Below are 144,179 nucleotides of genomic sequence, written 5' to 3' on the forward strand. Positions count from 1 at the left end.
TAAACGTTATTAAAAACAAAATGTAAACTTTTTTTAATGTTAACCCCTAGCCAGCCTAAAAACAAATTCCTCAATTTCCCACTAACTTCCACCAATCGCAGCTAGTTTAATATAAAAAAAAAAATAACACCCTCAAGGTTAAAACAAATAAAAAAAATCAGATGACAGTAAAATGTAGCCCCTGCCAACTGATCCCTGTAGTCAGTGATCATTTGGCATGGAAGGGTTTAATTTTATTAAAGCAGGGAAAAGGGGGGTGGGATTTTACTTTAACTTTTTTTTTTTTTTTTTTACAGGAAGAAGCAGATCATCACTGATCCATCTCCCTGCACTTCACACTGGACACGGAAGAGCAGGGAGGCGGATCGTGAGTCCCTGCAGCACATGTGCTCGCTCTGACAGCTTGTTAGAGCAATCACAGCTGCAGGAACAGCACGGTTAGGCAGGCCAGAGGAGCGTTAACCCTGTAATCTGGGGTTAACTTTAGTAAATGACGGAAATTTTCCGTCAAGGGTCCTTAACACAAGGACAAGCTTGACGGGAAATTTTCGTCTTTGGTAGGGAAGGGGTTACAAGGAATCCTTCTCCTTCAATAAATGTGGCTTGTATAATTGCATGATTTTGCTATTACATGACGAAAAGTCATGATTTTATTAAAAACACGGAGGCGAGTATTGCATATCCCTTTCTTTACTGTCCACCAATAGCAGCAAAGAATACAAACAGAATGAAAAAATGAAGAACATACATTAACATAGGCCCCTCCCCGCTCAGGTCCCGGTATATTAGGCAGCACTTCCCTTCCATTTCCCTCTTTCTGAAGACGCGACCTAGTAACAATGTCCAAACAAGAACAAGAACAGCGTCCAATAGTCCAATAACTAGAGAGTCTCATAACTGAAGGGCGTAATCCAGTAACAACAGGGAAGCACGACCGGATGAACTGTAGGACCAGAGATTGTCAGCGGGAAGAGTCCTTACAAGTTGGGTAACAGCATGCCATCTTGTCGGATCAGGCTGTGAAAACATAAAGAAACAAGAGCCGACAGGTTAAGATCGATAATTGCAACTATTGTCAGATACCAACTGAGGAGAAAAAAGTCTCACATGAATACAATCCCACATCCTAGGGTGATTAGTAAACAAACCAACCTAAACCTACCATTGAGACATGGCCCCACTTACCGTACCAATTTATTCGATGTGACTCGCTACAGCATACGAAAAAGGGTGGGAAAAAACATGAACAATAAGCATGGGTGGGACAATACTCGCCTCTGTGTCTTTAATAAAATCATGACTTTTCGTCATGTAATAGCAAAATCATGCAATTTTATAACAAGACACGGAGGCTCATATTGCAAGTTTAAAGCTGATTAACTACTGCCGTAAATGTATGTGGGGCCGGGCGAAAGTAAAATTCCCGGAAAGTAGATTCCCTAGACCAGTCGGCTGTCCTCATAATATCTTCCAGGCGTGCTCCTGCGGTCATCATCGAGGAGGCAGAGGCCCCCCGGACCGAATGGGCGCCGAAGATCGTGGTATCGATGCCCGCCTGATTCAATAACCATCTGACCCAGCGTGACAATGTGGTGCTAGAGACCGGGCGGAAGGGTGGCCGAAAGGACAGCAACAGCTGTGGGGATACATTAAAACGATGAAGTTTGGTGCGAATTTCGTATTCGCGCAGGCAAGCCACCGGACATAATGCTGAAGAGGCAGGAAAAACTGGATAGGACACCGTCTTGATAGAGGTTTTCGTCCGACGACTGATGTTGAATGTGACCCCATCCGGGGTGTACGACTTGGCATCGAAGTCCAGGGCTCTAACGTCCGAGACCCTCTTGCATGATACGAGGCAGAACAGGCAAACCAGTTTGGCAGATAGCTGTTTCAGGGAGAGCGCTGAGTTAGCGGGCCACGATGAGAGAAAGGATAGTACAACGGAAACATCCCATGACGTGGAGTAGTGAGGCCTGGGTGGTCGGGAGAATCGCGAGCCCCTGAGGAGTCGGCACACTAAGTGATGTTGACCCGCAGGGCATCCATCAAAGCCTTGATGAATTGCAGAGATGGCTGACCGGTAAAGGTTGATAGTCCTGTAGGCTTTCCCCGCTTCGAAGAGGGATGTCAAGAATTGCAGGACCATGGTTACAGGGGCCGAAACGGGATCCGCGTCCCTAGCCATGCACCAGCTAGTCCAAGCTCGCCAAGCTGACCCATAAGCTCGTCTAGTTCCTGGGGCCCATGCTTCCGCCAACAGGCGTCTAGTCGTGTCCGAAACTCCTTGGATTTCCCAGGGTCCCCAGAGATCCGCCATGCCAGGAGTGGGAGGGAGCCGTCCAGCCGGAGCGGGTGATACCGTCCCATCGGGTCTAGCAGCAGATTGTGGAGTGACGGTAGTAGCCGTGGGTAGTCCATCGCCATCTCAAGAATTTGAGGGAACCAAGACTGAATTTCCCAGAAGGGGGTCACCATGACTAACTCTGCCCGGTGTCTGCGGGCCTGCAGGAGGGAGCGTGGAATCATGGAAAATGGTGGAAAAGCATATAGGAGGTCCCCGCTCCAGTCTTGCAGGAAGGCGTCTACTGCCTCCGCCATCGGGTCTGGTCTCCAGCTGAAGAACCAAGGTAGTTGGGCGTTGAGTCGGGAAGCGAAGAGGTCGATAGAGAAGGGACCCCAGAGAGACGATAAACTGGAGAATGCCTCCGTGTCCAACTTCCAGTCGCTGGAGTCTGAAAGATAACGTGACCCCCAGTCCGCTTGGACGTTGTGTAGGCCAGGTAGGTACTCCGCGTGGACCATCAGGTTCCGTTCCAGGCAGAATTCCCAAAAGTCCTTCGCCAGGGTGGCCAACACTGCTGACTGCGTACCCCCCAGGTGGTTGACATATCTCACTGCTGAGACGTTGTCCATGCGGAGACGGATGAAAGTTAAGGCTCTGTCCCTCGCGAAGCTGCGGATGGCGAAGGAGCTTGCCAGAAGTTCCAGTGCGTTAACGTGCAGCCGTGACTCGGCTGCCAACCAACGACCTCCTGTTGAAATCCCTTTGCAATGGGCCCCCCATCCGTGGAGGCTTGCATCGGAATCAATCGTGAATTCTGGCAGTGGATCGAAGATCGCCGTGCCGTTCCATGCGGAGAGGTTGAGAATCCACCATCGCAGCTCGTCCTTCGTTTCGGTGTCCAGTGGCACCTGGTCTGCGTAAGATGCACCGGCTTTTAGGTGTGCGATCTTTAGGCGTTGCAGTGCCCGGTAGTGGAGTGGGTCCGGGAACACTGCCTGTATAGATGAGGCCAGTAGGCCAATGAGCCGTGCCAGCTGTCGCAAAGTGAGTTGGGGCCGTACGAGGGCTCTGCGTAACTCTTTGCGTATGGAGAGTATCTTGGATCTTGGCAGGCTCAGAGTCGCCTCCCCTGAGTCCACGAGGAATCCTAAGAATTCCATCCGAGTGGCGGGGGTCAGGCATGACTTTTCCCAATTGATAACGAAGCCCAAGCGGGAAAGGAGGCTTATGGCCAGCCGTAGGTGGGTAAGGAGAGTGGAGCGATCTTGAGCCATGAGGAGTATGTCGTCTAAGTATACGATTAGACGAACTCCACGGCTGCGTAGCCATGCCATCACAGGACGTAGTAGCTTTGTGAAGCACCACGGTGCTGAGGAGAGGCCGAAAGGTAGGCACGTAAACCGCCAAGTCTCGTGTTGCCAATGGAAGCGTAGGAGGTCTCGAGAGCCCAAGGCAATCGGCACCGTCAGGTACGCATCCTTGAGGTCTAGTTTTGCTAGACAGTCTCCGTGAAGGAGAAGGTCCCGTAATAGGTGAATACCTTCCATTTTGAAATGGCGGTACCGGACTATGGCATTGAGGGGGCGCAGATTTATGATGGGCCTCAATTGTCCGCCTTTCTTTTCCACCAGGAAGATATTGCTTATAACCCCTGCGGGTTCGGAAGGCGCTTTCTCTATAGCCCCTTTGGTAAGAAGGGTGGAAAGCTCCATGTCGATCCGTCTGCGATCCTGGAGTGAAAAGCAGATCGGTCGAGGAGGGGGACTGTGTACGAGGTGGTCTATCAGTTCTATGTGAAAACCCCGAATGGTAGTCAGTACTCAGGGGTCTGAGGTAATTTGTGACCAAGCTGGCAAAAAATGTTGGAGTCTGCCCCCTACACAAACATGAGAAAAAACATGAGGTTTGAGGTAACTCACCGTAGGGTCGCCTCAAACTGGATTGGCCTCGAGATGGGAAGAAGGAAGGGCGGGTGGTAGTCTCCTGGTATTGGGTACGTTGGTGAAAGGAGCCTCGTCCCGTGCCACGGAAATGGAAATAGTTCCGGCCGGACAGACGGCTCCTGGATCTGCCGGCCCTGGTGGAGACCCGTCCCTGGAAAACTCGCCTCATAGAGGATTGAGCCTTATCCAGGGCAGTAAATGCCCCAACAAAACGGCCCAACTCTTTTATACAGGAGTCGCCTTACCAGCTTCTGTGAGGGCGAGATTAGCTAGTTTGGGCTCTATCTTAAACAAGATGGCCTTGCGTCTCTCAATCGATAGGGAGGTGTTAACATTCCTGGCAATATAGATTACTCTCTGGACCCAACCACGTAGGTCTTCAGGGTCAACCATGCGGTTTTCCGCTCTGGCGTCTTCCGCCAAGTCAAATAATTTTGCCAGTGGGACGAATATGTCCAGGTGTTTATCCTGGCAGGATTTCAAGGCGGATTCGAGCCCCTTACGGGGATTCCAGCCTAACTTGGTAAGGAATTGGATCATCTTGGGATCTACCTCGGGAGTGTCGCAAACTTTGTTAGGCACCACAGGCCTTGGACACTCCGCCCTCAATTTGTTGCGGGCCGCCTTTTCCAAGTATGTTGCAACATGGTCGGCCGGGAGCCACTCTGCCGATCTCGGATGGTGTAAGTCATCCGGGTCGAAGAGTGGAACGCCCGACGGATCCACAAGGGTGGACTCCGCGGTCGCGGAGTACCTAGTCCCTGGTTCGCCTCCGGACGTCTCTGCCTGAGCAGAGGGAAGGAGGTCGAAACCTGTATCAGCGGCATCCGCCTCAGAGTCGCTGTCCGACTCAATCCTAGCCTCCTCACTTGACCCGATTTCTGAGTCGGAGTCTCTCTCTACCTGTGCTCTGGCACATTTCCATAGCCACGCCCGTTCTGCCTGGCGCGGAAAGGCTCTCTTGCGGGGTTGTGACACGCTTTCAGGGGCGACCGAAGGTACGCCAGTCATGGTGTTTCTGGAGGCAGAGGGACGTTTAGATTTGTGGGTAGCTTTCCTGGGTATATCTCCCTGTGGGTCCACAGGAGGACGCGGCTGAGGCGTCGTGGAGCCCGAGTAGCGTTCGTCCAAAGGACGTGGCAGGAGGGCCTGAGAAATGGTGTGGGAGAGTGTAGAGGACATGGACCCCATGGCTGCCATACTGGCGTCTGTCACTGAGCCCTGTAGCGCTAAGAACTGAGTCCCATCCGAGTGGGTAGTTCTGTCAGAGCGAGCAGGTGAAATTACCTGAGGTGACAGGGGCTTCTCCCCTACTGAGTGGGGTATCAGACTCCCCAGAGGGAGGTGAACCAGAATTTAGTCTGCGTTTAGGCATTATTTAAAATAAAGTATGTGCTGAAGATTAATAGGAAGTTAATTAATAAATCAATTAATCAATCCCAGTAAACTGACAATGAATAGTATTGGGTTAGTCACCCAAAGTAACAGCAAGAAAAAAATAACGATCTCACCAGGGCCCAGACCAGTGGCACACGCTGACAGGGGATAGGGAAGAAGACAGGAAGTTAGAAAATGGCCGCCGAGAATCTCGCGAGATTCGCGGCAAAAAGAAGTAAGGTGAGTTAAAAAGAAGAAAACGAACGTTCGGCTAAAAGAGGCGAATTTGATGGATACAAGGTACGTATAGGACAAAAGTATAAAACTGCCGAATGGGCCGTTCGCGCGAAATAGGCGAACGTGGCAAAGAGGTGAACGGCCCTATCTGCCGAATGGTGAGCGGTGTGTGTGCGCTATGAAAAAACAGGCTTAATTCGTATGCGAACACAGCCGAAAAACTGGGAAAAAATGTGCGCAAAATGGTGTCGATGTGGGGAAAGAATCAGGAGTAAAAGGTAAAACGAGACAAAATAAGGTGGTCTGGACCCTGGGCACAATAGCAACTACAAAGTATGCAGTGAGGAAACAATAAAAGCAACAAGCAGTAAGGTAAATCAGAACAGAAAATTAGTAAAACAATACTGAAGAAAAATAATAATAATAATAAACTAAATAGAGTAATTATAGATATGATGTTATACAGTGGTAAGAACAACTAGAAAAAATAAATAATACTGAGAATAAAATTAATAAGGTATTGAAAGTATTAAATGTAAAGACAAAGTGACATGTACTTATCTTTGGTCGGAGCAGCAAAGAAAGAGGGAAATGGAAGGGAAGTGCTGCCTAATATACTGGGACCTGAGCGGGGAGGGGGGGGCCTATGTTAAAGGACCACTCTAGTGCCAGGAAAACATACTCGTTTTCCTGGCACTAGAGTGCCCTGAGGGTGCCCCCACCCTCAGGGACCCCCTCCCGCCCGGCTCTGGAAAGGGGTTAAATCTTACCTTTTTCCAGCGCTGGGCGGAGAGCTCTCCTCCTGCTCTCCTCCTCCGATCCGCCTCTTCTCCTCCCCGTCGGCTGAATGCGCACGCGCGGCAAGAGCTGCGCGCGCATTCAGCCGGTCACATAGGAAAGCATTCATAATGCTTTCCTATGGACGCTGGCGTGCTCTCACTGTGAAAATCACAGTGAGAAGCACGCAAGCGCCTCTAGCGGCTGTCAATGAGACAGCCACTAGAGGACATAGGGGGAAGGCTTAACCCATTCATAAACATAGCAGTTTCTCTGAAACTGCTATGTTTATGAAAAAATGGGTTAACCCTAGAAGGACCTGGCACCCAGACCACCTCATTAAGCTGAAGTGGTCTGGGTGCCTAGAGTGGTCCTTTAATGTATGTTCTTCATTTTTTCATTCTGTTTGTATTCTTTGCTGCTATTGGTGGACAGTAAAGAAAGGGATATGCAATATGAGCCTCCGTGTCTTGTTATAAAATTCTCCATTACCCAGTCTGATTTTCAAACATTCCTTTTAAATCTTTTTGCCTCATGGATGAGCACAGATCATTCTTGAAGGGGCACTATAGCCACCAAAACAACTTAATTAAGCTTTTGTGTATAGATCATGCCCCTACAGTCTCACTGCTCAATTCCCTGCCATTAAGGAGTTAACTCACTCTGTTTATGCAGCCTTACCTACACTTCCCCTGGCTGTGACTCACACAGCCTGCATGATAAAAAAAAGGTTTAATTTTCAGTCAGATGTTAGCTTGCTCGGTAAATTTGTATCCCTTGCTCTGTAAATTGAACTTTAATCACACACTGGAGGCTCCTGCGGGGTCTATCATGCTATTACCAGAGTAGGAGATAGAACCTTATACATTTTTATATACTATAACAATATACAAAAACAAACAAGTAATGAAGGATCAATCAGTTTTGTTGAAAGTAAAAATAGATCAGTAATGTGTATACTATTCAGCAGATCGGCATAAAATTTAACAAAGAATACCTTACAATATCATCTCTACGGGGTGTGTGGTAATCATATATGAAGCCTTTTCTTCATGTCATTACTTGTTTGTAATACTGTTATGTTTTATAAAAATGTATCAATAAAAAACTATTTGAAAAGAAAATTATAAATTAAACAGACTGTGCAATAAAGGAAGTTTAAACATTAGATCTCACTTTACAGGAAGTGCTTAGGGAGGCTGTATATGTCACACACAGAAGGTGTAACTAGGAATATCTAAATAAAGTGATTTAATTCCTAAATGGCAGAGAATTGAGCAGTGATACTGCAGGGGCATGATCTATAAACCAAAACTGCTTTATTAAGCTAGAGTTGTTTTAGTGACCCTTTAAATATCGGTATAGCAATGTGAATCACAGTTTGGTGACTTTGTTTTGATTTACCAAAAATGTGCAATTATACATAAATGTTGAATCATACAGACTTTCGCCAGTTGTAGACACGTTGTGTCCTCTCTCCTCCTCACCTTCCGTGCAATATTTCTCCAGTTTAGTAGAGCTGACTCTGAAAAAGTATTACATCATTCTAACATTCTTTTCTTTGCTGAGGAAAAGTTGGCTGTCCTCAAGTTTTGCAGACCTATATGTGCATGAAAAATGTCAAAAATAAAACCGTAATTTCGTCTGCATATTCTTCAATGATATCATCAAAACTGTCTGACCTGAGTAATATATTGAAGGTTGTGGAGACTATTATTTATAAAGCGCCAACAAATTCCGCAGCGCTGTACAATGGGTTGACTAACAGACATGTATTTGTAACCAGACAAGTTGGATGCACAGGAACAGAGGGATTGATGGGACTGCTCAATGAGCTTACATGCTAGAGGGAGTGGGGTATAGTGACACAAAAGGTAAGGGTAGTGTAGAAAAGTAGGTTGCTATGATAGTATTCACTGAGGGCTTAGTGTTTTCTTTTGTTTACAGTTGCAAGAGAGGAATCAGGGTGCAGGGAGAGAAAGCTGTTCACTGTTTAATTGATATACTTTCCTAAAGAAATATCTTTTCAAAGATTTTTTGAAGGAGCTGAGACTGGGTGAAGGTCTAACAGAGAGCGGTAGGTCATTCCATAGGAATGGTGCAGCCCTAGAGAAGTCTTTAAGGCGAGCATCAGATGTAGGAGTACGAACAGAGGTTAGACGCAGGTCTCCGGCAGAGCGTAAGGGCCTAGACATATTTGTGCATTAGTGAGAATAAGTAGGTCAGAGTAAAATTATGTAGAGATTTGAGAGCAAGTATCAGGATCTTAAATTAAGTCCTGTATCTTATGGGAAGCCAATGTAGGGACTGACAAAGGGGGGAGGCGTGGGAGAACAGGAAGATGAGCCTCACCGCTGCATTCATTGTAGACTGGAACGGGGCAAGTTGGGAACACCTAAGACCATTGAGAAGCAGATTACAGTTATCAAGGCGAGAGAGGACAGAGGCATGGATAAGCACCTTAGCCGTATCAGGCGTTAAATAGGGTCAGATGCGCTCTATGTTTTTGACCTGAAAGTGGCAAGATTTGGCCATTGATTGAACATGAGGGGTGAAGGAGAGGCTGTAGTCAAAGAGAACAGCTTGCGAGGTAGAGTGGATGGTAGCGCCATTGACTTGAAGGGAGTAGCAACACTTGAGAGAGGGAAGACCAGAAGTTCTGTTTTGGTCAGGTTAAGTTTAAGGAAATGAGCAGCCACCCAGTTGGAAAGAGCCGAGAGGCAGTCAGAGACACGAGTCAAGAGGGGTGGTGAGAAAATGTTCCTAATTAGTGTTTTAACAGATAAGGCAGAATGGATGTTTTCTGCCAGAAGGAACTTAGAAAAAGGAAAATCCACTTAGAACATGCAGGAAGTAATGTTTATTAAAAAAGGGACCTCACTATGAGGAATAGGACCATAGCAGAGTTATTCAATATCAAGGTGGAACCAAGCATGTTAAGTGGACATAAAATACTTCATAAGGTTGACTAGCTAACTCTAGCTTCTTGGGCTTGATATATTTTATTTTGCAGATATAAAATGTAGGCTACAATGCTCATTTGAACATCTGTCCTATTTAAGCTCACAAATTACTTGCATTTATTGATTATGTTAAATTGATAGGTCTATCATTAGGTTGCTATCAATCAAGACCCCATTTTAATGTTGTAATAGACTTCTTTTTTTGGACTACTGCTTTCATTTATTGGATAAGCTGATTTACTTTTTAATTTCACTATAGTTGAGTTCTTGACTTTTTTTTTTTTTAAACACATAAGTCACTTTTGCTTAACTTTTCTGGTTCCCTTTTCAATTCTTTACCATGTGTGGGTGAGTTCAAACTGATTTTTGCATATGAAAGCCATATACATCTATTCTTATGTAATGCTAATTAGTATTATTATGATTATTTATATAGCCACAACTTATTCCTCTGCACTTTACACTATTATGAAAGGGGGAAATTTAACACAATGAGACAATTACAAAATTATACAGGAACAATAGGTAGACCCATTGTACAGCGCTATGGAATTTTGCTGGCACTATATAAATAATAAAATAATAATGAGGACCCTGCTCATACGAGCTTACAGTCTAGAGGAGTGGACTATAAGGGCACTAATAATACCGCATTTTGGTTGGTATTTACTAATGTGCTTCTTCACAGTAAGTGAAATTAATGTGGTTTTGGTGTAAAATCAACTAAGTATAGTTAGCATCATGAAGGAACAGCAGATGAGTATAAATCATTGCTTTTTAATCTTTTTTGGCAGGGATCCAAATGTTATCTTGGTGACACATTCCTTAAATGTATTAACACGAAATAGTAACCAATATGATGTAATCCCTTTTATTACACTCATTCCATAGTCACAGAGCTACCAATATAACGTGAGGAACTGCATGATCTTACTAATACTAGGTGTGTGCTCCAACCAGTGGGGCCAATAACATGGGAGAGACCCCCAATTCTGAGCCCTGACCCCAGAGATAAGATGCTCTATATGTAGACTATAAAACAGCAGAGATACATATAAGACCCTTTATATAAAGAATATAAAACAGCATAGACCTCTATTTAAGACCCTCTATATATAGACTATAACACGGCAGAGACCCCCCGATATAAGATCCTCTATATATATATTATAAACCAGCACAGTCCCCCATATAAGACGCTCTATATATGGACTTTAACATGGCGGAGACTCAGGGGCATCACTAGTGGGGTGGGGGGCTGAGGGGGCCATGGGCCTCCCTACATCATGGAGTACCCCCACTTTTGCCCCCCCCAATTGAAATTGAAGCCTGGAGCACTGAGTCTCCCTACACCAGCTGCTGCAGCAGCAGTGAACAGAGGTGGGTGGAATTCCCATGTGTGGCTAAAGGGGGCACTGTGCTGGGAGGAATTTCCTGCTGGATCACAGAGAGGAGACAGGGGAGAGACAGGGAGATGAAGCTCAACTCTGCCTGGGGGCATCCAGGCAGCTGCTGGTGTTAGTCAGTGTGTGTGGTTCAGTCTGTGTGTGTGTGTGTGTGTGGGGGGGGGGGGTGGGGGGGCTCAGTCTGTGTGTGTATGGGCCAGCGTGTGTGGGGAGGGGGGCTCAGTCTGTGTATGTATGAGGTATGTCTGTGTGTGTGTGTTGGTCAGTCCGTGTGGGGGTTCAGTCTGTGTATGTATGGGGTCAGTCTATGTGTGTGTATTGGTTAGTCTGCGTATGTATGGGGTCAGTCTGTACGTGTGTATTCGTTAGTCTGTGTGTGTGTATTGGTCAGTCTGTGTATGTGTATTGGTCAGCCTGTGTGTGTGTATTGGTCAGTCTGTGTGTGTGTATTTGTCAGTCTGTGTGTGTGTAAGGGTCAGTCTGTGTGTGTGTGTGTGTAAGGGTCAGTCTGCGTGCGTGTGTGTGTGTGTGTGGGTCAGTCTGTGTGGGGGCAGTCTTTGTGTGTGTATGGGCCAATCTGTGTGTGTGTATGGGTCTGCATAGTCTGGGAAAAAAGTCTGCATGGACTGAAACGTTGACTATTGTGTTTATCACTGTGTTTTCTTAATAAAGCAACTGATTTTTGCATATGAAAGCCATATACATCTATTCTTATGTAATGCTAATTAGTATTATTATGATTATTTATATAGCCACAACTTATTCCTCTGCACTTTACACTATTATGAAAGGGGGAAATTTAACACAATGAGACAATTACAAAATTATACAGGAACAATAGGTAGACCCATTGTACAGCGCTATGGAATTTTGCTGGCACTATATAAATAATAAAATAATAATGAGGACCCTGCTCATACGAGCTTACAGTCTAGAGGAGTGGACTATAAGGGCACTAATAATACCGCATTTTGGTTGGTATTTACTAATGTGCTTCTTCACAGTAAGTGAAATTAATGTGGTTTTGGTGTAAAATCAACTAAGTATAGTTAGCATCATGAAGGAACAGCAGATGAGTATAAATCATTGCTTTTTAATCTTTTTTGGCAGGGATCCAAATGTTATCTTGGTGACACATTCCTTAAATGTATTAACACGAAATAGTAACCAATTGTGTTTATCACTGTGTTTTCTTAATAAAGCATCACTTTGAATTTACTTTATCAAGACGCCAGAGTGCTCTCTACTAGGTATATATATATATATATATTTTGGTTGGAGATTGTGCACGGGAGCACAAAACGACTGGGAACATCGAGTGCTGGGACCTGGAAATATATATATATATATGTACATACACATATATACAAATTTTATAACTGCCTAACATGTGCCACCCCTAAATATGAATCCTGGAGACACTACTGCAGAGACCCCGATTTAAGACCCTCTATATGTAGACTATAACATAACAGACACCGATATAAGACCCCCCCCCCCTCTCTCTCTCTCTCTCTATATATATATATATACAGGGTCGGCGCTACCATAAGGCGGCCCAGGCGGCCGCCTTAGGGCGCACCGGCCCTGGGGGCGCAAAATCAGGCTGACCGGAAGCGCACTGCGCTACCCTCCAGCCGACGACCTATTGTAGCGTGGCCGAGCGCTACCAGGGTCGCAGGGGGCCCGGCCACCCCTGCGACCAGATATGTACCCACTGGGCCAGCCTCTTCCCCTGGGGGGCCCAGGAGCCGGCCACCTCAGGGCCCCCGAGACTAGCCCTGGTATCACTGGGCGTCCGGTTCTGCGGGCGCGCGAGGGAGCACTCTCCCATGTGTGCTTCCTCTTCAGCTCCCTCGCGCGCCGCATACTGATACCGGAGCCGGAAGATGACGTCATCTTCCGGCTCCGGCATCCCTATGTGGTGCGCGAGGGAGCTGAAGAGAAAGCACACATGGGAGAGTGCTCCCTCGCGCGCCCGCCAGCCAGCCAGAAATGGAAAAGATAGACGCTACCTTTCACTGCTGCAAATAGTGGTATGTGTACTGTGACCACTCAACACAAATAAGCAGTAAAATGCCTACCGGTCAGTCAGATTCCTGAAACTTTCTCCATCCAATTTTAATTTGTAATTTACACTTTGTTAGGCATCATAGTATATATTGTTCGGCTACAACCTTTAAGCTGCTGCTTTGTGTCCCACGATTATCATCTTTTTCTGTCCAATTTTCTAACTGGAAAGTTTTTTTTTTGTTTTTTTTTAGATCAGTTAAAAAATTCAGTAATAAATGTATTTATTTTTTATTCACAGTTGTAACATTAATTTATATGTATAGTATCACCATATTCTGTAATTTAGTACAATCAGAATACTGTGAGTGCTTTTGCTTTGTGATCTCATGGCAATTTTTACTTTGAACTATCACTACTTTTGTGTGTTTTGTTTTGTGTGTTTTTTGCACATAAAATGTGTGGAAGTGGTGGAGATTTGGAGAGTAATATACAAACGTATGCTCTAGATTCAAGCCAGTTTTAAATGCTTGTGTTATGTATTTTAAGGAAGTAAATTAACTATGAAAAAAAAGAATTAGCCAATAAAAAGATAAAAAATTTAAAAACCACCCCAAAACACCTAATTTAGAAACAAAATATATACAATGGAACATATCTTACTTAAGGTGTGAGACCCCCATATAAGCCCCTCTATATACAGTCTGTAAAGTAGGTGTGAGACCCCCATATAAGCCCCTCTATATACAGTCTGTATAGTAGGTGTGAGACCCCCATATTAGCCCCTCTATATACAGTCTGTATAGTAGGTGTGAGACCCCCATATTAGCCCCTCTATATACAGTCTGTATAGTAGGTGTGAGACCCCCATATAAGCCCCTCTATATACAGTCTGTATAGTAGGTGTGAGACCCCCATATAAGCCCCTCTATATACAGTCTGTATAGTAGGTGTGAGACCCCCATATAAGCCCCTCTATATACAGTCTGTATAGTAGGTGTGAGACCCCCATATAAGCCCCTCTATATACAGTCTGTATAGTAGGTGTGAGACCCCCATATAAGCCCCTCTATATACAGTCTGTATAGTAGGTGTGAGACCCCCATATAAGCCCCTCTATATACAGTCTGTATAGTAGGTGTGAGACCCCCATATTAGCCCCTCTATATACAGTCTGTATAGTAGGTGTGAGACCCCCATATTAGCCCCTCTATATACAGTCTGTATAGTAGGTGTGAGACCCCCATATAAGCCCCTCTATATACAGTCTGTATAGTAGGTGTGAGACCCCCATATAAGCCCCTCTATATACAGTCTGTATAGTAGGTGTGAGACCCCCATATAAGCCCTCTATATACAGTCTGTATAGTAGGTGTGAGACCCCCATATAAGCCCCTCTATATACAGTCTGTATAGTAGGTGTGAGACCCCCATATAAGCCCCTCTATATACAGTCTGTATAGTAGGTGTGAGACACCCATATAAGCCCCTCTATATACAGTCTGTATAGTAGGTGTGAGACACCCATATAAGCCCCTGTATATACAGTCTGTATAGTAGGTGTGAGACACCCATATAAGCCCCTCTATATACAGTCTGTATAGTAGGTGTGAGACCCCCATATAAGCCCCTCTATATACAGTCTGTATAGTAGGTGTGAGACCCTCATATAAGCCCCTCTATATACAGTCTGTATAGTAGGTGTGAGACCCCCATATAAGCCCCTCTATATACAGTCTGTATAGTAGGTTTGAGACCCCCATATAAGCCTCTCTATATACAGTCTGTATAGTAGGTGTGAGACCCCCATATAAGCCTCTCTATATACAGTCTGTATAGTAGGTGTGAGACCCCCATATAAGCCCTCTATATACAGTCTGTATAGTAGGTGTGAGACCCCCATATAAGCCCCTCTATATACAGTCTGTATAGTAGGTGTGAGACCCTCATATAAGCCCCTCTATATACAGTCTGTATAGTAGGTGTGAGACCCCCATATAAGCCCCTCTATATACAGTCTGTATAGTAGGTGTGAGACCCCCATATAAGCCCCTCTATATACAGTCTGTATAGTAGGTGTGAGACCCCCATATAAGCCCCTCTATATACAGTCTGTATAGTAGGTGTGAGACCCCCATATAAGCCCCTCTATATACAGTCTGTATAGTAGGTGTGAGACCCCCATATAAGCCCCTCTATATACAGTCTGTATAGTAGGTGTGAGACCCCCATATTAGCCCCTCTATATACAGTCTGTATAGTAGGTGTGAGACCCCCATATTAGCCCCTCTATATACAGTCTGTATAGTAGGTGTGAGACCCCCATATAAGCCCCTCTATATACAGTCTGTATAGTAGGTGTGAGACCCCCATATAAGCCCCTCTATATACAGTCTGTATAGTAGGTGTGAGACCCCCATATAAGCCCCTCTATATACAGTCTGTATAGTAGGTGTGAGACCCCCATATAAGCCCCTCTATATACAGTCTGTATAGTAGGTGTGAGACCCCCATATAAGCCCCTCTATATACAGTCTGTATAGTAGGTGTGAGACACCCATATAAGCCCCTCTATATACAGTCTGTATAGTAGGTGTGAGACACCCATATAAGCCCCTGTATATACAGTCTGTATAGTAGGTGTGAGACACCCATATAAGCCCCTCTATATACAGTCTGTATAGTAGGTGTGAGACCCCCATATAAGCCCCTCTATATACAGTCTGTATAGTAGGTGTGAGACCCTCATATAAGCCCCTCTATATACAGTCTGTATAGTAGGTGTGAGACCCCCATATAAGCCCCTCTATATACAGTCTGTATAGTAGGTTTGAGACCCCCATATAAGCCTCTCTATATACAGTCTGTATAGTAGGTGTGAGACCCCCATATAAGCCTCTCTATATACAGTCTGTATAGTAGGTGTGAGACCCCCATATAAGCCCTCTATATACAGTCTGTATAGTAGGTGTGAGACCCCCATATAAGCCCCTCTATATACAGTCTGTATAGTAGGTGTGAGACCCTCATATAAGCCCCTCTATATACAGTCTGTATAGTAGGTGTGAGACCCCCATATAAGCCCCTCTATATACAGTCTGTATAGTAGGTGTGAGACCCCCATATAAGCCCCTCTATATACAGTCTGTATAGTAGGTGTGAGACCCCCATATAAGCCCCTCTATATACAGTCTGTATAGTAGGTGTGAGACCCCCATATAAGCCCCTCTATATACAGTCTGTATAGTAGGTGTGAGACCCCCATATTAGTCCCTCTATATACAGTCTGTATAGTAGGTGTGAGACCCCCATATTAGCCCCTCTATATACAGTCTGTATAGTAGGTGTGAGACCCCCATATAAGCCCCTCTATATACAGTCTGTATAGTAGGTGTGAGAACCCCATATAAGCCCCTCTATATACAGTGTGTATAGTAGGTGTGAGACCCCTATATAAGCCCCTCTATATACAGTCTGTATAGTAGGTGTGAGACCCCCATATAAGCCCCTCTATATACAGTCTGTATAGCAGGTGTGAGACCCCCATATAAGCCCCTCTATATACAGTCTGTATAGTAGGTGTGAGACCCCCATATAAGCCCCTCTATATACAGTCTGTATAGTAGGTGTGAGACCCCCATATAAGCCCCTCTATATACAGTCTGTATAGTAGGTGTGAGACCCCCATATTAGCCCCTCTATATACAGTCTGTATAGTAGGTGTGAGACCCCCATATTAGCCCCTCTATATACAGTCTGTATAGTAGGTGTGAGACCCCCATATAAGCCCCTCTATATACAGTCTGTATAGTAGGTGTGAGACCCCCATATAAGCCCCTCTATATACAGTCTGTATAGTAGGTGTGAGACCCCCATATAAGCCCCTCTATATACAGTCTGTATAGTAGGTGTGAGACCCCCATATAAGCCCCTCGATATACAGTCTGTATAGTAGGTGTGAGACCCCCATATAAGCCCCTCTATATACAGTCTGTATAGTAGGTGTGAGACCCCCATATAAGCCCCTGTATATACAGTCTGTATAGTAGGTGTGAGACCCCCATATAAGCCCCTCTATATACAGTCTGTATAGTAGGTGTGAGACCCCCATATAAGCCCCTCTATATACAGTCTGTATAGTAGGTGTGAGAGCCTGTTGCTATAGCCGGTAGTTCCCAGGTTGGGCTCCCTGTGGGCTCATGGTGCCAGGCTCTCCCCAGCTCGGGGTATTTCCCGGCTTCCGTCTGACAGCTCTCCGAGAGAACATCCTTAACCCCTCCCACCCGAGGCCCCGCCCACAGCCGGGATTACCCTGTCATCCCCGGCTCCTCCTCCTTACTGCGGCGTCACCGCCTGCTGACGTGAGCGCGGGCACATCATCTCCGGCTCCTGTGGCGCACGAGCGAGGTACCCAGTTCTGCCAGCGGGTGGAGCGCGTGCACGCTTGCAAGTTATCCGAGTCGCGCACGCGCGCCAGTTACTCGCGTGCTCGCTCTCTCAGAGTGGTGTCTCGAGAGCTGGCAGTTGTGAGGCGGTGAGAGCCCCCCCCCCCGGTCCGGTGTGCAGAGCCCGGTCCGCCCCAGACCCTCCTCCCGCTGCCCGCCTGGGATGTAATGGTTGGAGCATCGCCGACACTGACAGTCATGAACGGCCGGGAGAGCGCGGGGATGGGGAAGAGGCGGCAGCGGCTGTGTGTGTGGAGGAAGTGGCCCGGTGTGTGTCTGGCGCTGCTCCTGGTCCTCTTACTGCTGCTCCCCCCGGCCTCGGTGTGCACGGTGTGCGAGGCGGACGGAGCCGGGCCCCGGAGGAGGAGGGAATCCACGGCACTGCTGGCAGGTAGGACACCGAGACTGGCCGCACCGTGTCTATTGGCAGCAGGGACATTATAGAACGCATTGCAGTACTGAGCCTTCACTGACCTGGCACTATAACCACTGACCTGGCACTATAACCACTGACCTGGCACTAACCACTGACCTGGCACTATAACCACTGAGCCCTGTGTGCCTTCACTGACATAGCACTATACCCACTGACACGGGACTGTAACCACTGAGCCCTGTGTGCCTTCACTGACATGGCACTGTAACCACTGAGCCCTGTGTGCCTTCACTGACATGGCACTATAACCACAGACATGGCACTATAACCACTGATCCCTGTGTGCCTTCACTGACAGCACTATAGCACTGTGTGCCTTCACTGACATAGCACTATAACCACCTCGGTAGCACTATAATTACTGAGATAGCACTATAACCAATGAGCCCAGTGTGCCAACACTAACAACTGAACCAACACGGAGTTGTTATGCCCACTGAGCTCATACTGAGCCCACGAGATAGCACTATACTCACTGGGCCCACAATGTGCCCACCAAGACTGCTCTATACCCACTGAATGTATTTCTTGCCAGCACTATACCCACTGAGCCAACGCTATGTACATCGAGCTAGCATTATACCCACTGAGCCAACGCTATGTACATAGAGCCAGCATTGTACCCACTGATACCTGTGTGCCATCCACCATGCCAGTGCTATACCCACTGCACCAACATTAAGTACTCCCAGCCAACACTATACCCACTGAAACCAAGCAGTGTACAGAGAGAGAGCACCATACCCACATTATGTACACTGATACCGCACTTACTGAGCCAGTACTGTACACACTGAGTCCACATTGTGCCCACTGAGACAGCACTGAGCCCAAACTGTGTACAGTATTCCAAGACACAGATATATACCCACTGAGACAGCACTATACCCACTGAGCCCACACTGTGCTAACCAAGCAAGCACTATACCAATACAATGCTTGCTCTATACCATAATATACCTATAGACCTCACACTGTACCTGCTCATTCTGGGTTATACCTACTGTGCCCACACTTTACCTATCAAGCTAACTGAACGTACCAACCCTCCGCCCACTGAGCTTCCTGGCGGGCTGATTATACTCATAGATCTACCTGGGGGAGAGGAGTAACACTAGAACCCTTGAGCTGTCTGTAAGGGAAGTCTCAACCTGTGAGCTACTTGTTAAGGAGAGCTCACACTGTAGCTACTGACATACCTGGGTGGAAGAACCTGTGCTGTGGCTACTGATAAATCTGACTGTGAACACTCACTCTGCACTTATCAGATTGGCTGAGAGAAATCACTCTATGGCCACCGATCAGCCCGGCAGAGAGAATTCATTCTGTGGTTATTGATTAGTCTGGCAGAGAGAAATCACTCTCTGGCCACAGATTGCTGTGGCTTAGAGAACTCACCCTATGGCCTCTGATAAACTTGATTGGGATAATTCACTCTATAGTCACTGGCTAGCCTGAATGAGAGTAATCACTCCTTTGCCACTGATTAGTCTGGCTGAGAGAGCTTTCTTTATGGCCACTGATCAGCCTTGCTCGGAGAGCTAACAATAAACCCACCAAAGAGCCTGGCAGGCACATCTTACACAATACCTTATGAACACCATGTCACTTTGAGTTTACAACATACCCATGGGTTGTGTGGCAGGGAGGCTTCAGAGTATGAATAGTATTCCTTCTGAGTTCCCAGACAGAGAGGACTTACAGTACACTCTCAGCTTTCTGTCAGTAGCACCACATACTATCTACACAGAGTTGCCTGGGTGCATTATCCTACTGAGGTGTCTGTGGCCCATACTATTTCTACAGAACAGTTTGAGTGTGCTCACACTGTATCCCAGTACACACATAATGAGGTGCCATGCTATATGGGCTTGGGATGCATTACCTTCAAATCATTGATGAATGCTTTCCTGTATTGGACTGTTTACTTGCTAATCAGCATGCAATTGCTTTCTGAGGATCATGGGTATAGTAGTTCACAAAAGAGTGCAAAGCCAATACTACGCTGTTGCCAATTCTGCTCATTAATGTTTACAGCGGTGTCTTATATTTCAATGAGTACAACATTTGTTATGTCTTTAATATGGTCCCATGGGAATGGCATTCATAGTGTGTCTGTACAACATACCAGTGAGAATGCCTATGGAATAACACATGGATGTTTAGAAATCAGATGTTTAGTTTCTGTCATAAATACAATTTACAGTTTATCAATAGTAAGGACCAGGGCCTGTAACTGTACCTATTACAGCTTTACATGAATTACAAAATAGCTTTACAAAAAAAATATATATTCTGACTATGGCTGTGAGACTGCATGTACTACTACTACAATCTTCTGGGCTATCCTGCTACCAGCCCCCCTGGCCTCTGAATCAGTAACCTGTGTGCACTGTTGCAGTGCTTCCCTGTCTTGTCTTATTGCAACACTTACAGATCTTACATTTGTTTTTATATCACTTTGCTCCTCCAATTTTATTAGCTTAATTTTGTTATGTTTTCACAGTTTAACATACTATGATGATTTGCTGTTTGGCCATCAGTAAAATTAGATTGCTTGGGATGCCTTCATGTATCACATTGTTCTTTGCTGATAAAATATGGCAATGGATCAAAATTTACTATTTCTCATTATTGTACATGTAAATTGTATTTTCTAGAAACTGTCATGCAGTTATGATTATGCAATTAACTTTACATTTACAGTCAATTGTCCATATTTGGAGAATCAATTTATCTGTAGAATTTCTCTCTCTTCCATTCTCTTCTCCATTACAATGAACAGCACAAAACCAGTTGGGGATGGTTTATCCACCAAGCCAGATCTCAAATACCACACCTGCATAATAGGAAATATGATACATTGAATGCCATAGTCAAGTCCTACACTGCTAGGTTTTCTACAAATTTCAACAGTAATGCGTAGATCTCTATTCTGTGCATTGGCTCATTATACTGGATCTGCAAAGCTCTGCAGCTACCTGCACAGAGGGCGACTGTGTACATCTGTGTCTGTTCTTACCACGCCAGCTAAATTCTTTCTTGTAAGGCAATCCCTATTTCATTTTTATAATTCTTGGTTGTAATTGTCTGCATCCTTGTGCTTGTAACGGAATGAGGAAGCTGCATGCACAGGGGCTTAAGCAAATGATTAGGTTTCAGTGAAAGCTGGAACCACATAGTAAGCATTAACCCTCTGAGTAATATTTCCTTTATGTTGCAGTATTTATAAACATAAACTCTCGTTTATGCATATAGTGTTAGATCGATGTCATTGATTGCTAACATTTCATGCATCACTAGAAAGGGTATATATGGGCTAAATACTGTGAGTAATGCATTATGTGGCCATTGTAGCATTTGGTTCAGTAAATTGGTAATTTATGAGTACACTTAAAGAATGACAACCCGCATACTAAATAATTTGCTGATATTGTTAAGACTCATTTCTGCTGTACATGGTAGGAAAATAGGAAACCACTATTTCTCATCTAGTTTTAAAAAATAATTTATTTGTCCATAATTATTTAGACTATGTCTATAAGTGTCTGCAGACGACACTTATGAAGTCTAGGGTGGGCTGCTAGTCCACTTGCACTTGCATTTTTATTACTTTAGAATCCATCTGCATGTTAGGAATTGTGGGATGTCACTCACATCATTTTGAACAGGGCAGAGGTTTTGCAGGAGGAGATGGCGATTTTCATGCAGCTTTATCTTTTAAAGGAAGATTCTGTTTTTAATATGTGGGTGTTACTTTAAGTGTAAAAGGTGGGGCCCTGAATATAATGTATTTTATATATCTAATATATAGTTTAAAAACAAAACTAAATTAGGCAAAAACAATTGGTATTTAGTTATAGTATATGATCATATATACAACATATTGTATAAGCCTGCCACAACGCCAACATACGTCCTATCCTAGAAACGTAATGCCTGCTCTTATGTGATTAACCCACTTACTTGGGAAATCCTTCATCCTTGGGCACTAAAGTGTTCACTTTCATTCTAATTTTGCAGTAAAACTGAACTGCTCTTTCCTCTAATGCAGGGTGACCAACCTGAGGCTCGCAGGCCGCATGTGGCCCGGGACCGCTGGCAGTGTGGCCCGATTGCAGTCTGGGTAGTGAGGGCAGAGCCGGACTAGTGCGGCACCTGGCAGGCAGCTCTAATCATTAAAAAAGGCATTTAAATTATTTTCCCCTCAGACTGTGACAGCCTGTGTCAGTCCAAGGGGCTTGAAGATAGAGGTGCTGGGGATTGTTGCAGCCATGTTTAGTGTGCTGCCGGCCGGAGGAAGACCCGTGAGGTTCCCTTTACAATTCTCGGCAATTCTGTGCCCAAGCCCTGATCCCCACACGCAAGTCCAGCCTCCCAAATGAAAGTCCTGCCCTCAGACACAAGTTCCACCCCCACATTCAAGCAGGAATAGTTCAAAAATTGCTCCCACAGTCTTCAGTGACAGGTAAGCTTCAGTTTGTCAGTAACTTTGTGTGTATTTGCCTGCTAGTGAGTGAGCATGTATGTTTGTCGGTGGACTTGTTTGTACTGAGTGTGCGTGTGTATGTATATATATATATGTGTGTGTGTGTGTGTGTGTGTGTGTATATATATATATATATATATCTCATGTAGTGTGTGTGAATGTACGTAATTGTGTGTATAGGTATGTAATTGTATGTGTGGGTCTGTGATTGTGTGTAGAGGTCTGTTATTGTTTGTGTATGTATGTGTGGGTCTGTGATTATGTGTGTGTGTGTATAGATCTGACTGTGTGTGTGTGTGGGTCTTTGTGTGTACATCTGTGATTGTGTGTGTGTGATTGTGTGCATAGGTCTGTGATTGTATGTGTGTCTGTGATTGTGTGTGTGTGTGTGTGCGTGTCTGTATATGTTTAGTAGATTGCTATATTTAAGGTTACCAAATTAGATAGCCATCTCACATAAGGTTATAAATAAGGAAACTATCTACCAAACAATTGAAATATCAAAATTAAGAAGAGGGGTTTTGAAGTTTTATTACATAAATTAATTATATTATAGATTTTATGTGTGACCCAAGGCAATTCCTCTGCGCTCAATGCGGCCCAGGGAAGCCAAAAGGATGGACACCTGTGCTCTAATGCACTTCCTCCTTCACGCTAAGACATGAGCAGAGATACTTCTCTCTGCTACAGAGTGAATGCCTTCATTAGTGCTGTATGTGCACCATGTCACCAGCACTGCAAGTTGTAATCTAATGTACATGCCATATACAACTCTGCATATAAAAAAACCATTTTTTATTTATTTTATTTTATATATTATAGGGTAACCAATAGTGAAATCTTACCTGGCTACTTGCCTATGCAAAGATATCTAATGTGACCATTCAGCTTTGAAGCTTTAATATCAGAGCTGATGTTTATGTCCAACAATAAAGAATTTCCAAAACCAGATAAATTCCTAGTTAGAAGTTCTCTTTAAATGTGAGACTGCAGGGGCATGATCTGTACACCAAAACTGCTCCATTAAGTTAAAGTTGTTTGGTGCCTGTAGTGTCACTTTAATGGTAAATAGCGTAAAGTTCTGATTATAAAGAGGGTACAGGTCTAAAAGTAAAATCACCATCACCATACTCCTTATGCACGAACCCTATCAGCTTTTCTTTTAATATTGCACATGTTAAGAGTATCTTTAAAAAGAGAATGTTGCTACTTTATCGCATAGTGATGGTAGTAAGAAAAGAGGTGATCCTCCAACAAGTGCTGTATTGTACCCTGAAGATGGTGTCATCATCTTTTAACATAACATATTGGAAAGCCGTAAAAAATAAAAAAATGCTATTCTGGTCTCACAAGATGTTTTCCAACATGCATATTTTATATACTAGTGATCTATGTTGATGTGGGGGATAAAAAAGGAATAATTGAAGCGCCAAGTTAAAGAATATACACAATTTTCTTATGATTGCTGCAAAAACATATAATTTGACCTCTATAGTAGCAATAAAAGTCTATGCTTTGTTTTCTTATTCAAGTTTGCCCCACAACTGTAAACAGAATATAAATTGCATTTGCTGTTCCCTTGAGACAAATTATGGAAGGAAACCTCTGTTTCTATGTTTACACATGAGGTGCTACCTTTATTGAAAGAAGGAAGTATTGCATTTTTTTTTTTTTTTTTTTTGCTCAAAGCGAGGCTTTTCTTTTCTTTAGGTTGAACATACACTCTTAGAAATTTGACATGCAAAGGTCTAAATAATAGGTGCATGAAAAGACATCTGAAGGCTGATAAGCCCCAATTCTTTAAATTGTAGGAGGAAAGGTGTGTCATGTTTCATAGAACAATGATGTTCTCATGTTGCAAGTTGTGTTTTGAAACAGGCTGAAAAAGCTATTATGGTGAATGTGTTTATGAAACTGCTGGAAAGGACCGTTGCCTTTCCCTGTGTTTAAACTTGATGAAATACTCATGTAGACATCTTATTTGAAATTCAAACACAGTCAAAAGATATCATAAGACAAAGTAGTTGCTACTTAGTCTTATGGTAAAAAGGTTGACAAAGGGCGGTGCTTCTTCTCCACCAGGTTTTATTAATTCCTAGTCGTCACTATTAGTAGCTGTAAGAAACTAATGCAAAGAGCCAAAATCTAAAAGCGCAATAATCTTAAACAACCTTCATGTAAATAATTAATAAACTAGAATTCCACCTAATGTGCAAGGTGCCAAAATAGAATAAAAAATGCTATAGTATTTGAATTCTTCTATATTTCTTGTAATGCTATAGAGTTACAGATCGTCCATGAAATGTTAATGGTGTTTTAGTCCCAGTATATATAGTGTTCCCCTAAGACTGATTTGTACCACACATACTCATAGGGCGGTATGTTACAGAATGGTGAGAGCTGTGTAAAATTGTGGAGTCACTCACCAACATTGGAGCCTTAGATGTGATTAGTGGTCCTTTTACAACACTCTTTCAGGTGTGTTAAACATTTGCAGTGATGATCAGTATTCCAAGGCCCAGGGTACCAGTGGTGAGGGCAGGACTCCCACCCAGGAAACCCAGCCACAGCAGATGACAAAAGTTGTTTGAATAAGGAAAAAAAAAAATCTTTTAATAAGTCAATTCCTTAAAGATTCCAGAGAAGGATACAAATATATTGCCTGCAGGTAAACAAATCTCTTGTCTGAAACTTGTTTCACCAGTAACTTGTTTCTTTAATCAATATGCATCAATTTCCCAGTCCCTTCTTAACTATGCAGCTAAATTGGAGGTTTTTAATTAGCTATCTGACTTGCCTTCTGATCTTGTGTTTACAGCTCCAGCGAATTTCCATTTCCATATTCCAAGTGAATGCTTATGCGTTCCAACCCTCATTTCAGTTCTAAAGTCTCTAAGTTTCTAAACTCTTTGGTATATTCACCCAGCTTTTCGATCTCCTCCTTAATTTGGACATCTATTCGATAACTTTAGATTCGATATTACTTGTTATATGTATATAGTCATTCAATGCTGTGGAAATCGGGCTGCTTCTGTGAAGGTCTTTGTGGTATCCTCCATAGATGACATAAACATTGTTGTGTGAGAGTACGGATGATGCGCCAAGAGCAGAAGAAAGAAAATGGTGGTGCTTGCAGCGGAGAGCTTCACGTAACTATTGCTACCTTTCAGTGCATCTCCAGACTTCTGCACCCCAAACAAGAATGTCTTTTAACTCTTGTAGTATCTGTATAGCTATCCTTAGCTGTTTTGTATACTGTAAAGTTAACTACTGAGCTATTAAACAATCCTTTCCTATACTTTAAGCTGAAGTAGATATTTTTATAAATTTTAAACCTAGGTCTAGACAATTTACTACAAGCATTATGGCTCTGTAGTGCATAGAATTGCAGCCATCTACATGAAATGAACTACATAACCTTGGCCAAGGCTATTCCAGTTACTCAACTTTGCAAACTGATACGCTTTACTTCAGGACTTTTTTTTTTTTTTTAAACATAGATGTGTAGTCCTGTTAGACTTAAAGTACTTTCTTTTATGATTGTATCAAAGTGGATGTAAGCCAGCAATGTACGTAGACCGTACTGTGTATTTTGTAATCAATGGATTTATCTAATCTAGATTCCTCCAGATTGAGTCACGATTTTGTTCAAATGTGTAGCTATAAACAATTTGGCAAATTAGAACATTTTAGAAATGTATATACTTGAACGTTGCATTTGTGTACTTGTTTTAATTAAACTGCAGATGTTTTAAGTATCTAGATGGTAAGTTACAGAGCTTCACCTGATACCAGTTTTGCAATTCTTTGAGTTTTTTTGTATTAATTACTGCTACAGGAAGGGGAGAGCACATCCTGCTGCAGAGACACAATGTCTTTTCTATATTGGATGTCTGACAAAGTGGCCTTGAATGTTTCTGTTGTATCTTCCTGCGTGCAGCACCTGTTAACCCATTAGTGACTGAAGTTTTTCCACAGATTCTGTACGTTTGTGAATGAGGCATTTTTAAAACTTCTAATGTGTTTTTTTTTTTTTTTTCTTTTTCTACAGTTGCACAACTTTCATAAGTGTTCCTATATATAATTATCAAAGGATAAACTGAACTTTGCACCTAGGATCATTTTAACACTTTTCATGTTACCATTTTCACCTCTAGCCTAATTTTGTAGTCAGAACACACAAGTACAATATGTTTTATGTGGATATTGTCATTTTGATGTGCATCTTCTCCTTTCCTTCCCGAAGCAAACTAAGGTGCTTTAAAAGTCTGGATTTATAGGGTCCAGTTGGAAAGGTCTCCTAATATTGCTTACCAGTGATGCTTTGTACACGATCACCATACTGATCAGAAATGATCTTTAAGACAGCATATAATTGGGCAGAAAATAAATCTGCATAGCAACATGCCAAAAAAAATGTAACGCAGGGCTCGACAAATCCCAGGTCGCCATGGCTACCAGGAAATTTGTCCTGGAGCCTGTTTAGCCCCTGAGGTAACTGGCTGCCTGAGATTGGAGCCGGGCAGTTGGCTAACGCAGTGCTGAGGCAGGCAGGCAAATGGTTGGCTCATTGAGTCAGGACACAAGCGGCTAAAAGAGGGAGGCGGACTGCGGGTGGCTGAATGAGTGAGGCGGCGAGGGAGCTGTAATTTCCCTGCTCTGCTCCTTTGAGCGCCCTCCAGTGATGCCGGGAGCCGGAATATGACGTAATTCCAGCACCCGGCTCACTAAACAGCACTCTAGGGAGCAGAGAGATGACAGCAGCCCAACTGGACCCTAGCAAAAGCTAATCCACTCCAGCTTTCCCAAAGGTAGGAAGGCTGGGTGAATTTAAAATAATAAAATTAATGATTTGTGAGTGTGAAATCAATGTGTGTGTGTCTCTGTCTGTGAAGGAGTGCGTGTCACTCACAGACAGACACACACTCACAAACTGTCTGTGTCTGTCAGTGAGTGTCTATGTTTAGGTGACCTGCCCCCCTCCAATCACATGGGAAAGGTTACCCTTTTTCCCACGCCATTCTGGTGACGCCGCGTCTGGCCCAACCTCAATGGCTGAGATCATTAATTTTGATGATCTCAGCGAATCCAATGCTTCCCCATAGAAAACCATTAGCAGACTATTGCTCATGTGCGGCAAAACGCCATGCTTAGCAATCAACTTCTCCTAATAGAGATGCATTGAATCAATGCATCCTTATAGGGAGCATTAATGTAGGTGCTGCACACTGTGCAGCACTGACCCGGGAAGCACTTCTAGAGGCCCTCTGAGTGACTGTCACTAGAGGTGTTGCCAGACAGCAATGTAAACCCTGTCTTTAGTCTGAAAAGTCAGTGTTTACATTGAAAAGCGTGCAGGGACAATAAACTACACAACAGGGATCGACCGATATGGATTTTTTAGAGCAGATACCGATAATCTGTGAACTTTCAGGCCGATAGCCGATAACTTGCCGATATTCTGTGCGTTTACCATTTTGAAAAAATAAACGATTTTCTAAAGGTAAATGCGTGTTTAGACAGGGGAGCTGTGTGTATTTGTGTAGTGCGTATATAATGAATGCAGGGTGTGTTTGTGTAGTGTGTGTATAGGTAATGCAGTGACTGTGTAGTGTGTGTGTATATAATGAATGCAGGGTGTGTTTGTGTAGTGTGTGTGTATATAATGTAGTGTGTGGTGTGTAAAGTGAATGCAGTGTGTGTGTGTAGTGTGCATGAAGAGAATGCAGTGTGTTTGTATAGTGTGTGTGTATCTAATGAATGCAGAGTGTGTGTGTTTGTATAGTTTGTGTATATAATGCATACAGTGTGTGTGTGTGTATAATGCAGAGTATGTAGTATGTGCATTATATACACACTACACACACACTGTGCATTATATACACACACTACACACACTGCATTATATACACACTACACACACTGTGCATTATATACACACTACACACACTGTGCATTATATACACACACTACACACACTGTGCATTATATACACACTACACACACACTGTGCATTATATAGACACTATATATACACACATTACACGCACACTACATTATATACGCACTTCATTATATACACACACTACACACTGCTTTATATACAGAGTGTGTAGTGTGTGTGTTCCTGAATTTGTGTAAAATGGGAGGGAGAAAGGCATTTTTAATGTTTTATTTAAATTTTTTGGCCCCCCTCCCTGTTGGTTACCTGGCCAGGGAGGGGGGCTATGACAGTCCCTGGTGGTCAGGTGGCATGGATGTGCAGTGGGGGGCCGCCAGCAAGCTGTGACTTACCTTTCCAGCAGCTCCCTTCTGCTCCCTGTGTAAATCTTGCGGCCTGTGTGCCACGCGGAGCGTTGCCATGGTAACCCATGGCAATGCTTTGCGGCCGTGGGACTTGATAATCGGTCAATCCCTACTACACAACAGCTACATTAAACTGTAGTGGTTCCGGTGCCTATGGTGTCCCTTTAAGAATTGTATTTTTGACGTTTAAAATTCTGACTCCTAGATTTCAAGCAAATTTGTGAAGCCCTGATGTAACGCACTTATATTTGGATCTTTTTCATAATTACTAATAATTAACATGTCTATAATTTGTCTAACATTACAAAGTAACTAGAGAGAAGAATTGGAAGGACATGTCTTAATTCTTCCAGTACTAATTTAGATTTAAAAATGGGTACAATGTCAAATAGTATTTCGAAGAGGTGAGCTAATTCTAAATATAGAACCGCATAATTCATTTGTGGACAATTTCAAGGGTGCTAATCGCACACTTTTTGAATTTACTTTATTTATTAGAATGTGGTTTAGTCTTGAGGCTAGTAACTATTATGGTACAAAGTATTGCAAAGCTCTCAGTATATGCCCAGTACAAAATGAACAAAAGTTAGGAGTGAGAAAGTTAATTGGGTCTGACATGTTCTCTATTTCACAAATCCATGTTTATATTAATCATGATGTTGTTGTAAGTCTATTCTTGAATATTATTGTTTAATAGCCCTTAAATATTTTTTATGCAGCATAGAAGCCATGTTGAAAGGCCTGGAGTTTATAAACTGAACTTTTGATCCCTTTTAAAATATGGGCTTCTTAACCCCTTAAGGACTGTTTTTGCGATGTTCTACATTAAGGACCAGAGCGGTTTTAACACTTTTGTGGTGTTTGTGTTTAGCTGTAATTTTCCGCTCTCTCATTTACTGTTCCCATACAAGTTATATATTGTTTTTTTCGGGACAAGAAGGGCTTTCTTTACATACCATTATTTGTATCATGTCATATATTATACTTTAAAAAAAAAAAAAAAAAATGGTGAAAAATTTAAAAAAAAAATAAGTTTTTGGACTTTTACTTGAAAAGTATTTTACTTATTTACAAAAGCTAATGAAAAAAAAACTGCTAAATAGATTAAAAATGTTGTCCTGAGTTTAAACCCACCCAGTGCTGACATGCTTTTTTGCAAGTTATAGGGCTATAAATACAAGTAGGAAATTGCTGTTTCAATATATATGTTTTACATTTATCAATAGTGACTTTGTAACACTGTTATCTGTCATAAATCCCCGAATCACACCCCACATGTACATATTTTTTTAAAGAAGACACTCCATATTGAATACCCTGGGTTATGTCCAGTCTTTTATAGTAGCCACTTAGTCACAAACATGGGCCAAAGTTAGCATTTATATTTGTGTGTTAAAAATGCAAGAAACGCTAACTTTGGCCAGTGTTTGTGACTAAGTGGCTACTAAAAAAGGCTGAACATACCCCATTTGTAATACCTTGGGTTGTCTTCTTTTGCAAATGGTATGCCTTCATGGGGGTAATTCTCATTCCATGGCTACCATACGCTCTTAAAGGCAACATAACCAATCTGACAAATTTCAATAAAAAAAGAAAAAAGTAAAATCAAGCCTTATATTTGACCCTGTAACTTTCAAAAACAATATAAAACCTCTACATGTGGGGTACTGTTATACTCAGGAGAATTCGTTGAACACAAACATTAGTGTTTCAGAACAGTAAAATGTATCACAGCAATAATATCATCAGTAGTGCCGTTTGTGTGTGAAAATGCAAAAAACTTCATTTTCACTGACAATATCATTGCTGTGATATGTTTTACTGTTTTGAAAAACTAATATTTGTGTTCAGCGAAGTCTCCCGAGTAAAACAGTACCCCCCCATGTACAGGTTTTAGGGTGTCATAGAAAGTTACAAGGTTAAACATAGTACTAGCAAATTAAATTCTCTGGACTTTCGGCCTGGGTTGTCAGGCAGGTCCCTCAAATTGCAGTCAATAAAATTACTTAATTATGTAAAAATATTACATAAATATGCACGTAGAATTTAAATATTTATACATATTCATGTATTTGAGGTCTACGTGTATATTTATGAAATTATTTATATAATTATGTACATGGACATATGTATATTTCGTATTATTATTTATTTATATATATCTATCTATCTATCTATCTATCTATATCTATATCATATCATTCTAAGTGTATTTTGATATAAATATATATTAATATCAAAATACCGTTATAACAAATTATATACGTAAATATGCGTGAATGTATTATGTTAGCGAGTATGGGCGTTTGTTTGTCAAAGTCCCTGCCACAGGGAACATGGAATGGAACACAATTTCAGTGATTTAGTACATTAAATCAATTTATTTATGCTGTAATTAGTGTTATGTTGGCAAATTTTTGCAACAATAGAATCTGTTTAGTGACATTTTTACCCATCTACCTTTACTACACATCCTCAAATTCTACAGAAAACTCCTGCAGATCTGCACAGTGCAAAAACGAACAGCCCAACATCATGATATATATACTGATCAGCCACAACATTAAAACCACTGACAGGTGGAGTGAATAACAGAAATTATATTGTTACAATGGTACTTTTTAAGGGGTGAGATGTTTAAGGCAGCAAGTGAACAATCAATTCTTGAATTTCATGCATTGGAAGCAGGAAAATGAGCAAGCAAAAAGAGTGACTTTGACAGGTGCCAAATTGACAACTGGGTCAGAGCACCTCCAAAATGTAAAGTCTTGTGGGGTGTTCCCAGTATGCAGTGATTAGTACCTACCAAAAGTGGTGAAAGGAAGGTCAACCAGTGACTTGCTGTCAGGGTCATGGGCTGCAAAGGCTCAGAAAGACAGCCAGATTTAAATGTTGCTGTTTCTAAAAAAAAAAAAAAAAAAAAAAAAAAAAAATCCCAATGTTTGACATTGCAGGGTTTAAAAAGACAGGGCCTCTGCACTAAGCCCACTTCATTGAGATGAAGTGGTTTGAGTGACTTTAGTGTCCCTTTAACCATAACAAATGTTACAAAAATGTATATTTTGTCACCTATAACCACGTAAATAGATTTAGATGCATATTGTATGATACATTCAATAAATCAGGAAAAACTATTTATTTTGAAACATTTTCCTTTAGCTACATAAATTTATATAATTTTTTTTGTGGTATTTTCTAATTCTTATAGTAGTTTTTCATATGTTTCATATATTAGTTATGAATAGCTTGAATAAACACAAAATATATAAAAATTGCTTAGTGCAAATAGACACAGACATGCTAAAGCAGGCTGCGACACTGAAGGTTAAGACTGTGTGTGTGTGTGTAGACATTTTTCTGTTTTAAAATTACTTGTTGGTGGTCTGATAGAATAAATACTGATCATGCATGTGTAGTTTTATTTTGCAGAGTAATTCATTAAGATCTTTTTTAAGTATTATGATGAGTAGGCTGTATGTGGGAACACTTGCCATCTGCTTATTCCATTAAGCCCCCTTCTATTGGCACAGCACGTTTCACAATATTTGATATCTTACTCTAGTTGCTGAATTTTAAAGCGTCTTCTGTAATTTATGATTAGTTAAACTATTCTTGCTCTTTTTGCCACCAAAGTAAAGTTTTTAGTTTCAAAGACCCAATCGCCAAACCTTCTTGAAACATAAATTGTTGCTGTTTTGTTTTGATTTTTTTTCTCTTAGGCCTTTTCTGGTGTATAGAAATACTAAGGCAGCAGCTTTTAAGAAAAAATAAATAAACAAATCTTTAGCTAAAACACAAGTTACATAATACATCAGTGAATGCTTTAAATAATGTGCCCATTAAATGATTACTGTGTCAGTTTTGCCGTTCTAGTTGTAAGGGGCATGCTTCTGAACGTGTAGGGTACTGTAGAGCCAAAATTGCTACATTTTCTCTACAAAACCGCATGCTAGGATATTTGATATTTTACAGAATATATGCATAGGCAAATTAAAAGATAACGGTCATTGATTTTTGTAATATCCTTGTATAATCTGTTTTAATATACCAAGTCTTAATATTTCATATTGTTATTCATGAATATTCAGTTTTTTAAAGAAATAATAGTCTCACTTGCTGGTTGTCCTGGTAAATGCTCACTATTTTGCAACTTAACAGCACATAATTTTAAAAAGCAACTGGCTGTTGCAGCATAATGAGAATTGGACGGGATAATGGACAGTCAGACCCAAAGTGCATACAGGTGGCCTTAAGGGAGAGTAGGAAAAGTAGGCAAGTAATGTTTTCAGAAATTTCTATATATGTGAATTGAGTATATTCTTTTTTTTTTTTATTTATGTATTTTTTTTTTAAGCACCATTTGTCTGATAAATAACCTGAGCAATTTGAGTAGCCTACTGCAGGAACAGAAGGGTATGAAAGTAAATGGCTGTCACATCAGCTGAAAATGACAAATGTAATGCAGTTCTTGCACTGTTGGAACTTTTTTTTTTTTACATTTTTTATTCTGGTTTGTTTTTTCAATTTTGAAGTGGTAGTGTAACAGTCAAACTGTATCGTGCATCTTTGTGCATATATATTATTTGCAACTTAGTATCAGTTTCAGTGGTATCAGTAGTACAGTTCTGGAGTTTATATTTAGTAGTTTAGCCAATATAGACACATTGAATAATGCAATCTGTGGATGTTTCCGTTATACAGATGTAGTCCCTTTGTGGCTCAGAGGCAAAATGCACTCCAAATCCCAAATGCTAATACTTTAAATGTCTATCTGTGCCAATTGTCTGTTTTCTCTCCCTCATCTGAAATTGCCTTATTCTTACCTTCTATGTGTAGAGCCCCCACTGTTTTTATCTTACAGGAAAAATAGAAGTAAAGTAAGAAGCTGTGTGTGACTGAAGATTAAACCGCACCATTCAGTGACTGACAGATACCCTCACAGAGATTAGGCCAGAGTAGTGTAACCAGTAACCATCATGGATTAATGATGTTACATGGGCAGCCTGCACCTCTAAGTTACTCCATGAATAATGAAAAGTTTAGTTTTAAAGTAGAGCACTTCTGTCATGATTCACACAATTTTATTCAATTTAAAAGTTACGTTGAGTTCCATCTAAACCAGCAATATTGCTAGCAAATATATGTAGATTGGAAGGGAAAACCTATTGGGAAAAATAGGTGCCTCCTCCACCTTGTCAGCATTTTGGCATACACCTCTGTGCAGAAGAATTGACTGCCAGGGAGAACAGTTGAAACCTCCTATAGTCTGTTCTCCTGCTCACTGGCAATAATTGTCCCCAAGCAATGTAAATCATCTGCATGCTAATTAATATATTCATGGCATCTTAAGAGAATTTTAGTGAAAGTGAACTTGGTAACCTTTATTGTCATATGATAAATCTCTGAAAAAAAGCACACTGTCCCTGTAAATGTTTAGATTTTCAGGTACTGTTTAGGAACAGATTAACACTTGCCTAGCTTTGCTGCTCTGTGATCTTGTCAGTTGAAGCTTTTTGAAAAAAGCGTTCATACTTCTGCATCATTATATCAACTTATACCAGGTTTAAACAGTATTCATTGGCTGAGAATGTCAGCTGATGGCTTTCAGCAACTGAAGACGGTGTAAACATAGCAATAATTTAGAATTAAGACCTTTTTGTTTTATCAAACGGGAAGAACCGCGGGCACACAAGACAGTAAGGCAAGCGTCAAGCCATTTGTAGATTTCTCAGATTACTGGCAGGTTGTGCCTGGGGATTCCTGAAGTTATAACTGCTATAGCATGCTATAGTTATGATGCCTAGAGTGTCCCTTTAATATTGTAATTGCACTTGGGCGTTGTGTATTTTTGTCTTTTAACTGAAATTAATAAACTTAGAGTTTTAGGTGGGGATCAACAGTAATACTTTTGCCATGTCACTTTTACAAAAATCATAATCTAAAAGTTTGGCAGCCAATTGAAATTGTCTTTTGAACAACTGGTCTTGAATCCCATTTCTAAATGCATGCAGTTCCTCTCTGTTTATGGACAAGTTAATATAGGCAATTTATCTCTTGTAAATTGTGTGTCTCACTGCCTCAACAGAAAAGCAGTTAGAATTCCATTTGATATTTCTCTATTCCAAACAAAAAGAAAAATTACTGATACATGTGTGTGAATGTGTAACTCGGCATATCTCTGTATGTGCAGCATTTCAAGTTTTTTTTTTTTTTTTAAATTCTTTAATTCAGAGAAAAGGCAGTGTTTACATTGCCCCCCTAGGGACACCTCCAGTGGCCGCTCCTCAGATGGCCACTGGGGGTGCATTCTGGGGCAGTGCTGCACATCATCAAGCTTGATGACCTCGCTGTGGGCACAATTCGTTGCAATGTGGCCACTTACCTGGTGCTGAAGAAAGTCTTTTTTTTTTTTTTTTCTTTCATTTTTTTTTTTGAGCAGCATGTGGATGCATAATTTAAACTTACTAAGGATCACATCAAGCACTAAAATATATTTGTTTAATGATAGACTGTTCATTTAAAGGCATTTTGGAGATGTGTTTTCATAGCCGTCAATGGTGAAACGTAGACTGTGACGGCAGATAAAAACCATTCGGCCAATCTAGTCTGCCCAATTTTCTAAATACTTTCATTAGTCCCTGGACTTATCTTATCTTATAGTTAGGATAGCCTTATGCCTATCCCACGCATACATAAACTCCTTTAGTATTATATTGTTTATAATTGGTGTATTTGATTTTTAAAAAATTATATATTTATACAGTTTATTTTAATATTTCTGGGTAAGCATTTCAAATTATTTAATATATTTGTGTGTGTGTGTGTGTGTGTGTGTGTGTGTGTGTGTGTGTGTGTGTGTGTGTGTGTGTGTGTATATATATATATCTATATCTATATATCCCTTAAGGACCAAACTTCTGGAATAAAAGGGAATCATGACATGTCACACATGTCGTGTCCTTAAGGGGTTAAAAAAAATATATTAATATATCAAATAATATCTTAAATAAAAAATGTATATTACAATATAATACAATATGAAAATATAAGATTTGATCTAAAAATATTAGATCATTTAAAAAAAAAAAAAAAAAAAAAGCTTATACAAAAATAGTATATCAAGGCCATCATTAGATATTCTAGCTTAAAGAAAACTTGTAACATGCCAGTAATTATTAAATATATATATATTTTATATATAACCTTTGCTTCTTTTGACCCTTGTATGTCAGCGGGCTAAGAAAATTCCATTACATACTTAATCTTTGGAAGTCATGCTATGAAAGGGTTAATAAAAGCAAAGGTTAAAAAAAGATTGCAGCTAATACTAGGATAAAATGGCATGTACATTTAGAGGATTTATCTTGGGCAGATAACTTCCATGCTTCCTTGTGAGCATGCAGACTGAACTGGTTGCCAAAACACGCTCACTGCTCCCTAATAACACTGACTAATATATAATATAATTATTTGAAGATGTAAATGATGTTGATCACTCATTTCTATGCATCATAGGGATATTTCATTAACAAATAATTTGCACATAAAATATAAATATAAGCTGGTGAAGAGGCTCATTTGTGGAGATTGTCATATATTATTGTATTCTATCAAGACGCATTTGTATCACTTTGTTTAATATAAATGCTTTGTTTTCTTACATATTTATTTTCTAGGAATTTAGAATTACATTTACTTTACAAGTATGTTTGAACCAATTCCTTTTAATTGAAGGGTTACTCCAACCATTTTCATGTTGTTTTAGAATGAACGATTGGGCTTTAGTATACAATAAGACTGCCGCGTGTGTATGTGTCGGGTTATGTCTGGAAGTGTGTATCCGTTAAGTGGATTTCTAATGGGCCACAAAAATTCTATTAAAGTTTATTGTACATAAGCACACTTCTGGTTGATAGAGAAAACACTTTCCTGTTTATGGGTTGGGAGTATACCATTGTACATATCTTGCTGCCACCAGTTTCTTTGTATTGTAAAAATGATTTTGCATCTTTTTGTAAAAATCCGAACCCCTTCCCACAAACACTGGTTTCTTCTATTGCATGCTCGTTATTTTTCTGCAAAATAGTGGTTTAGATTTGCATGAAACCCTTTCAAGTAATTGAAGATCAATACCCAAAGGTTCACTTTAGCACAGAGTATTCCTTTGTGAAAAGATAGTGTTCAATTCAGTAACTGTTTGGGATGTTAACTTGAATACTAATGTATCCTATTTTAAATAAGGTGGTTATTGTTGGTCAAGGCATTGCTCAGAAAAGTTATTCCACTATCATATGAATTGTCTGTGGTGTTATATTGCGTATTAATATATCATAGTTAAAGGTTATTATTTGCTTGTTATTTAACTATAAAATTACGTTTGAGACTAGTGTTTTACCCCTCAGCTAATTTCTTGATGGATCTAGCCGTTTCGATCTTCCACACAATGAATGCATTATCCTGAAAAAAGTGCTCTTGCTGTTTAAGTAACACTCTGTTGCCAAAGTTCGGTATGTCCAAAACTGTTCCACTCCCATGAAAGGAAAGATCTTAATGTGCACTGCTATTAAAATGAGATGGTAAAAAGATTATGTAAGATTGTCTTTCCACCGTATAATTCAGGCTTTCAGTGTACAGCATGATCCAAAGATGTTTGATTGCATTTATTGTTTTCTAAGTTTCTCCATGCCGTAAGTGAGCAATGCCTTGTTTAAGCAGATATTATTCTATACAAAGGCTAGTCCTATTTGCTGCCAGCATTCTTTGTACTATAGCATTAGTTTTTCTATTCCTATGAAGTATAATTATAAACAAAGTACTCCCTCTTTGTTTCATATATATGCATCCTATGTTTTGTCAGTAATGGAAAATTATGTCCATTGTGAAAGATGGGTGGACTGGACAGGTGATTTTCTTGTAGCCTGAATGATGGGATGGCTCAGAGTGAAAAGCATCAAAAGAAAAAATACATTTTCAAAGGGACACTGTGGGCACTATAACCATTTCATATCAATGAGTTGGCTAAAGTCCTTGGGTGGATTTCATTTAAGTCAAGTTAAGTCTTGATTTAAATCTAAAATCAGTAACACTTTTTTTTAATTTTTGGTGGTTAAGGTGGTTAATTATAAAGGCATATATTGGACACAAAAACAACTTTAGCTTTAATAACAAATTTAAACCTATTTAGTTTAGAAAAACGTCGCCTGAGAGGGGATATGATAACATTATACAAATATATTCGGGGCCAATACAAACCATTGTGTGGAAATCTATTCACAAACCGGACTTTACATAGGACACGAGGCCATGCGTTTAGACTGGAAGAAAGAAGATTTCGTCTAAGGCAAAGGAAAGGTTTTTTTACTGTAAGAACAATCAGGATGTGGAATTCTCTGCCTGAAGAAGTGGTTTTATCAGAGTCCATACAGATGTTCAAACAGCTACTAGATGCATACTTGCAAAGACAGAATATTCAAGGATATAATCTTTCAATGTAGGGTAATAACTGCTTGATTCAAGGATAAATCTGACTGCCATTCTGGGGTCAAGAAGGAATTTTTTGTCCTAGCTTGTTGCAAAATTGTGCTTCAAACTGGGTTTTTTTCTTTTTTTTTTTTTTTTTTTTTTTTCTTTTCTTTTGGATCAACAGCAAAAAACAGGTGTGAGGAAGGCTGAACTTGATGGACGCAAGTCTCTTTTCAGCTATCTAACTATGTAACTATGTAAAGGGCTCTTGGTGTATAGATCATGGCTCTACAGTCTTACTGCTCCATATAGTTTAATTACATTGTTTATGCAGCCCTTGCCACAACTTTATAGTCTGAGACTCACAAAGCCTCCCAACATACTTCCTGAAAATGAGCTAAATGTATTTATTTTATGCACAGCTTGTCGAATTGTCTGCAGTTTTCTGTGTGTGATTTAAAGTTCAATTAACAGAGGAGATACGAACATCTAAAGTAAACACACTGGTCTGTAAGATTTGATTACAACTTGTTTTGTTGATGTAGGCTATGTAATTCAAGGCCAGGGGAGGTGTGGCTAGGGCTGCATAAACGTAAGCAAAAGTGACTTCACTCTTAAATGGCTGAGAATAGAACATTGAGACTGCATTGGCATGATCTATACACTAAAATTGCTTTATTTTGTGTTTAAAGGAAACTTATAGCATAAGGAATATAAACCTACTTTCTTAATGCTTTAATCCCCTACTTACAGATTTGTTTTAGGTCTCTCCCTCCTTTCTAGTAAAAAAATAAATAAAATAAATTAATAATAATTGGCATGTATGTGGGTTTATCATTGATGGATATTTTTAATCTCGCTATAAAATTCAGATATCTGGCATCACTCAAGTTATTGCTGAGTCATAGCTGTTAATAAAAGGGACAGCTTCCTCTGTTAAAGCTTGCTGAAAATCTTAGTTTCTTTATGAGCCTTTTAATGTAAATAAAGTGAAAGATAAACTTGAAAGTTCATGGTGACTTGTCATACCCCAAACAATTTATGCTCATTTAATTGAGCATAAGATTTTATCTATACATTGTGCTAGCAGTTTTGCTAGCAAATGTATGAATTGGAAGAAAAATGATTTTTAAATAGCTTTTTCTACTATCTGTCAGTCAATGCCTCAGCGTGCCGAGGCATTAACTGATGAGGCAGAGCAGAAAAGACCTCTCACAGGAGATCCATCCCATAGAAGCTGCAGTGTCCTATGGAAACTTCCTAACCAGAGCTTTTAACGCAGGCTTGGGAATATAGGAACAGAGTGATGTAAAGGCACTCATTCTGACAAAAGCAACTAAGCTACCGTGCCAATATCACTGACAAGATTTGCCCTTATTGGAGATGCATCCCAAGCAAGGGAAATTTTTTGTTGTTCGCATACATAACATTTTATTTAGTGTATGCACCAAAATAACTTCCAAAGTTATCTAAATGTTAAAAGGAATACTTTACCATTATACATTTTTTTTTCTTTCTTCAAATTTAGTTTTTATTGCGTTTTAAGATATCAGGGATACAGAAGGAAGAAATAGGGAGGGGTTAGCGGTGGTTACATGGTATACAAAAACATTATAAAGGTACATTGTCAAGTGCGGTAGTTAACAGCAGCATTGTTAATTACATTATAACAAGGATATTACAGTCTTACTCAACGCCATCAACAATTTTCAACAGAACCTCAATTTCCTATTTCTTTTCTCAACTGTTTGGAGGTGAGATTGCCAGTGTACCATTTTATTCTATAAGAGAGGGTAATCTTGTGATTTTTCAGTCAGTACCTTGTATTCCGGTTAAGTAGGGGGGTTATGGATGGTCCTTAACAAGGGAGTAGAACTTGGAAAACTTGGAAGATTAGGGCATCACTGATAAGGAGAGCCAGTAGTAGTTGACGGATTCGGCTACAGACTGGCAGCAAGGTGGGCTATTTGAGTTGTAGAGTATGTAGTGGTATGTGTGTTGGGGTTTTACTGGATTAAGGATTTGTAGGAGGTGGTGTGTGCGTGGGTGGTTGGGTTATATGATTGTTGCGGTATGTAGTTTCCCATGTATGCCATGTGTCGTTGAATCTTTGTTTGTGTTCTACTGTGGTGAGGGATAATCTTTCATAATAATAAAATTGATCCAACTTTTCTCGTAATTGAGGTATGGATGGGCATTGCTGGGATTTCCAACATTGTGCTAAGAGGCTCCTTGCTGCCATCAGAGTTAGTACAGTGATTTGTTTTTCACCTGGGTTTAACTGCGGAGGTAGGAGTAGGAGTAGGCACACTGTGGGGGTTAGGGGAAAGCTTGGGATATTCAGTTCGTCCAGTATGGTACGGGCTTGTGTCCATAGGGGTTGGATAGCCTCACAGGACCACCAAATATGCTTCAATGTACCCAGGGCATTGCTACACCTCCAGCAAGTAGGCGGGGTGTTGGGGAATATGCGATGGAGACGTTGTGGGGTTATGTACCATCGGTACAGTAGTTTCCTATGAGCTTCTATGTGAGAGTAGCAGCGGGTCCATTTAGAGAGTCCATTTAGAGCTTTCAGCCAGTCGCACTGCGTTAGGGTTTCATTGCAATCTGTCTCCCATTGGGTTTTGTGGGATAGGGGTGGTGGAGGTGCAGTCTCTTGCCATGCTCTATAGCATAGCGCTAGGGTCTTTGATTTCGTCGGTGCGGACCAACACCTGTCCAAGAGTAGAGTAGGGGCAACCCAATTGGATTCAGGGGTAGTGCGGCTATGTGGCATGAATGCTAATATGATACTCTTCAGTTGTAGGTAGGAAAAGATGGCCCGGCTTGGTAGTTGCCAATGGGTCTGCAGTTCTGGGAAGGGGATCATTTCTCTATTCCTCACCAGCTGAGATATGTGAGTGATCCCTGCATTGGACCAGAGGTGAAGTGGAATGTTTTGTGACACAGATTTAACAATCGAAATGGGTGCTTTTGGATGGAATTTTTCGTGGTGGCCTAGGCTCGAGAGAAACTTGTCCCATATGTTTATGGTATGGGAGGTAGTCGGAAAGAGCGTGGGCCTCCGTGTCCTAAGACACCGAGGTGTCCACATATAGTCAATGATGGGTATGTTTGGACATTGCGCTTTCTCCATGTCCGTCCATTGTAAGAGGTTGGGCTGGGCATGGAGGAGGACGCCACCAGTCAGTGCAGCAGCTTTATAATATTGTCCAATGTTCGGTAGGCCCACTCCTCCTAATTTGGGTGCAAGTTGGAGGAGTCGTATCGGCACCCTAGGTTTTTTGCCTGCCCAGATGAATGTATTACACAGTTTCTGTAGGTCTTTACAGTATTGGGCGGGGAGTTTCAGGGGTAACATTCTAAAGAAGTAAAGGATACGAGGAAGGATCATCATTTTATACGCATTGATTTTGCCCAGCCATGAGAGCATGACATGTTTCCATTTATTCAATTCAGTCTTACACACTAGGGCTAGGGTATTGTAGTTAAGCGTTATTGTTTTGGGTATAGTGGATGCTATCTTCATCCCCAGGTACGTAATGAATGTCAATCTCCAGTCAAAATGGAAGCGGTCACGAAGTGAGTCTACCGTTAATTTCGGCATTCCTACTGGCAATGCCTGTGTTTTATCTTGGTTCAAGCGGTAATGGGAGATGTCACCGAATCTTTTTAACAGAGCCATAAGTGGGGGCAGAGACTGTTGTGGTTTAGAGAGGGTTATGAAAATGTCATCGGCAAAAAGCGCCAGGCTGTACGTTCTGTCGTGTATGGTTATTCCATGAATGTCAGGGTGAGTCCGGATTTTGTGTGCCAGGGGTTCCAGGGATAAAATATAGAGGAGGGGAGATAGTGGACACCCTTGTCGGGTGCCGTTCGTGATTGTGAACGGTTGGGATAAGAAGCCATTGTGGGACACCCTGGCCGCTGGGTTGCTGTACAAGGCCATAATGCTTGTTATGACGTTTTCAGGGAAGTTAAACTTTTTCAGGACTTCGGTCATGTACGTCCAGTTTAGGCGGTCGAAGGCCTTCTCGGCGTCTAGCGCCAAGAATAGGCCCTCCGATCCCTGTCTCTGTATGGCGTCTATTACGTTGAGGATCTTTCTAGTGTTGTCTGAGCCTTGTCGTCCCTTCACAAAACCTGACTGGTCATTATGTATGAGTTTGTGTAGTAGCGGTGCTAGCCGATTGCTAAGGAGTTTCGCATTGCAGTTCAGAAGGGAGATAGGTCTAAAATTTTTACATTGTGTCGGGGGTTTCCCTGGTTTCGGGAGGGTAGAGATATGGGCTAGCAGCATCTCTTTCGGTAAGGTACCGCTTTGTGAACCCTCATTCAGGACCTTTAAGAGGTGCGGAGAAAGGAGAGAGGTAAAGGTTTGATAATATGCGTTGGGGAGGCCGCCTGGGCCTGGAGATTTATGGGTAGGCAGGTGGGCTATGGTATCAGTCAGTTCTTCTAGGGTAAATGGGCCTTGTAATATTTCTCTGTCTTCATCAGTCAGGCCGGGCAGGTCTAAGTCTCCCAAAAAGTCGTGAATGGTTTGTAGGTTCGGTAGAGTGACAGCGGGGTCGGTTGCTAAGTTATATAGGTCTCCGTAGTAGCTTGCAAATTCGGATACTATTCCCTGTGGGTCGATGATGCGGTCTCCTTTCTTATCTTCTAGATAGGCTATTCTGGAGGCCGCCATTCTACGTTTAAGCTGCGCTGCCAGTTTTGCACCTGCTCTGTTCCCATTGGCAAAAAAGCTGTGCTTAACTTTGCGGAGAGCATAAGTCGTTTTGGCCATTTCTATATTTCTAAGTTTGGATTGCAGCTGTAGAAGATGTGTGTGCGTCTTAGGGTTGGGGTTGCGTTTATTGGAATGCGTTAATTGGGCAATTTCAGCTATGAGGGTATTGTATTCTGCGGTTCTTAGTTTTTTGGCTCGGCTTGCCTGTTTTATGAAGCTGCCTCGGATACATGCTTTATGCGCTAACCAAATTTGGTCTACAGAGGTCTCTTCATTTGTGTTCTCGTTAAAATAATTAGTGAGGTCTACCTTTATTTGTGCGATAACGGTCGGGTCTGTCAGGAGCGACTCGTTTAGTCTCCAGGAACCTGTGCCTTTGCTGGGGAAGGGTGCTCTTAGGCTCATTGTGGTGGGCGCATGGTCCGACCACGAAATCAACCCAATGGTAGTTTCTTCTATGTTAGGCATGTAAGTGGCCGGGACCAGAAACCTATCAATTCGGGAATAGCTATTATGTGCCGCAGTGTGGCAGGTGAAATCGACCTCTGCGGGGTGCTGAATGCGCCAGGGATCAACCAGTTGGTGAGAGGATAGGGTGTCACATATCTTAGATGCTAGTGCCGCTCTTTGTGTGAGAGAGGTCGCTGAAATATCAGCTGTGGAGGAGGAGTCCATGTTACTGTCAATCAGGAAATTAGTGTCACCGCCTAGGATGATCTCCCCATATTTGTACAAATCTGCAAGTGCTAAAATCATAAGCAGGAAGTCATGTTGATTAGTATTAGGGCTATACACATTAATTGGGGTATAGGGGTTATTACTGATGAGACATTGAAGAATTAAGTATCGGCCCTTTTTATCACTGATCTTGCGTATTAATGAGAATGCGGCATCTTTACTGATCAGTGTCGAAACACCTCGTTTCTTAGCTTTGTAACAAGTGTGGAAGTCATGAGGGTAGTCTTTAGAGTTAAATTTTGGTCTGACTTTCCAGGTGAAGTGCGTTTCTTGGTAGTATGCTATGAGGGCTTTACACTTTTTGGCTTCATTTAAGGCTAGTCTCCTTTTATTCGGAGAGTTGAGTCCCTTGGTATTTAGAGACAATATTTTAATCGACATAAGGGCGGGTAAAGAGTGCGCTACTGCGGGGGTATAGGCTCTCTGCCCATCCTTCCCCCTTTTCTTGATTCCCACCAGGATAATATTTTACTGGACTCGTGTATGCCCACTAGTTGTGTCCTATCATTCGTGGATAACCCATGGTTCACATTTAATGTGCCCTTTGTTCTGGGGGTAGGGAAAACTGGGGGAAAACTATTTACAACATTCCGTATGCCACTGGAGGTGACATGCAGCTGCTCAAAGCAACGGATAAACATGGCCATTAGTAGGCCTTGGGGGTGATTCATTTTAGACATTTGCATAAAAGTTATACAGTCTAACAAATCAGTTAATTAAGTATAGTTAACAAGGAGCGGGTTACATCTCGCCCGTAACAGCTTAAAAGATTAAACATTGAATTAGCCATTAGCCAGGGGGGGAAGAGCAAGGGGTGTACATATAAAACAGTCATAAAGCGATCTAATCCGTAAGTATTGGTACACTATAGAACTATACGTTACATTACTATAGGTCAAGATGATACGACTTTCTCCATTAAATCTCGTCTTCATGACCACAAACAGGATCAGGTAGTCGGAGCACCAGAGTTCGTGGAATGTCCGTGGGTTTTGCGGGCCTGTGACCATTCCCTGGCCAAAGATTGCAGCGTGGAGGTGGTAGTGGCAGTTGGACGGTCTGCACCCGTGGGGGGGAGCGGTACTTGCAATTCTTGTAGGAGACGCTTGCCTTCCTTTAGATCGGTGATAGCTCTGTCCACTCCGTTTCTCTTCACTAGTAATTTGGTGGGGAAACCCACCCTTATAAGGGATGTTAGCATTCCGTAGTGCTGTGGTTATGGGCGCGAAGGTGCGTCGTTTAAGCATAGTAGCGGAAGATAAGTCTGTAAAGATTTTGATGTGTTGGTAGGATTCCGGCCATTTTGACAGGTTCCTGGAAGCTTGCATAATCCTATATTTCACTGTATAAAAGTGGATTCTGGTGATTACGTCTCTAGTGGCATCTGGAGGCAGGTGTTTAGGTTTAGGGAGTCTGTGTGTTCTATCCAGCATTAGGTCTAGGTTGTTTAAAGAGGGTATCAGTGATTTAAACAAGTCCTGTACATACCTAGGGAGATCAGAGGTCTGGATTGATTCAGGGATACCTCTAATGCGGACATTATTCCTCCTGCTCCTATCTTCATGGTCTGCCACTCTCTCTTCCAGGGATTGTAGTTTTGTTTTGAGCGAGGAGTAGGCCTCAGCCATGGAGTTGTGGGCGTCTATGAGTTCATCAGTGCGTTCTTCAAGCTTTGCTGTTCTTTCGCCAATGTTGTTTATGTCAGCCTTTATTTCTGCAGTCATTTGCTGGATGTCTGCTTTAAATGAAGCTTTCAGCTCCTGCATTATTGTCCTCACCGAGAGGTCCGTTGCTGGGTTGGAGAGTTCAGCGTGATCTGCTGTATGTTCCCCTATGTCGGAGTCTTGAGCCGGCGAGGTAGGCCTGTCGGCGCCATCTTGGTCACCTTGTTCCAGCGTTTGTTGCACTCCAAAGTGCGAGTTCAGCGTCTTTTGTTTACATTTTTTTGCTGATCTCGACGCCATGCTGGTGTGTGGTGTGTCCCCTCGATAGTCGGCTCGTTTTCAGGATGCGTTATCGGCTAAATCAGGCTGTGAAGGCCGCTGTTCGGGAGAGCTCTCGTCCCGCACGTCCGCTCACATGCGCTGCTCGGACACGCCCCTCTACCATTATACATTTTATTTATAATATTTTGCTCCCTCGTGTGCCCTTCCGTGATGCCAGGAGCTGGAGTATGACTTCACTCTGGCTCACGGATAACTAAAACAGCGCTCTAGGGAGCAGAGCAGGAAGATGACAGAAGCCCCACTGGACATCAGAGAAAGCAATCACTCCAACTCTCCCAAAGGTGGCTGGGTGGACACATTAGAATCAAACAAATAGTTTGTTTGTGTGTGTGTTGCAGTATCAGTATATAGGTGTGTCTCTCTGTCAGTGAGTGTGTTTATCAAATCAGTGTGTGTCTGTCAGTGAGTCTATATGCTTAGGTGATATGCCTTCACCAGTCACATGGGGAAGGTGTTTTTGCTGACCTTTCTTCCCCACGCTGTGCTAATGACATCAAGGCCGATCCCACCTGCATGGCTGAAATCATCAATCTTGACCACCTCAGCCAATCCAGTGTTTCTCCATAGGAAAGCATTGGGAGACTGTTGTGCATGCACGAAAAATGCTGCGCTACTCAACTACTCCTCATAGTCATTGAATCAATGCATTCCTATGGGGAGCTTTAACGTAGATTGCTGCACACTGCAGCACTGACCCAGCAAGAGCCTTTAGTGGCTGTCTGAGTGACTGTCACTAGAAGTGTTGCTAGGCAACAATCTAAACACTTTTGTTTTTTAATCTGAAAAGACAGTGTTTACATTGAAGAGCGTGTAGGGACAGGGTATAGACTTCAGAACAACTACATTAAGCTGTAGTGGTTTTGATGACTATAGTGTCCCTTAAAGAATTGTATTTTTGACGTTGAAAAACCTGACTAACCTTTTTTAGCTGGCTCCTTCATTCCAAGCAAATTTGTCAAGCCCTTTGTTATGTACAGTAGACCACTTTTGCAATGGGAGATGATGATGCCTTTTGCAATATACTTATTTTAAATACAATGCTCTTTATTTTATCTTTTTTTATCTTTTTTTTTTTTTAACATTTGTATTTTTTCTTTTTCATTTCTTACAGATCCCTTAATTTCTTTGAATCCACCTTGTGTTACAGAAGAAGATCGATCCAGCCTGGAAGCTATACGAACAATACACAAACAAATGGACGATGATAAAGATGGGGGAATTGAAGTGGAGGAAAGTGTAGAGGTGAGAAGTAAACTAAGTGCAGAGTGTATTTTGTTGTTTTTCCATCTTCAAACAAAAGCTATTTTGTCAAAAGTATGCAGATAAAAAAATAAAGAAAAAATGCTTTATAATGGAGATATCTTGTTGCTTTATGATATTATGATTATATATATATGTGTACTACCCATTGTTATGTTTTTCAGATATTCATTTTTTCAATATTTCTAACAATACATGAATTATCTTTAAACATACAGGTACTAATCGTGATGTAATAAACAAGATAGTGTAAATCATGTCCATACAGTTATAGATCACTGAAGAATCAGATGTTGTTTTTATAATTTTAGCTCTGTTGCTTTGTGCTGATTTGTGGAACTCCCTGTTGTAGGCTTAGTGCTGCTCTTTCTGTTCACATACCATGTTACTTTGTGAATTGTATGTTTAGTTGTTTTCTTAAAGAAACACTCCAATCATCATAACCACTATAGCCTGCTGTAGTGGTTAAGTTGCCAAGAGCAATAGAGAGAAGCCAGTTTTAACAGGTCATTGCATAGTAAATTCTGGCTGATGCAGGACTGCCCTCATTGGTTGTTTTTGCTCAACTGGTGCTCTCAGCTATAGAGTGTGCTCTTGCATTGACCTGCTTAGCTCTGTAGAGCGAACTAGATTTTACTCAAGGAGAAGACTGCTAGCAGCGGGTGCCTGACGGGACCCAGGTAAGGTGTCAAAGTGTATTAAAATGGTTTGACTACTTACCATGGGATGACAGCACCGGTTCTTCCTTGCGCCATAATCACTACAGCTGGAAGTAGTAGTTATGGTGCTTGGGGTATTGTTTTTCAACACTACACTGTTCCAGAATTTTCTTATTGATTGATTAAATACATTTTTAATATAAATTAATTAATATTACAATTAGGAATAAAATTGTGAAATATCTACACTCATTATCTAGGCTATATAGAATAATCTGAAAATATTCACGTTATTTCCTATAGTGTATTTTGTTCCTTTTTTGTTAATTTTATATATGCCGAATGTCTTCATTTTCTCACCCATTTCTAAAATAGCTTGTTTATACTGATATAGTGTTAATTTAATTGATATTTGCTAGCATACAAAGCTTATTTTTACTAGTTGGTTGCAGGGTAAACAACTATTTTATTTGCTATGCACATTTAATATCTATCTGCATAATGCACTTGTTTGTTTTGTAAATATTTATTTTAACGTCTAGTGAGATGGCAGTCTGTGTAAAACTGCATGTCTCTGCAATGATAAAGGTTTTTTTGGGGGTTTTTTTTGTGACATCTTGAATATCATCTTCTGTTGGAGATAAAACTTTAAAGTTTAGCGTATATGTAACATGTTTCCCTTAATATTGAATCTACATTTATTGGAAATTGTATCTACATACGTATAAAGTTAGGATGTCAGACAAATGTTTGTCAATATTTGTGCAGTGTACATACACACATGGGTATATGCCAGAACAATTTTATCTTCCTTCATTTCCTTTGGAAGTGTCCAACAGAAAAATTTAAAGCCATATTTTCACATTTACAAAGAAATGTATTGATAGTTTGAGACAGGCAAACGGTTATGAGTCATAGAGGACAATTTATTTCACAGACTGTACTTATATAACATATTTTACCCTTTGTGGAGTTGGACTCTGTTGAGGACAGCATCCAAGCTGACATCACCTCCATGATGCTTCTGATGCAATGGGTTGGATATTCTTGTGTACAGCAAAATGCAGCGGTCCAACATTTTAGTGCTGCTATAAGTAGCGTTTAATTTCCAGACCGAGTTTTGCTTGGTCTGTTGGAGGATATGCAAAGAAGACCGTCACAAGAGGTGGATTTAACCCTTCATTGCAGTCTCTAAAATGAACTGCAGTGTTTTACATTACAGGGTTAAAATGACAAGACCGCTGCACCCAGATAACTTGATTGAGATGAAGTGGTCTGGTTGACTATAGTGTTCCTCGAATTCCACATTCTGTAGTAATTACATTCAGCATTCATTTCTATGTTATGCATTTAAAACTCCCTTGAACTCATAGAGGTGATTTTGGCCCTGTAAATGAGCAATATGAGGTTATGGATTAATCCTATGTATGATACACGTTTCTAATAGTGTAATTCTTACTAGAAATGCAGTATTTTTTGCTATCACATGGGTATATTTGTCACCAAATGGGAAGTAGATTTCTGTATCTAATGCCTTGCATTAGTGGTATATTTTCTGATATGTGTTGTGTATGGTCATTTTCCCCTACTCTTTATTCTTGGAAATGATAAATAAAGAAATTGTATTCATTATTTTTAGCTATATGTTTGAGAAAATAGTGCTCTGAGAAACCACCTTGCATTTTATGGGTCCTGAGCTAAAACAAGCCTCTGTGGCTGTCTCAAACTATATTTATCTACAGCAAACTCTATGCATGTCTATAACCCATGTTCTGCTTCTCATTTTGATAGGCACGCCTTTATTCACAAGGTAATATGGGTTTTAAATCCGCTCATTAAATACTCCTCCCTCCATAATCTCAAAGGTCCTGGGAATGAAAGAAAACCTTAAATAACAAGTTTCCCCCCCTTTTTTTTAATGCAGACTAGACCTGTGAGTGCTTCTAATGTGTTCTTCTGGGTTATACATCCACAGTTTGTACCTTGGCAATGTATCCCATTCAAAACCATGTTAAATTAGAGTGCCAATATATAGAATAGCAACAAATGCTTGTCTCAACATCTTTTTGGGGTTTAATCTTTATGTAAAAAACTGAGTTTTTACACTTAACCTAAGTTAAAGCGTTTGTTTTTTTTCTTCAAGTTTTTTTTTTTTTTTTTTGGGTAGAAGCTATATTTTATTTCATTATATATAATCCCATGTCTTAACCAAATAGTTTGCTTGAAAATGTAAAAAAGTCATTTCTTATTGAGAATGTATCTGGCATTGACCAGATTAAAATATACTTACAAATGGAAACTGTCACATGTGAGGGTTTCTTTATTATAATTTTTTTAATTTTTTTTTGAGGAATCATAATAAGAGTATTTACAACAGTTTGTTTAAAAAAAACAACAAAAAGCAAAAACAAATATGTTTTATCTGCTCACTCTATAATAATTGAACTTTTTTTCCATAAAAAATAATAAAGGTTTTCCTCAAAATTAAGCATTGGTTTTGTCTTGGTATTGTCTTATTTTGAATACTATTTAGGTTTTATAACATACACCCTAATTTTTGCACGGTTATTTATGTTGGGACTCTATGGTTAATCCATTATTATTTCTTCTATATTACTCTACTTATAGGTGTTACTTCAATATATCGGTTCCTTTTTGGAACATATATTTTGACTTCTATTTTAGGGTTAGGAATATATATCTTTGATTTGACAGAAAACCTGAAGACTGGTGATATCTTAACCTCTAAAGTATTTCCGTCTGAGCACAGCTTGCCATTGTGATCTCTATAAATACATATAGCATGACAACAACTACATTTTAGCCTGCTATCAATATATGGGAATCTTCTGTAAAACACTCCCTTGGATATTTTTTCCTTCTTTAGACATACACACACACAACTCTTTATAGATTCACTTAGGCCAAAGTAAACTGTGCACTGGAAAGAGGGCACTTGTCATAAACATTGAATCTTTGTAATCTAATTACATTTTGAATAATAATAATAACAAAATACTCAACATTTTCTTGTAATTTTTATATTATTATCTATTAATATAATTGGTATTCCGCAAACACTAACATCTCCAGCAGTTGGTAAATAGAGATATGTAAGAAAAGAGTTTTCTCATACAAATTGCAGAGAGAGCAAGTTGAAAAAAATAACTAATTTTATAAACCAAATGCATTACATTTTAAAGGATCACTATAGGGTCAGGAACACAAACATGTATTCCTGACCCTTTAGTGTTAAAACCACTATCTAGCCCCCCTGCCTCCATAAATATAGCAAAATCTTACTGTATTCAAGCCTGAAGCTGTAACTCTGCATGCTGTTAGACTCATAAAAACAAGCTATCTGCTGACATCATCAGAAGTGGTAGCCTGATCCAATCACAGTGCTTCTCCATTGACTGTGATTGACAAGGAGGCAGATCGGAGGCAGAGCCAGCATGATTCAAACACAGCCCTGGCCAATCAGCATCTCCTCATAGAGATGAATTGAATCAACTAATCTAATTGAGGAAAGTTCAGTGTCTGCATGCAGAAGGAGGAGACACTGACTGTTTGGATGCATTTCAGGCAGCCATGACCCAGGAAGGATCTCTAACAGCCATCTGAGGAGTGGCTAGGCTGTAATGTAAACACTGCATTTTCTCTGTAAAGACAGTGTTTACAGCAAAAAATCCATAAGCTGTAGTTGTTCTGGTGATTATAGTGTTTCCATGTAACTTTACTATTTTTTTTTTAAATACTTTATTGACGTATATTAATGCAGATACATGAGAGAAAATACATCACACTGAATACATCTTGGGTTGCAACACAAAATTAACAGGCTATGAAAAGATACTTACAAATATTGATCATTGCAGAGAGGTACACAACAGTACATACAATCTTTTTGTATATGGAGTAAATATGGGAGATGGACTTGGATGGAGTCTACTTTGAGGATCCATTCGCAGGCGCTGTGTATTTTTCCCAGTTTAGGGGAATTAAGAGGTTGGCACCTGTCAGAAGGTGTACAAGTAACCTCAACGTGTATTTAGGCAACAGTTTGTGAAATAAATACTCAACATTTTATACATTGGTACTGTAGAAAAATTCCACAGAAAACAATGGCTGAATTAAAACTCTACATGTTGTAAATACATTTCAGATTATTTACCAAGCCTGCCATGCATTTTCTGCTAAGCTTTTAGAATGAGCTTATGGTGTTAAAGGTTTGGGTTTAGCAGTTTTTATTAATGGTACCTGCTGCCTTTGTTTTATTTATGAAAATATTTAGACAGATTCTTGTGTTTTAACCATCTGCTTTTGTCTGCCCAGTAACTAAATGCCAGTTTTATTTGTAAATAGTATTAAGATCAGCCTCTGTATTTAAAGAAACACTCCAAACACGAATTACAATGGCACACTGTAGTACTTGTGGCTCTAAGAGTATCTTGAAACTTAAGTAAGTAGTCAAACATAGTCCCAACTTACCTGTTCTCTTCTCTGCTGCCACTAACTTCAATAAGGGGCTTGCATTAGCCACTTTGTTTTATTTATGAAAATATTTAGACAGATTCTTGTGTTTTAACCATCTGCTTTTGTCTGCCCAGTAACTAAATGCCAGTTTTATTTGTAAATAGTATTAAGATCAGCCTCTGTATTTAAAGAAACACTCCAAACACGAATTACAATGGCACACTGTAGTACTTGTGGCTCTAAGAGTATCTTGAAACTTAAGTAAGTAGTCAAACATAGTGCCAACTTACCTGTTCTCTTCTCTGCTGCCACTAACTTCAATAAGGGGCTTGCATTAGCCACTCTGAGCTAAACCTTGTCTCGCAAGGCCTGCTCTTTGGCTGAATGACCTCAGTGCTTCATGTTGGTGCTTAGCTGAGTCGCAGGAGCTTCTGTGGGGGGTGGGGGGGGGGAGGGAGGGAGCAGTGTTTGGTATGGTTTGAATACTTATTGTGGAATAATGCCAGGGTGCTCCTGGCTTTGCAAATTGGAGTTTTCTTTAATTTATTACAGTTTGGAATTTAGTGAATATCCCTGCTTGATTTTGTTGACCATTTCTAATTATGTATCTCCAAACCCATTTTGTTGTGCAAGGAGAGTGAGGTGAAAATGGAAACCATATAACTTAACTTTTTTTTGTTCAAATAAATGATAGGATATCCATATGGGGATGCCTGGTGTACCTGGAAAAGGTTACTTGTTTTCTGTTTTACTCTTAAAACTGTGCTAACATTGGCAGCTATATGTCATATTGGGTGTATTACAATCAGTGCTACAAAGTGTTCATTTTGAGTGTCTACATACATGTTTACTATTTATGTTTTACTTGTTAAGCAGTTTCTTTTTGTTTGTTTTTTAACATAGAAACATTATTTTATACTTTTGTCATGGCACTTCTTAATGTGACTTGGGCAAAGAGTGAGATGAATGCAACAAAAATGTCAAGAAATTGTATTTTGTGCAAAAACAAATAATGTTCATGTCATAATAATTTTTTTGGGTTTACTTTTTGAAAATGATCTATATGGTAAAAGTGCAGAGAATCGCAGAATAATTTTCTGCTGATTTTTGTTTTGGCTCACCAAATCTTATTTTTCAGTGGAATATTCTTGCCAGCAAAACTCTTTAAACCAGTTTACGGCATGTTTAGAAAATGAGACACTGGCCACTTTGCCTAGGTTCCTTCCAACATCGAATGCCTGAATTTACACTGTGCTTGCACTGTATGTTAAAGTATCTATAGCAGATATCTTGGGTACCATATAGCATAAAACAGAGGATGTGTTTTTGCTGAAACCCTACTATGCTGAAAATAATTGTTTATACATTTAGATATAAAGCTGTATATGTATCTAAATTTGTTTTTAATCTGAAGAAAATGATTGTTTTTTTTCAAGATAATCATGTGGACAGATATTTTCAGGTTAACAAGTTCTTCATAAACTTATCTGCCTCATTTATCTCTATGGCATACACATGTTGTGCTCAATTACCTGAAGTTCTTGTTGACCATCCTATCAAGGGTCAGATTTACAGTTCACTTAAAATAAGTATGTGTTCCCATATGATTTTGCAGGCTGCTTTTCCCATTTTATTCTACACTGTGAGTGCATTTCATCCTATTCTCAGTTATACATCTAGAACACTTGTCCTGTGAATGCATGTTACATTGCCCATTCTGGCTCAGAAAGGCAGTTTGTTCGGGGATCTACAGCAATGTGACACGGCTCCCAGACAGGTGCAATATCTCTCACAGGGAGCCAGTCACATTTATTAGAATCTGCTGTTTCTTAGCTGTGGTTATTAGCAGACTCTCTTTGCTGTGTGTCTGTAATGTCACAGGAACTGATTTGTCAAGAGAAAAGGCAGTGTTTACATTACCCCCTAGGGACACCTTCAGTGGCCACTCCTCAGATGGCCTTTGGAGGTGCTTACTGGGGGAGTGCTGCACAGAGTCTCCATGCTGTGCAATGAGGCCCCAAATTTTCCTCATAGAGGTGCATTGATTAGTGTTTGGCTCCGCCCCGTCCCAAATACTTCCCGATATCTGCCAATCCCTACGGGAAAGCATTGGATTGGCTAAAAATCATAAATTATAATATCAGAAAGGAGGCAGGCAGACCGCTGGAAATTAGGTAAGTTTCAAAATATTTTAAGGGAGTTAGCTGGGGGAGGGGCAAGCCACCTAAATGGTGGTTTTAACACTATAGGGTTCAGGAATACATGCTTGTGTTCCTGACCCTACAGTGTTCCTTTAACTCTTTCATACAAGATGACATGCCAGGAGTGGTATGATATCATAAGGGTTCTCTAACTCCTCTTTAAGCCGTCTTGCTTTACTTCTGTTTAACCTAGTGGATATAGTAAAAGGCACTCTGACTTATTCAAGATGGAAGTACAGAATAACATTTATGTGCATTGTACTTTTTATATGAAATAGAGTATGTAAGACTGTGTCTGATTACCTTCATTGATTGTGCCTATAAGGAAACTCTGACGATACTTTCACTTACGCAAATAAAGTGTATAAATACACCTGTTCAAATATTTGTGTACATGCAAACATTTTTTTTTTCTTGCTAAAATAAACTCTAGGTTATGCAAACGTTTGTCAGCAACTGAAGATTGTAGTCTCTTTAAAGGCACAGAAACCACTGAACAATATCCAGTTGATATTCAGAAAACACAGTGAACATCTGGAAATACTTTTCAGTGGACAACTGTCACCTTTCAGTTGGTGGCTCTTTCCTATTCTCTCACATCCATAAATATGATTGAATTGCTTATTGGGTGAGGAATACAGTGCAAAATTATGGCCGGTTATTGACACTATTTTCCTAAAATAAAACCACTTGCGTACTTGCTCAGAAATCTTTGTTACATACTGCAAAAGCAAATCCTTCTTTACTAGCCAACATGTATGGCATATTGGGATGACTATATAGCTTGGCTTCCTTACATGTGATGTAAGCCTTTCATGTATATCTGTGTGTGTGTGTATTATTTGATTACCAGTTAAAACCATATTCTTGTACTGTTGCAAGGATTTTTATTAAAGCGAAAATATTTTAGTGAGGATATGAAATCATGTGTCTAAGCAATTATATGCATATCTGACCACAACATCGTGGGATTCTTGGATGAGGAAAAAACCCCATAATAAATTTTAGGCTTTATTTGAGTATTATCCTTATTATGTTATTATTTATATAGTGCCAACAAATCCCGCAGCTCTTTACAATGGGTGGACGAACAGACATGTAGTTGTAACCAGACAAGTTGCACACAGGAACAGAGGGGTTGAGGGCCCTGCCCAATGAGCTTACATGCTAGAGGGAGTGGGGTAAAGTGACACTAAAGGTAAGGATAGTATTAGACTGACAGTTGCAAGAGAGGAATCAGTCGGGAGCTATTGACAGTTTAATTGATACGCTTTTATGAAGAAGTGGGTTTTTAATGATTTCTTTTTAAGGAGTGGAGACTGGGTGAGCATCTAATGGAGGAGGGAAGTGAGTTCCACAGAAAAGGTGCAGCTCTGGAGAAGTCTTGAAGGCGAGCATCAGAGGTAGGAGTACAGATAGGAGATAGACGCAAGTCATCAGCAGAGCGTATGGGCCTAGACGGGCCATACTTGTGTATTAGGGAAGATAGATAGGTGGGACCAGCATTATGTAGTGATTTGAAAGCAAGAGCCAGAATTTTAAATTGAGCCCTAGATCTTACAGGAAGCCAATGTAGGGATGGACAGAAGGGTGAGACGTGGGAGGTGCGGGCTGACAGGAAGATGAGCCTCGCTGCCACATTCATTATGGACTGTAATGGCGGAAGTTGCGAGCATGTAAGACCAATGAGAAGCGGATTACACTAGTCAAGGCGAGAAAGGACAATGGAATGGACCAGAACCTTAGTCGCATCTGGCGCCAAGTAGGGTCGGATGCGTGCAATGTTTTTGAGATGGAAACGACAGGATTTGGTTATAGATTATTGTGATAATTTTTTCGTTCTTTTGGAAAAATATCACTTGATAGTTTTGAGGAAATACAATTCTTAAAATAAATAATTCCTGTTTAATGGAGCACTGTACCATTGAGCCAAAGTTTAGCATTCTTAAAAGAACTGGCACTCTACCAGCTACCATGTACACTTGGGTATACAGCATTATCTGATATACTGCTCATATATAAATTGTCATGGCAAGGTTAGTGAAAATCCAGCACACGAATGGTTAAGGAATCCAGGGCAGGCCACACATTTAGTGGTCTGTGGGACGGACACCTGTTTTGGGTTATTGGCAATGTGTAACATAAAATATACTTAAGTTCATCAAATAAACTATGCATGATTCATCAACCGTTTCGGTAATCTGAATCCAGTTTTGCTGGAGGTAGGTTTTTTTTTGTGTGTGATTAAAGCACCATTCCTGCATCTAGTTCTCGTAATTTTGTGCTGAGGTATTCTGTACTCTCATAAATTTTTTCAATAAATGTGCCTCAAGCTCAGATACAATTTAGAAGGTTAAACAATGGAACAACGAGTAAAAAGCATTCAGATGGGCACGAAAATATTTAAAGAAAAAAATATATATCTTATTTTATCTCCGATATATGTTTACCATTAATGGAATGCCTTGGTGTAGTAAATGCGGATTTGCCTTTTGTGGATGCAGGTGATTACATACATTTTTGAAAATTTTGAGAACTGAATGCTTTGCTATCTGATTCAAGTTGGATGCTTAACAATAAAAGAAAGGACCAGCTGGTAGCCTACCACGCCAGACATTACATTACTTACACATTCACTCACAGATAGTACAGGTGAAGTTATTTGGCAAGTGCAACAGTTTCACTCAGACATCAATTTTACTATCCATGCAAATGTCAGTATCTCTCTCCATTTACAGACAGGCGTTCTTATAATCAAACACCCACTTTAGACGGATGCTTTGCAAACAATTATCTATGCAGCACCTACATCCTTCCACATCCCTTATTACATTCTCTATTAAATCCTTTCTTTCTCTTCTACCTTCCAATCCTTATTTCACATGCCTTCTCACTGTCTCCTTTCAAAAACCTCTATCTAGCAGAGGTTAAAGGACCACTATTGTGCCAGGAAAACATACATTTTTTTCTGGCACTGTAGGGTCTCTAGGTCCCCCCCACCCTCAGGGCCATCCTCCTGCCAGGCTCTAGGGCAGGGGTTCTTAACCCAGTCCTCAAAGACCCCCTACCAGTCCAGGATTTAGGGATTACCTGGGTAGACTCTAAGGTGTTTTTCTTTTTCTTTTTCTAAACACCTTAGACACACCCAGGTAATCTCTAAATCCTGGACTGGTAGGGGGTCCTTGAGGACTGGGTTGAGAACCCCTGCTCTAGGGGATGGAAGGGGTTAAATCTTACCTGTTTTCCCCCGCCAGGCTCCCTCGGCGCGGGGAACTCTTCTCCTCCTGTTCGCCATCAACGGCTGAATGCGCATGCGCGGCAAGAGCCGCGCGCGCATTCAGCCAGTCCATAGGAAAGCTTTCCTATGGATGCTGGCGTCTTCTCACTGTTAAAATCACAGTGAGAAGCGCGGAAGTGCCTCTAGCGGCTGTCAATGAGAGAGCCACTAGAGGCTGGATTAACCCATTTGTAAACATAGCAGTTTCTCTGAAACTGCTATGTTTACAGCAGAAAGGGTTAATCCTAGATGGACCTGTCACCCAGACCACTTGATTAAGCTGAAGTGGTCTGGGTGCCTATGGTGGTCCTTTTTTTTAATTCAATATATTTTTATTGACAAGTTTGGGATTAACAAAGAGTAATCATTCAAGACATTCAATTACAAGTCACATATAAAAGTGTTAACAGGAAAAAGTAGTTCCAAATCGCTTTGTCCTGTCGAAAAGATCACTCAGGGTTGATGAGGGGGAAGGTGAAGGGGAGGGGGGGGAGGTGGTAAAGGAGAGACAGTGGGGGGTGTCTTAAACATAAGCGGTAAACAAGAAACAAGAATATTAATTTTACAACAATATTGTAATATACATAATATACTATATTAACATATGTAGAATATATAATATCTGACCAACTAACTACATGGTCATGTTGACTGTGTGTTTGACCTAGACTTGTGGCATCTTGTTATCCCTTTCATTGTTTGTTTGAATTTGTATCCATATATCTGAGCCACGGTTCCCAAATAGTGCTATATTGTGCAGTTTTCCCTTCTGATGACCACCTGAGCTCTTCTAAAACCCTAAAATGTTCTACTCTTTCAACCCATTCCCTGAGCCCTAAGTGTTTCGTATTTTTCCAGTTACATGCTATCACCATCTTGGCAGCAGTCAACAGGAAAAGAAGAAGTGAGCATTTGAAGCTGCGTAGTGGCATATCTATATTTGAGTAGCATCGTGTCGATTTCACAGGGCACTAAGTGTCTCGTGATTACTTTTATTTTTTCATTAACCATATCCCAAAATGGTTTTATGTAGCCACAGTACCACCACATGTGGCCAGATCTCCTACTTCCTTTGCACAGCGCCAGCATAGCTCAGGTGTCTCTGGGTGGAATTTGTGTAAGTCCTTTGGGGTTTTATACCATGTTGATATAAGCTTGTAGTTGGTCTCCTGTAGATAAATACTTGTATGGGCATGGAAGGTCTTTAGAAAGATTGATTTCCATTCTCTTTCGCTTACTGTACACTTCAAAAACCTCCCCCATTTACGTGTGAACCACGGTAGGCCCCTAGATTTGTTAATTTGTAGCATAGAAAGGCACTTAGAGGTGTGTATTGGCAGTGGAATACTGTTAACTACTATCGGGAATCGTAGGTTGTGTGATATGGGGTATCTTGGAGAGATCCCTGGGAAGATATTTGGAAGGTGTAATATTTTTTTCCATACCGATATTGTGGCGTCAATTGTGTGGTGATTTGGAGTGGGGTAATCCAAGGAGCCTGTATATGCCCACGGTAAGGCTTTTAGCGGTGTGTAAGAGATTTCTTGCTCTATGGCTCTCCATCGTTTAGATGGTAATTGTCGGGACCATTCTATTATCCTGGTCATGTGTATAGCATAGTAGTATTGAAGGATGTCTGGTAAGCCAATTCCTCCTCTGTTTAGGGCGTGTGAAAATGTGGTATGCAATTCGGGGTCTTTTCCCGGCCCAGACATATTTGGTAAAGAGGGTTTGTATCAATTTAAAGAACCTTTTGAGGATTTTTATGGGAATGGCATTCATTAAATATAGGATACGGGGAAGTATATTCATAGATATGACATTAACTCTGCCCAGCCATCCAATATGTGGTTTGTCCCATTTATGTAGGTCAGTTTCGATTGCTTTCACTAGTTGAGGGAAGTTTGCTTTATACATATCAGTGATTTTGTTAGTAATGTTGATTCCTAGGTATTTAAGTGATTTAGCATTCCAATGGAATGGATATTCACTTTGGAGGATTTTTTCCTCTTCCCCACTTGCATTGAGGTTTAGAGCTTCGCATTTAGTGGCGTTAATCTTGAAATTAGAGTATGAACTATATTCCGCTAAGGTGTTCATTAGGGGTTTTAGAGAGTTTAAAGGGTTGGTGATGGTGAATATTAGGTCATCAGCGAATGCTGAGACCTTGTAGTCTTACATGCCTATTTTGATGCCCTCTATATCTTTGTCCTTACGTACCGCTTGGAGCAGTGGTTCCAGAGCCAATATGAACAGCAAGGGGGATAGGGGACACCCCTGTCTAGTGCTGTTTGTTATGGCTAGTGCTTTTGAAAGTATCCCGTTAACCTTTATAGAAGCGGTGGGGTTGGAATAAATGGCACTAATTAGAGTTTGCCAGTTAGGACCGAAGCCTAAATTTCTTACTGTCCTCATGAGAAAAGGCTAGTCCACTCTATCAAACGCTTTTTCAGCGTCAATGGCGAGTAGGACGGATGGCATATCCTCTCTTTTTTTTTTATCCATTGGATCAGGTCAATAATATTTGTAGTATTATCTCTGGTTTCTCTAGTCGGCACAAACCCTACCTGGTCTGGGTGTATCAGTTCGTTTAGTAGTGGTTTCAATCTCATTGCCATCAATTTAGTCAGAATCTTGACGTCCACATTTATAAGGGATATGGGCCTATAACTGCTACAGATTTCAGGGTTTTTCCCTGCTTTAGGCATTACCGTTATCGTTGCTTCTAGTCTGGATTGGGGGAATTTGGTGCCCTGTGCTATGGAATTTAGTGTTTCTAGGAAGTGCGGTGAGAGTTCGTCTGTAAATATTTTTTATAGTACGCCGACGAGAACCCGTCGGGGCCTGGGGCTTTATTGTGAGGGGTAGAGCGAATGGCTTTTTGCAGTTCCTCTAAGGTAAAGGGTGTTTCCAGAGATTGGACGTCAGAGTGTGTTAATTTTCTGTATTCGTGTTTTTCCAAATATTGACGCATCAGCTCTCTATCTGGGGGAACGTGTTGTAGATTATATAGGGAGTTATAGAATTTGCGGAATTCCTCCGCAATATCATCAGCAGTGTAAGCATAAGTGCCATTCGCCCTTTTCATTTTTGGTATATATGTTTGTCGTTGTTCTTACTTTAATGCTGAGGCTAAAAGTTTACCGCATCTGTCCCCTTGTGTAAAATATTTTTGTTTGGACCATAGCAGCGATCTTTTGGTTTTGTCGTTTAGCAAAATTTTTAGTTCGGATCGTAATGCAGTCAGTTTGACATAATCTGCTTCCAATAGCTTGATCTTGTGGATCCCCTCTAAATCTTGGATGTCTTTGATCAGTTGTTTTCTAGTTTTAGATTTCTCCCTTTTTAAGTAAGATCCCCATTTTATTAATTCCCCTTGTATGACACATTTATGGGCTTCCCATTGTATAGTGGTGGAGGTGTCTGTTGTTTTATTGGTGTCAAAATATTGTTTGATGGATTTCTCTATTGATTTATGTATGGATGTGTTCATTAGCAGATGTGTATTGAGTTTCCATTGGTATTTTTTTTGTGGGTACTGTCGGTATGGTTAGCCAAATGGAGATAGGGGCATGATCCGACCAAGTGATATTTCCAATACATGCTTTCTGTATTAAAGTTAGATCCCTATGTGACAAGGAAAAAGTCAATACGGGTGTATGTATGGTTTGGGCTGGAGTAGAATGTGTAATCTTTCGTTTTAGGATTGTGAACTCTCCAGCAATCTATAAGTTTGTTGTCGTGGAGTATCTTGCGCATCTGGGCCCTTGCTGAGGTCAAATGAGCTGGGCTTTGTGAGGTACTGTCCCATTGGGCATCTAGTGACATGTTAAAATCCCCTCCCATTATAATAGTACCCACTGCACAGCGATTAACCTTCGTCATTATGCGTCTTAGTGTCGCACATTGGTGTGTGTTTGGGAGGTAAATATTAACCAATGTAACCGGATGGTTTCCTATATGGCCTAATAATATGATATATATCCCCGCATTATCTGAGATTTGCTGTGTATATGTAAATGGGACTTGTAAAAGTGCTCCTATTAATATGGCAATATCTCTTGATGTTGTAGTTATTGTAGTAACATAAAGGATATCCCCTATGCCGTAGTTTGGGTGCTTCTGTGCCCTTGAAATGAGTTTCTTGAATAAAGACAATATCTGCCTTCATTTTATGTAATTCTCTCAGTGCCATATGTCTTTTTTCCGGTAAGTTTAGACCTTTCACATTATATGAAATTATCTGTAATTGTCTATCAATTTTGTGTCTAGTTACTCAGTTAGTTATTTAAAAGAGAACTGTAAAGTAAAAGGAAAAAAAAAGAAAATAAATTCAAAAACGAGTTGCCACCTATGGGAGTGTTCCCTATTCAGTGGCAACCAACCCAAAAAGGATAAGTATAAATATTTAACTGTTAAACGAAACTTAAAAGATTACTACGTGTAGTAATGCGATATGACGCGGCTGCGCCAGTAAAGGAGTCGGTGTGAGTCCTGTTCACCTCCTCGCCAGAAAAAGAGAGGGTGGGGGGGGGGGGGGGGGGGGGAGAGTAAGGTTTCTATAATTGAATATGGTATAGATGTTACACTGCTCTAGCCCAACTATGTTGGGTGTGGTGGGGGGGGGGATGTAGTGCTATGTAGCACTTATTAAAAAGGAGGGTGATGAATCCGAATACAAAGATCCAGTGTTAATACAATGAATTATTATATGGTGGGATATATTCTCTGTTGGCTCTCCCGACGCCAATATATTATAAATTAAAAATTTACGGTAAAGACCCCTAGCATTTAAACATTCCCAGTCGAAGTACTCGACATTGAAGTATGAAAAAGTTATAAACTCAATACATGAAGAAATTACATTTTTGTTGCATAGATCATTTCGACCTCTGTATATAATACAATTATATATTTGGTATATCTGTCTGGTCTGTAATATTTTCTTAGATAAATTATGAGTATCTTCAGAACCCATAAGGACCCATAACTAGGTCCTATCACTATGACAGCAACCCATTTGTCTGGAAAATATCGTATATAGTTAGATGAAGGGGGGACCCGAGTTATTTCCTGTGGTGTTTATAGTCTTTTTTTTTTTGACAGGTTTTGAGGAGGACTTCTGGTGAATACTATTAAGTGAGAAGGGGGGGAGGGGGAAAGGATGAAGGAGTCAATCTTGGGCATGGTAAGATGAAATTTAGCTTAAGGTCGACTATGTCCTGGTTGTTCTCTGCCCTGTTAATACGATACCCTTTCCCGTTAATAGAGATCAGAAATTTATGCTATTCATGCAGGATAAAGTCGGGGCATTGTACAATGTCTCTAGTTGTGTTGACATCGGCTCTCATCGAGGTCTTTTACTTTGCTGCATAGACGGTTGTCTGGGCCCTGGTCTCTTACATCCTGTGGGAGATCTTCTTCTTTGCCGTTGGGGCATCGCTGAAGTCATCTGCTGCTGATTTTCTGCATACCAGTCCCATATGGCCACATTAGGTAGGCCAAGTTGCCGCCGAAATTCCGGGGCGTCAGCCGCTGTTCGTAGGTTTATCGTGTTGTCATCCTTAGTCACCGTTAAAGTAAAAGGGTAGCACCATCTGTATTTTTTTTTTTCTTGTAGCAGACTTGTGATGGGTCTCAAAGCTCTGCGTCCTTGCAAAGTGGACCAAGCCAAATCTGGAAAAATTTGGAGTTGTAAATTGTCCTGTCTCATTACCGGAGAGTCCTTAGAATTTCTTCCTTCACGGAAAAGTAGTGGACTCTACAAATTACGTCCCTTGGTTTATCTTGTGGCAATCCTTTGGGTCTTAAGGCTCTATGTGCCCAATCAAGCAGTATTGGCGTGTCTAGTGGTTTCTGGAGGATATTATTGAATAAAGTCTGTAGTTTAGTATGTAAGTCCTCTGGGGCCTCCTGTGCTTCCCGTAGTCCTCTCCGTCTCAGATTATTCCTTCGATGTCTGTTATCTAAATCTTCGAGATTTCTAGTCATCATGAGTAATTTATGTTCCATTCCCTCTTGTCTTGTCTCTAGGGCCTTAATTGCCGCTATTGTATGAAGGTTTTCACCTTCCAGTTCCTCCACTCTCTGCCCCACTTGGCGGACATCTTTAGCGATACCGGAGATCTTCCTTAAAGGGTTAAGTGAATATGTAGTTTAGCCCTCAAGCAGCAGTTCCGCTGATGAGGGGAACGGCTGGTTAAAAAATAAAAAAAAACAAGCAATTAAACCATGGCTGCCATTTATAGATGTGTGAATGTGGCTGTGTGCAGCATTGTCTGTGCCGCAGGTCTGGGTTCTGCCAAGCTGTGGCACAGTCTCTCGCAGAGCAATACAGGGCAGTTAGGGACTTTTATGTTGTGCGGTGCAGGAATGATGGATTCCTAAATTGATGTCAAAGACAAAAGGGCTGAAACTATTTCACAAATCAATGCAATCATTGCTACAAATTTAGGTTCTGATGCTTCGACAACATGACATTTTCAGCTTTGGGTAAGTAAGCCTTTTTAATGAAAAATTTGTCTTTACTGCAAACCTACAAAGTGAAAATTCCACTTATATGGAAGCAACAATTTTTTTATTTTTTTTTTGCAATACAAGTTCTATGGTTAAAAGCTTCTTTGCCAGTTCCTAATCAGTGCTGCTTCCCACTGTTGGTTGACATTGTTATTACAGGCCCCAACAAAGAAAAACACTTGTTTCCTCTGCAAACACAAATAGTGGGTCCCAATTTTCTTGTTACATTTTTTTTTTTTTTTTTTTTTTAAAACAACGTTCTAAATAGGAACCTTGCAGTACAGAACGTTGCCTTCTGCTTTGTGCTATAGCACAGAGCAATGTGGAGGATCACCATCTCCGCTAACTGAGTGACAACTGGGAGAGTGAGTGCCACTTAGGAGTTGTGTAAAAGTATATTTCAAGCTGAAGTGGTTTGGGGTGTTTTGTAAGATAAATTTGCTGCTTATTTAAGCAATATCACTATGCCTACAGTTTAATTTCAGAAAACTGTTCCTGATGTAAACTTTGCTGTTTGAATTCCTTCCTGGCTGTCATTATCCAACCCTTATTAGAAAACTTAAATAGGGTATTACAAAGTTTTATGAAGCTGTTTACAGAAATTAAACTCACTTTTCTGACACTATATAATCCTTAGGGCCCCCCAGCCACTTACCTTTATCCAGCGCCGAGGGACCTCTCCTCCACCTCTGATGTCAGCTCCCAAGTGGAGCCAAATGCGCATGCATTAAAAATGCACAAAGGAAAACATTTCTCAATGCTTTCCTACGGACGTTCTGCATACTCAATGCGATTTTCGCATTGAGCGTCACAGAAGCGCCTCTACCGGCTGTCAGGAAGACAGCCACTAGAGGCTGGCATAACCCTTTAATGTAAACCTAGCCGTTTCTCTGAAATGCCTATGTTTACAGCTGCAGGGTTAAAACCTGGGGGGCCTGGCACCCTCATTGAGTGAAGTGGTCTGGGTGACTATAGTGGTCCTTTAACTCAACTTTCTTCAGTACAGTATAGCAGTTTTCCATTAATGTTATGGCAGCTGCATTCACATCTGGCCTGTTGCCTAATGACTTTGTAGCTGGACTTTTATTTCTGGCAATTTGCATACAGGTTACCAAATTCCAATAATACCTCACGTTATACATTAATTATTAACAACAAATCATTTTATAGATAGGATTTTGCTCATGTAACTTTATTTATACAAAGTATTGTTTAAGAGAGATTTACCTTTACAAGAATAACTAATTCACTAGTATAATTGTTAGTATACATTATTTAAGAAATGGGCAGCCAGGTGTTAACAAAGATTACAAAACAGATCAAACAATTATTTGGAATAATATATCCTATTTATTATAAGCAAACTGTGCTTCATAATCTAGAACGGGGTGGGCAAAAATGTAATTCTTGAACATTGTAGAACTGCAATTCACATGGTGCTTTGCCAAACTTATGGCTGGGTCTTGCTTCTTGGCCACCTCTAACGTAGAAATACTAGAAAGGAGAATGATGTGTTGGGAGATTTAAAAATAAATAAATCAAAAACCCACAAAATTAAATACTTGCAAATTGGGAATTACAATGTTACACTTCTCATATTTGTTTTTGTTGTAAGTATGTAGTAAGCATGTCGAGTGTGTCCTAAAGGTTAACAGATGCCAAACTTTGTAATATGGGAGAAAATCACCTTTTACATATTTTCTGACCATAATTGCCGGTTTTTGCTACTGTTCAAAAGGTAAAGAGATATGTGTTATAAATTGAATATACAATAAAGATTGCTATGTGCATTTACTAGCAAACTGACAAACAGATGACACTATGCCATTTTATAAAAATGAGATACACCCACCATACATGGAAGTGAATCTTTAACTCATTACTTTGTCAAAGCATCTTATTCTGGATACTACACTAGCAATAATTGCTGGAAAATATGATTGAGGTCAGATGAATTTATATCACTACCAGTGATCCACATGTTTGTCAATTTAAGTTCAACACAGAGAATTGTGGGAGCCGTATTAAAATATTTTGGTGTTCAAAACTGTTATTAGAGTCTATGCGCCTGCACGAAAATCTTAGCTACCTGACTCCTGCAGTTTGTCTAGCTTTAGCCACAGTTTTATCCACCCAATAGTTTGTGTTAGTCAGAAGGAAAGTCAGCGCCAGCTGTAATAAGCTACTTAGTCATAGAAATTTCACTCCCTTATCCACGTGATCATGTGGATCTTCTACAAAGATCAGTAAAATTAGAGTATTGTGTTTTTATGGCCTCTAACTGGTATTACTGGTATGGCCTCCTACCGGTATTTTGATATATTTAATAAAAAATCCCTGTGCCATAAACACTCCAGCTTTTTCGTTAAGAAAGATAGACATCGCTTTTGGGCAATAAATCAGTGCTAAATTCTTTACAAGGACTGTTTGCTCGGGGTATGCACTCACTATGTAATGTGCACCTAAATATCGTAGAAGTTGGCTTTTTATTTTTCTCCAGTACGAATGTTTGCATTGCTCTATAAGCCTAAATATGCACACAACTTTTACAAATGAGATAGCATGTGGTATAAACATTAAAATGGCCTAATATTAATCATACATTTTCCTTCCATGAAACTCCATAAACCATTATCCTATTTTAACATTTTTTTTGTGAATGTTAAGGTGCTTCTGCATGTACTTAAATGCATTTTCTGATATTAAATAATTATTTTGATTTTCCTTTCATGCTTGCCAGCTAGCTACAAAGTAAGTTTTCATTCTGTGTGCTGTTCATGTCATGCACTTTTAAACATGTTCTTTGCTGTTCTGTCCATATCATACGTGCGTTCCTACTCCAGGATAGTGGTGTTCAATATAAACACGTTTTTTTTTTTACTTGCAGGACAAGATAGATGGTATAAGACATATGACTGTTAGATAAAATGTGTTTATATTTGTTGGTCACAAATCTCATCAATGTTTAACCCCTTAAGGACACATGACATGTGTGACATGTCATGATGCCCTTTTATTACAGAGGTTTGGTCCTTAAGGGGTTAAATAAAATCGAAAACCATATTGTGTTTATTGATCGACACAATCATAGTAAGCAGGGGGGTATAAGTGCTCTTTGTGTCTACTAATGTAAAATGTCTTGTTAACGTTAGAATTAATATTTGTTTCCTGCTGTTAATCTTTAAAAAAAAAAAAAAAAAAAAACCCTCCCCCCAAGAATTTACTTTTTCAGTGATTGGAAATCTAAACAGACCATATCTAGAACTATAAAATTATGGGTCATTAATAGAGTATATTAGAGTACAAGTGACAGTGCTCTATGTCCCTCCAAACACCATGACCGCTTCATTGTTTTGAAGTGATCATGGTGCATTGAATCTATATGTACAAAATTTCAGTAGAAGTCTCTGTACATATTAAGATATTTGGGCTAGCTACTGCTTATGTAACTCCACATCAGGCAGCATCGTCACCTGTCCTGAACAAGAAGTCTGGGTAGGCTAATATCAGTTATGTGCATTTTTCAGTTATGTATATATTTTGCACAGTTTCATTTATTGGCTGTGAGTGCTCAGTTGAGGCTCTAAGCCCATAGCTGACAGGCTAGATCACTATCCAGCTTCTGCAGTAGCTGGATGCCAACCTGCTGACATTGATGAAGGTTATGTGCCAACAGGCAAAGTGTTGAAAAACTGTTTATTCTTTACCAGGGAATGACCCCAGGGTACTCCTGCCTAGAGATGGTAAGACCCTGAAAAGAAAAACTTTGTGTGGGGGTTAGGGAAGGGGGGATCTTTTGATCTCTTGAAAATGTGAATGAAAATGACAAATATGTTTATTACATGGATTTCATATATTTGAACCACCAAGATTATGCTCAAAAACTGTTATGAAAGACTTATGACACTTTTTGCAATTCCTGTACCCTGAAGACATGCAAATCCTGGAACACAATTTAAATACTAAGAAAATACTGAGGATTCAATTGTCCAATAACAGAAATATATAAATTAAAATTATCTGGTTAATGCATGCAAAATGTATTCAGTTTATCTTGCATATGGGCTCTATCTTGTTGATAAAGTCGATTGATATGTTTCTGTCCCCCGAGTTAAGCCTTAATTGAAAGGTCAGTTTAAATTCCTTAGAATTTTGAAAATTTTAACTATTTTAACGGCATTAGTTTTCATAACCTTTATCTAAATAATGATTTGATTCCTACTAATTGCAATTCATGCAACACTTCCCTCATCACAGTGCATTGCTTGCCTGTAATATTCTACTATTTGGTTATGTTGATGATATCGTTGTTTTTTTTATTTATTTGGGGGGGGGGGGGTGAGGGTGGAAGGGGAGGAGAGCTACTTAGTTCACGTGTGCTGAGCATATCCAGACAAAATTATTTAAAACAACAAAACAAATGTAGTTTATATACTGATTAAGCTTTACTTTTAGTTAAAGCATAATTATTTCATACACACTGTATTTCATGTAATAATCTAACAAAATTATGTTCTGGTGTTTTTTTTATTTTATTTATTTTTTAAATTTTTCTGAATATTTCTAAATTTTTATTTTTCCCAAAACCCAACTTTTTTTTTTAAAATAAATGTTGCATTTCTATTCATGGCACTATAACCACTACAGGAGAGTGTTGAGATCTCTGAGCTTATTAAGATCTAGATTTTAGATAGAGACAAGAAATCATTTAACAGTATTTGCCTTCATTTAAAGTGGCATGGTCTTGGATCCTTGCATATTTTGCAAAGACCCTCCGATGTTGACTGTTGCGCTTGCAGTGTGGTGGCCTGGGTTCTCAGCTGGAAGGCAAGTTTTACTTACCTGAGGCTAAACCTTGCAGCTGCCAACATCTTAATCTTGTGGATCCTTTTCAGCTTTTGGCCCTTTATTTGCCTAAGGCCCATATCCGTGTTGTACTCTCGTGTATGTATGAGACTACAACACTGAGGTCTATGGAGGATTCATCAAGATTGCAGGTGCCTTTTTTCCTCACAGCTGTCATTAATACCAAAACTCAATGGCGGTAGGTCCACCATTAGTCCCTAATTTTTTATAATTTCTTTATACTGCATTGGAATTTCAGTGAAATTTTAACATTATCAATATAAGTGTTTAATTTTTTTTTTTCGTTTTCATACTGTTAAGATCAATATGTATTTTTTTTTAAAAGTACTTATGTAATCCTCAAGTCCAGAGCACTTTACACAATTTACCAATTAGTCACAGGTAGTGTTACAGACACGATGATATATAATATTCTGGTATGAAGTAAGGAGGGTAGAGAAATCTACCTCTATGCTTGTCATCGAACACGTGGTGACTCATGAGCTTGCAATATAAAATAGTAATAAAATAAGCTAATAATGTGCACAAAAGGCAGTTGGTAACCAGGTGAAAAGGGTGTCACCGGAAAAGCTGTTTCAGATGGGAATAACTGAGAAGGAGTTCTCCTGATTTTGCCAAAGATAACATCTATCACCAGGATTCGCAAGCTAGAGAAATCAACATGTTCTGGCAAATCCTTTATTAATGACAATGTTTCATAATAACCATTATGCAAAGTTTTACTAACCCGCCAACAAGGAAGGGTGGTTGCTACAATTAAAGAAACATGTGTCCCTAATAAAGTTTAAAACAATATTCCTACCAGGTTGGTATTTTACCAAGCTAAAGTAAATTTAGATATCTTGGAATTGCATTACAATATGTGTTAATGCAGATGTTGCTGTCTCTTTGCCATTATAATTCTTATGTATTAAATTATTTTTCTAATATTGGGGTTAGTGTTATGGCTCTTGTAATTGTACAGTGTTAGTCACCATAGGGAGAATTGTATGTAATTTAAAGCCAATATTTCAAACTGACCAAAATTCCAAAATTGAAAAGAAAAAAAAACATAAAAGAAAGTGTTTTCTCACGCTTTGCTACAGACCGTGGCAATTAAATTATAGCTTTAAACACAGATACCTGCCAAAGGTGCATCTGAAAGGTGGAAAATCTTGTATTGTCTTTATTTTGAAAACACGTCCTTTATCTTTATCGCGCATAAAAAATTGGCATATAGCAATACACTCCATGTCAGTCACACAATGCGGTGTGGTTTTTAGTGTTTCAGAATGTTGTACAATATACATTTTTACCTGTCTTTACGGTCATAGAGCCTTGTTACCTTGTGGCTTGTAGGAGTTACTATGGGGAAACAGTTTGACTGGCATTTGACTTATTTTTTTCTGTTACACTATGGTCAAGCCCTCCGCTATAAAGATTCAAAATCAAATTCCAAAGGCTTCACAGCCACTTTATTGCAAATAGGAAGGAGTGTTATTCAGTATCAGGGGAGCAAAATTATATACACATTTTTGTCATCAAGCCTTAATCATGTATGATGATGCCGAAACGTTGTATATAGTGTTGTTCTCTGTGAAGCCTTTTGAATTTAATTTTTAATACTTCTAAGGGTCTGTGGATCCCTTTCACGGTGCTCTAGGCATGGTAGCAGACTGTATTGGGTTCACTTAGTGCAACTCAAAAATATTTTTTTATATAATAATCCTTCATCTTTTTTTAACTGAAGCATATGAAAATATTAATAAGAGAACCTCATCCCTACCTTTGGTATATGACCGGATCCTGTAGCCATAGACATGTATGTTGGGTCTGACTGTGTTTCAGAATTGAGTTAGTCTCTATAACGTTCCCTGCTTTAGTTTTCAAACACTGTCTGATCAAAGATACACGTATATGGTTGAAGGACCCTCTTATATAATAAAGGTTGGTATGAGATTTTTATTCTCCAATTTTTACATATATTTCATTTAAAAAGAATATATCCTGGGGCGTGGCCTGGCAGCTCGAGGGAATGGTTGTGTGAGCCGTCAGCTCCAACGAGGGTATCAAACTTACAGCGATTAGAAGAGCATTACCGACCTTTACCAGCCACCAAACACAACCACCCGTTACCTGAACCGCCATGGCACAGATCAGTGAAAAAGAACAAACTGCGCCCGGCTACACTGAAGATCGCGGCACTAACATCTCCGCGACGGTCTCCGCAAAATGGCGCCGGCGGCCCTTCCTCGCCAACAGCGTGCTCTGACAGGAGCGACAGCACTTCTATATCATTAGGAACGGCTCTCCCAGCGTCGGAAACAACTCTCCACAGAATGCTGCAAGAGCTACAACAATCTCTGCAAGCAGATTTCTCTAAATTGGCCCGTGATGTAAGGGCAGATATCCAGGCAATTGGTGAGAGAACTTCTTTATTAGAAGACAAGTCTGAGGAGATCATTGAGGCCCATAACACCCTGGCAGGGGCCCATGATTCATTAGAGGAGAAAGTCGCCTTCCTCACAGCTAAAATAGCAGATCATGAGGACCGAGACAGGCGCAACAATATTCGACTAAGAGGAATACCTGAAGACATTGGACCGTCTATGTTACGGGACTACACCATAACATTTTTCAAAACCCTTTGCCCGGAACTTACAGATCGGGATCTCTGCCTAGACCGCATACACAGACTACCGAAACCAAGATTCCTGGCGCCATCTATACCCAGGGATGTGATCACCCGGGTGCACCATTTTACGGCCAAAGAACAAATAATGCGTACAGCGCGGATAGCCAATAATCTACCGGCGCAATATATGGGAATCAAATTATTTGTGGACTTATCAGCCGCCACCCTTACGAAACGTAAAGAATTTATGCCGATTACCAAGGCACTGAGGAATGCCGAAATCACACATAAATGGGGCTACCCCACGTGTCTTCTTCTCAAGAAGAATGGTTCGGAGCACCAGATAAAGTCAGTACCGGATGGGCTGAAATTACTGAAAGACTGGGACATTGCCATTGAACACGCGGAAGATACTACCCACAAGAGTGATATGCGCAAATCGCCCACGAAAATCTCTAAGGACTGGTCTCAACTAACAAGACATAAATGAGACTGTAACACACTAGTTGCCGGCTGGTGCAGTGTAATCCTTACCCTCTTCAATGAGGCCGCACGGAGACACGTGAGATTGATCATATGCAATAATTTAGTTATTTTACATATGCTATGCGCTGTTTAGAATGTTTTAATATGTGTTATATGTTTATGTTTTCCCCTCTATGACACACCTTTGATTGCTAGGTAACAAAGCGGTGACGTGGTTTCTCATTTTAATTGTAACCATGATATGAAGGCCGCATGAGATAGATCGATAACCACCCAGAAATGGCTGGAATTATTATTAGTACTATTTTCCAAACACACTCTAAAGCATAAGAGGTTAACGTATTATCTACAAGTGCCCTCCCCCACTTTGGCTCCATAGGGCCTATATTTTCTATTTTGACTATGGACACTATGTCCTGGTCTGTCTTTCTGTATATAGTTGCCTTAGGGCAGAAAGTTCTTTACCTATTCCTTCCGTACCCTACCCCCTCATCACGGACTCCATTTTCATGTACCAATGAAAAGCAGCTCTTATTGAATGTCATTAACCCCAGAGGTTCACAAGCAGGTTTACGCCTAATAGTTCCAATTATCCTAAGCAAGTACTCACAGACGCCATATAAGAGGCGGCTTGTAATGTGTAATAGATCAGAATATGGTATTTAATTTCATCTACAATGTTTAAAGGTGACGATGTATATAGTACAAGTAGACAGGGACAGTGAACAGGTCGAGATCCCTCTATGGGCACTTGACACACTAACCCCAACCCAGGACTGGCCATGGCTTTAACCATATTATCCCTTAACGCCAAAGGCTTGAACTCCCCTCACAAAAGGAGGCTCGCCTTAGCAGAAGCAGTTAAATCGAAGGCAGGTATTGCCTTCTTTCAAGAAACCCATTTTTTGAAATCTAATATGCCTAAATTTTGTTCCAAAGCGTTCCCGCTAGGATTTCACACAGCGTATGTTAAGAAGAGAGGGGTGTCAATATTGATACATAAAGATGTGGCCTACTCGACCCATAAAATAATACGGGATAAAGAAGGTAGATTCCTCCTCGTACAATGTCTCATAAATAATGCACCATACACACTTTTAAATGTATATGGTCCCCACGATAATCAAGTGGACTATGCAAACAAGATAATTTCCTTAGCTCAATCCCACTCGTTCGGGACACTAATTATAGGAGGGGACACAAACTTTGTCCTAGATAGTGGATTAGATACAACTTCTGAGAAATCGGTCGCAAGAGCATCAGCTCAAAAGCGCTCTAACATAGCAGCACAACTCAGGACAGCAATACATACAGCAGGACTATTAGATATATGGAGGGTCTTACATCCTACAGACAAAGACTACACGTTTCACTCCCAGGTTCATAACTCATACTCACGTATTGATCGTTTCCTGATTCACGCATCCACAACACCGAACATACAAGCAGCACACATAGGAATTATAACATGGTCTGACCATGCTCCTATCACCATATCAATACAAGAGAAATTTTCTAATATAGGTCGGGGTACATGGCGTCTTAATGAAACACTCCTGAAAGATCCCCATATACTGGCCCAAATTAAAGAAGATCTTGACTCCTATTTCGAAATAAACAACACTCAACACTCCTCCATAGATATGATTTGGCAGGCTCATAAGGCAGTGGTCAGAGGGTTATTTATTAAACATGCAAGCCGCGCAAAAAAGAAAAGGGAAGAAACATATAATAACCTTATCAAAGACATAACAGCCCTCACACACGACAACAAAACAAGCCCTACACCGAAACAACAGAGTGAGCTGAGGGACCTCCAACATAAACTGCATGAAATTGACCTAGACAAAACCAATTATATACTACAGAGATGTAAATATAAATTTTTTGCCCACGGGAACAAATCTGGTTCCGTACTGGCGTCCAAGCTAAAATCACGCATGGCCAACTCCCGAATGGCATGGCTACTATCCTCAAGCAACTGCAAAGTGACTAACCCTCAACATATTGTAGATGAATTTGCACAATACTATAAAAAACTATACAATCTCCGAGAAGACGCTAACACACATACCCCATCTGCGACCCAAATACAAAAATTCTTAGCCTCGATCCACACCCCCACATTAACACAGACAGAAATTGATCTTCTCATAAAACCGATCACCGAGACAGAACTGTTAACAGTGATTGGCCAGCTGCCAGCACATAAATCACCGGGCCCAGACGGCCTTCCCAATATTTATTACCAAACCTTCTCTAAAAATCTTACCCCCTCTCTCACAAAACTCCTGAATCACTGTTTTCTCACAGGCACCATGCCACATGAGATGTTACAGGCCCACGTCTCCACACTGCCGAAACCGGGCAAACCACCCACACTATGTCAAAACTTCAGACCCATATCGCTTCTAAATTGTGACACGAAAATTTATGCTAAAATCCTGGCTGAGAGAATGAAACATATCTTGACGCGTATTGTACACAACGACCAATCAGGATTTGTTAAAAATAGGCAGGGTTCGGACAATACGAGAAAAATTCTAAATGTCCTTTCCCATATGGAATCAAGACACATGGAGGGCCTTCTTTTAGCGCTGGACGCGGAGAAGGCCTTCGACAGACTGAACTGGTGCTACATGACACAAGTGCTAGAAAAATTTAGATTTCCTACTGCTTTTATACAAGGCATCTTAACGTTATACTCCAGCCCCACAGCTAGAGTATCGAATGCGGGATTTTTATCAACGCCCTTCCCAATAACGAATGGCACCCGCCAAGGATGCCCCTTATCGCCCCTATTATTTGTGTTATCATTGGAACCTTTAGCATACAAAATACGACACAGCAATGAAATTACAGGGATACATGTATCTCAGAAAGAATACAAACTATCTATGTTTGCAGACGACGTCCTGATCTCTCTGTCCAATCTGACACAATCGCTCTCCCACCTCATGCGCATCCTAGATGAATACAGTGCGATCTCGTACTATAAGTTAAATCAGACTAAGACGCAGGCATTACCAATACGACTCACATCGCATGAGGTGCACACACTAAAAGAGAGATACTCCTTTGATTGGAGGCACACACACATTACATACTTGGGTATTAAAATAGCAGCTACCCTTAGGGGAATCATCACGCATAACCTATCTACCCTGCCGCTAATGTGTAAAAACCTACTTCATAAATGGAAAGGAGTTATGCTTTCATGGTTAGGGAGAATAAACGCGGTTAAAATGGTAGTTCTCCCGAAACTGTTATATGTGTTTAGGATGTTACCGATTCCGCTCTCACCCACTCTAGGCAAACATATACAACGCATAATCACTATGTATATATGGGAACAAAAAAAACCAAGATTGCCGTTGTCCCTACTCCAGACCCCAGTGAAAAACGGAGGACTTGGAGTCCCTAATATTTTAAACTACCAGAGGGCGGCTATACTGGAGACAGCAGTTAAACTCCATGCCCCCAAACTTACGATACAATGGGTAGACTTAGAAAATGAATATAACCCGAACGGTTCAGTAACAGACCACATGTGGACTCCCAGGTATCTCAGGGACAATACATGCCCCATATTGCCATTGTCTAAATTTTCAGTCCAAGCATGGGATTACCTACACCGGAATAGCAAGACAGAACATAAATTTTTACCCTGGGCTCCACTAACTGCACTCAAATCGATCTCACCCTGGCTATCGCTGAATAAATGGAGAGATTTGGGAGCCCTACATATTACTGACCTATGCAGACGAGATAGTATCATACCATTCCCGGAATTACAATCCACCCATAAACTACCTCACTCCTATATCTTCCCCTATTTGCAATTAAAAAGCATAGTAGAAGATAAGGTAATGAAGTATATGGACAAGGAGCAAGCCCCCAGTAAACATACACTTATACTGTATAATAGATGCCAGGGAACTCCAGTAAAAGCCAAGACTTTATCTATAGGTTATTCAGCATTGCATGAACAACTCCCCATCCAAGACTTTAAATTCAAATCCCAATGGGAAAAAGAACTTCACTTAAATTTTACGGATGACCAATGGTTAAAATCGTTACTAGCGTTAAAAGGCATTACTTCCTGCTACTCCCACATAGAAGCCCATAAGAAGTTAGTATTTAGGTGGTATATAACACCGGATAGGCTTCATAAAATTTACCCGGGCACCTCGGATCGGTGTTGGAGATGTGCCCAAGGCAATGGCACCATGTCCCACATTTGGTGGGATTGCACTCTTATTATCCCCCTTTGGGAAGAGATTAAGGCACTATGGAACAAAATTCACTCTCAGACACTAAAACTTACACCGAGGGTGTGCCTCTTTCTCTTAATGCCGGACGATATCTCCCAACCTAACAAACAATTATTGGCAATAATAATAATGGCCGCACGTAACCTTATTGCCACTCACTGGAAACAAAACACATGCCCACCATTACCACTGTTGCACCAAAATATCCGAAAGTTTTTGAAATATGAACTGATATCAGCACAAACAACCAAATAAATCAAGAATGCTCATTATAGCTGGCAGCAATGGATCACCACACAAGCCGAGTAAACAGGCGATAGGGATGAGGTCTACCTTTCGGTGGGCTACACCGTAGAAATTTCCATATGATACACCACAAAATGCTGTTCCTAGGATGTAGAATAACATGTGGCATATGTGTATAGTGTATATGTATAAATAATATGTGGCACTGTGTACAGTATGAAATGTATAATTGTATAAAATCTTGTGGATCCGTGATTACCCCCCTTTATGTCCCCCTGCCCCCCCTTTTTCCTTTCTGTACCCCTTACCCTTTACTTGTTGAGAAAAATGAAAAATCTTTCAATAAAATTCAAATTTGGAAAAAAAAAAAAAAAAGAATATATCCTTTCAAAACCTGATGAAGGATTTATTATATTAAAGTATATATTTGAGGTGACAGTTGTCCTTTAAATGTTAACTGGCAAAATAAAGAATAACTACCTGCAAGATGTTCCTGCAATGTTTTGTGTCACAATATTTGCTGTAAAACAGTATTTCACTGTATAGTAAGATAAGCTGTGAATATAAATGTGTCAATTTCATGCTTCAATTTTGCAGATTGTTTTGCATGCCAGCTCTCTCACATACATCAAATTGTAGCCAAACTTACTGACTCAATCAGTCCTTCATTTGTTAACATTGGAAATATTTATCTATTTTTATAACTGCTACTGACTTTGTGTGTGCACAAACATCCACAATATTTGATTGTTGAATGTAGTTAAGAATTTAAATAATAGAAAAAGAAAGCTATTACCATTGTAACATTTTTATAATTCATGTTGCAAATGAGAGTCCAGCTTTCTCAGTGGTTTTACATATATCGCTTATTATTGCAACATCTCACTGCAGTGGTTTTGGTACAAGGAGTCCTTTAGGCACTATCTCCACAGTTTGTGATGAACTGTGTTTTGAGTAGTTTGACAAAAACTGTGATCTCCCTGCATCACCAGCCCTTTCCCTGTGTTCCAAGTGTTATGGTAGTGAACTACAGTCTTAGGACTTTTGTCAGCTTGTCTGGAAAATGATTTGACACAAACTAGTGAGAAAACACTTGGCACCATCACAGAGCAGGTAGTCAGATTGTTTAACAACAGTTTAACAGTTTAACTTACCTGGGTACTGCCAGATACCTGTCATTGTCTCCACCTCTGTGAATTTGCGGATTGCTGGTACCTAGGTAGCAAAACACACTTGAGTTCTACCTGTCTAATGGGGTTCTTAGCACATTGTTTGCTAAGCAATTGAAATAGTTTTGAGATACTTTACTTAATTTCTTGTGCATTTCTATCAAGAGATTTTTTGTTTGTTTGTTAAGAGGTCTTTCTGCACCTTAATCACTACAATCTGTAGTGTATGCCTGCCCATTGGATACTAAAGACTAGTATGAGTTTTATTCTATAAAAATTGCATTTTGCTATGTTGCGTATATAAGTATGCAAATTGTATAGCCCTTAAAAACAATATATAATAAAAGTAAAAAAAAAAAAAATATGTTGCATGCAATGAGTTTAAGTATTTTCAAATATTTTAAGAGCTGACCTACTAGCGTAATATTTTGCTCATTGTTCTTGGGTACTGCGAAGTTACTGCCTGCATTGAACATTAGAACACTTCCCATTACTGATTTGTAACAGGAAGTGATGGAATGTGCCTGTTTACATTTCTACACAGCGGAGATAAAATTGCCATTTCACTTCTACTGTGATGTTTTATATGGAAAACACCTTTTTGGATGCTCTTTTGTTGCCACCTACTCTTTTTGTCACAGTTACAATACAAGGGCCATGTTTAACTTTTTAATTCAGTGGTAGAATCAGAACTGAAATCTATCAAAGATGGTTGATCAATTCTGTAATTTTTCCATACTACAGCTGTTTTTAGTATAAATTGATTACTAATTTATAGACACCTTGTGTGGATGAATACCATTAAATATTTTGGAATTGTTACAAAAGAAGAAAAGAAGCTATCTTTTAAGAGTTGCATTCTACATTGTGCAATATAAGTTTGTTTTGATTGCTTGTCTTTGGTCTAAACAGAATTCACATAATGTCTTTCAGTTTCTCCGGGAGGATATGAACGACAAGGATGTATCGCACAAACAAAATCACTTGCACAGAGAAGACAAACACATAACGGTTGAAGATTTGTGGAAGAGGTGGAAAACATCTGAAGGTAAAAAAAAACACACCAACAAAAAACATCTTATTAAAGTGACACTCTGAGCTGGATTTGACACTATTTTTATTATTATATATTATATAATTTGATGCAGTCTGTTGGAAAATTGTGATTCTCCATGTGAAAGCAATACGTTCGTTAGAGAGCGTGTGCACATACATGGATTTACATGTGGGCAAGCTCACATCATAGAAAATGAGAAAATGTTGTTAATGCATGTTATAATTAGAAGCAGTATATAATTCACTTCTCAAAAATATTTGAGAACCACTTGCAATAGTTAATGTAAACCACTTGAGCTCCAGTGTTTCTTTTCTCTAAGCTGAATCACACGCTGTTCTCGGGCCGGCATTTAGCTTTTGTGATCAACACATTTACTCCTATAATAAAATACTCCACGGGGATTTATAAGAAATATACAGCTCGTCTGGTTATGAATGATAATCCATTATAATGAAATTCCTGTATTATTGAGTGAAAGCTGCCATGAAACCAGACTTGGGATTTTTAAGTGTTCTTTGTCAAGACCTTGGTTTTCTATCACATGTATAAATGTGTGTGGAAAATAACCTTTGAATGCATTTGGTTGTTTTGGCAATACACTTGAAGGGTGATATTGAAAGTGTGACGGAACGCCTGCCACCCCGACTGGGTGCCTCCGTCAAACGATGCTCCTAGTGCTCGCCAAGAACCTTCAGCACTGCACTTGACACCACAACCACCGCCAACCCCACGAACCGCCGTAGCTTGGTAGGGGTTTCGCCGTCCTCCACCCACCCTGGACCCAAGACCGGGCTCCAGCTTCCAGTGGGTGAACCTCTCCTAAGTCCAGAGAGCAGGAACAAGAACAAGCTCTCACAAGATCTTACTCTGGGGAGTATTGTGATATAGCAATCCCCAGAGTGTAGGCAATTCTCCAATCCCCCAAACATGAGCCAAGACTTCATGAAGGGGTAGGCAGGTCTGTTTAATGCACACAAAATGACTTTCTTTTATACAAGTTTTCAGGCCAGAGGCACACCCCCTGGACCTGGTGTTAAACTGTGACCAAAGGGACACAAACCAATTGGAACACTAACAAAATAACACTTCCACATAAACAGTAAAATCCCTCCCCTCTATCCTGGAGATAATTGGCTTAAGAAACTGCATTAAGCTCAATTATCTCCAGGTACAGAAAATATCTCTATTTTACACTAACAGTAAAATACATAAAAATACATTCCTATTATATTGAACAGAATCCTCACATTCAACCTATCCACAGATAGCTTGGATCTGAGCGCTCAATATATCCGAACAGCGCTCAGATCCCACAAACAGAATAAAATCGCCATGGGGTTAATGTTTAGCAAGGGCTGATGAGAGATTGAGGAGGGACAGAGCAGCCAGTTTAAACTGGTCTGGCAGTGTCCCTGGGACAATGCCCTGCTGGAGAACAATGGGACAGGAAACAGGGGGAGGGGAAGAGGCACATTTTCTCATGGAATTAAAGGGGAAGAAAAAGTGTGCTACAATCCAATATGCCCATAGACTGTTTTTAAAGGGCCATACACCCCAGGGCCATAGTCATGAGGCAGGAGGCTGGCAATCCGGCTTCTCCATAAGCCAGGGAAACAGGAAAACCCAGTGAAAAAAAGGCATTTTGTCACAAAGTTTTCGATGTTAATATTTCTGTGGATCAACAAAAGGGATAACACTGGTATTATTAAAGAAATATGCACCATAAGCACCACAGCCCACTTTAATAATTATGGTGCCAAGCATGACCTGGCATTGTCCCAAACCTGTCAAACTGTTTTAGCACAGTTTAAACGCATACATCGGTGGCGCCAATGCTGCATCAAATCTTTTTGAGTAGGAGAAGCTGCTTGTCGATGTAGGTGACTATTCATTAGCTTGACGTGTCAGCTGAGCACTCTCAGCCATTGAATGAACTGAAAAAAATTCTATTGGAGAAAAAGAACTTCTGAAATCTGGCTTTTCCAACTCTGAGCAGAAATGCGCATGCTTAGCAGGTCCAGGGTTAATGTCAAACTGGTAAAAGAGGTTTAATAGATTACATTGTGGTGGCACCAGGGTACATTTTTGTTTAGGACCCTTAAATGATGGCTGGCAGTTCTTTTTTTTTTTTTTTTTTTTTACACACAGCAATGTTTTTCTTACGATTCTAGTATTCTAAGAGTAATGCTATTGCTCACATTTGAGGTAATTGTTTCTGTTGTGGTTTTTTGGGTAATTGTTTTCTGGTGTGGGCAATTACACACACACAGGTTTGAGCCCAGCAAGGCTTGAGATAAAGACGTGTTTAATCGCTGATCCACTATCCTTGCATCAAGACAAAATGTTCTCAGGCTTCGGTGAGCACTTGCAAAAATAACTTTGACATAACCCCATATTTCCATGACATCCAAGATTGTACATTAATCCCCCTTTAAAAAATTTTTTATTAAAAGGTGGTATGAACGTTACATTTTCTTTTATTGCTGTAGGATGTCCCATCAAAACAGTGAAGATAACTCTATGATAACAATAATGTTAATCATTTTTGGACATTCCAAAAGTAATTTGGAATGATGTAGCTAAAAATAAAAAAATAGCAGTGCACTTTTTAAATTTTTTAAAGACTTTGTGTGAGGATATATCACTGCTGAAAGGTATTAATTGCTTATTAAAACCCCTTAAGGACAGACGACGGATATATTCCGTCATGATTCCCTTTTATTCCAGAAGTTGTCATTACGGGGTTAAATATGTACTGAAGAAAATAAAGCCTAACAAATTCAAAGCTCCATAGTATGTGCTGGATATGATTTATTCACTTAACAAAGTTAAAATTGAGTACTCGGCTAACTGGGAATGGATAGCCACAAAATAGCTGCATCAGGAAAGAAACTGATCCCCTACATAATGTAACTTTAATTTGGTTTCTAAAAAAAAACCAAAAAAAAAAAAAAACAGAAAAGCTGATTACCCAAAATATTGTCTTTATGATGGAAAACAGTGGATCATTTCTTAGGTAGATGGGTTTAGACATTTTCATATTTAGTTGTTATATTGAAAATATGCAAAACCTGTACAAATAATATATTTATCATTGTGGAAAAATTCATTCAATGTTTGAAAAAACATTCTATTTAGGCAAATAAAATACAATATTGTTTCTTCCTTCCTTGTTTTTATTTAGTGATTTTTTCCTAAGTAGGTATTTTTACAGATTTTTAAATCATAAACCGTAAATGGAAAATATCACACTTCTTCTGAAAGCATGCCGTGTAATAAAGCAAGGCTTGCAGCTGTGATGGGGAAGCCTCTTATCCAGAAGAATGACGTGGCACAATGTCAAATCCTTCCTTTTCTCTGCACTGCTTATTCCCTGCTGTGCTTGCCGACTTTTTCATCAGTTTTATTATCGTGCATTGTGTTGGGTCAACATTATCGGAGTGACTGTAATGTAATGCAGAACTCTTGTTTGCTCGAACCTCTTTGCAACAAATCAAATGTTTATTGAAGGTTTTTTTTAAAAAAAAAAAAAATATATATATATATATATATTTTTTAATAGTTTTACTGATATAAACATTAGCTAATATTCAGTGACAATGGTATAGAATATAAAGGCTTACTTTTTGGGATAATTGCCATGTTATTCACCATACTCCAATATGAAACAAAGACTCACCAGCCAAAAGACAAACCTTGTGTGGATGAATAGCTTTAGTCACCACATACCTTCAGGTTTTCTTTTGTGAAGAGCCTTGTATCTGCAAAGGTACATATGAGTTTTATGTAGCTCAAATGCCTTATGCATTTTTACGCCTGCTTTACTTAATGAAACAAAATATTGGACCGTTTTTAGCGTTTCATTAAAGGGACATTAAACATCCATATCAAGACTATCGTGTCAAAAATAATTTTTTGTATTTCTTGCACGCAAGTATTATTCTAATCAAATTAGCTCAGCCAGGCAGGCACGCCAGCCACGACGAGACCTGTATGGCAATGGAGTAAAACTCACATTTTAAACCAGCGCAAGAGAAGCTTTTTTGTTCTTGTTTTGGTTTTGAACACCAGGCAATATGTATGTTTTATTCTTAATGACATGTAATGCATAGTATAAAGAAATAAGCAAATATTTCAAAAGATGTGATCATTTACTGACAAATATGCCTTATATATAAAAAATTGGCAGCGCTCAGAAGACCGTAATAAAAGGTAAAAATAAGCATAGGAGACTGTTTCAAAATAGATATCAACTTTTATATTATGAGTAAACAAAGTAATTGTCAAAAATAACAACTTAGCCAAAATCTACTTTGCAAGAGGTAAAAGGGACACCTCAGGCACCCAGACCAATTCTGCCCATTGAAGTTGTCTGGGTGCCCACTCCCATCACCCTTAGTCTCCAGCGTCCCCAGAATCCCAATAGGAAAGCTTTTTATAATGCTTTCCTATGAGGAGGTCTAATGCGTGCGTCCATTGCCACAATTTGTTTTCCTGGCACTGGAGAGTCCCTTTAATCAGGTTCAGCAGACTGAAAAAGTTAAATGTGTGAAGAAGTAACATAAACTTGAGTGAAACATAGTTACCAAAATATAAATAGTTGCAAATGCCTATTGAATTTCACATTTTAGACCAAAACATTGAACTAAAGACACAGCTAATTGGAGAATGGTTCCTTTTTTGTTATTGTGGCCTATATTGGAAATTAAATTTGGTGTTTTACCACTAAAATTTAAATTCTAGAAACTGAAATCAGAATGTTACAAAGAAAAACAAGCTGTGACTGTAGTTAAGTTGGAAATGTATCCAGGTCATCTAGTTTTGCCTAAATGTTCCCCATCTGGGTTTAAGTTCTCCCGTTGTGGATCTCAAGGTGCACAGGTAAAAAGGGAGATTGTCATATTTGGTTTAAGTAAGCTGTCTGATTAAGCTATGGAAGGCATGCTTCCATTTTTACCACTGGTTTTATATGTAAAAATGATTATTGGTAATTTAGTGCAGGGCTTAACATTTTTATTCTTCTGCTACTAGCCATGTCTTAAAAGTTACTCGTCACTGCAAGTCATAATATACCCTCCAGAGGTGAACTTTTGCTCGCTTGATTGTAGCATGTGGAAATTTAGCTTGTATCATTTAAGTCACATCAAAAAACATTATGCTAATCCACCGCTATTATTGTTCTAGTTTGTTAAAAGCAGAATGAAATATGTTATGTTGAAGAAATAATAGGCATAAATCTACCTGCGTGGTAGGATAATCGTTTCAGTAGAAGTGGGGAATAAAGTTCAAAAGAAAATCCTTGCTTACAAAATATACAAGCATAAAGTACAGCTTGTAAATGTTATCCACAAAAAATGTTCTAAATATTAATCTGGATAAGAGGTGCACAATAAATGATTGTAGTAATGCTGTTACTACTAAATCTGGGCAAGCTGTGGCTTGAACCGGGGAACAATAGTTTCATACCAAAACGGGATCATAGCAGAGAGTAACTTTAGTGAAGTTGAAATATATGGAGATATATACATGGAAAATTCAGCATATTCAAATAAAAGTACTTATGAGGGTGAAAAGGTTTCAATTTAATAGGAGCTGTAGTATATGAAAATGTATTTGCTTGTTATTAAAACATCAGTTTATGAATACATAGAAAAGTCTCATGGCTCAGTGACTCTGCATATATACTGTTCCTTTCAACTCAATAATTTGCTGCCTGGAAGCAGGTAAATGGAAAGTTTTATCAGTTTTATTGTTTTATGAGTTAATCAGTCCATTTTTTTTTTTTTTTTTTTTACAAGGGTCATTTAATGATGTTGCAGATAAATGCTACGGTTTATTCCACAAGGCCTCTACAAAGCTTCAGTATATGTGGTTTAATCTGTAGACAATATCCTGTATGAGTACCTTGGGGAATTCTGAAAACTCCCAAATGTTTGCACAGAGGCATGATAGGAAAACGTTGCTGCGTTAAGCTTGTTACAGCTTTGCTCTTATACATATGTATAATGCACTATGATCCGCTACTAAAATCCGATAAAATGAAATTGTAACCGGCAAAAAGAGAAAAGCCTCAAGTAAAATACAAACATTTAAATCTTTGGTGGCCATTGCAGACAAACCAGGCATCTGTTTGAGGCAACACAGCTCTTTTAAAATTCAGTACAATATAACATTTACTAGTCGGATTTAACTGCCCCTGTTTTGTTTTGACTTGCACATTTATGAGCATTTTTTTTAATGGCAAGAACTAAAAAAATAAAAATGCTTCCTTCTGAAATGTCACCCTAGTGACATTTAAATGAGGTTAGGGTATACGATATGTGTAATATGTGTAGATATTTTTTTTTCATTTGTGTGGTTTATAAATGTTCGGATCAGGCACACTTGAGATTTGAAGCGTTGAGAGCACTGATTAGAATTAAGTTGGGGTGGGAGAGTTCAGCCAGCATTGTGTGCAGTGACGTAACATAAGACAAGGATTAGAAAGAAAAATGACAGAACTGATGCTCTAGCAACAAAAACATCTCACAAAACATTTTGCTTTTTTTGAAAGGGGGAAAACTTTGCTTTCGTTCTTTCCCTTACATGGCACATCACAATCCCCGTGATTTTATTGGAACATTGCAACACCTTTACAGGGAAATTAATCTGGAAGTTTTTACACTGTTGTATAAAAAAAAGAGAGAAAAAAAAAAAAACACGAAAAGTCACCTACCTATTTATTTTTTTTCCCCTTTCTTTTTGTGAGATGCTGCTTTCTTTTAAATTTATATTAAAGATAAAACATATGACATCATAACCCAATTCAGATAAGGCAAAGCCAAATTACGCATTGCAAATGAAGAGGATAAATATTGTTTAATTTCTCCTTTTGTTTGTATGCTTTCTATATGTTGACTGCCAGGTGCAAGTGACAGAGTTTATAGCAATTATGGATATTGCATTAAGATGGATGTATGGTTTTTACTTTGTATTTTATTTTCACTTCTCACAAATGAAAAATGGGGATAAGTAAATATAATAAAACAATAACCTATTATTGTAGTGGATATATTGATAAGAAGGTATTGATGCAGTTTCTTAAAATATGTTTTTAAACAACTAAAACAAAAACATTTTTTTTTAAAGAATTTCCTACAATGAAAGCTCACCCCCTCAACTTGCAGCATCCTGCCATTATTATTATTATATAGCGCCAACAAATGTCGCAGTGCTGTACAACGGGTGGACTAACAGACATGTAATTGTTGGACACACAGGAGCAGAGGGATTGAGGACCCTGCTCAATGAGCCTACATGCTAGAGGGAGTGGGGTAAAGTGACACAAAAGGAAAGGGTAGGAATAGAAAAGTAGATTGGTAGAATAGTATTCACTGAAGACTTAGTGTGGTTTTTAATGTCTGTGTCGTCAGCAATGAAATGCTTACTCTTCCTATGCACTGGGCTAAGGGACAAATGGACTGTGCCTAGTTACTGCACCTCATTCTTCGCCGGCTAATTACTGCTAATGGTTGTTACAACACCTAATCAGCCAAACACCTCAGATTCTAGTTGGTGGTGCCAAAACGGTCAGTGGAAATTTGACTGCACAAAAATGGATGCATTGATTTGGAGTGCTTAATAATCCTATTGCCAGGATTTAAAATCATAAGCCTTACACTACTTGCCAGTCCTAAAGATTATTTATCATTTTAAGTCTATGGGTTCCATGTCACTGTAACAAGGATTTTAATATTAACTATTGGCCAATTGGTATTTTGAAACCTGCAAAATTTTTTACCCTTTGGAGTATTGTAAACACGGTCATATCGTACAAACATATGCAGATTTTTTTAGCCCATGGCCTTTTGGGTATAGGTACTCAAATTTTTGTCAACTCCTTGGAAACAGTTTCACAATAAACTACTTTTATTACTGTGCCTGTAGCTTCATAGCACTACACTACAATACACTGCAGTGCCAGTGGTCATTGTGCCTCGAGTGTTCATTTCATTAAGAACATGTCAATAGTATTGTTCTAATAAATTATCAGCATCAAAACAAATAGCAATTCTCAGATGGTTTAGCCAAAGTTAAATGAATATTAACATAACATAATAAAATAAAATGAATCAACTATCATGTTTGAGATGTTTGTGTACATTTACGTAAGTGCACTTGTATCCATTTGTGGATCTGTAATGTTATTTGAGAACATTGTCATGCATGAACAATGACCTAGGTAAGATAAAGAACATACTGTTTAGCTTTGTTTGATTGTTTGCCAACCTGTATAGATCATTTAAACCTTTACTGATCCAGATGATTTCTGTGAAAAACTGCAGTGGAAAATAAATTATCCCTTTTTTCCACCGTGTGCAACTTTTATCTTCCCTAAACGGCAGTAATTTAATCACAGACTTCAAAGTCATGATGTAGTTACTGTGTGACCTGGTATTCCAGGTCATTTAGCATGTTGTGGAATCACATGAATGCCCCTTATGGTAACTAGTAAATTATTGAAATGCCTTATGGAATTAATGACACCTCACAGCAAATAAATGTCTAGCTCTTCAAAGCTATCATTGACAACCGTCTAATCACATAAAATAAAAATATTTGTCAAGATTCTTCTTTTCCCCTTGATTCATAGGCCTGATGTGCATCCAAGGCAGTTCTTTGGTAACAAGGATCAGTGCCAAAAATTAGTCCTATGCAATTTTAATTGGTCCCCATTAGTTGCAGCAGGCACATAATATTTTTTTTAGGCCTTGGCATCTGGCCCACAGTGTAGCATTTTTACAACCCTCTGTAAATGTTTTGACACTGGTAATGAAGGTGTTTCTAGATTTTATTTTAGTATATGGTGTTTTACAATTTTTAAAGGATTACTGTAAGCATAAGCGAGTTCCATCCTCCACTTTGATTACATATCTCCTTACATTGGGTAATCTGGATGGGTGGGCAGATCCCTGCCGGCCCTCAACTTGCAGGACTATGCAAAGAGTACTGCATTCTGCATGGTCCTAGTGCCTGCTGCACAACGCCTGTGCATCTAATGATCGGCTTTGCTGTACTGCCCTGGGGACAGTGACTAAATAGAGGCAGTGGGGGGACTTTAAAATTGGGACTGTCCAGTCAAACGTGGGACAGATGGGAGTCCTGGAATTCTAACTAATGGATTGTCTGTGTCTATTTTGTTATATGTGCACGTGTAGCTAATGCTGTGTATGTAAAGTGGGACTCTTAAAAAAGTTAAGAGAAATTGCAGGGTTATTATTATTTGCAGTGCTGTACAATGGGATGCAACAACCTCTAGTTCCAGACAGCCAGTAGAGATGCTTCCTGGATTTTCATGGAGTCTGACTTCGTGAAACGACACTGGATGTCCTCACACATTGCATGATGACATTCAGCGTCTCCAAAATCCACATGGGAAAGCATTGATGCATTCATTAGCTGAGTGCACCCATCTGACGCTTTTAGCCAATGAATGGCTGGCCTTGTCGGCATCTGGCGTCTGCTGCTTTGCAGAATACAGATGCGTACGTCCGGCTATTCCAGAGGGCTTGCATTTAACAGGACCATGGTAAGCAGGCAGGCCATGTGCAGACCAATGGTTTGCCCCATTACCGGAAAACCGCTTCAGGCTACTGCTGACATCCTAACCACTCTAGTTTAATTTCTTAGGCCACACACAAAAAAAGGAAAAAAAAATGTGTTCCTGAAATGTCCCTTAAATAGATCCTGTTTAGTTCCTCCTTAGTGACAGCAGTAGCACAAGAAAATACAATTTAATTCACATTCTGGTAGATCTGTTTACAGAAATAAAACATTGAGTTTATCTATTACAGCTCTATGTATTGCACATGTGTACCATTAGCAGAACTAGTTAGCATGGTAAAATAATTAAATCCACATCCCACTGAGTCCCTCGTTGTAATATTTATATGTGACTCTTTCTATTTTTGTGTTCATCAGTGCATAACTGGACAGAAGAGGACACTCTGCAGTGGCTGACTGAGTTTGTCGAACTTCCCCAGTATGAGAAAAACTTCAGAGAGAACTCTGTGAAAGGAACAACTCTGCCAAGGTAATTTCCACCACGCTTTCCCAGTTTACTCTTGTGTTCACACTGACGCATGCCACAAATTAAGCTAGTGTGTTATGTTTATCCTGTAAATTTTTTTACCTGTCTGTTTTTAAGTTGTTGCTTAAATGTAGGGCTACACATCCTGCTGACAGTTTCAGAATGTTAATTGCCTTCCCCTGCTGTGTAACTTGATTGATGTCTGAGGGCAGCGTGAGGTGAAGTTAGAGAGCTTTCTTCAGTAAGGAATGATCATAAAGTAAAGTAATTCTTATTTTACTCTTAGCTATCAATTAAAATGTACCTAAAATTTGAAAGACGTTCTTAACACATATAAATGAGGAAGCATGGACCGCAATCTTTATCAAAATGATGAAGACGAACTCCAGTATTCCTCTTGATACCCACCACTCTCCATTATGTTGGAGATGTGAGAAAGAACAGGGCACTAATCAACACATCTGGTGGTCATGTAAGAGGCTAGATGGATTCTGCAGGGAGGTAGCAAGAGTCACAGAACAGATATGTACGATCCCCCTGTCCCTTAAACCTGAGACAATATTATTCTTCAACATTCCAATCTCTATGCATAAATTCAAACACTCCCTGATATACTACCTACTGACTGCAGCAAAGTTGGTCAGGAAACTGGAAAAACAACAGGAAACTGGAAAAACAACAAGAGACCCCCTAGAAGGGAATGGTATCAAAATGTCGACTATATTAATAAGATGGAAGAACTAAGACTCTCAGCAATGGGCAAATCAAATCAATTTACAAACAGGTGGGAACCATGGAGCAATTTCTTAACAGCCAAGGGTCAGAGATAAACGGGTGTGAGGGAGAAGAAAAAGAAGAAAATAAGGTTAGAGACGGAGAATAAACATAGGGGAGGAGAGATTCTTTAGCTTCACGTCCTCTCAATATCACGCCTCAAACAGTCTGTACACTCGATAAAAGTAGAAACACTAACAGCCCCAAATGAGGATACAGGTTAAAACCGTGAATAGAACATAATACTGTTAATAAACTGATCTACACCTCGATCTAATATATTCTGACAGCCAAATGTCTAGACTGCATTATGAATACCATATCCACAATAATTGTTAAATACCGAATTACACTGTATCATTGTGTTCATAGTTCATGATATGTCAATTGTCTAATAATCTTTTGTTCACATACAAACACGTGAATTTTGTACTTTTACAGTCAAAGAAAATGAAAATAAAAATAAAATTTATAATAAAAAAAATTTGAAAGACAAAAACAGATCTGATTTAAAATATCCAAAATGCATCATTACTGTACCTTTTTTTTTTTTTTTTTTTTAAATCTTTATTTTTCAATTTTAGGTGAGGTATAGGGTAGTAGTCATATCCAATACTTTGCAGTTTCATTACATTTTATCAATGCCATTGTGGTTTATAGCGAGACCTCATGTCCGTACTCTGGGTTGAGTGGTTCGGTTTTTCGTTATGTATGTCTCGGGTAGAGGAAGTCTCTTGGTCATGTGTCTTATCGTCCTTGCAAGTGGGTGCGTGTTTGGTTCCTCTACTATTGTGTTCGTCAGGTTTGTGTCTCCTTCGGTTTTGTGTGGATCTCGGGTTTGGTTTGGTGTGTTTGTTTTGTGAGTTGGTGTGGTCAGTGAGGGAGTGTTGATGGTCCCAACCCATGGTTGGCAACCATTTTTGTCCTGTTCTGGCGGGTCATTTCACGTGTGGTGATCGCGTTTTACTAAATATGGTATTTTATTTAATTGTTGGATGGTCTCTCCATTCTTATGATTGTGCCTTCACTTGTGAGGTTGGTGTAGAGGAGGGGGTCTGTGTAGGATTAGGGGAATTGGGGATAAGTGTGTGAGGCCCCAGTGTGCTATTGGTAAGGGATCTTTTTTGTGGGGGGGAGGGGATCGCGTCTCCGTTCATAGTGCCGGTAGGTGATGTAGAACCCATGGGTCCCATATCTTATGGTAGTGTCATGTTGTTTCGTGTAGTAGGGCTGACAATTAGTCCATTTCTATAGTTTCTTGTGTTTTGTTGATCATCGTGGTTAGTTGAGGTGTGTTCTGATTGCCCCATTGTTCTGCTATCGTACATCTGGTGGCCAGCGCTAGTCTAGCCACCAGTTTATTCTGTGCTCTCGTGAGGGGGGATGGGGTCTAGAGAGCAGCCATATCCAAGGATCTCTGGGTATGTCTATTTCTAGTGTATTGGATGCGAGCGTGACCACTCCTTCCCATATTTGTGAGACCTGGGGGCACTCCCACCAGAGGTGGATGTAGGTGCCCTTCTGTCCGCAGCCTTTCCAGCATGTCTGGTGGCACAGCCCATTTGTTTTAGTCTCAGGGGCGTGAGGTGCCATCTGAGCAAGGTTTTGTAAGCCTGTTCCTTATGGTTTACACATATGGTGAGCGAAGCCGTGGCTTCCCATATGTCATTACTGTACCTTTAATCATGTAAGTGCTTCATAAAGTTGTATTAATATTGATAAGCAGACTGTTCTGTGACATTTACTGAGCTAGAACCTTGTACTCCTCTTAATATTAACAATTGATTCTAGATGCCTTGCCCCTCTGTCGATCCTTACACTGGCTTCCTGTATCCTATAGGTGTCAATTCAAATTGCTAACCCTTACCTATAAAGCGTTAAACAACTCTAGCCCCTGTTACATTTCTTCACTGATTCAAAGATATGCCCTTTCTCAGTCTCTCCGCTCTGCCGGTGACCTTCTCCTGTTTGCTGCTCGCAGCCTTACTGCTAACTCGCGCTTGCAGGACTTCTCGCGGGCGGCTCCCTTCCTTTGGAACAGCCTGCCTACCCCCATCAGACCCACCCCCTAGTCTTCAATTGTTTAAGAAGTTCCTCAAAACACATCTGTTCAGAAATGCTTATGGACTCCCATAGTAACTTATCAATACTTATCCATATCTCTCCTAAAGAGCCACACTCCACTCTCACCTCCAGCTCAGCTACTTTTACACCTTGTCTGGTGGCTGTCACCCTTGTTGCCCTGTTGTGTTTTTGTACCCCACCTCCTCTAGACTGTGAGCTTGTTTGAGTAGGGCCCTCATCTACCTATTGTTCCTGTTTCATTGTGTAATTGTCTCACTTATTGTAAATGTCCCCCCTTACATAATATTGTAAAGCGCTGCGGAATTAGTGGCGCTATTTAAATACCAATAATAATAATGGTTACTAAATTATGGCGATAATCCGAATTAAATCAAATTGAACTCGGAATGACAAAATATAGGCAAAAACATCAAACTAAAACCAATGTGGGATTCTTTGTTTGCTAGGCTGTCTGTTGTTACCTTGAGGTTATCTTTCCTCCGGATCCGTTGTCCGCGATCCTAAATAGAGTATATAGGGGCATAACCCTTTCTTGCGCAACACACAGGTTTTATATGTAGGATCTATACAGCTCTTACATTTTGCATTGCAAAGATCTGGAAGGCTGTCCCACCTTTGCAGGCTCAGATTGATGCCAATATGTGGTATATGTGGTATTTGCTAAGAATGGAAAAATTTACAATGATCATCAGTGAAAACTCCGGATCGGAGACCTTTGCTCCACAAGGTATTATAATTTTGGTTTGACCCCAGGTTGGAGACACACTGCCTACTTGCCTGGCTTAGGCACCCTACAAACCCCCCTTTTCACTTTCGTATATATTTTTCATTTGTCTGATCTTTCTATAATCTATCCATGCAACTGTTGTGTTATGTCTAAAATAGCTTAAAATCTGCAGATGTCTTGCCTGAAAATTTTGCAATCCCTCCGCTGTATACCCAGCCCACACTACTTGTGGTTGTCTAATCACAGACTTCCTAAAGTAGCGCGATGTGAAATATTTGCAAGAAAGCAGTTGTAGATCAGTGAAGCTAAACCCAAAGGCAGGTAATTGCTCTGGCCTAAACAACAAGGAAGTAACAGGACCAGAACAAGACTGGTTTTCTGATTGATAGCCAGCCAAGGTTTAGAAAAGTGTACTTTTTGTAAAATGAAAAAAAGAGGACACACTCTTCACACATAAAGTACTTCAACAAGCTTTAATAATGTAATAATTACAAAAATATGAAGTCAAGTTTCCCTGCAGCCAAACACATCTTTGTATTACAAATGATGTGCAAGTTATAAAACTGTGAAATGTGTTTGCACATTTTCTTTGTTATACTTTATTCAAATGTGTTTGTTAGAGTAATCTATTTTGCGTTTTTCAAGTTTCTCAAATATTGGGATTTCTGGGTAATTCATATTGGGTTTTCTCAAATTTTCTCACACTTTTGCTTGATCAAATTTTAGAGAAAAAGTTAAAGGAACACTTCAGGGCAGACATGGCAAAACTGCAGCTCTTTAAACGATCCCATGCTGCTCGTGAGACTTTACTGGTTTGGCGCTACTGTAAGGCAGCACATGTGGTCGCCTTATGGCTCACTGGCCCGGGGGGTGCTGGATCCGGCTGAACGGCAGGAGGGGAGCACACTGCACATTGCTCCCATCCTGCTGGTCATTCCTTGCAGCGTGGCTGAGCCATGGACCAGGGTCTTGTTTCCCCTCTACCTGGTCTGACAGGAAGTGTGCACACTGAGAGCCCAGAACTGCTTCCTGTCAGACTGGGGACAGGAAAACATGCTCTTCTACTGCGGGCCGCAGCTCTGCCAGGCTAAACAGGTGAGGTAAGGTGGCACATGGGGGAAAGTGGGTAAGTCAAACGGTGTGGAGAGAAAATGAAACCTATTTGAGGGACTCAGACACATGGGTGGGGATGAGTTGAATATTTCAAAATTTTAACGTGAGGCTCTTACAGAGATGAAATTTGGCCATCCCTGCTATCGGGTCAAGAATACAAATGTGGAATAGTGTTAGTCCTAAATCTACACTAAAAATTGAACATGAGTTTCTCATACACATGGGGGTGGGGGGAGGAGGAATGAAACACATGAATTTGGGGTTGAGTTACTGAGACACATTGAGGGGCTGAGGGAATAAGATACATGGGACAATATTTGGAATGAGAAAATATTTTATTCTGTTGAATACTCCAATAAATTTAATTGCGGCTCTTGAATATTTCAAAATTTTAACGTGAGGCTCTTACAGAGATGAAATTTGGCCATCCCTCCTATACGGTCAGGAATACAAATGTGGAATAGTGTTAGTCCTAAATCTACACTAAAAATTAAATACACCATCAGTAGGAATAAATTCTTTTATTTTTATGGTGGAGTGTTTTCCTGTAAAAAATAAGTTCACTACCTCATTAGCTAAGCAGTGCGTGGCTGGGTTTTAGGTGGCGAACATGACTAACAAAATCAAGGTGGTGGCACAAACAGACATGTTGTACCATAGCCACAACAATGATCTGGTTTAACCCCTTAAGGACACATGACATGTGTGACATGTCATGATTCGCTTTTATTCCATAAGTTTGGTCCTTAAGGGGTTAAGCAGGGTTTGCTATACTAACATATTTTAAGATAAGCTAATACTTGATAAAAATGTGTTATCTCTTTCGCTCAACAGGATAGCCGTGAATGAACCAGCCTTCATGATCTCACAACTAAAAATTATTGATCGGAGCCACAGGCAAAAGCTTCAACTAAAGGCTTTGGATGTGGTTTTATTTGGACCATTGACAAGTAAGTACCCTCAAACACACTTCCTTATTGGGATGGAAAAGCAATCTGTCATACAATGTACATATGTTTAAACGCACATGTTTTTTTAAGGACCCCCTCATAACTGGGTGAAGGATTTTGTCTTGACTGTGTCTATCGTGATTGGTGTTGGAGGGTGCTGGTTTGCCTATACACAGAATAAGACTTCAAAAGAGCACATATTTCAGATGATGAAAGATTTAGAAGGTCTACACAAAGCAGAACTCAGCCTTCAGGAGCTTCAAGAAAGGTAGGACACATAATTCATATTATAACTGCTATATAATCTGACCATGTTTAAGCATATTATTATTTTAGTTTGTAAATGAGAGTAATGTATAAAAAGCATGGTGCCTAAAAACACAGTTACCGATAGTGTAAAAACACTGAGTTAATGTTCAAACTGATTATCAGAGTTTAAGTCTATTAGTAATTTAATTTTGCAAGGATTGCATACTTGGCAATTAATATCTACATCTGTTTCCCAAATATCTTTTCCATTGTACTGTAGATTCAAATGATTAAACAGTGCCACAAATATGCTTTTAGAGGGCAGATCACAACCTGCACCCCTGGGTAAAGTTAGGAAATGGCCACCTACAATACATTCTCCCCCCCCCCCCCCCCCCCCAATCTAGCACTTTAAAGGTTACTCCAAGCACAATGACCACTTCAGTGATTTAGGATGGTTGTGGGGCTTGAAGTCCGTGTGCAGCATTTTGCTATGAAAAGCTGCACATACAGAGATAAACCCTTCAGCTACCGGATGTGTAATTCCACCTCCAGCAGCTCCATTGGCTAAGTTGCAGGCTAGCTACTGACACAAGCATGCACAGCCAATGGTGGCACACAATGGAACAGAGGTATGTTTTATACTTTATTTTATTCTTTTCAAGTTGGACTGTTGGGGCCTGTCCACCTCACAAAGGGTTACTCTAATAAAAACTGTTTTTGGTCTCATGTTATAGATTGCTTCCAGTGATTGTGGTCAGTCTGTACCAAACTACGTCACTTTTTTCCCCCCATTTGTTTTAAGTCTTTCAAATATAAGTATAAATATTGATATTTTAACTAGAGTTATTAAACTGTTATCTTTATTAGACATTATCATGGGGTACTAAGAAAATATATGCTTACTGCAAGATGATGGTGATTGACTTGAGCACAATAAAAGCCATAAAACTATATATTGCGTTTATTTGTATATGTAAATACATTATTATATACAAAGTATTTTTGTTAGGTTTATAATGCAGGACTTCCTGTTCATGGTTTATTTTATTAAAAAAAAACTGTTTGTCAGGATGTCTCCAGTTACTCCCTAGAAGTCCATTTGATGAGATTTCCAGCTGAAGCTTCCTTTGTGTTGCTTCCTAAATAATTACCTCCTACTGGAAGTTTGGCTGTAACCCAAATGTAACCCAAATGTATTTGTATATAATTGTTTTTTTCTTTCAAAGGAAATTTTGCATCCAATCTAATGATTAGTTAAAAAGTAGTAAAATATGTTGGTCAACTAATATGTAAGATACTGTGCAAACCAGCCAAATATATAAGGTAAAACAAAAAATAGGTTTATAAATTCAAACTGATTTCGATCTAATGCACAATATTATTGGTATTATGCAGACCTGTGCAAAACTTGTTTTTGTTTGTTTTAGGTCTTATTTAACTTTTTTTTTTTTCTATGTATGTCTTTGCTTCCTTGTCAAGGCTAGACAAAGCTCAGGAAGAGAACAGGACCGTTGCTGTGGAGAAGCAAAACCTAGAGCGCAAACTGATGGATGAAATCAGTGATGCAAAACGCGAAGCTCACAGACTAAAAGATCTGAGAGAAGGTGCAGAATGTGAATTGAGTAGGCTGAAGTACGCAGAAGAAGAACTAGTACAGGTAGAAATAATTTCTGGCTTCCATTTTTCAACCCGTTATTAGTTGTAAATTGTATAAATATAATACCTGTATAAATACATTATTGTGCCCCGCACCCCAACACTTTTCCTTTGCTGACATTTTGTGGTGAAATTAGGGAAACCCAGCCTTCAAGCATTTAAAGGATCTTTTCTACTGTGCTAAAATGCAGTCTGCGGAAAAAAATTCTCATTCATAATTAACTTTTCTTTTCTATATCATCAGCATTCACTACCAACAGCATTAGCCATATATATTTACTTTCTTTTTCAGTTTAAAAGCAAATTAAGCAATGCAGGTAAAGCCGTAAGTCAGCAATTAGACATGTTCTGAGATTGACACTTCACAGTGATAACCTCAGCTTCTTAGATGATTTATTGTTTGTTAACAATTACAGGGAGAGAAGACCTAGGTAATTGCAGTGTATTTGGAGTATGCATTGAAATTACAAGCCTTTTGTCTGAATAATTTATTTTGAATTTAAGGTATGTTCTTGACCTTTGGCAGTTTGTGAAGTGCAGGGTTTTATTAACTAACAGGAAACTATAGAGAATTGACAAGGAAACGAAAATATTTAAATCAGAAATGCCCAAAATGTTTTAGAATTACAATACCCATGATGCCTTGTAAATTTAAAGAGTGAGTTGTAGTTCAGCATCTGGGAAATTACCTTTTGGGCACACCTTGAGTCATAATAGCCCAAATGGGGGGAAGGGAATCTCCAGTTCAGCAATCCACTTATTATTTCTGCTCTTCGTTGTTGAGTGAGTACATTTATAAGTTAGATAATTATTTCCTCAATTGTGAATTGTGCCTATTTGACAGACTGCTGATTATAGCCCAGAATAGATTCAGAACAAAGTTGGACCAACCATTTGCATATCTATTCCCTTGCCTGTTCACCACAGTTCCTTGTAGTCTTAATATTAATGAAATATGCTAGAATCCATATTTACTTATTTTGGAAGCAACTTTTCTTCCTCGTGAACAGATGTTATTTTTTCCCAGTGAGACTGTATCTGAATGATCACATGCTTCAAAAACATACTTGTCTAGTTGTTTTGAGTCACATTTTGTAAAACATCCTTTAAGTTTAGTTAAAGCTTAGTGAAGTTTATTATTGAAACTTGGTCAGAATAATTTGCTTTTTTTTTTTTTTTTTACTGCCAGCTCTCACACTGTTTGAGATCCAGTAAACCTTAAACTGCTACGCGCACCCGTTTTGTCTTATAAGAACATACAATTAAAATGGTGGCAATGCCCTTTTATAAAGGTACACTAAAATGAAGTAGTTTTATTGCACATGCAAGTGTTGTGTAGCATAGAGTAGTGTATAAAAAGAAAGCATGTTTTGTGTCTTGCTTTTCTCTTTTACTACCTTCCTACTAATTGTGTGACCTGTCTGCATTCTCTGCACTGAAAACTACAGATTGATCTAATGTGTTGGCTTTTGTTCTTTACAGTTTTGTTTAACTGTTCTTATCAAGATGGGATTTCCCTTTTTGGGCTTATTCACTAAACTTCTGGAGAATTAACAAGGGAATTTCAAGTTTAAAGATTAGTGTGTTACTATGACCCTATTTTGATATATATTTTTAAAGTTTATTATATTCTATTGGACACTACATATGTCCTCCCCCTTTATTAAGCCCAAAACCTTGTAAATAAATTAAAACTTACCTCGAATCCAGCGCTGTGTGAAGCTCTAGGTGAGCGTTTTCACATCCCATCCAGACCTCATGCCATATAACTCCTTTCCCATCTGTTGTCCAATCAAATGCTTTTTGCAGTTATTGGACTGTTGACACCATTCAGAGCACTTGTTTGATATGGGATGGAAGGGAGAGGTTTGACAAGGAAGGAGATTATTTATTAAAAAAAAAAAAAAAAAATGCTGAAAATGCAGGAAGGAAGCAAATGGAGGGGAGATTCCAGCTCCACTTGGCAGGCGTATTCCCAGCGCAGCGGTTGTAGTAGAAGGTGTCTACTGACGACATGTGTGATTTTTTTTTTTTACACATGATTAACATTAGTTAGCCTGGAGCAGAGTTCCGGACTGCCTAAGTCATGTGTGACTGGGTGTGCAACTTGCCCCCCGGAAAAAACAGTATGCAAATATCTCTGTATGTGTACTATTTGAAGCAGAAATTATGCACATCAAGGTTCCTTCCTCCCTGACCCTGATATCTAAAAGCAGTAGTAGTCATGGACATTCGAGTAACTCTTTATGAATGTTTCCTGGTCTTCTATTTTTAAATAAGGTGTGCAATTGCTTTTCTTTTCTCTGCAGTTCTTAGTTTAGAGAGTGAAACCCATTGTTTCAAAGAGATGTTGGTGACAGAAATGCTCTTTTCAATTATCTAGTTAAACAAGTTGAGTTAGGTTGTTATCTCAACACAAGCAAATTGTTAAAAGGACCCTATAGTCACCAGAACAACTACAGCTTAATGTAGTGGTTCTTTTGTCTAGCCTGTCCCTGCAGGCTTTTTGATGTAAACACTGTCTTTTCAGAGGCAGTGTTCACATTGCTGCCTAGGGACACTTTGAGTGGCAGTCACTCAGATGCCCATTAAAGGTACTACATGGGTCAGTGTTGCACAATGTGCAGCACTGACATTCAGCATCTCCATGCTCTGCATGGAGGAACTGAATGTTGCTCATAGAGATTCATTTACTCAATGTATCTCAATGAGGAAATGCTGATTACCACATCAAAACACTCTGGTGTTATGCTGCACATGCATGATAGTCTCCAAATGCTTTTCTATGGGAAAGCATTGTATTGGCAGAGATCATAAAGTTTGATCTCAGCCAAGGGGGTGAAGTGGGGGGTGGATCCACGCATCACTGGAAAAAAGTTAACTCACATAGTAAATCACATAAGTAAACTCACATTTTTAAGCCTCTGACAGGGTGGAAGGAAACATAACTCAGGAAAATCAGAGATTCGGATTCTCTGTTTGCTGTAGGACAATTTCTATAAGCAATGTGTGTGTGTGTGTGTGTGTATATATGTATGTATATATATATATATATATATATATATATATCTATATATCATTACAATTTGTGTTAGAATTGACCCTAGCATATCCCTTTTCTAAATAGTTAACATAAAATATCGCTATCCCTTTGATTTCAGCATGGATAATATGTTACATTCATATAAATATATAATAAACCTCCTTTTTTTTTCTGTACAAAAGTTTGCTCACAGCTCATACTAATGATGGAATCTCTTCCTGGTATGGACAGAGATTGCTGCTACTTAAAGTAACACTATAGTGCCAGGAAAACAAACTCTTTTTCCTGGCACTATAGGGTCATTAGGTCCCCCATACCCTCAGGGCCCCCTCCCGCTGGGCTGAATGGGTTAAAACCTCTTTAGCCACTTACCTTTCTTCAGCGCCGGGCTCCCCCTTTGCTGACGTCCGATCCGAATGCGCGGCAAGAGCCGCGCGCGCGCATTCAAACAGCCCATATGAAAGCATTACTCAATGCTTTCCTATGGACGTCCAGTGTCTTCTCACTGTGATTTTCACAGTGAGAATCGTTGAAGCGCCTCTAGCGGCTGTCAGTGAGACAGCTACTAAAGGCTGGATTAACACTCAGTGAAACATAGCAGCTTCTCTGAAACTGCTATGTTTTCAGCTGCAGGGTTAAAACTAGAGGGACCTGGCACCCAGCTCAATTAAGTGGTCTGGGTGCCTATAGTGTATCACTTTCATCAGAATTTTTATCATGGTCATTGTAGAACTTTTTACAACTGTAATTTGAGTTGATAATTTTCCAATCTATTCAGCTGAATGCTTTAATGTATTTGTTTGTAAAAGTTGAAACAGTTAACCTGCAATTGCTTTAGGTACTTGGGGGATTCAGTCATCATCATCAGGTTCAAGTAAGAATTGTGTCTAGGGTAATGCTGGGAAAATGCGATCACTTGATCACATAGTTTGAGTGGCTACTGATAATGTATTCTGTACAAAAGGTATTTAGTACCTGTTGGTAAGTGCCTTCCATAGTACCACAATTTTCAAAATTTTTACCTACATCATGAAAAATAGTCATGATTACGGCTACCATATATTGTACCCTGGTTAGGTTAAAATATCTTGCACGTCCTTGTTTACAATGTTTTCCAGCTTTGTTTGTCTGAACTGGATTGTGAGGTTCTTTTACATATATTTTTTAAAAGAAAACAGAGCATCTCATGAAAAAAAGTGACAGAGGTCCTCTATTATCCATATTCAGTCGCCGGCAGCTGAAACTGGTGGCATGTTAATACTTGGTAGTGCAGGTTTTACATAGAGGCCAGTACGTTATGAGACACCATATGTGTTATCAAAGATATGTTGCCGATTAGTCAGGCTTCCTATTGTTTGCAATAATGTAGTTAGACGAGATGTAAATATTTTGCTATGGCTGAAATAGCTAAAGAAAACTTGAGTATACTCCAGGTAACAAAACCTAATCATCATGCAAATAAGATTTTTTTTTTGCATGATGACCGTAGCATTGTTGCTGTTTTCTTTGCTTTCCAAGTGAAATCGTAACACCTACCTCCAGTAAAAGGGTCCCTGTTCCACTCGGTTTGCCTTTGACTTGTAGAAGTACACTTAAATGAACACTATAGTGTTGGGACTAGAGATGTGTATTCCTAACACTATAGTGTCCCTCTGCCCACCACCCTGCGGTTATCGAAGGGTTAAAATAAAAATGTTTTTCACTTGCCTTATTTTCATTTGGCTCACTCATTGCCTCCTTTGCTGTTATCGGGAGGAGGGGACATTATGCATTAGTCCTTCCCCTTAGGAAAGCATTGAATCAAGCAGGATTCGCCACTAGAGACATTCTTCCTCTAAAACTGCTATGTTTTAAATTGTAGGGACAAGGGGACAGGGACACTGCACCACCAGACCACTTCAATAGAGTCCCTTTAACATCAACTAACAAATCACATTGATTTTTGCTGGAAAGGGCTAAGCCAGTGAGGTTGTGACGTGACAGACATGTGAATGCACATTAATGCTTTCATAAAAATATAATAGCTTGAACAGAATTGGTTGCAAAACAACACTTAGGGAAAGTGTGCAATTTCATGCATTCATTAAATTCTTGACCTTAGTAATGTGTAAAAAGGTTGATAATTTCCACCCTGGGGTGCTTTAGTTAAAGCTAAATACACAGAAATGAATGAAAAGAAATAGGAGTGGCCAATCGATAATGCGGACAGAGCAGGGGGTAACCCTAGTAGTAAATTGGAACAAAAAAAGGAGAGAAATCTGTCCTATAGGATATAGATCGCAGTGTATGCAATAGGTAATGAACAGTTAAAATACCCTTTAATAGAGTGGGTTAAATACAGTGAAACTAATATAACGAAAAAGGTAAAGAGTAAAGTGCAGAGACACACACGGAAAGGAAAAATTAGTGTGTCAAAAAACAACTAAATACTACGTGTAACTACTATAGGTGCCCTAATGTCATAAACTGGGCAAGTACTGTAAGTGCCGCAATTAATCTATATGCTGGTAATTAGTACCACAGCGGTGCTCTGATCGGTATGGTGACAGGTAACCCAACAGTAGATGAGGCAGATAACAGTAAGGGATATCAAATATCACGGGGTAACGGTAGTAGTATACGTATATTTTTTAAGATAAAACAGTACCGAAGTCCTACATAGAGTCAGTACATCCCCAAAGATATCTCAATTGGAGAGTAGGAAAGCCATGTATTGACATGGAGAGTACCACCGACCAATCTTTAGCTCAAACCACCGGTCCCTAACTGGAACCATATACTAGGATATATAATCCTAGTGGGCAGTGAGAGAGAAGAGAGTAGCCGGGTATCGGTTTAGTGGAGGGGGTGAGCCGTATACCGACTAGAAGAATGTCGGATTACAGTGTGCCTCCCTCCGGGTTAAGCATACATACCCATAAAAATTATGGTTAATGAAGGAAAAGGTCGAGGTTATTCCCCATAGTTGCCGATGTTAGGCGGACTATATGGGTAGATAAATTTTGTTATCACAGGTTAGTCGTGTTTCTTAGACTAACTTGTTTTGACCTATGGTTGCCAGTGTCGGACAAACCAAGGTGGTGACCCGATAATAAAATCGAGACAAGAAGTATCCTTACTCGACTACCTTACTATAGTTGGCTATCATTGCTGGTGTTTTGATATACAATAGACGCTACCAAGTAGCCCTCTGTTAAGTGTACAAATGTCTGTATGATAAGCAGAAAGTTTAAGAACAGGGAGGGAAGAATGGTGCCTTCGTGGGTACCAGGTATAGTAAAGTGGTAGGAGACAAGGAAGAGGGAAGGGTATGTAATAAATGTTTGCCCTAATAGTTCCTTTACAAAGGTAAAGTTAATTTAGTTGTAATAAAGTAGTATCCTGGTTGATACTAAAGGTTACTGTTCGTCCGGAGCTTAATTAGGCAACCCGTATGTGTGAGGTAGTAAACCGGGATGCTGGATGATAATAACAAGTATCGCTCGAGTACAAGGTTTTGGTCAACCAAGAGATTTTCATAATAATGTCCGAGAAGTCAGGGTAACCTTGAGGTGGACGGGTTAGTGTCAAACCAGAGACCGATAATAGGTGCCACACTTCAGCCCGACGCGCGTTTCGCCTGTGTGAAGAGGCTCATCAGGGGGAAAAGTCTTCCCTGATTCGTCAGGTTTAAAAAGCCCGCTCACAAATCTGATTGGTTGCTGCAGATAAGAGAGGGAGGGGCCAAAATACGGTGGTCCATGGAGCACAAACTAGTGCTGATTGCGAAATTCGCAATGGGAGTCTGTACGGTAGACGTCTCCGGTGGATAAGTCATGATCAACGTTATCCTTAGGGGAGGTGTGCAAATTGGTCAGAATTACGCTGAGTCCATGGGGGATGGTACAGATGCCCAATAAGTCAACGCAAAAGAAGAGAGTATGACGAAAAAGGAAAATAACATAGATTAAAATGTAGACAGTCAATACCAATAACTGATAGAATGCCCAAAAAGGGCTTATTGCCGTAAGTCCATGATGGTGAGGCTTGGTGATCGTACAATTGAGTGACGATCCTGATAAGGTCTTGACGATTATAGGTTACTCGGGGATTAGATATTAAACCGGCAGTTGGTTGGTATTGTGACATAAGCTGGTAGGACCTTATCAGTTATCAACTATAATTAGTGTGACACATGATATAGTCTGGTAGTCAGACCCAGAGGTGATGACACGAGACAGACTCTGCTGGTCTTGACCCATTCATGGATCGTCAGAAGTCTGCAATCAGTGCGGCTGGAATCTAGGAATAGAGTGAAGAAGATACTACAACATGTCGATAGGTGAATATAACAGTTGCCAGAGAGAGTCCCGATGGTGTAGTATCCAATCAGGAGTGGATGCCGATGGGAAAGGGCACAAAGGTAGGTAAGTTATCCATAGTGGTGCCCTCCAATTGCCCAAGTTAGTGGATTGTTGTAGAAGTCGGTCCCCAAGGCGGAGTCATAGTCCCAGAGATACACCACCTTAGTGTATAAATGGGGTGTAGTTGAACTCCTCATTCAAGCCGAGAGGGGATAATGTCTTGAAAGAAAAAATCCACTGAGACTCTTTGCGCAACAACGCTTTATTGAAATCGCCCTTTCTAGGGTTAGGGAGCAGTTTCTCTATTGCTTGGAATTTGAGATTATCAGGTTTGCCATCATGAAAGTTTTGAATGTGCCGAGCCACCGGGGTTGGAGTTACCCTGTTGTTAATGGATGTTACATGCTGTAATATTCTCCGCCTAAATTGTTGGAAAGTTTTCCCAATGTACTGCGTACCGCAGCTACAGGTAATTAAGTATATAATTCTAGTAGTACTGCAGTTTACCAGGGCGTTGGTCTCCACAGTGTAGTTGGTCTGGGTGGAGGTGGTAGACTTGGAGGGTAGAATGTACTGGCAGGCCTTGCAATGTCCACATCTATATGTTCCTTTAGTCTCTGAGAGCCAGTTTGTGGTTGGCAGAGGGGATGCTAGATGACTACGGACAAGTTGATCTTGCAGGTTGCAAGGCCGGCGTGCTGTAATTGAGGGATACTGTGGTAACAATTTGGAGAGTACAGGGTTATGGAGAAGTATTGGCCAGTTGGTTTGGAGAATTCTGGACATCGGTCCCCAACCTTGATCGAAGGTAGCGATACACCGTGGGGCCTTGGATTCTTGTCTCCGTATCGTAGGTAATAGGGTTGATGCTCTGTCCAACAGGCAAACCCGATGGAAGGCCTTTTTCAGAACCCGATTAGGATAGCCTAGTTCCTTAAAACGAGATCTTAGAATTTGACATTCTTTATGAAACGTGTGGTCTATTGAGCAGTTCCTTCTGGCCCGTAGGTACTGGCCGTATGGGATCGAGGCCTTCAGTTTAAACGGGTGGTGGCTGTCCCAGTGGAGAAGGCTATTTGTGGAGGTGGCCTTCCTGAATAGTTCTGTTTCAATAGTACCATCCATAAGCAACAGGATCTTTAGGTCCAAGAAGACCAGCTCATTTTCGTCTATGACATAGGTTAGCTATGACACACTAATTTTTCCTTTCCGTGTGTGTCTCTGCACTTTACTCTTTACCTTTTTCGTTATATTAGTTTCACTGTATTTACCCCACTCTATTAAAGGGTATTTTAACTGTTCATTACCTATTGCATACACTGCGATCTATATCCTATAGGACAGATTTCTCTCCTTTTTTTGTTCCTAAATACACAGAAAGTATCAATGAAGTTGTACATGTTTTGTAAATGCTATTATGGTAAAATGTAGGTTAAACATGTTAATACTGTTGTGTTCATTTGGTGACACTGGGGGTTTTGTATAGATCAGGGGATTTGTATAGAGCAGGGGTTATGTTGAAGATTTAAAAGTGCAATGATAGTCGTTTAAAACCAGTGTTCTAGGGGCGGGGCCTGACTGCCAAGCTGAATGACAGCACTTGGAGCGAGCTCCACAGACCATCGCTGAAATAATGTACTAAACGGGTGTTAAACTGGGATAACCCCAAACCTATGACAGAAGAGACAACCCTGTATACCTTGGGGACACATATCGGTGTGCTCCAGAGAGGGATTGGCAGTCTACACCCCAAAACCTCTTTGCGGCCTACCTGTGAACACCGACGGGGGACGCGGCCGATTCCCCGGCGGACAGCTCTGATGGAGCATCTAGAGGCGGAAGGGAACCCCCTCCTCCCCCGCCGGTGAGGGATATCCCAGCACTCACCCACTGCCTTCTGCCTTGCGGCGGAGGGCCAACCCAACAACGTGTAGCCCACAATTCTGTCTCAGTAAAGATGGCGGACACCGCGCAGGCCTACAACACACAAGGCCCACTAGAGCCACTCGAGGTCCGAATCGACAGGCTGTTCATGGCATTCTGGAAAAAGCTTGAAAGTAAACCGAGCCTGCCTGCGGACAAACAGAGATCAGCACACCAGCAAGTCAACTCACCTCAGGCTCCCAGCTCCTCACCAAGCTTGAACCACCGAAAGGCTTATGCACAACCCCATGAGATGCAGTGGAGACCAGCAACAGCTAAGGCGCACCGGCCACACAAACGGAGGAGAAAGGGCCACGACCGTAAAAACAGGCCTGGTGGAGCTCACTGCCACCACCCAGACGGGAGCTGCAGAAGAAGAACAGTGGGTACACGACAGCACGGCAACGTGGAGCAGATACGGGAACAGACCGCCGACGGGAGGCGCAACTCTCAGCTGCAAAGCAGCCTGAATCGCACATGCATAACCTACCTCCCGGTGGCGTTTACCACCGACAATTTAATCGCTTTCCAGACATGCTCAGTGGACTTGCTAACCCTGGGAATTGGCTGAATAGACAGTGGACCCGCAGTTCGGCAAGTGGCAGTTGCTGAGGGAGACAGAGGTCACACAGAACTGAGCCCACTGTGCAACGCTTAATGCCTTTTTCGCTGTGAACTTATACCCTACTATCTACAGAGCAGCAACAGGTTACACTGTAAGACCCAGGATAATGCTCTCTACCGCTCAGAACAATGACTACCCATAGCATGCATATCAATAGTGAGTCTAGACAAAGCTTAATATATAAACCTCTTCACCCACTCAATAGACATCTGAGAAAGCTTTTCTTCTCACTTTTATTTTCATTATATTTTAGTTACTCATAGCAGCAGTGGAGCAAGCAATACCATATCTTAACCACAGGCAACTAGCTCGTTAACCATAGTTCACATAGCAACTGCTTCTTCATAGCAACTGTCTCTTTATGCATGCCATACCCGCCGCATTACTACCTTAAAACATGTGCAGAATCTACTAAATGCTTTCAGATGGTATGTCTAATTACACACTCACACTTGAATTGACGCATTTAAGTTACAGCACCTTAGCTTGATAACTTAGACACGTATAACGATACCCGTTTTCACAACTCAATCGTTTAAGCTTGTTCATTAAGCTGTAGCACTGTTATGCATTTTACGATGCCTCATAGCCTAAATACTCATAGCATAACGTTTCTATGCATTATTTCATAACTAGATAATGCTATGCCGCGAAACGTGTTCACACTATCTTGTCTTTAGCATAGATGAACTAGCGAGATAACCCAGTTAGCATCTTTATTTTATTTTATCCTACTCTTACAAACTAACTGTTTAGCTAAGCATGCAACATATAAAAATGGGAGAATCATCATGCCACTGTTTATCTTTTAATAAGCTTGTAATACGCTGTTGTGGCGTCCGTTGAAATCTTGTAACCATCTGCACAACCAAAAATAAAGAATTAAAAAAAAAAAAAAAAAAAAGTGTTCTTAATTGTTGCACTCTTGGGAAATGTGTCACAAAACACATCTTCATGTAAAATACTTTTATCACCTCTTCATATTTGGGAGTTGCACATATCCAATCTTTGCCAGTAGAGTAGTACCTTGATCTTTTATGCCCCATCCCATCTCAGTCAGTCAACTCTATGCAAAAATTCTATTTTTGCTATGACAACATGCTCATTCATAAACATCTTTCTTTTAACATGAACTATCTGTGTGCCAATAAGAATTCTTATAAATGAGTAGGCTCCAGCAGACAACATGGAAGTTTAAAACCTTTTTCTGTCCTGTGTTTATGTCAAAGAACAATTTGTGTTCAACTTCTTCTGGTGATAAGGAAGTGCTGAAGTAAAAGCTTTATGCTGCGCCTTTAGAATTTAATATACATGTCAAATTAACGTCACGCATACAGCTATTAAGATAAGCAGTATATGTGTGTATGTATACACTTTACTGTCCTTTCTATATTTTTGAAAGCTGTTCAGAGATTAGTGTATTTCATTGTGTCAGTTTAAATTACATTCCTCTTTACATTAGGTAACCTAGCCTACTAGGAAGAACACAGACTTAAAACCATTGCGTGTACATGGTTTTAGACTGTGTGAACTCGCACAATGCTATCCTTTTATTTATATCTTTCATTCACTCATACTTCATTCTCTAAAAAAAAAATGCCCTTAGTGGAAGCATAATAGTGCATTTTCTTGCAGCATTTCTGAGTGAACTGCTACTTTAAATTCAGAATCACTCACAAGTGTAGTAAAGTATACTTTGCTTCAGTGATCCTACAAATAGATTTTAAAAAGTGTGTGTGTGTGTGTGTGTAGATATATTTATTTTTTTGCTTTTTCTTTGTGTTATTTTGTACATCATATATGCTTTTTAATAAGCTGCTAACACAATTCCTCCGTTAAGGATGATGTGTTCATTCACCGGTTCCACTTTTTGTTTTAGGTTCGCATGGCTCTTAAGAAAGCTGAAAAAGAATTTGAGCTGAGAAGTAACTGGTCTGTTCCTGATGCCCTCCAAAAATGGCTTCAGTTAACACATGAGGTGGAAGTTCAGTACTATAATATTAAGAAGCAGAATGCAGAAATGCAGCTTACAATTGCTAAAGATGAGGTATTTATTTCCATTATCTTCCACTAGTCCATTATGTGTCGATCTCTCTCTCTCTCTCTCTTTTGCATTTGCGCTAATTTTTCTTCTTTAACTTATTGCACATAACTCCATAATTTCATGAAGGGTTTTCTTCCAACACCATCCCAAATGTACATTATTTCAAAGGTGATGGTGCACAGCATCCTTAGCCAACTCTCCGGTCAGAACTGGAGCAATTTGTAAAAAAATTAAATCATCTCAAAGATAGCCCTTGGTAGTTTGAGCCAAGTTTTGCATGCACACACACATTTTGGACTGAGCTCCCTCCTGTTAATAAAGAGAGAGCTGAACCGTGGAAAATGCATTGTTGATATGATTGCCATTAAGGTGGGTAATTGCATCATCTAGATATGTTCTATATAAGTGACAAGTGAAATGAATAGAGGTTATGAGAACGGTGTCCCAATGAGTTGCAAATCAACTATATTTGTCAAGTATATATTGAAAACAGGTGAAAATATAGAAGAAAGATCTTATGTGCTTCAGGTAAATGTAAATATTTCTTCATCGGAACGGTCACTTTAAGTGCTGCACTTTTTAAATAAAAATGTTAACTCAACATAAAGTGTGTGTTTTTTTTTTGTCTTTTTAAACTCTTGTGACCCACTTTAAACTCTTAACCAGCTCTTTGGTAATATTCCTATATCTAGTATGTGCATTAGCATAATGATCTATTCCAAACTAAGACAATGTTTTATATATTTTTATTCCAGGCTGAAAAAATAAAAAAGAAGAGAAGCACAGTTTTTGGAACATTGCATGTCGCACACAGCTCATCACTGGATGAGGTGGACCATAAAATTCTTGAAGCGAAGTAAGCATGACTTTCAGTGCATACAAATATTTTTAACTGAGATTGCCTGTAAGTGCACAGAGCAGGCATCTGAGTGTTCTGTATACTAATATCAACTACAAATAGAAAAATAATCAATAACTTATTGCATTATAAAGGGTTACTCAAACCACCATGGTCACTTCTGATTTTACAAGTGGTATGGTGGTAGGAGTCGGTGTGCAGCCCTGGCACATGTTACTTAGGCAGCCTAAAACTCTGTTCCTGACTGCCTAATGTAAATTCTGTGCAAAAAAATAAATAATTCGTCAGTGAGCACAACACACTGGAGACAGACATAATGAGCTTCTCCCTGGCAAGCAGTGCCTGCGATGGAAAGTGTGTATCTTCCCCCCCTCCCTACTTTCATTTTAGCCTTCAGCCATCCCCGCTAACGTTTTGTTTTTTTCCACTCCCTCTGTCCATCCCTACTCCATCTTCTTACTGGCTCAGAGCGTGCTTATGTGCTTTGAGCCAGTAAAACGGTTAAATTAAATGCTTTTCTGTGAGAAGCATTAGATTGGACCACGAGAGGTCATGGGTAGCATCGGACAGAGACGTGAAATCCAGCGAGGGGGAGTTTCGACCGATGCTGGGTTCCTGGTAAGTTAACACCTTATTTAAGAAGTTTAAAAAAAACAAGGGATCGACATACATTGTAAGGCCTTATAATTTAAAATAAATTAATATATATATATATATATATATATATATATATATATATATATATATATATATATGGGAAAAGGGTTATAGTAACCCTTTAATTTTGGTGCTTTTGAAAAATTAAGATGGAGTGTCTTTCTTATTAACGTTTAGATGATTCTTAAACGAATATCGTCTTAAAGATAAAATATAGAAAGCAAACAATAGTGCAATATTGTCCGTTTTACATAATAAAGTGCAGTTGGTGTGTGGAAATACACTCACAAGCTAGGAGCCAATAATTAAGGCTCAGGTTTCCAGCTTGGTGGGATATAAAGGTTCCCACTTCCTTCTTTGTGTTGGTAAATGGTTCCAAGTATCGATTATCCTCTCAGTAATGAGTGTTGGTGTAAAGTGCTTTATTGTAAAGTGCACAGAAAAATAGAAAGTAAAATTAAGTACCGTATATAAAATCAAAATATAAAATCGAAACCTTACAGTACAAAGGTAAGTCCATGGTAAGGTGTCTGTAAGTCCTTGGTAGTGCAAAATGCGTTTCGCCTCGCTGTGAGGCTTACTCAGTTTATATTGAGGGTGGAACTATTTTTTTAGATTTATATTGTTTCACAGCACAGCCTTGTGTTTAGATAGTTTTAGTTTTTGCCTCTAACAGGTTAGTTGGTGTTGTTGCATGCCAATTGTGCCCATAGAAATATATTTTTGGTTTACACAATCCCATACTAGCCATTTCTGTGATGCAAACATTAATTATTTCAGCCACCCGGTCCTTCACAATGCTCTCCAACTGCTGCATGAATGCATTACTAAAGAAAATACCCCGTGCTGCAATTAAAGGGACACTAAAGGCACCCAGACCACATCATCTTAATGAAGTGGTCTGGGTGCCATGACCCTGTCTGCTTAACCCTGTGATGTAAAACATTGCTGTTCTTTAGGACCGAGTTGTTTACATTGAAGGGTTTAAATGTCTCTTGTTGCTGACACTCTGACATTCACTAGACTTGTGTAGTTTTTCTGTAATTCAAGAAAAAAATTTTCCCAACAATTCTTTCTCATGCATTAAAATAATCTGGCATTTAATCCGCAATATCTGTTCCGAACTTGTAAATCTGTCTGGTAGTACGTGTAGTTTTTGCATCAAACTTATAAACATCCCTCACTATTCCAACCAGGAGTATATACTTTTTTCTGACACACATAGCTTTCATGAAGGATAATGATGATAAAGGAGTTTTTGCTGAGTTTGAGATGTATTCTGCCTGAGGGATTAAATTAAATTATCTTGGTTGTCTGTTAAGTGTGGTCTGGTACAAAAAAAAGCAAATTTCCTTGGAGTTAGATATTGGGAATAAGACCTGTAAGAGTTTATTGGCAATAAGTTGGCATTGTTGCCTTCATTATGTTTTACAGCAGTGCTATGTTATGCAGTATGCTTTGCCATTCATCAGTAAAGCTAAAACATGGATTTTAGTAGCCATAATCAGATGGCACATGACAGACGCATCCGGTTTAGTTTTAGTTCAGTAACTATAGTTTCCTCTAGACTGTAATTGTTATCTCACCACAGTTGAATTATTTGATTCAAACTGTGTTTGGCATACATTTTTAAATGCTCCATTGTGAAGCTTGTATTTTTTTACACGGGCACTCCATAAATTTTATAAGGTAGTCAAAAGATCACTTTCTAACATAAGTCAATCATTGTAAGATCTGCTTTCTGCATCTAGCAATCAGCAAAGAGGGAGAAGGAGCACACAAAACATTGATTATGTGTAAATGGAAAAAGGACAGAGTGGCCAATGGAATGTGCCGATGGCTTCCACTGGTGTCCAAGGTGACTTTTTAAATGAGACACTTTTTATACATAAACCATAATATTTCTGTTTCGTCTCCTCCAATGTATTTACCATGACCAAACTGGACAGTGAAGTAGATTGCTAAAAGTTTAAAATAAATTTTAAAAAATATTGAGCATTCCATACAAAACAAAATGCAACTTTTTTTTATTTTCAGTGTTTTATTCAGTGGTGTGTAATTTCCAGAGATGTGAAATTTCCCCTTTGTCAAAGAGTCCCTTAAAAGCGTGATTTCAATTGAATGGGATGGTTACGTGTTTTTAGGAATATTTTATGTAAATGCACGTTTATTATAGAATATAAACTTTTATCCTTAGAAAATCCCTGTCTGAGCTGACTACGTGTTTGCGAGAGCGGCTTTATCGCTGGCAGCAAATAGAGAAGATGTGCGGATTTCAGATAGTACATAATTCTGGGTTGCCAAACCTTACGTCCACACTGTATTCTGACCACAGCTGGGTGGTTATGCCAAGAGTTTCTATACCTCCTTACCCAATCGCTGGTGGCGTTGATGACCTGGATGAAGACACTCCTCCAATAATTTCCCAGTTTCATGGTATGTTGCATTTTAGTATATCTTCTAGAAGTACAGAACAAACACTGTGGTTTTTTTTTGACGTAATTCATGTGAATTGTTAAGCAATCTCTGTAAAAGAGCTAATATTTACTTTTTTCATATGACCATTTTACTGCACCTCTGTGTACTAAAGTATTCTGCAGCATTGTCGCCTAAAATCTAAAAGCACTTTCCACTCTATTTTGTCTGGACTTACAATACTTAAAAGTACACTGTTAAGAGATGAAGCATTTATTGAGTTGCTCTATTCCTGTAACAAGTTACATAGGACTCGTTGCAAACGGTCAGTGCTGATTTAATAATGCACAGTCATTAAGAGTAGCTTTGGTGATGTTTCTTCTGATAAAATAGGTTACAAAAAAAAAATGATATGAAGCTTGTACTGGTCTGCTTTGATGCTGGGGTCTGACTGCAACCTTACAAAACATGATTAAAGTTGTTTTTGGTGTTCTCTTAATAAGTAAATATATTTCCTAGCTTTCCAGCTGTAGGTCAGCTTAAGTATTATTTTTTTTTATTATTATTCTTTATAACAGGGCTGTCCAACTGGTGGAGTGCAGGTCGGATGCAGCCCGCAAGAGACCTTTGGATGCACCGTGACCTTCCTTAGAACACCATTTTTGCTTTATTTTTTACAATATCCCTAAAGCAGGCCATAGTCTGTTTTTAGTGTCTCTAGATCTGCTCCACAATAGTTGCAGACATCTGAAATAATTTACCTTTGCAAAAGAAAAAATCTACTAGGTCTTTCCCCCCCCCCCTTTTTTTTTTTACCAAAGTGATTAGGTAGTCTAGCATTTTCATATGTTAATGTTTTGATCATTATTGAGAATCAATATAGTTATCTGTATATTGTTTCACATTAATACGTTTATTTATTATCCTACATGAATATATTTATAAATTTCAAATACCGGTAGTCTGTTTTAACGTTCTTGACTTTTGTATTATTCCTTAGAATGTGAAGCAGAAATTGTAGTGCAAACTATAGAATAAAGTTACAGCCAGTTATAGTTTACTGTGCTGTTAACCTTGCAACAAATTGTTTTTATTTTATAATTTTTTCTTTATTTTTATGTCTTGTGACAAAATACAAAATGTATAAACAAATATTAACATTCAAAAACCTACTCAATAGTTATGTTTGCAAAGAGCTCCCTCTAGTGTAGATACTTGTAAACTACTAGCGTAATCATCCAAATCTAATGTTACACACTATTGACATACTAATAAACTACTTTATTATGTAAAAAAAAAAAAAAAAGGAAAATCAAATGCTATAGCACCATGCATAACAATCACACTATCCTGTATTTTGCAAAACTCATGTGCAACACATTTTAAAACACTGGTGTTAACCAGGGAACCAAAGTGTTTAATGTTAGCTCAGTTAAACGGGGTCCTCAACACCCTCTGTTCATGTGTGTCCAACTCGTCTTGTTGCAAATACATTTCTATTAGTTCACCTATTGTACAGTGCTACGGAACTTGTTGGCGCTTTATAAATACAAATAGGTTTTTTGTTACGTAAAATTTGCACAAAATATAAACATTCATACAGAATACAATGCATTGTTATATAATAAATTTTTGCATTGCTTACCAGACTGACTTGAAATCCCAAAATGTTAGATTTAGTTTTCTTTAAATAATTACAATAGTATTTCTAGCAATAAATTACCATTTTGTATGAGATTGTCATTTTTAATGCAATGCAGACACTGGGCAGAAAAGGGTTTGTGTAATACGTGACTTTAAAATGGTGCAATATTGCACTTTATTTTTTTAATATATGCTTGGTCCCAATGTTCCTAAATGGGCTACTGAAACCCTGTGGACATCTGAAATATAATACCAGGCTGCTTAATCTGGTTATCTAAACTTCCCTGAAATTCTATCTTGTTTAGTCGTGCATGTGGTGAAAGCTGGAACTGGGTTTGTGAGTGCAATTTATCTAATTTTAAATACCCCATGTTTAATCAGACTGTAATTAGATTAGCAGTTTATTTCTTTGATTCCATTTCCCCGGCTTTGAATCCATGCTATTATTTCTTTTATTTTCGCTTAACACTTTATATGGTATGTTTTGATATTAATAAAATCGTTTCTGCACTGTAACCTCTATTGCTTTGGTGATTCGTTTTATCATTATTATATTGTTAACATTATTTCTTTTTAGCCACACAATGATGTTGATTACTAGTGAATTAAATTGTGAGCTCATAATATTCATTCCTTTTGTTGCAGTTATCATGAAAAATCTATGAAGAGTATCTGCAGTCCCCTTGTCCCATTTGTGGCCCTCACTTTTTCATGCGGTTCTCTGCCTCTGTGTTGCTGTCCCTGGCTTTCTCTTGTGGGCCTTTGCCTTATGTAGTTGTCATGTCCATCTTGTCTGTGGGTCTATTATTTGTAGCAATATTTTACTGTTTATTTTCTTGACTAACACTCTGTCTTGGATCTGTTTGCTCTTTGTTGACAGTGGTGTCAAATGACAAGCATCCTTTTTTTCGACATACTCTGCATTCCCGGCTACCCCTTTCCTGGATTTCTCCTATAGCTGTTATGGTCAAAATTCACTAGTGGAACAATGGGGTCCCCCAATCTTCATAATTTCTATGCGGCTGTATTACGCTGCTCCTGCATCCTTTAGTGTGTAGAATACCCGTTTGGCCTAATTGTTATCTTGTTCTAGTGTATTCTTATATTTTCACAGTTTAATTTACTGTGTTTTTCTTTTCAGGATCCATCCTTAAAACTCATGGGACATTAGCAAGAAGCAGCAGTATGTGTCGGGCTCGGCGAAGTGTTATCCCACCATCCCCTAAGGCACAACATGTTTTACAGTCACCGGACCCAGATATCCTATCTGTATCTAGCTGTCCTGCACTATATCGCACAGAGGAGGAGGAGGATGCCATCTTTTTCATTGCCGAGAAGCAATGGTATAAAATATGTTGCATTCAAATACGTAGAACTTGATTTAAGGTTTTTTTTTTTTGTTGTTTTTTTTTTAAAGACCGATTAGTAGCGAGTTACACTAATGCAAGTAATTCTAAAAATTTGAACAAGCTCCTCAACAGCATCTTGTGTAAGAAAGGGACGAATACACACAATTTTAAGTTGAAAATGACAGGATTTAGTGACATCCTGAATATGAGGTGTAAATCTGAGGCCAGACGCAAATATTATACAGTGAAAGAGAGCCATCAACCTGCAATTTAAAGTGACAGCGAAGGATCCGTATTATAAGGAGGGAAGACAAGGTTGATTTTAGAAAGATAGAGTTTTAGAAAGCAGGGAGATTTCCATTTAGAAACAGAAGGGAGGCAGCTGGTGAACAGAGAACCGGACTGGGGTAAACTAATAATAGCCCAGGTATGGCCATTATCAATTTACAGAGCAGTTCCACTCAAGTCATAAGCTTAAATGCTCCGGAAGATGAACATCTAATCCCATGAACACCTGCTGTGCATCAAGGGTAGACCCCTTCAGGCTTAGCTCAGACAGAGCATATGCCTATCTGGCTGAGATTATGGAGGCAGGGAGCGGCATCTGGCGGAAGTCAAACCATTCTTAAGTGACTACTTAGAATAGGCGAATGCCAGGGCACTTTTGGTACCATTTATTATTATTGCTATTTATAAAGCGCCAACAGATTCCGCAGCGCTGGAAATAACCACTATGGCGTGTTTGTCCCCCCCTCCCTCCCCCTCATATTTCAATGTATTAACATTAGGTAGTTAATTATCCTTAAAGAAGAATCATGTTCGTATATAATAAATACACCATCTTAGTAATGCATGTGTTGAATGTCTGTGTCGAACTGCCAACAGTTGTTTCCCAATCTTTTACCAAAACTACTTTAGTGAGTTTTGTTTTTTAAATGGTTAAATATAAAACGGTTTCATTTTCTATTATGTGGGAAATTTTCACTAGATTTTTATTTCCCACAGTACTATCTAGGGACAGTTCAAGTTTCATAATTAGGAGGTTTATGCCTTTGTTTATAAACATGAGCTAGTATGATTTAATAAGATTTCAATTTGGTAGCATAGGAACAATCACAGAAGACGTGTGGTTGAAGGTTGCCTAACCGTTGGGTTTTTTTGGGGTTTTTTTTTGGTTTTTTTTTGTACTGCAAATAATGAAATTGTTTGAGAAAATTGCTTCATAGTTTTTGGCAAGCTTTATAAATCCCAAGGTCGGTACATAAAATAGTGATAATAATTAAAGCTCCTCCACACCAGTTGCAGAATTCATAATTCACTGTAAAAAGTAAGCAGAATGAGTTTTATGTTATGTAACAATGCTGATGTTTTGTTCTGTCTGACTATAGCAGTTAATCTTTTTGTAGACATTGTTTCTGTGACTATTTCACGTTCACTACTAATAATCTTGCAACCCACTTTACTGGAATTTTTTTGTAACAAAACAAATTAAAATAAGCGATTAACTGATCTGAATTTGTATTTTTAGGGAAACCCAAGATACTGGCTCAGAGTGTGACTCATTAAACTCTTCTATTGGGAGAAGACAGTCTCCTCCTTCAAGTCTTGAGGTCCAGCTGGTCAGCGCTAACATCAGAAAAATATCAAGAGAGGAAACCTCATGTGAGGAATCATTATCTGGAGACTCTCCGTTAACAGCTGATGCTTCTAAGGTATCCCCTGATGCAATAGGTCTAACAGAAAGCCACAGCATGGTTTTTAGTCCATCTAGTAAGGTATACAATGGTATCCTGGAAAAGTCCTGCAGCCTGCACCAGCTTTCTAGTATTCTACCAATCTCCAAGCCACCCCATCCATCTTTCCCTTCCTCCCCAAATGATGGCAAACCAGTTCAAGAAGTTCATGGAATTCCTGTTCTAAAGACCACACCACTCAATGTATCTCAGAATGTGGAGAAAAACAAAAAGCAATCTAAAATAAAAGGCCTTTTAAAGAAAATTGCCAAATAAATCTCTTGAAGAAAAGTAGTAATTACAGACTGGGCTTTGTCATATTTGAATGTAGCTCCTTTATGGGGTGTTTAAGACTGGATGTTCAAGCGGAAAGCTCCAATTGTCTACCATGTTAACGGCTGTGAAGGTCATGCCAACAATCACTGAATTTTGTTGAAAAGTGGATCTGTTTACAGTCACTTTTTGTATTTATTTCTGCTTTTAAGCTTTTTTTTTTTTTTAAGAAGCCACCTTTGACTTGCAAGCTTTAATGGACTAGTAAGCCTCTGTGGGCTTGCACAACATCTTGTTTACTGGAGCGTCTTCTTATCTTTCCACACATCTATGATATTTTAAATTTTGGACTAAATAACTTAATGAAAATAAACAAATTGCACTACAGTTTTCCAGAATGGAAAATATTTGCAAGTGAAATTGTTTTAAGGTTTGTAAAATGACAGAGAAGAGGACCGGGTCTGTGTTCACTTTTAATCAACTGGGTTTTTAAGTAGAGCCTAGAATTTCTAATCATCATGATTTCCACACACGGAGCTCATACATTTTGTATGGGAGGCTTGTTTAGATTCACGTATTCTTAAACTTGTAGGTTTAAGTCCTGCTGTAAAGATAGTTTCCCCACCCCCAGGACTTTCACCGTGATTTTCGCAATGGTTACATGTTGTATTATATATGTAGATACAATAACACAAGAGGACATGCTCTTGATTCTTTATGCAAGTGATGATGGTGAAACAGAACAGGAGTTAAAGCATCCATGTGCTTTAAGTGGGAAAAAAAGCAAACTAGGGGATCGTTTACAGGCAAAGGGTTACTGGATTTGTTTAACTTTTAAAGTTAAGTTGGAGGTGTTTCACAGTATCTCGGGCTGCCCTACTGATTACATAAGCATGCAGATGTGCAAAAATAACTTTGTATTGTTGATAAAGTGTCACCAACAAATGCGCTTTTCATAGCTCAGCATTGACATCATGAGTATTGCTAAAGATGTATGCCATGCACATAACACACTGCCCAAATGTCTAAAGTGCAGTGGGTGCCCCAACTACTCTGACTATGGATTTTTTTTTTCTCTGCTTGAAGAGATTTGTACATGATGTAACATACTCAAAGCCACTTTTAACTACTAATACTTTTTGCTACTACAGACATAGGTCTACCCTTTTGCCAATACTTCTCCATTAACTTGTTTTGCCTGTTAAAATCGGAATCACAATGTTTAGATCTGTTACATTTCAGGATGTTAAGTTTTCCAATAAACTAATTTATTCGATTCCTTAGCCTCTTTTTTCAAATAGCTTGTTTCTAGAATGTAATAAAATATATTTAATTATATATATATGTGTATATATATATATATATATATATATATATATATATATATATATATATATATATATATATATATATATTTATTTTTTAGTTTAACTGAGCATTGTTGGAAGGATTATTTTTTTTTCTCTGCATTGAAAATGTGAATAAAACATTGTAGGTATTATGAGTTCTGAGAAGCACCAGCAGCAATATTTTCTGTAAAAGGGAAATTTGGTCGTGATGTTTAAAATACAGTATCTCACAAAAGTGAGTACATCCCTCACATTTTTGTAAATTTTTTATTGTATTATTTCATGTGACAACACTGAAGAAATGACTCTCTGCTACAATGTAAAGTAGTAAGTGTACAGCCTGTATAACAGTGTAAATTTGCTGTCCCCTCAAAATAACTCAGCACACAGCCATTAACCCCTTAAGGACTGAGCCAAATGTACAAGTTGTGAACAAAACAAAACATAAACAAAACCTGGCATTTGCGCTATATGTCTGTCCAACCGTAATTCACCTCTTTCATATTAAATGCATCCCCCCTTATTATATATCATTTTATTCAGGGGAAACAGGGCTTTCATTTAATATCAAATATTTAGCTATGAAACATAATTTAATATGAAAAAAATGGGAGAAAATAAGATTTTTTTTATTTTTTTAGTTCTACATGACATTTTAACTGGCAATGTCATAATACTGTTTGCTTTTACTGCAATAAAATACACATTTGTATTCAGCAAAGTCTCACGTGTAAAACAGTACCCCCTATGTACAGGTTTTATGGTGTTTTGGGAAGTTACAGGGTCAAATATAGCGTGTTACATTTGAAATTGAAATTCGTCAGATTGGTTACGTTGCCTTTGAGACTGTATAGTAGCCCAGGAAATAAATTTACACCCATAATGGCATACCATTTGCAATAGTAGACGACCCAAGGTATTGCAAATGGGGTATGTCCAGTCTTTTTTAGTAGCCATTTGGTCACAAACACTGGCCAAATTTAGCTTTAGTATTTGTTTGTGTGTGAAAAATGCAAAAAAACGCCAATTTTGGCCAGTGTTTGACTAAGTGGCTACTAAAAAAGACTAGGCATACCCCATTTGCAATACCTTGGGTTGTCTCCATTTGCAAATGGTATGCCATCATAGGGGTAATTTTCATTCTTGGGCTACCATAGGGTCACAAAGGCAACGTAAGCAATCTGCGAATTTTAATGTGAAAAAAATGAAACACAAGCCTTATATTTGACGCTGGAACTTTTGAAAACACCATGAAACCTGTACATGAGGGGTACTGTTGTACTCGGGAGACTTCGCTGAACACAAATATTTGTGTTTCAAAACAGTAAAAAGTATTGCAGCCATAATATCGTCCGTGTAAGTGCTGTTTGTGCGTGAAAAATGCAAAAAACGTCACTTTTACTGGCGATATCATCGTTGTAATACATTTTACGGTTTTGAAACACTAATATTTGTGTTAAGCGAAGTCTGCCGAGTAAAACAGTACCCCCCATGTACAGGTTTTATGGTGTCTTGGAAAGTTATAGGGTTAAATATAGTGCTAGCAAATTAAATTCCCTATACTTTCGGCATGGGTTGTCAGGCAGGTCCCGCTAATTGTAATTAATTAGGATACCTAATTATGTAAAAATATTACATAAATATATGTGTAGAATTAATATGTGTGTGTGTATATATATATATATATATATATATATATATATATATATATATATATATATATATATATATATATATACACATATGTGTGTATATATACACGTGTGTGTGTATATATATATATATATATATAATTTTTGTAATATTTTTATTTATATATAGGTATAAATAGTGATATATACGTATATATTTATGTATATAGATATATATATTTTGTTCTACGTGTATTTTGATATAAATATATATATATTAATATCACAATACAGTTAGAACAAAATAACACACATCTATATATTTAATGATTTTTAATTATTTTTTTTATTTTAGTTTTTTACGTATTTACATATTTTATATATATATATATATATATATAACAATAATTATATATATATTTAATCAGTATCAGTCTACGTGTAATTTGATATTAAAATATATATATATATATATATATATATATATATATATATATATATATATATATATATTAATAGTAAAATACACCTAGACAGTGTGTGTGTGTATATATATATATATATATATATATATATATATATATATATATATTTCTTTTTACACTGATTTTATTTATTTTTTATTTTATTTCCAGCCAGCAGGGGGACTACCTGTCATTACAGGCAGCCCCCCTGCTGGCAATGCAGCAGGCAGCTATCCCGGCCATGTGATTGTGAGGTCCTCGCAAGGACCTCACTCTCACATGGCCCGGGGGGGCTGAAGAGGACGGAGGTGCCGCGGGGGGCTCCCTGGGAAGTAAAAAAAACGGAGTAAGTAAAAAAAAAAAACGGAGGGCATACAATTACGCCCGGCAGCGTTTAGAGCCGCTTAAAAAAGGATGTAATTGTACGCCCTCCGGTCTTAAGGTGTTAATGTCTAAACTGTTGACAACAAAAGTGAGTACACCGCAAAGTGGAAATGTCCAAATTGAGCCCAAATAACCATTTACCCTCCCCAGTATCATATGACTCGTTAATGTTACAAGGTCTCGGGTGTGAATGGGGAGCAGGTGTGTTAAATTTGGTGTTATTTCTCTCACACTCTCTCATACTGGTCACTGGAAGTTCAACATTGCACCTCCTGGCAAAGAACCCTCTGAGGATGTGAAAAAAAGAATTGTTGTTCTACATAAAGATGGCACTGAAACTGAGCTGCAGCACGGTGGGCAAGACCATACAGCGGGCGGTTTCACAGGACAGGTTCCACTCAGAACAGGCCTCGCCATTGTAGACCAAAGAAGTTGAGTGCACGTGCTCAGCATCATATCTAGAGGTTGTCTTTGGAAATTAGATGTATGAGTGCTGCCAGCATTGCTGCAGAGGTTGAAGTGGTGGGGGCGTCAACCTGTCAGTGCTCAGACCATATGCTGTACACTGCATCAAATTAGTCAGCATGGCTGTAATCCAATAGGAAGCCTTTTCTAAAGATGATGCGCAAGAAAGCCCGCAAACAGTTTGCTGAAGAAAAGCAGACTAAGGACATTGATTACTGGAACAATGTCCTGTGGTCCAATGATACCAAGAAAAAAGTATTTGGTTCAGATGGTGTCAAGCGTGTGTGGTGGCAACATCATGTATGTAGGCAAAACCTTCAGACCGTTCAAGAAACGAATTCTTGAACATATAAATTCCATAAAAACAGCTAGGCATACAGGGAGTGCAGAATTATTAGGCAAGTTGTATTTTTGAGGATTAATTTTATTATTGAACAACAACCATGTTCTCAATGAACCCAAAAAACTCATTAATATCAAAGCTGAATATTTTTGGAAGTAGTTTTTAGTTTGTTTTTAGTTTTAGCTATTTTAGGGGGATATCTGTGTGTGCAGGTGACTATTACTGTGCATAATTATTAGGCAACTTAACAAAAAAACAAATATATACCCATTTCAATTATTTATTTCTACCAGTGAAACCAATATAACATCTCAACATTCACAAATATACATTTCTGACATTCAAAAACAAAACAAAAACAAATCCGTGACCAATATAGCCACCTTTCTTTGCAAGGACACTCAAAAGCCTGCCATCCATGGATTCTGTCAGTGTTTTGATCTGTTCACCATCAACATTGTGTGCAGCAGCAACCACAGCCTCCCAGACACTGTTCAGAGAGGTGTACTGTTTTCACTCCTTGTAAATCCCACATTTGATGATGGACCACAGGTTCTCAATGGGGTTCAGATCAGGTGAACAAGGAGGCCATGTCATTAGATTTTCTTCTTTTATACCCTTTCTTGCCAGCCACGCTGTGGAGTACTTGGACGCGTGTGATAGAGCATTGTCCTGCATGAAAATCATGTTTTTCTTGAAGGATGCAGACTTCTTCCTGTACCACTGCTTGAAGAAGGTGTCTTCCAGAAACTGGCAGTAGGACTGGGAGTTGAGCTTGACTCCATCCTCAACCCGAAAAGGCCCCACAAGCTCATCTTCGATGATACCAGCCCAAACCAGTACTCCACCTCCACCTTGCTGGCGTCTGAGTCGGACTGGAGCTCTCTGCCCTTTACCAATCCAGCCACGGGCCCATCCATCTGGCCCATCAAGACTCACTCTCATTTCATCAGTCCATAAAACCTTAGAAAAATCAGTCTTGAGATATTTCTTGGCCCAGTCTTGAGGTTTCAGCTTGTGTGTCTTGTGCAGTGGTGGTCGTCTTTCAGCCTTTCTTACCTTGGCCATGTCTCTGAGTATTGCACACCTTGTGCTTTTGGGCACTCCAGTGATGTTGCAGCTCTGAAATATGGCCAAACTGGTGGCAAGTGGCATCTTGGCAGCTGCACGCTTGACTTTTCTCAGTTCATGGGCGGTTATTTTGCACCTTGGTTTTTCCACACGCTTCTTGCGACCCTGTTGACTATTTTGAATGAAACGCTTGATTGTTCGATGATCACGCTTCAGAAGCTTTGCAATTTTAAGAGTGCGGCATCCTTCTGCAAGATATCTCACTATTTTTGACTTTTCTGAGCCTGTCAAGTCCTTCTTTTGACCCATTTTGCCAAAGGAAAGGAAGTTGCCTAATAATTATGCACACCTGATATAGGGTGTTGATGTCATTAGACCACACCCCTTCTCATTACAGAGATGCACATCACCTAATATGCTTAATTGGTAGTAGGCTTTCGAGCCTATACAGCTTGGAGTAAGACAACATGCATAAAGAGGATGATGTGGTCAAAATACTCATTTGCCTAATAATTCTGCACTCCCTGTATAGAAACATCGGTCTCCAGACATGTGAAAACGGTTCACAATGGGGACCCTAAAGTCCTCAAATTTCAAGGCATCGAAATAATTAAACAGGACCAGAGGAAGGGCAATTGGGATCAACGTCTAAGGAGACGTGAATGTTATTGGATCTATCGCCTCAAAACCCTGTCCCCTAAAGGTCTCAATGAGGGTTTTTCATACTCTCCATTTATTTAGAAGTCTACCTAAATACAATTTTGGTGCACTTTTAAATAGCCTTTTTATTTATCTTAGTTACTTGTATATATATCTTTTGAGGTATTTTCGATCACCATTATCTCACCTTATTATGCTTTTTAACAGAGGGACATGAATTGTCCCACAAATTGCCGTCCAATAAACCCCCCCCCCTCCCCCTTCCTTTTTTACTTTTAATCTCTACAGATGGTTCACTATGTATGGACAGATGTAACTGCCCATCACAAGGATGTTTCTCATTATTCCTATTTTTTAGTCTTTAGGATATCCCACTCAGAACATGCAAAGGAGAGATCAACTGTTGATTGGAAGATAGACATCATAAATAAACATTTATGCTATCCCTCACCCTCTATATCATAGTGGCCAATTTATATCGAATTAAATAGTTTGTCACTTTAACTATATATCTATATAGATATGCTTACCCAGTTTATGTTGGCTATAGCAGTTACATCCACCTTGATGGGTATATCCATATTTCTAATAAATTTAAACGTCCTCCCTCACCTTCTGAATTCTAGTGGCAATTTTAGATCTACACAATAGTTTATCATCTCAACTATATGCCTGTAGACACAGTGTTACATATCGTCTATGGTCCATTAAATACGGATATAATTGTAACAATTCACAATAACAATCACTCGTGCCACGGACAGCTTAAAACTTCAGAAGGCTTATTGCCATACGAGGGATTTTCAGCCAGTCAATCATCTGACGTAAATGAATCTAACTCCACCCTTATCGAACTTACATGAACGCACCGTCACGTCATTGATGACGACGGGAGGAACTTCTTCATGATTGGCTACCGGCGATTTAAATACCGGGAGTATTTGGGCGGCAATCCTGATCCCTGACGAAGGAGTTGCTTACTCCGAAACGCGCGTCGGATCATTTCTGGGGGGATTCCTGAGTCACTGCACTTCTGCACAGCACAACGCACCACTCACGATGCACTAAGGGAATCCTCCTTCCTTTCTTCACAATTTTGGTTATGATTTTTTATTAATTTTCGTTACCATATCTCTCTAATTACTTTCTCTGGAGTCCAATTCCATATGACAGGATAACAGCATTTAGTTTAATGACCTAGCTTAGAACACCCACGAAGGTGTTTACTAGCAGAAGTAAGGGAAATAGTAATAGAACAGGAGACAGTTTTCTTTTGCTATATTAGACTCTGTCACTTTTTACCTTGACCCTGCTGTCTCTCTCCGTCTATTAGACATTTTCTATTTCTGTCTATTTTTTCCCATATTTAGCATTTGGTCTAACATCCTTCAAAAGTTTACACTGTGTGCATTGAGTGTCATATCTCCCAATTGATTCATTACACAGAAACATTTGAAGGAATTGCGCTGTTTAGGGGATCTCTACCTACAACTCCCTTGGTAATAGCACTCAGAACAATGGATTTGTTTTTTTGCACCTAGGGCAGACATTATAGGCAATTAGAGGAATCAGAGAGCTTTACTGTTGATACATAGTTGCTATTGTATCTCTTCTTCTTTAAGAGGTTAATAAAGTCTTTATGTTCTCAGTGGATTTAGAGATACTTTTTATGTACCGTATCTATTATATTTAGCATTTCTCTGTCATTGTCCCCATCTACTTATTTTTTCCTGTCTACTGGGCTCTAGATTCTAAGATTTATTAGGCACAACATCTATGTGTACTTAGAATTTGTATCTTTACCGGCTTGCTTGGTAGTTTCCACCCTCCCTTTTAAAGGGGAAATATCCGAGCATCTTGTGTGTGTTTTTTTATTTCTCTCACACTCTCTCATACTTGTCACTGGAAGTTCAACATTGCACCTCCTGGCAAAGAACCCTCTGAGGATGTGAAAAAAAGAATTGTTGTTCTACATAAAGATGGCACTGAAACTGAGCTGCAGCACGGTGGGCAAGACCATACAGCGGGCGGTTTCACAGGACAGGTTCCACTCAGAACAGGCCTCGCCATTGTAGACCAAAGAAGTTGAGTGCACGTGCTCAGCGTCATATCTAGAGGTTGTCTTTGGAAATTAGACTTATGAGTGCTGCCAGCATTGCTGCAGAGGTTGAAGTGGTGGGGGCGTCAATCTGTCAGTGCTCAGACCATGTGCCGCACACTGCATCAAATTAGTCAGCATGGCTGTCATCCAATAGGAAGCCTTTTCTAAAGATGATGCGCAAGAAAGCCCGCAAACAGTTTGATGAAGAAAAGCAGACTAAGGACATTGATTACTGCAACAATGTCCTGTGTCCAATGATACCAAGAAAAAAGTATTTGGTCCAGATGGTGTCAAGGGTTTGTGGTGGCAACCAGGTGAGGAGTACAAAGACAAGTGTGTCAAGCTCTGGTAAACTCCATGCCCTTGAGGGTTAAGGCAGTGCTGGAAAATAATGGTGGCCACACAAAATATTGAAACTTTAGGCCCTTTTGGACATTTCCGCTTAGGGGATGTACTCACTTTTGTTGCCAACAGTTTAGACATTAATGGCTGTGTGAGTTATTTTGAGTGGGACAGCAAAGTTACACTGTTATACAGGCTGTACACTTACTACTTTATATTGAGTTGTATTTCTTCAGTGTTGTCACATGAAAAGATATAACAAAATATTTACAAATATGTCAGGGATGTACTCACTTTTGTGAGATACTGTAACTTACAAGGCCAATACCTGTGACACCTGGCTTCAACATTGGAAATATTATGAATAAAGTGTGGCATGCATCACCAATTAAGTGTAAAATAACATTGATTTAGTTGATTTATTGATTTAGTTAAAAAACAAAATTGGACCCATGCAGGAAAGAAAATCCATGCAATCACCGTACAAGTTAATTGATGCCAAGTTACAGAAACTGTTTGAGCCAGGTACTGCAAGCTGTTCTCCTAAAAAGGCAACTCTTATTGGTCATTAATTAAAATAAAATAGATTCCCCCATTCCCCCCTCCCCCACTAGCACTTTATAAAAGGCAAATAACATGACATTTTTTTCACTTTAATGTTTTTTTGTTTTTGTTTTTTTTTATACTACCTTACTTTTTATTGGATGTTCCACTGTACTAAGCAGATTGCCAACCACATAGGTCAGCAATGCTTGGACTACTGATGGTAATCAAGGAAGTCACTCCTTAACCTAAGCAAATCATGTCCACTTAACAGAATAACTAGTCCATTTGTTCGGAAACTAAGCGTAGAGTATGCTTTCAGGTAGCCTGCTAGGCTGTAGTAATTCTAGTTCAGTTTAAGACTTACATGCAGCAGGAAACTTCCTGTAACAGATACTGAAATACTCTTCTGGAAAATCTAATTCCGTTTTGTTTATCTAGATGAGAAAGAAGCTTTAAAAGTTAAGACATTAAACATTTATTTTTTACGTTACATATCTTCAAACACTAGGAAGGAGACATTTAAAATATTAATATTTTAAATATAACATACTAAAATCCATAATATAATATTTCCCCACCTTCACTGTAAGCATCTGAATATTGGAGATTGCTAAAGACCCTGCTAATAAGCAGGGTTTGCGTTTCAGATAGCTGTTTGATTTCCCAGCTAGACAATCTTCAGAATGCAGCAACGAGCAGTGGTCTCTGTACACAGTTCACAATATTTTTGAGCACCGGCAGTAGAACTGAGAACACTGACATTGACTAAGAGCAGGCAGACCGTAATAACCAAACAATTCATGGAGATCGAAATTTAATTTACAGAGATTGGTCTTTCAAAGTCTGCACGTAATTCCAATAGGTGGATATTTTGCTGATGTTAAATTTATGTAATCAGATGTAAAAATCATGATGTAAAAAAGTATTTACAGTATGAATACTATTTTTAATGGACCTAATAATGAACCCTGCATGTTACCTGATAAGGTAACTTTACGTAAGCTGGTAATGTCTAGTAATTATCTCATTGTGGCATTTAAAAGTCAATATCAAAATGAGTGGGATTATTGCATGAAAATATTGCAATGTGGTTAAAAAGCCCTGCTTAAAAGGACACTAGCACTATTACTATTTAATCTCATTGAATTGTTTATAGTGACCAGAGTCCCCCATTACTGTCAATTCAATGCTAAACTATTTTCGAGCAGTTTAACACTCAATTAGGTTCCCAGACCCTTACAGGAGGTATTGGTAAGGCTGAAATTACACACTTCCTTCTATCCATACTGATTCATATCAGCAATGGGCCCTGTGCTAGGCTGAAATAGGTCAGCTGACACACTCAGCTAATCACAGTCACCAGTTGTGTTTTTTTATTTCCATTCAGGCTTGATGCATGGAAAATGAAGAATATCAACTTCCTAATTGCTGCAGCAGTCCATACAGTTCCTTGTGTATAACTTAAAGGGACTCTATAGTCACCATATAAAAGCAAGAAAGACAGGTCCCCCAGCCTTCCTTCTTGCTTTTATATGTACTTTCATTTATTAAAAATAATTTTCGAGGTGTTTTTATTTTAAAAACTTACCTCCGTTCCAGCGCCGAGCTCCCCGCTAGGCCGCGCCCCCTTTTTCGTCAAAATGACGAAATCGCGGGGCCCAATAGGACGCTTCTCACAGAGAAGCGTCATCGCGATGTGGTGCGCATGTGCGGCTTCGCGCTGCACCAATCGCGTTCTTCATAGAGCGGAATTGACAGCCGCCCTATGAAGATAGTCAGCGCTATACCGCGCGGAATGCGCGTTCGCGAGCTGAGCTGTCTGACTGACAGCTCAGCTCGCTTTCTAAAATTATCAATAAGGGGGGGACCTACTGTCCCCACCCCTGGCCCCCACCCCTGAGCGGCGGGTGGGGGCCCTAAAATTATCAATAAGGGGGGACCTATTGTCCCCCCCGGCCCCCACCCCTGAGCGGTGGGTGGGGGCCCTAAATACAAAGGGGGGGACCCTAGTTAACCCTTCCCCCCCCACAAAAAAAATATCTCCCTACCTACCCCCCTCACCCTAAAAATAATGAGGGGGGACCATTAACTAAAAACCTGTAAAAAAAAAAATGAGATAAAAACAACTTACCATTCGATGTTTTCTTTCTTCTAAAATCTTCTTTCTTCAGCCCCAAAAAAGGCCAAATAAAAAGCCATAATAACCGACGCAATTAAAAAAAAAAAAAGAGCGCAAAAAAAAACAATCCATGTTCACCCATGGAGGGCTCCGCGCAGACTGAGCTCCACAGGGCGTGGGAAGGCTTATAAAGCCTTCCCCCGCCCTGCAATTAGGCTAAGAACACTCTGATTGGTGGGTTTAAGCCAATCAGAGTGCTCTTTGTCATTTTACAAGCGTGGGAAAGTTCTTTGGAATTTTCCCACGCTTGTAAAATGACACAGAGCACTGTGATTGGATGGCTTGAAATCCATCCAATCACAGTGCTCTGTGTCATTTTACAAGCGTGGGAACATTCCAATGAACTTTCCCACGCTTGTAAAATGATACAGAGCACTGTGATTGGATGGGTTTCAAGCCATCCAATCACAGTGCACAGAGCACTGTGATTGGATGGCTTGAAATCCATCCAATCACAGTGCTCTGTGTCATTTTACAAGCGTGGGAAAATTCCAAAGAACTTTCCCACGCTTGTAAAATGACAAAGAGCACTCTGATTGGCTTAAACCCACCAATCAGAGTGTTCTTAGCCTAATTGCAGGGCGGGGCAAGGCTTTATAAGCCTTCCCCCGCCCTGCGGAGCTCAGTCTGTGCGGAGCCCTCCATGGGTGAACATGGATTGGTTTTTTTGCGCTCCTTTTTTTTTAATTTTTTTTTTTTTATTGCGTCGGTTATTATGGCTTTTTATTTGGCCTTTTTTGGGGCTGAAGAAAGAAGATTTTAGAAGAAAGAAAACATCGAATGGTAAATTTTTTATCTCATTTTTTTTTTTTTTTACAGGTTTTTAGTTAATGTTCCCCCCTCATTATTTTTAGGGTGAGGGGGGTAGGTAGGGAGATCATTTTTTTGGGGGGGGGAGGGGGGAGGGTTAACTAGGGTCCCCCCCCTTTGTATTTAGGGCCCCCACCCACCGCTCAGGGGTGGGGGCCGGGGGGGACAATAGGTCCCCCCTTATTGATAATTTTAGGGCCCCCACCCGCCGCTCAGGGGTGGGGGCCAGGGGTGGGGACAGTAGGTCCCCCCCTTATTGATAATTTTAGAAAGCGAGCTGAGCTGTCAGTCAGACAGCTCAGCTCGCGAACGCGCATTCCGCGCACATGCGCGGTATAGCGCTGACTATCTTCATAGGGCGGCTGTCAATTCCGCTCTATGAAGAACGCGATTGGTGCAGCGCGAAGCCGCACATGCGCACCACATCGCGATGACGCTTCTCTGTGAGAAGCGTCCTATTGGGCCCCGCGATTTCGTCATTTTGACGAAAAAGGGGGCGCGGCCTAGCGGGGAGCTCGGCGCTGGAACGGAGGTAAGTTTTTAAAATAAAAACACCTCGAAAATTATTTTTAATAAATGAAAGTACATATAAAAGCAAGAAGGAAGGCTGGGGGACCTGTCTTTCTTGCTTTTATATGGTGACTATAGAGTCCCTTTAAGTTATACACAAGGAACTGTATGGACTGCTGCAGCAATTAGGAAGTTGATATTCTTCATTTTCCATGCATCAAGCCTGAATGGAAATAAAAAAACACAACTGGTGACTGTGATTAGCTGAGTGTGTCAGCTGACCTATTTCAGCCTAGCACAGGGCCCATTGCTGATATGAATCAGTATGGATAGAAGGAAGTGTGTAATTTCAGCCTTACCAATACCTCCTGTAAGGGTCTGGGAACCTAATTGAGTGTTAAACTGCTCGAAAATAGTTTAGCATTGAATTGACAGTAACGGGGGACTCTGGTCACTATAAACAATTCAATGAGATTAAATAGTAATAGTGCTAGTGTCCTTTTAAGCAGGGCTTTTTAACCACATTGCAATATTTTCATGCAATAATCCCACTCATTTTGATATTGACTTTTAAATGCCACAATGAGATAATTACTAGACATTACCAGCTTACGTAAAGTTACCTTATCAGGTAACATGCAGGGTTCATTATTAGGTCCATTAAAAATAGTATTCATACTGTAAATACTTTTTTACATCATGATTTTTACATCTGATTACATAAATTTAACATCAGCAAAATATCCACCTATTGGAATTACGTGCAGACGCACAGCGGTGGGGGCCGGGGGGGGGGGAGAGAGTAGGTCTCCCCCCCCTCCTTCAACCACTATTGTGGACAGTAAGCGTCCCTGTAGGTTCGGGCTTCAGCTATCAGCTGAAGCCACGCCCACAGCAGTGCTGACAGGCTATCCGCACACAAAGTGCGTTCACAGTGCTTTGTGTGCTGATAGCCCGTCTGATGTATTCACCCAGAATGCATTGGACGAGAACCCTTTTTAGGGCCTCTGAACTCGGAAGTCCCTCTGGTGGCCGTCTGATTGACTGCAACAAGATTGACTGCAACAACAAGCTTCCAATGTAAACACTGCATTTTCTCAGAAAATACAGTGCTTACAAGAAAAAGGCTCTGGGTAGCTGTAGCACTCACCTGAACAACCTCATTAAGCTGAAGTTGTTCAGGTGACTATAGTGTCCCTTTAATATCCTCAAAAGGTTGAAAAAAAAATCAATGTTATCAAGGGAGCAAAATGAAATTTATAAAGTCAATAATAAGAACTGCTAGTTTAATAGTGATGCTATTGAGTTCTCCTCAGTATTCAAAATACAGTATGGATAATCACAGTGCAGATAGAGCAGTGATGATAATCAATAATGATCTGGCATATTAAGTGCCCGTATATTGGCAAGGAGGCGAGCTTCACAATATGAGAGGAGGAAAAAAAAATGCCCTCATGAAGACCTTCAGAGAAATAAATAGGAACTTTCCTTGTGGATGCTTGCTTGTTGTAGAAAACGTAATACATCATGCAGAAACTTCAAAATACTAAAGGTGTCCCGACTGCTAGTGTGGTACAACACGCCGAACTACACCCTGTTCCAAATTATTATGCAAATTATATTTTTCTCTCATTTATCTAAATAATTGATGTAAATAACAGTCAGCATAATTCTCATGTTATCAACTATTAAGAGTGCAATTCAAATTTTATTGAACAAACCTCCTAATGATAACAGTATTTTTTTTAAACATAAAAATCTTCCAATGCACTGTTCCAAATTATTACGCACAGTAAGTTTCAAAACACTTTATAGGTTGTAAAGAACTGAAAATTGTCATTTGTTGTGTTTGCAGCATATTTACTGTAATCAAAAGCTATTTCAATCAAACCTATAACAACATTTTAACTTTTTAAACATTTTAACAGGTCACGTTACATTTTAACATAGGACCCCTTATTTGATAGCAGCTTCACAAGTCTTGCATCCATTGAACTTGTGAGTTTTTGGACAGTTTCTGCTTGAATTTGTTTGCAAGATGTCAGAATAGCCTCCCAGAGCTGCTGTTTGGATGTAAACTGCCTCCCACCCTCATAAATCTTTTGCTTGAGGATGCTCCGAAGGTTCTCAACAGGATTGAGGTCAGGGGAGGATGGAGGCCACATCATGTCTTTCTCTCCTTTTATCCCCATAGCAGCCATTGATGCAGAGGTATTCTTTGCAGCATGAGATGGTGCATTGTCATGCATGAAGATGATTTTATTACGGAAAGCATAGTTCTTCCTTCTGTACCAGGGAAGAAAGTGGTCAGTCAGAAACTCCACATACTTTGCAGAGGTCATCTTTACACCTTCGGGGACCCTAAAGGGGCCGACCAGCTCTCTTCCCATGATCCCGGCCCAAAACATGACTCCACCACCGCCTTGCTGACATCGCAGCCTTGTTGGAACAGGGTGGCCGTCCACCAACCATCCACTACTCCATCCATCAGGACCATCTAAGGTTGCACATCACTCATCAGTGAACAGGACTGTTTGAAAATAAGTCTTCATGTATTTTTCTGCCCAATGCAGCCGTTTCTGCTTGTGAGCATTGGTTAGTGGTGGCCGAATAAAAGGTTTATGCACAGTTGCAAGACTCTGGAGGACTCTACAGCTTGATGTCCGTGGGACTCCAGAACCACCAGCAGCTTCAAATATCTGTTTGCTGCTATGTAATGGTATTTTAGCAGCTGCTCTCTTGATCCGATGCATGGATCTGGCAGAAATCTTCCTCAATGTGCCTTTATCTGCACGAACCCCTCCGTGCTCTGAATCAGCCACAAATCTCTTAATAGTGCGATGATCAAGCTTTCGTTTTCGTGAAATATCTAATGTTTTCATCCCTCGTCCAAGGCATTGAACTATTTCACTCTTTTCGGCCGCAGAGAGATCTTTTTTCTTCCCCATATTGCATGAAAATGGTGCTCTGCTTAATAATGAGGAACACCCTCCTTTAGTAGTTTTTCCTTAAATTGGGCTCACCTGGCAATCTAATTATTAGGTGTCCAAGATTGTTTTAAGTAATCAAAAGAGCCCTGAGACACAATGCCATCTATGAGTTAAACTGAAAAAAAAATATTTAATCTTTGTGACACAAATAGAATTTTCATAATAATTTGGAACAGGGTGTATGTAACATCTACATAGAAATTAGAAAGGAAATAAAAAGGATAGAACTTAAACCGGTCCTTAGAATGGGCGGACTAATACGTTAGAGACAGAGAATGGTCAAGGGATAGCCGAGGTCAATGAAGCCAGAAATACACAAATACCGTTTAACAAGCCAAGCCAAGGGAACCAGAAATCAGCGTAATCAGGAATAGCCAAGGTCAAAATACCGGAAATCACAGTAACAGCAAGGAAAAACGCACTCTTGGGAACCAGGACAGGAAACCACGACAGGGCAAGGTACTGGGGTGAATCAGGGATTTAAACATCCCTCTCTAGGCTGTGATTGGTCAGAGGGTGACCTCTGACCCCAGAACGTGCGTGTGCGTTGGCGCCATGACGTCACACACACGTTCCTATAACCTTGGGGGGCGGAGCCATTGATGGCCGTGACCGCATGGTCAACGCCATATTAGTTTTGGGCGCACTGCCCAGAAGACGCGGAGGAGCGGTTCCCAGCTCGCCGCCGAGCAAGTATGCTCAGGTTGTCGGCGCGGTCGGGCACAGAAGCACCATGCGGCGAGTCGGGAGTCGTGACAAAAGGGAATCTAAAGGCTAGGAATACAGAATTGCAAAATGCTTCATTCACGTACCTGTATCCACCACTAAATTGGCCAAAAGTTCCCTAATGGCACAGAAGCGCCTCTAGTGGCGGAGTTAACCCTGCAAGGTAATTATGGCAGTTTCTCAAAAATTGCAATAATTACCATTGCAGGGTTAAGGGGGCAGGGACACTGCACCCAAACCACTTCAATGTGCTGAAATGGTCTGTAGTGTCCCTTTAAATGTGTAAAGAAATGAAAACCCAAACAGAGGCAAAAAAAGAGACGGAGGTAAGGGGGAACCACAATATAAAAAAAAAATAATTCAGTCTATAGAACAGTTACGCGTCTAGCAAAAAACACTTCTTCATCTTGACAATATACAGTGCTACTAAATACCATATTTTTTAAATTAGATTTTAAGTAACCTTTAAAGATTTGATCTTTATGATTTAGTGAGTTTGCTTGGAAATTCATTATTTCCATTTTATTATATTCAACATTAAATAAAAAAAGAAGTCTATTTAAACTTTTATTTTTTTTAATAAAGGGATCAACTTTTATTTCATTTATTTTTTTATTTATTTTTTTAGCAACAGCTCATGTGAACCAGTGCTTTTATGTTGAACCGATTGAACTCAGCGAGAAATAACTTGTCTTATCCCACGTAAAATGTTTCATAATGTGTGACATGCAGTAAAAAAAAAAAATAATTTAAACTGTCATTTATCAGTCAGATCTGGCAGATGGAAATCATAGCACATAGAATAAAAATGGAAAGTGTGATAAAAATGTGAAATAAATAGATGCAGTGACATGGTGAAGTGAGGGATGTGATACAAAAAAAGTGGCATTATAGGCGATGAATTGAAACCTTTAGAAAAAAAAAAAAAAGATTATAATGTGAAATAAAGCCTTTAGATAGATTTAATCAATCTAGCATTCCGGATTTTTATTGCAGCATAGTACAATGATTTCTAATAGTTAAGATACATTCTGTGAATGAAACGTTATTGATTATGTATTAGAAGCAATGTGGGGGTGAAGTGGAGTAATCAGTAGAATCAAACAATTGGTGTCCATGGTAACCGTACCACTTTGAGGACTCTGCCCCACATGTGTTCTTTATAAATAACCCGTCACTGATTGTTTATGAATTAACAGCGGTCACAGGGACCTGTTTATGCAAATCAGGGGGATATTTATCTTTTATTGCCAAAACAAGAAAATGTCTAGTTTGCATCATATTAATGATGTTTTAAATACAAATATGCAAGAAATATTCACTTTAACTTCTGAGAGTCAGTTCACCAATAACTTAAAGGGACACTATAGTCACCTGAACAACTTCAGCTTAATGAGGTTGTTTAGGTGAGTGCTACAGCTACCCGGAGCCTTTTTCTTGTAAGCACTGTATTTTCTGAGAAAATGCAGTGTTTACATTGGAAGCTTGGAACACCTCTTGTTGCAGTCAATCAGACGGCCACCAGAGGGACTTCCGAGTTCAGAGGCCCTAAAAAGGCCTCTCGTCCGATGCATTCTGGGTGAATGCATCAGACGGGCTATCAGCACACAAAGCACTGTGAACGCGCTTTGTGTGCTGACAGCCTGTCAGCACTGCTGTGGGCGTGGCTTCAGCTGACAGCTGAAGCCCGAACCCACAGGGATGCTGTCTGGCCACAATAGTGGTTGAAGGGGGGGGGGGGACGGACCTACTCTCCTCCCCCCCCCCCCGGCCCCCACCCCTGAGCGGTGAGTGGGGGCCCTAAAAATAAGGGTGGCACATACTGCCCCCCCGGCCCCCACCCCTGTGCGGCGGGTGGGGGCACTAAAATTATCAATAAGGGGGGACCTGTTGTCCCCCCCCGGCCCCCACCCCTGTGCGGTGGGTGGGGGCCTTAAAATAAAAAATAAGGGGGGGACATACTGCCCCCCCCCGGCCCCCACCCCTGTGCGGCGGGTGGGGGCCCTAAAATTCACAATAAGGGGGGGACCTACTGTCCCCCCCCGGCCCCCACCCCTGTGCGGCGGGTGGGGGCCCTAAAATTCACAATAAGGGGGGGGACCTACTGCCCCCCCCCCGGCCCCCACCCCTGAGCGGTGGGTGGGGGCCCTAAAATTCACAATAGGGGGGGGACCTACTGTCCCCCCCCGGCCCCCACCCCTGTGCGGCGGGTGGGGGCCCTAAAATTCACAATAAGGGGGGGACCTACTGCCCCCCCCCCCCGGCCCCCACCCCTGAGCGGTGGGTGGGGGCCCTAAAATTATCAATAGGGGGGGACCTATTGTCCCCCCCCCGGCCCCCACCCCTGAGCGGTGGGTGGGGGCCCTAAATACAAAGGGGGTGGGGACCCTAGTTAACCCTCTCCCCCCCCCCCCCAAAAAAAAACAAAAACTTATCTCCCTACCTACCCCCCTCACCCTAAAAATAATGAGGGGGGACCCTTTAACTAAAAACCTGTAAAGAAAAAAAAAATGAGATAAAATCAACTTACCATTCGATGTTTTCTTTCTTCTAAAATCTTCTTTCTTCAGCCCCAAAAAAGGCCAAATAAAAATCCATAATAACCGACGCAATAAAAAAAAAAAAAAAAACCCGAGCGCAAAAAAAATAATCCATCTTCACCCATGGAGGGCTCGGCGCAGACTGAGCTCCGCAGGGCGGGGGAAGGCTTATAAAGCCTTGCCCCGCCCTGCAATTAGGCTAAGAACACTCTGATTGGTGGGTTTAAGCCAATCAGAGTGCTCTTTGTCATTTTACAAGCGTGGGAAAGTTCTTTGGAATTTTCCCACGCTTGTAAAATGACACAGAGCAATGTGATTGGATGGCTTGAAATCCATCCAATCACAGTGCTCTTTGTCATTTTACAAGCGTGGGAAAGTTCTTTGGAATTTTCCCACGCTTGTAAAATGACACAGAGCACTGTGATTGGATGGATTTCAAGCCATCCAATCACATTGCTCTGTGTCATTTTACAAGCGTGGGAAAATTCCAAAGAACTTTCCCACGCTTGTAAAATGACAAAGAGCACTGTGATTGGATGGCTTGAAATCCATCCAATCACAGTGCTCTTTGTCATTTTACAAGCGTGGGAAAATTCCAAAGAACTTTCCCACGCTTGTAAAATGACACAGAGCACTGTGATTGGATGGCTTGAAATCCATCCAATCACAGTGCTCTTTGTCATTTTACAAGCGTGGGAAAATTCCAAAGAACTTTCCCACGCTTGTAAAATGACACAGAGCACTGTGATTGGATGGCTTGAAATCCATCCAATCACAGTGCTCTGTGTCATTTTACAAGCGTGGGAAAATTCCAAAGAACTTTCCCACGCTTGTAAAATGACAAAGAGCACTCTGATTGGCTTAAACCCACCAATCAGAGTGTTCTTAGCCTAATTGCAGGGCGGGGCAAGGCTTTATAAGCCTTCCCCCGCCCTGCGGAGCTCAGTCTGCGCGGAGCCCTCCATGGGTGAAGATGGATTATTATTTTTTGCGCTCGGTTTTTTTTTTTTTTTTTTTTAATTGCGTCGGTTATTATGGATTTTTATTTGGCCTTTTTTGGGGCTGAAGAAAGAAGATTTTAGAAGAAAGAAAACATCGAATGGTAAGTTGATTTTATCTCATTTTTTTTACAGGTTTTTAGTTAATGGTCCCCCCTCATTATTTTTAGGGTGAGGGGGGTAGGTAGGGAGATATTTTTTTGGGGGGGGGGAGGGTTAACTAGGGTCCCCCCCCCCCCCTTTGTATTTAGGGCCCCCACCCACCGCTCAGGGGTGGGGGCCGGGGGGGGACAATAGGTCCCCCCCCTTATTGATAATTTTAGGGCCCCCACCCGCCGCTCAGGGGTGGGGGCCGGGGGGGGGGGGGGACAGTAGGTCCCCCCCCTTATTGATCATTTTAGGGCCCCCACCCGCCGCACAGGGGTGGGGGCCGGGGGGGGGACAGTAGGTCCCCCCCCCTTACTGATCATTTTAGGGCCCCCACCCGCCGCTCAGGGGTGGGGGCCGGGGGGGGGACAGTAGGTCCCCCCCCTCATTGATAATTTTAGGGCCCCCACCCGCCGCACAGGGGTGGGGGCCGGGGGGGGGGACAGTAGGTCCCCCCCTCATTGATAATTTTAGGGCCCCCACCCGCCGCACAGGGGTGGGGGCCGGGGGGGGACAGTAGGTCCCCCCCTCATTGATAATTTTAGGGCCCCCACCCGCCGCACAGGGGTGGGGGCCGGGGGGGGGAAAGTAGGTCCCCCCCCTCATTGATAATTTTAGGGCCCCCACCCGCCGCACAGGGCGGGTGGGGGCCCTAAATTATTATTGATAATTTTAGAAAGCGAGCTGAGCTGTCAGTCAGACAGCTCAGCTCGCGAACGCGCATTCCGCGCACATGCGCGGTAAAGCGCTCAGGTTCTTCATAGGGCGGCATTCAATGCCGCTCTATGAAGAACGCGATTGGTCCAGCGCGAAGCCGTCCCATTGGGCCCCGCGATTTCGTCATTTTGACGAAAAAGGGGGCGCGGCCTAGCGGGGAGCTCGGCGCTGGAACGGAGGTAAGTTTTTAATATAAAACCACCGATTTTTTTTTTTTTAATGAATGAAAGTTCATATAAAAGCAAGAAGGAAGGCTGGGGGACCTGTCTTTCTTGCTTTTATATGGTGACTATAGAGTCCCTTTAATCATTCCTTCTTTTTTTTTTTTTTTGTTCTCTGGAGTGTATAGTAATGAGCCATCTCTGCAATAAAACTGGGAGAAGTGTAGCTGCAGATATAATATTAAAATATGTTGACACTTAGAGTTCCTTAAATCTTACACTTTACTGTTTGCTTTTCCCAAGTGAGATCATAAATCGAAGTAAATAAAAATGCAAACACCAGAGGACTGCCTTGCATTTATATTATGCAAGAGACACTGGACATAACTTTGAAGCCATGTTATCAAGAAACTTTTATATAGAAATAGAAGATAGGGGAAAAGTGAACCGACAATTTCCCTGAACTTTTTTAAGTTTTGTTAACTTATCTCTCATATTTAACAACTATGTGTTTGTGAGTTTTGGAAGTAAAAATAGAAATACATAATGCGATAATTACATTTATTCTAGAACCAGGGTGCATCTATATCGGCTCCCTGTTAATCATTGTCATTAGAGGTCTACTTTTCTCAAGGGGAGTGCGATATTTGGCAAGTTTTGGCAATGGGCAGAACTTAAGCAAGGTTCCATTTCAACTGCCAAGTTAATTTACCCACAATCCATCAGGAAAATGAATCCTACAAAAACATTAACAGCAGACGACATATACAGGGGACAACAAAATGGAGGCACCCGGGTATTTAAAAACAGGCGCAAAGAAGAAAATGTAATAAATATAAATTTAGGACAAGTTGCAAAGAGGGGTGTGCAATCATTAAGATACAAGGGGCATAATTAAATAAAAAAATATATAAAAAAAAACATGACAGGCACTTCAAAGGAAAAAATGGAATTGCTAGATTTAAAAAAAAAAAAAAAGTATTTGACTGTAATATGATTTCAACTGGAAACAAATGTTAAAATCTTGCATTATTCGTAAAGCAAAGTATCAAATGTTCCTGTTTTCTGCATAGATATCAGTTTCTGTAAATTAATGAGAAACTTTACCAAAGATAGCATTAGATGATTTGAGCTGGAGTTTGGCCAGATCACTGTATCCACTCAGAATTATTCATCTGTTATCAGACAGCTGCCTAGATTGTAGAGTCATTTCCCTGCTTGATATGACAGCAGAAAAACATATTTCTTTTAGCAGAAATTATAGCTTTATGTAGATTGAAGGTCCAATGTCCTTACGACAGCTTCTCAAAACACCCTCTGCGTTGCTGAAATGGGGGAAACTTTCTTTCAGTCAAGTGTGCTGAACTGGTATGTTCAGCAATGCAACAAGGAGGTTACTGAGGGATTATAAACCTCATAATTCACAGAGATAACATCTTCCCTATGGGAAATAATGGCTTTGAAAACGGTTGCTTGTCGGAATGCTACCTGTGATGGATTTCCTATCATTGGATTAAAAAAACTTTCTGTCCCATTCACCTGTTTGTTCGGCCTTTAAACTACTGAACTAGACCGACCGCAAGCCCTGATTCTCTGGAACTGTTTTGGGCATGGGACCATGTATGGGGTCGGTCAAATAAATGACTTCCAGGAAACTCCTGAACCGCTGAACCGATCTGGGTGATTTTTGGATATGTTGGTCACCCAGGTCGGGGCTATCAGGGAATGTAACTTTTGTGGGGGTTTTATAAAAATGTTTTTTTGTACCTGTAGATAATTGAGGTTAGTACAGTGCTTGACTCAATTATCTTTCAGGTACAGAGGAGGGATTAATCTATTTTGTGTGGGAGTGTCCTGGACCTGAGAGCCAATGTGATTGTGTATATGTTTATACTGTAGTTTACTCTCAGGTCCAGAGAGGAGTGCCCCTTGCGTGGGGATTGTCCTAAAAGGCCAGTGTGGCCACCAATAAATCAGTTCCTGCTCACCCTCAACATAGAGTCTCATCTCATGCTTGTAGGGAACCGCTATACCTGCTATAATCACCAGCTCTTGTAAGAGCTATACAGCTATACTGACCTTTGGATTTGGAAAGCATCATTCTGAATAGGGGGAAAGAACATCTCTGGTGGCGAAACCCCTCATCCTTTCAGGGTGGCCGCCACACTATCTACCTATCTGTTTGTCTCATTGTCTATTTATCTTAAACAAATTAGTGATACCAAATAACATTAATAATAATATACAATACATTTTTGATATGGATCTAATAAAAACCAGAACCACCAAACTGTGGGTTTTTGTACACTAAAGTTTACACCAGTGTTTTGGTGTTTTAAGACTGACCTGCCACAGCTCTCTGTATTCAATTTGCGTAGTTCTTGTTGACACTAGGTACATAGTATTTTCTATGATTCAGTAACACTCCCCTACACATTGACCAAATGATGCTATTGATCTTGTTCAATATTTTGTTCTAAGATTCCAAACTGTGCAAAGGTAGCGTTTACATCACTCAGACAACCACTAGATGTGCTTCATATTCTAATGCTGCAAAGATGGTAAAGGCTTCCCATTTAGATGCATCTCTTTAAGGAGATGTTTATTGGTGTACCTATCAAATGGAGATGCATTGGATTGACTAAGATCATCAGTAATGGGTGAAGCATTGTCCACCAGTCAGAGATGACTGGGGGAGGATGGGTATACATCTAAATAGCTTAGGAGTACCTCTAACATTGAATATGCATGTTTTTGAATTTCTAATATTAGAGTGCTCATTTAAGTAGGAAATGCACCATTATCTTTGTTTTCTTTAGCAACAGAGCATACTTGTTAGGGAGTGCAGGTGCATTTGCTTTTTCCTTTTTATTGCCACACATCAACTCTACATAATGGCACATTGTTCGAGGAGACTCGAAAACTCATACTTTACAGGATGATATAATCCTGTTAATTACTGTGAATTTTAATGGAACACTATAGGTTAATATCTTTTCAGGGAATGTACCTTTACTTTATTGTGGACTTGACAATGTGGACTAGACAAACTAATATATAGCAAGCTTTACCATTTTATTGGTGTTACCATTTTTCATCTCTACTTTATTAATGCATAATTTTTTTTTTAGAATTGAAGTGGATTTGGTGCCTGGAGTCTGTTGGCCCTGGGTCCCATTTCACTACTAAATGATTTACTAGGTATTTAACAGAAATGCTTGGTTCTCTGCAGCCTGCAGTCCAGCATCCAATATCCAAACTACCATCTCACACCATATCGATTCATACCAGGGATTGACTTAAAGCAGTCAGCTGACACTCTTAAGTTTTTATTGACCACGACACCTGGTATGCATGAAGTGGAGCATAGTTCCACCTCCACCATTTCATTATTAGAGGCCTGGTTACAAGCTGTAGGGTACCAATTATCTCTGGTAAACCATCCAGTTAACCATTTAGCAGTGATATGTGACACGGCTTAGGCACCGTGACTACTCCAATCCATTGGCATGGCCATGATTACTACAGTATTACTTTAAATTGAACATAATCCACATAATAGAGATCAAATAGTTGAAAAGGGGACATATATATTTTTTCCAGGCAAAAGAATAAACAGTAACATTTTGAAATACTTGAAATAAGACATTTTGTATTTTTATTCTGGAGGTATATCAACAAACACACAATGCACTTACATGAAAAGAGCATAAGAAAATAATGAAGTCAACAGACTGACTAATGCTGTTATGAAAGAAAGAAATATTTTTTTACATGTTACTGTTTTTCCCCAGCAAATGTACCTTTCCTTTTATTGTGTTTTTGACAATGTGGACAAACGAGGTGATTTATAGCTAACTTTATTGGTGTTACTGTTTTTAATCTCTACTTTATGAATGCATATTCATTTTAGTTTTTTTTTTTTTTTAATTAGAGCTGCATATCTTAGCACATCATTTTTTAAATTTGACATTGTTATTTTTGTTGCTTTCTTTTTGAATGTTAAGTAAAGTCTTATGTTGTGTTAATTAATATGTGGTACTGACATATGATCTAGTGTCACAAGGGAATTTGTATATGGAAAGTGTTCATTTTATATAGAAAGTTGCTTCCCTATTTTGTTGAGGGTTTTTGTTTATATTAATTGTTTTCATCGTAATTTATTAGCATTTTTTATTCTGCATAATTAAATATGAGGCATATGTCTAATTACACTTATTTAGCTTTCTATATGAAAGCACAATCCATATTATTTTCTAACATAGTCTTTTACATTGAAGTAATTAATTTTAAAGCATTTTTTTTATATGTTGCTAAATCTGTTTTATTACATAAGTGACTGAGTTGGTTTTTTTTGTGTTTTTTTTTTTTACTTATGTTAATGTTAAATATTAAGATGAACTGAATCGAGGGCACTCATATTATATGTTAATTTGGGCAGCTATGTTTCCAAGTTTGAGATTTGTATAACCTTTAGATTTGGCGATTTGGCGATTTGTTTTGTTATGCACTGCAATTCCTTAGAATTTTGGTGATCTTGCAAATTCCAGAACTCTGAGCCAAAATGTAGCCAATTTAAAAACCATATGAATTGTGCAATGGAGTATGTTCATTTTGATTCGTGTTTCTATATTCAGGCTCTAGCGTCAAAAAAAGGGATAATTAACGGGAGAGTGATGATTGGCCTGCTTTGGTTTTTCTGATTTATTTACCCAGAGACTTTTTCGTTAGGAAAATTTGGACAAACCGAACTGCCATCTGCTTGAAATTTGACCACCATGAAAAATGTCTTATTTTCAGATAGTGGTTCATTTTATTGGAAAATCATACAATGATTCGGCTCCCACCAGAGCCTTTATCAAGCTTGTGAGAGCTGGAACATTGTATGGTTTTCCAATAAAAATTGTCTAAACACAATCTTTATGTGCCCGGTCCAACCACTTCATGATTGATACGTTCTGGAGGCACTATGGATGGAAATTCTAATGAGTGCCACTCCACCTTATTGATATCAAACAAATCGATCCATTTGGGATTTGCCTGTGGTGTCTTTTTCACTAAATACTCCACAAGTAATTCCCAATCGAGTGTAGATTACAAGGAATTTTATTTGAGCGTATCACTTGAAACACATTTGTGCTCAGGTCTAGTGGCTAGTGCTATTCTATTTCCCTGTTATACCACATACACATGGAGCAGGTAAAATGCATCCTGAAGGAATGTGCTTGTGTGATATTTAAAAAAAACATTTGTGAAGCCCTTGAAGGATTCTGTCATGGTTGGTAACTAGTTGCCCTAACACACAAACCTCAAACAGCAACAGCATGGGACTAGGATAGTGTCAGGATTACAAGTTGATCCAGCACGCAGTACTGTGTCACACCTAGGACTAAGGATAACTTATAACCAGACCTTAGAATGGCCGGACTTAACGTCTCCAAGAATAGTAAAAATACTTGCCGAGGTCAGGGACACAGAATCAGACACAAAGATGAGGGAAAGCCAAAAGTCAAATACCAGATATCAGAGAAGTCAAAACAAAGCCAAAGTCAAATACCAGAAAATCAAGATCAGGAACACATTCTCGGATAACCATAGGCATAAAACCACAACAGGGCAATGAGTAAGAGGAGAAAAAAACCATTCTGTGGATCCGATTGGCTGTAACTGGCTTTTGACCCCAAAGGCAATTACCAGGTTTCCATGTGCATGATTGCTACTCAGCACAAACCCTCATGTGGATTTGATTGGCCATGACCGGCCTTTGACCCCAAAAGTAATTACAAGGTTTCT

At 39.8% G+C, this 144,179-nt stretch overlaps 1 protein-coding gene across 2 annotated transcripts; it reads left to right on the forward strand.

Annotated features, from left to right (window-relative positions):
• The first annotated feature begins 17,399 nt into the window (after window positions 1–17,399).
• On the forward strand, window positions 17,400–118,526 carry STIM2 (stromal interaction molecule 2). 2 transcript variants are annotated; one of them, XM_063457853.1, is made up of 12 exons: window positions 17,405–17,836; window positions 46,729–46,859; window positions 78,595–78,709; window positions 88,679–88,790; window positions 94,321–94,436; window positions 94,527–94,704; window positions 96,168–96,345; window positions 108,158–108,325; window positions 109,078–109,178; window positions 112,036–112,274; window positions 115,039–115,240; window positions 116,775–118,526. In XM_063457853.1, exons 1-12 carry the CDS (start codon window positions 17,614–17,616, stop codon window positions 117,253–117,255), a joined length of 2,244 nt encoding a protein of 747 aa, XP_063313923.1. In that variant the 5' UTR covers window positions 17,405–17,613; the 3' UTR covers window positions 117,256–118,526. The 2 variants fall into 2 exon arrangements, with proteins under 2 accessions (XP_063313924.1, XP_063313923.1); XM_063457854.1 differs by lacking the exons at window positions 115,039–115,240; window positions 116,775–118,526 and adding an exon at window positions 112,832–113,032 and having other exon boundaries at window positions 17,400–17,836.
• Window positions 118,527–144,179: the final 25,653 nt, after the last annotated feature.

The sequence above is a fragment of the Pelobates fuscus genome, chromosome 6 (genome assembly GCF_036172605.1).
Source record: "Pelobates fuscus isolate aPelFus1 chromosome 6, aPelFus1.pri, whole genome shotgun sequence".
Lineage (NCBI taxonomy): Eukaryota > Metazoa > Chordata > Amphibia > Anura > Pelobatidae > Pelobates > Pelobates fuscus.

Excerpts from the sequence above, each read along its gene's own strand:
- STIM2 (XM_063457853.1), top strand. The coding sequence starts at position 17,614 with ATGGTTGGAGCATCGCCGACACTGACAGTCATGAACGGCCGGGAGAGC. Across the intron at positions 46,860-78,594 it reads AAGTGGAGGAAAGTGTAGAG|TTTCTCCGGGAGGATATGAA; the intron begins GTGAGAAGTAAA and ends AATGTCTTTCAG. Across the intron at positions 88,791-94,320 it reads AAAGGAACAACTCTGCCAAG|GATAGCCGTGAATGAACCAG; the intron begins GTAATTTCCACC and ends TTCGCTCAACAG.